This window comes from Coptis chinensis, chromosome 2 (genome assembly GCF_015680905.1).
Source record: "Coptis chinensis isolate HL-2020 chromosome 2, ASM1568090v1, whole genome shotgun sequence".
NCBI classification, from domain to species: Eukaryota; Viridiplantae; Streptophyta; class Magnoliopsida; order Ranunculales; family Ranunculaceae; genus Coptis; species Coptis chinensis.
The window spans coordinates 76,468,844-76,613,022 of NC_141457.1; the positions used below are offsets into that span (position 1 = coordinate 76,468,844).

The following is a 144,179-nucleotide window of genomic DNA, read 5'->3' on the forward strand; positions in this document are numbered from 1 at the left end:
TACTCTAAATCTATCTTGGTCCTGAAATTCTAGGCACGCAGGCGCAGCCATCAGATGGCTAATAATATTATTGTGGATTTTAGTACAGAACAACATTCATTGTAACTCCTTTTAGTTCAAAGTCCGTGGTCCTATAAAATGGGATATTGCGATCTAAATGTCCAAATTCAGTTTCTCTGGTTGGACCGTGTTTATTAGGTTCAATTCAACACACTGAGAATTGGCGCGGACACACTTGCTGTTGCTTCTTGTTGATTGGTGAAGAAGGGGTATGTATGTGACGAATTGTGACAGTGACTTCGATTGAATGTATATACACTAATGTTGGTGAAATTTGATGTCTGGATTTGCCGAATATTTTAAACTATCCAATGATAAAAATGATACAAATCGGTGAAGTTAATGTAGCTGGATGCTATGCACGCATTGCAGATTTTGCACGCTCCTGTTGTTCAAGGGAGTGAACATATTTTCACATTTTTGTGATATAATGACTAGTTATACTAAGGTCTATCCATTTTTCATTTTTGTACTCCTACGACCAATGGACCCAACTCTCTGTGTGTAAATAGAATCTGGGCATGTGGACTATCTTTAATGCCCATCTCATGGCCGAACAACAATTTTTTTTATTTTTCGTTTCATGGTACATTACATACAACCTAAGGGGGTGTTTGGATCCTATTTATTTATTGCCAAAAAGTGTTTATTAGTGAAAAAACATTTTTTGAAAAAATAAATGTGTTTGGTTTCTATTTAAAAAAAAAATAGTCTTTCATCCAAAAAACACTTTTTGGTCCCAAAAAACTTGTTTTATGATAATTAGGTAAAACTTGTTTTTTTAAGTTAAAAACTATTTTTTCTTTGTTGGAAACACTTTTTTGTGCTAAAGGCAAATGAACTCCCTGATGTGTTTTAGACTTTAGTGATTTATCTTACGATATGCCAAAATATATCGGTAAAACATAGTGTGAAATCTGATTTTATAAAATATCTTTTAAGAAAAGTCACAACCAAACATGTTTATTGAAAAACTGTTTTTAGAATAAATACTTTTTCATAAAAGTGTTTTTTAAGAAAAAATAATTTTTTGAAAAAATGAGAACCAAACACCCACTAAGCCTGTGGACTGGAAGACAAGAAAGAATGTCAAAACGCGCCTTGGCTTGGAACCCTCTTGATCATGTGGTAAGTGCTAACATAAAGATAAATCTGGCGTTTGATCATGATCATGTGCCTTGGACCAAAAGATATAATCTAAGTTATGCATTGATCTTTTTTTTAACTTGATCAATTTTATGGAAAAATGCCTCAGTATCCCTACTCAAATCGATTGTTAGGGCGAGTAAAACTAAGGCAAATAGTTTGATATTAATTTTCTTTGTACATATGTAGATGTATGTAGATGGTCTAAGAGAGACCTTAAGATAGTTAATATCAACCACACTCAAATCTTGGATAGTAATTATAATGTATTCAATGCATAATTGCTTATCTTTATTGAGTGAACGTGTTGTTAGACGATGGTTATAATTGTACTGTTGTGAAAATACATGTTAGATGAAGTAACTTGTAGCTTATATCCAATATAGCATATGTTAAAGTTGTGTAGCATGCTAGTTTTGGATATTAATTATCGTGGATTTACTTTAAACTTGATAATAGTTTATTGGTAAATTTTTCTAGTTGAAGACATTAATGGATTGAGCCATTAGATGTTGTGGTAGTACTTGAGGTCTTGTTGATAGGGTATTCTATCTTACTTGAGCTCATATAAAAAGAGGAGGTGGAGTCCTCAGTTGTTTTGCATATTCAGTGGCTAGATTTGCTTAAATATTGTATACTTTTTGTTGTGAGGGGTACAGTTAAAGTTTACTTTTCCTGAACCTATGATATGATATTTACCATGTTTGGCATGAATGCATTATTTAACATTAACATGAAGTTTAACCATGTCATATATTATTAAGTAATGAGCATCGTTGTCTACGAGAGGAAACAATATGGAAAACAATCAATATCCTCTTAAACCTAATTTAGTCAAGGAGATGTAAGGTAATGATTTGTCTTCTTAGATAATATCCTCCAGTGACTATTTTAGACAAGGAGATGTAACGCTTGTAGATTGTCTTATTAGGCATTATCCTCCTATGACTATGGATAAATAGCCAAGGTGATGTACAAGTGCGTGGATTGTCTCCCTATGACAGTTGGAATGTTGAATGATGAAAAGAAGGATGATAATGATATTATCTTGGGTAAAACCTTTTTCATCTAATTCTTCTATTCTTTAAAATTCATTTGAATCACTTGTGGATTTCCTTTCATATAAATAGCATGAACATAATATGACTATGTTTAATATGATCTAGAATCATAGACTTGAGTAAAGTATATTCTTGTCATAAGAGTGCATTTTATTGTTGTTGTTTCTTTTAGTGTTTGTAGCGGTATAATGTGTTTTGCATGTAAGTTTGATTAGGTTGAGTAACCATTGAACTGTGGGGGGTAGTGACCCATATGCATGACACTGTTTTACCATAGTTCATCTCACAAGATAATTGGAAAGACACTGAACTACAAAGTATAGAAAGGTCTTGGGCCTATCCAAAAATGTTTCAAAATATGGGGGGTGTCTTGCCAAGGCTATTGTGAATGAATCTAAAAGAAATATATATATATATTTTTTTGAGACCTAGAATTATCAAGTAGATGTTCATTGGTGAAACTCATAATAGTGATGTTTGTTTTCAGTTGTCATGAGTGATAACAATTTTGTAGATACCACACTATTATTGAATGTCTTATATGCTAATTTTATTTGAGGTTGTGCTTTCTGAGAAATTGGCATAGAGTGGTTGAATGTTCATAATGAACTACATAAGATAATCCCATTATTTCTGCACAAGAAATTTGGAAGACTATCAATGAGTATTTCCACCATTAACGGTGATGATGTTTATATGTTTCTTAAGGAAGATTCATTAACCTATAAGGAAGTTGTCTGTCTATGAGAAGTGTCTTTTTTTGAAGGATACAACTCCTATAAACCGGACTCTTGATTTATCAGGATCTATAGGTTGAATTGGATCTTCAAGAGAAAACTAAAACGTGATAGTTGTATTGCAAAATACAATGTTAATAATAAGAGCCAAAGGGTTTCAATCGAGAGACAAAATTTATACTATTTTGAAACCTTGCTCATATAACTAGAATTTCTTCTACGAATTCTAAAGACTCTAGTTGAGTAGTTCTTGTGAACTACAATACCAAGTAGTACCGGTGATGAAATTTGAAGGTATACAATTTAGTTAAATCTTTGTATGAGTTGATTCAAGCCTATAAAATGGCATGAGCAATTCAACAACATATTAGTGTCATATGGATGTCAAAGTACCGTTGTTGATAAAAAAAAAAAAAAATGTGTACTTTCTTTAGAGCAAAGCAAGACATATGTGTTAATCTCTCTTTGTTTAGATGATTTAATATCATGAGTGCTAGCATTGAGAATGTGTATGAGACAGAGAAATTCTATTTGAAACACGCCATAAACCGGCATTGAAAATGATAGTTTATTATGTTGTTAAACTCATTTCATAGAATCGCTATATTCAGTTGTCAAGATGTTGACGTTTGAATATGGTTGAAGGCCACAACGCATCTTTTTAAAACCGACCGGCCGGATGGTATAGGGAATTTCGTGCACTACTGAGAATTGAATGACCGTGAATATAGGAATTAAAACTCATGTTGGTCTCATTATATTGTTATAGCACTTAGTAGAAATATTTTTCATTGAAAAGTATGGGTATTATGATAGTAAGCATGTGTTAACACATTTTGTGGCAAATATCCATCTTATGAAAAATAATCTCCTTGTGTTTTCTCATACTAAATATGTCAATATCATTGGTAGCCAATTGTACTTGATGGATAATGTATGTGAGACATGACATTGCCTACATTAATGGCATACTTGAAATGTGATAACCCATTGTGTCCTTATAAGGAACTTTGATGTATATTGTCGATTATCCAAGTACTATAGCAGAGCCATTGATTATGGACCGATATTTAGTAGATTTCCATCATTGTTAGAAGGGTAATATGTTATAAACTTGATCCAAGAATGTTTATGTGTTTACCTTTGGTGGAAATTGAGTGTCTTGGATATCATCCAAGCTAATCGCCTTAGAAAAGGCATGTGATGATCTTTGAGGGGTTAGCAACCTCTTGGCAAATCTTCCCATTGGCTCTAAAAAAATGTTCGATGTGTATATGCTTTGCAAACGTCTCATTGCAATAGTTAAGACATGTTATCTTATGTGCAATGGGAAAAGAATACGTAAGTTGAGATATAACTTAATCAAGCAACCGCTAGAGATTATGTTAGGTTGGACTTAGTTTGGCCACATGTCTAACTGCACCACTTCTTTGGAGGCAAGTGGTTATCGTCGAGGGGATGGGACTTTTGTCTTAGATAGAGGGCTTACACAACGGCAGCCCCACCCTATGTGATTGGAGATCCCATGAATTAGGTTCAAAGGGAAAAACAAGTCACCTCGCCGCCTCGGTATGCTATTGTCTTTCTTTGAGACGTCCCCCACCCTGACTAGATAGCATTATTGTATACTTTGTATAACTTGAATAGCAATGAGAAAAGGCCGAAGTTATTTTACTCTTAATGGAATCCATAGTCCATTATTTTTTATGAGATAGTGTATTCTAACCGCTATGTACACTTGATGGATATCCACCTACGTGAATGTAGAACTGGGTCGGTTCTTATGAGTATTCGTGCAAGTACTCTAGAGCATTCACATAACACAATGAGGGGCAAAAAAGCAACACACCGCTAGAACATGCATATAATGAAAGAGCAATGTGGGTGCATGTCCTCTATTTTACTACAAGGGAATGTTGGTTCAAAGATTTTTTAATCCACCACTTTCACGTATTATAAGACATGTTACCCTATGACTGGTTCAAGCCCGTAAAGCACCAGTATCTTATGCATTGTTTTTTCGATTCTCTCTGGCATTTCGTTAACCCATTTCTTTTGTAATATCCTATTCCAAAATAGTGGGGGACTATTAGTATTTTGAAATAGTGGGGGATTGTTGGAATCTCTTGTGTATTTCTAAATACTAGTGTGTGTGTGTGTGCAAAGTGGAGGAGATGAACAAATGGTATTCTCGCCACTTTAATGCATAGTAGATAGTCCCACATTGGTTATCCACCACATCGGGTAGGGTTCGGGCCTGGGCTTGGGCTTACTGTTGTGGGTAGTGGTTTGACCAATAACCTAAACTTGTTTTGCCTTTTTCTTGAGCAGCAAGTTTCAGTGTTCTATTAGGAGTTGGTCTCTCTTTCTCCTAACCTCTATAAATAGGATTTGTGAGTCCATAGAAAAATAGACTTGATCGAAACTCAACTCGAGCTTGAAACGTAAAACTCAAACCGTCATTTTCTTTTTCTCTTCTTCTGTCGGCCGCCCGAGAGAGTTATATTGTTGTTCTAGAGGGTAGTCCGTTATAGTGCAAAGTCGTCATTGTTAACCATTGAATCCCTGTGAGGAAAGACGCCACCGTTGCCTTTCTCGCACCATTGGAAGGGGCTTAAATCTTTCCTTAAGGACGGCCTAATCCGCCTTGGTTATTCCCGATTCCATCGATGTCCTTGTTTATTCATTGCTCGCTTCTTCGCATACGTTTCTACTTTAGTTCTTTTCATCATACAACTATTCTAACACTAACTACCAAGCTATTCTTGAAGGAGTTACACAAGCCACCAATATGGGATGGAGGAATATATATATGGGTTGAATCCCAATCAAAAGTATGGAGATTTGTCTGCAAAGATCATACTAGAAGGGTTCATGGTGTTGGGGCTGGGGCTGGAGGAATGGGGGTCGATCGGTACAGCCCATAATGCTAACTACCAAGCTATTCTTGAAGGAATTACACAAGCCACCAATATGGGATGGAAGAATATATATATGGGTTGAATCCCAATCAAAAGTAGCAGTTAATGTTTTTCAATTGGATGATGTCCACTGGAGAATCAAAAGTGCATGGGACAAAACAAAGAGTAAAGTGGAATGGTTGAACATCACTCATACTTGGAAGGAGATTAATTTCTCAGCGCGGAGACAAGTGCTTGACAATAATGCATGCTGACAACATGGACTAAAACTTAGCATGCATGACAAACCACTCTTAAGTGTAGAACAGAAGACGCAGCGGCAACCTACTACAGACAAATTCAATAGCTTAAGTGTAGTAGCTCCTGGAAATCCATTCCAAGGACCTAAAATACAAACTATAACTCTTCCTCTTTTTATTTTCCTTTTGCATTTCTCTTTGTACATTTTTACAGTTATAATCAAAATTATCCTTTAGCAAAAAAAAAAAAAAAAAAAAAAAAAAAAAAATACAAAATCTATAAAGACTTGCTAGATCCTTAGCCTTCACAGTTTACCCGATCCTCTAATTTGGAATTTGTCCATACTTCGTGAAGCAACATGCCAACAACATCTGATAGCAATAAACATGGCGTGTATTCAAAATTCTGCTCTCCAACATAGAATATTTAGCAAAATAAATATATTTCTATGTTAGCACGCATGGTCCGCAATCGAAAAATTTTCTTCACAGTCGTGATGATCCACTCGGAACTCAACGCGGCGTCAGGTGCACCCTTGATAATGGTGTTCCGTACAAAAATGCCAATAAGCAGACAAAATAGGGATTAGGTACAAGTCCAATCCAATTTCTTAGCTTCATCATAGTCAAAAAGGAAAGCCCAATGAACGGTGAGGTCTCAAATCACTGTTTGGACTGATTATTCTATTTAATCCATGAGCTAAAAGAGTTTGAAAGCTTTCCGAAGAGGCGACATGATCATATCAGTGGAGACACCACTATTAGTTAACTTTAGCTAGTAGCTAAAACGATTAAGGATGAAGTGCACATGTTATTGAGCAGCCCCACACACCATAGTGTTCGCGTACATTGGCTAAGTACATGTCCTTTTGTATAGTAACACCAAAACAAGTTGTTGCCCTATGCTAGGCCAAACGCTCAAGTTTCATATTGTTACTTGAGTTGGCTTGGTGGGCTATCCACCAGCTGTCTATAAAAGATTTTCCGAAGTGTAGGTTGGAGATTAACTATGTTCCGTTGTGGTTGTGGTTGTGGTTGTGGTTGTGGTTGTGGTTATAAGTATAATATAAATAAAGTTATAGAAAAAAATACATATATATTGTCACTTGAGTGCTGCGTCCTTTATTAAAAAAAAACTTGAGTGTTGCATCTAGAGATGTGCATAAAACTGTTGGACCCGACAGAACCGACCGACCTGACCCAAACCGTACTACATGGTTCAATTATCCATTTTAAACGGTTCGGATTAGTTTGAAATATTGTAAAAACGACAGTCAGTTCGGTGCTCGGTTTAGATCTGTAATAACCGAAGTTAACCGACCTGACCAGACCCGATGTATATTAATATATTAGATTGGCAAATGTAAAATCACATCTTGATTTAGTTATTCGTTCATGATATGATATCAAATATGATATGAAGTTATTTTGTCTCTCCATATATATGTTTCTCTCCTTCTTTGTTTCAATTTCTTTCTTCAAATTCGAGTAGATCTTTTAATCGTCTCTGTATAGATATCAATCTCTTCTTCAGCTGATAATAACTTGGTTTTATGTATCTAAATCTCTATTCCATTCTTTAGATCTATTTCAATCTTGACTTCTTATTCAAAATATCTTCTCAGATTCATATGCCTATATTGATAAGCTTTGTTTCAATACTTGTTTCTTTTTGGTTACTAGATGGAGTTTGTGGATTTAATTTGTTGTTTTTTCAAGTTAAGGTTTGAGTCAAGAAGAAGGCTTGATCGTTTTGCTAAATCACTTTCAATTCATTAATTTTACTTCACAAGAAATTGGTCCCAAGGCCCAATTTCAATTCAATTCAATTCAAAACAACTCTAGAGGACAGAGTTTATTTATAATCATTTATTTATAATCATTAACAAGGACAAATTTTGGGTGAAAATAACCCTGAAAACCAATGTTCGCGTGAAAATAACCTTCAAGGACAAATGACCCGGATTTAAAATAAATATTTTCTGATTTTACCCTTTCTGTCATTTTACTATGAACAATGAGTATTCATACCTTCTGCTGATATATGAACAATGATTGTTCATACCCAGATAGGTGAGCGTACCTTATATAATATATTGATGTATGAACAATGATTATTCATAGATCATGTTGAGATATAAACAGTGATTGTTCATACTCCAATAGATATTCTTACTAATCATACATTATGTTGAGGTATGAATATTGATTGTTCAGACCCCAAATAGGTATGAACAATATTGTTTATACTTCAATAAGTGTTATTATTTATCATACATTATATTTAGGTATGAAAATTGATTGGTCATACCCCAAATAGGTATGAACAATAATTGTTCATTCCCTAATATATGTATGAACAATGATTGCTCATACCCAAAATAAGTATGAACAATTATTTTTCATATAAGAACAATTATTGTCCATACTCTAATAAGTGTTCTTATTGATCATACATTATATTTAAGTATGAACACGTATTGTTCATATCTGCTTTGAGTTCATATTTTTTTGTTGGTATGAACACTTATTATATGATCAATCAATGTTCCTACCTAAAGTAAGTATGAACAATCAATGTTCATATTTGTTTTGGGTATGAACATTTATTATTCATATATGTTTGGGTATGAACACGGATTGTTCATACCTAAAGAATGTATGAACAATCAATGTCCATATCTGTTTTGGGTATGAACATTTATTGTTCATATCTATTTTAATTTGTTCATAGTCCAATAGGTATGAACATTCATTATTCATAGCTAATATTCATAATTGGGGGTATAAACAATCATTGTTCATATCTGTTTTGGGTATGAACAGTTATTGTTCATATCTATTTTAAGTTCATGTTTTCATAGCCACAATCAATATTTGTTGTTGATGTTTAACATGGGTAGGTATGAACAATCATTGTCCATACCTGTTGTGGGTATGAATAATCAATATTCATAACCGGGTTGTTTCGGTTGAGTCGGGTCATTTAATTTTTTTCTTCAGGGATATACTTGACCTTTCATTTACCCGAGCCGTTGTTATTTCACATCAAGGGTAAATTTGAACTTTCAACCACCCGGTCCTTGTGAGTGATTAAAAGAAAAAGGTGTCCTCTAGAATTCTTTTATCGGCTGATTTGTCCTCTAGAGTCGTTCTCTGTTTACATCAACTAGATCTTCAGATTCAGTTTCTTAATTGGTTAGATTTGCCAATTTTTTTTTGGTGGAGCTCAATCTCTGGTTTTGGTAATTTAAGGACTGGTGATTTTATGAAGGAGACATTATTGGTTTGATTATTCTGGTTATATCAGTACTTCAAGTTCAAACAGATCTCAAAATCACTTTCAGTTCCGAAATTTATCGGAAGTGTTTTGATTATTGAAATCAAGTGGGTCCTTTAATTTCTAATGACAAAATAACTCAATTAGTATTTTATTCCTTTACTAGCAAACTGACACGTGGCTACGCCACGTGAGCGGGCAGTTTTTTTGGGCAGTGGTAATACTGTAATTGTTCACAAAAAATGAGGGCAATGTTTCAATTTCGAAAAGAGGAGTCCACGTGTCAGCTTTTTGGACAGTGGCAATATTGTAAATATTTGCAAAACTGAGGATAATGTGCTAAATCAAGGGGGAAACGTCTAAATTTTACCGGTCAAATACCGGTCTTACCCTTCCATAACATATCTTATTTACGTATTTACCTTTTAATAATAATTGTAATAACCAAATATGTTCAGGGGTATAAGAGGAAAATATCACTGTTCACGAGACAGTTTTCTTTAAAGTAGTTAGATGAAATCATGTGGTGGTCAGTTACCAAAAAAAATATGTGGTGGCCCCTTTCCCACCTAAATACAAATGAATGCACGTGGCGTAAACACACTTTGTATTCTATGGTTAAAAAAACACACTTTATCGATCGGTTAACATCGGTTAAACCGTGTTATAGGCGGTTTTGATCGGATAACGGCTGGGTTGTAAATTGCTTGGGTCGGTTCTAGGTTGGTTTAGTCAAGGGTAACGGTTCGGTTCGGTTACTGCAGTATATAAACCGACAGGGTTGGTTTGGTAGTTAGTTTTTATCCAAATCCAACCCGAACTGACCCGTGCACACCCTAGTTGCATCTAACTTCGTTCGGCACAAGAGTTTATATCTAATATTTTTAGAGAGAATGACATTAAGTCTAAGCAGGTGTCAACTAGCAAAGTCGATAAAATCTTTAGGTGATGATACTAGAAATATGGGGCTCGCCAAAAAAAATGATAATAAAAAACAGAAAGAGAGAGAATGACATCGAGTAACCAGAAATTCCCAGCTCACCTCATAAGCAAGAAACACAACCCAGCAAAGAACATGTAATGGATCCCGTTCCACATGCTTTAAAGTTTAAACCATGTAAACCTTAATTTGGATATATATATATATATATATATATATATATATATATATATATATATATATATATATATATATATATATATATTACATAATTTTCTTTTCTTAATATATTAATATATATGCTGTCAGTGCGTGCGTGCTAGTATATATATGCTAGTGCAATATAATATCATATCATATAGATAAGGAGCAAAAACACAATCAACTTATCTAGCTGTCATGTATATTTTCATGCATCTCTACACTATATGATAGCCGGGTCTATCGGAAGCCTCCTCAACTCTCGAGTAGGCAAATTTAAATATCTCTTTTGTTATTATTTAGTCATTCCTCCTTTGAGTTTGAAAGATTTACCAAATACTCTTACATCAAACACCAATTTCTCTGTATTACATATACACACCAACTCCACACCAATTCCAATCGAAATCAAACACTAATTTCTCTTGCAATCGAAATCAAACACCAATTTCACTGTATTACACATACACACCAACTCCACACCAATTTCTCTCTATATATATGAAGGGCTTTGTTGAGAAGTATAAGGTTTTTTTTTAAGCAGTATCAACTGTGGGTTATTGCGAATAAGGATAGATTGGAGGAAGAGTCATATAGTTGATAGGTATAAGGTTTTTTTGAAGCAGTATTAAGAGTGGGTTGCTGCGAATAAGTATAAGGTTAGAATTTTGTTTTTTTTGTTTTTTTTTTTAATTATTATTATAAAAGTTTGATGTGTATTACTTACTATAAAACGTAAGGTATGATGACAAACAATAGGATTCATTCAGCACAATAGCCTGAATGCATATCAGGTTCTGCATGCTTTCTCTAGGTTGAAGTTATACCTAGATTTTTAAATAACTTGACATTATATTGGAGCAATAGGTATTATAACTGTATTAGCGGACAAATAAGTTTAGTTTTGGTTCAAAGTTACTATGCAACATTGCGTATAAACTATAAACTTCAGGTCCGATTAAGGCCGTTGGGGGGGTATAATTACTAAAACATTCGGGCTTGGGAGTTGAATAATTGCAGTAGTTGTTTGTTGCTTTTGGCCATTTGAGATTGGAAAAGCAGAACAGTTAAAACTAGTCTATTATCTTATCTGTCAGCTCTTGCAACAGCATATGACCCATGTCTCTCTGCCCCTCAGATACAAAACCAATGAAACATAGATATAGAAAGATATGAGTACTAGCTCCAATGATGCTACTAACCATAGTACAAAATATCGAGATATGACAAAATATCGACTTCTGATTTATGGATATGTATCGTGGATATATCCCCCTGTGTGGGGATATATTACATTTTGGCATCTGTAAATATCGTGGATATACCGAGATATATCGACAAATATCCACAGACTATGTGTGGGTATTTCTGATTGCAAATATCGTGGATATATCGCGATATATCGGCAAATATCGATAAATATCTACAAATATCGACAAATATCTATATTTTCTTTGAATGTGGTCATTATAAAGGTTGAATTTGATCAGTCCTTATAAGTGTGAATAATGGAGAAGATTGTGATGGGTCGAGTTTTGACTGAGCTCGCTTTGGGACGTGCTGCCTACATATCAAGATTTTGTAATGAACTTGAATCAAGTCAGACATTGTTCCCCCCTTTCCTTTGTCAGCTAAAGTCCCTGTCTTGATGAGAATAAATGAGCTTTTAGACAGTGTATTTATAAGCGCGACTGATGCTACGACTTTAACTAACACAGCTACGTTGAGCGTTACTGCCCGTTGCGTGCATGTGCGGGTTGTCACCTGGATTCGACGGGCGAGGTGTTATGTTGTAACGATCTATCATGAGTCCTAGAGGTTATCACCTCGTTCTAGACAAAGTGTTATGTTATAACGATCTTCCATGAGTTTTCCTGATTCGTGTTGGACACGTGCATAATATATATAAATATATTATTCCCTCACAGTCATTTAATATAAATTACTTTCTAATACTAAAAAATACACCTCAGAATTCCTACATATTACATTGACTTTTCATTCTTTAACAATGAATCTTGATTTTTTTTTTCTACATATTACAATACTTGTTGCACTTGCACCGAAATGTTCAATCATATAAGCGCATCTATTAGATCTTCAGTTGTGATTGAATCCATGATGAGAGCGTGAAGGCCTGTAACCCTGATGTCCATAGATGCCTCGCCTATAGAGTCTATCCAACACTCTAACGTCTTCAGGAGACGACCAACACAACTCCAATCCACTTCATCAGTTGTCAATATGACGTGTTTAAATACATCACTTGCCAAAACTATGCTCCCACTAGTATCCTCCCCATCACTGCCATAAACCGCATCCATCATTTTGATCAGGCAATCTACAACATATTGTAGCCCTTTGGTTGAAGCCAGGATTTTACATCCTTCAATGGAAGTTGTTATTTGGGACAATAGGGGAAGCATAAATAAAACATAATAGAATGGTCTTGGTTCGTCCTCACCTTTGATGGAAATAAGGTACTCGAGAAGATCTAGAGCCTTTAGCATGCAGGCAAAGGGTGATTCCGCCAAGTACTTCTCAACAAACAACACTGAATCAAGAAGATCCTCTCCTTTTCTATGATCATGATCCTTTGCCTCTTGCAAGAACTCTAGAACTTTACCCATCGTCTCGTTCGGACCATTGACCATCATTATTCCCATGCTTTTATCAATATAACTCTCACTGATTTCAGAGACGTTTTCTGCTGAGACCGATTTCATCATCTTTTCTGTTGAGACTAATTTCATCATCTTTTCTTATGATGATTCCTTCACGTATGAATCTTCAAAGATCTTGGCATGCGCACAAAGAACAACTAGCCTTAGCATTTCCAGAGAGATAAGAGATAAGAGAACAAAGATAACAATAAAACAGCCACTGAATACCAAAGACACGTGGCATATTTAATTATTACAAAACTTCGGGACGGATATAGACCAACTAAGCAAAACCTAAACTACACAAAGCAGAAAAATCCTACAAAAATTTGTGCAGAGTTTCCTCCAGTATTTTCGACATTTCATAAATTTAAATCTCGTCATAACCTTCAAATCCAATAAAACTACACCCAACTACTAAAAAATATCGATTCATTGAACCGACTACTTTAACTATCTCGACTAGTGTCGGTTAAGTCAAGTAACCAATCCTCGAATCAAAAAAAAAATCCTAAAAATTTGGCAGAATTTCCTCAGTATTTTCAACATTTTATAAACTTAAATCCTGTCATATAACTTGAAAATCCAATAAAACTACACCCAACTACTAAAGATATATTGATTAAGAGAACCCGGCTACTTAACCATCTCGACTAGTGCCAATTAAGTCAAGTAACCAACCCTCAAATCAAAAGAAAACAATTTATATACAAACAAATCCTTAAACCCTAATATAGGTCTTATACAATACAAACTAACATACATACATCTCTACGTTATCATAACAACCTCAACAATATACATCACGTCCTCCACACTACTTATACATCAAAACCCATCTTCCAAAACAAAAGAGCTCAAATATGATACAACTTCATCATAAAACAAATAAAATTGATCAAATACAATACCTTCTAGCATGATTAGGTCTCCCAATCGCCGTTCTCCATCTGGCGTTCCAACACGAGCGCACCCCCATGCAAAACATATTACGAGGGGTAAGCATAAAGTCGTGTGAGTGATTTAGGGATAAGGCGGTAGTTCCTCCCTCATAGGCATCGTAGTTCCTTATTACCCTTAACAAAATAATCAAAGTATCATATACTCTGGCGATTATACAAAATAACTATATTTAACTTTTCTTTTACCTTTACCCAAGTTAGTTTTTCATAGGGTAGACCGCACGCCTGCACAAAGAGTTAGTAGGGTCTACCCTCTTGCAAATCACAATTCAATCAAAGCTTAATATAACTAACACTTAAGACATTCAGAACTTAACTATATCATCATATTTTATTTATAACATTGCGGACAAATATCCTTAGCCACGACCACGATAGTCACTTCTACACACTTCTGCGACCGATACATATATCCGGGGAACGACAATCTTTGGTGGGATTGAATTAACATCGCCAAAGATTCCTAGGTACTTCCTCCTCTAGTGTACCTAGGGGTGCCCGTTCTCGATTCCACTTCAATAGAAGGTAGGTCGTTTCTAGGTCCTCATATTTGTCGAAATAGCAGTTGTATCATCCCGTGCTTCCTTGGCAACGGCCTTGCATTTCTTGGCATACTTTCGGTTATAGCGGCCCGACTCCTCCTTCAACAAGGCGTTTGCAGCGCCAATGTCATCCTCTCCAACACCTCATCATTACTCTTCTTCGATGTTCCTCCGCTCCCTCTTCTCCATCTCCCGGACCGAGATTCGCCAACTCGTCCTTCACCTTCTCCATTTCGCCACTTTCCAACTCGGCGATCAGCTATCTCATCAACAAATTTGCGTAATGACACATAACATCTAAGTTCGGATCGCTTCATCAAAAATAAATCAACACCTCACGAACATCAAAGCTTACCAAGCATTGAGCCGGATCCATCGCTCTTAGATTCGCCTTAAGCTCTTGGTGTCCATCTCCCTCCTGTCCCCATCCAAGACTGAAACGTCCAGGACCGCACTTCGCGATCGGGGCCACCTTGAAGCTGCATCCGTTTTCTTCACAGAGCACTTTCGTCCCGAACCGCCATCAACGTAGACCCGGTGGCGATCCAGTTCATCACCGAGATTGTGGTGTTACGCTTCTTTCTACCTCCCTTGGTAAAAGCAAAGCGCCTTTTCCCTTTCAAAGCCGGTGTCCATTCCAAAACTCATGCCTCGCATCCACTCCCTCCAAGATGGGCATCCTCAAGTTCCAGCTTGACGCGTTTCTCCCGCTTTTTTTTCCCCGGTTAAAAATTGAAGTTTGCAAGACAAGACAGCAAGAACCTTGGCCACCTTGGCGCCTCTCCTCAGAGGCACCCGCCTTCCTCTTGGCTGAACTTCCAGAACAAAATCCACCTCCTCCAAACTCAGCGGAGACCCTCCCTCCTATTCCCCGAGGAGCAGGCCCAAAGAGTACCGGCCCCCTCCTCTCTCGGCGGTTAAATCGAGCGAGAAATCATAATCCCCGACAACTCCGCGTCCCCTCCAGTCGCCCGGCGACCTCACAAATTCCACTTCACTTGCGGGGCGCTTTCTGAACTAGATGCCCCAAGCATCACTACGTTCTTTCACCATCCTTTTCCTCTCCTCCCCGGTCACCGCCGCCACCATCCTTTACAAAATCCGATATACAATACTTTTTCGTTAGCGTGATAGGGAAAAGAAAAGAAAAACATGCAAAATATTAAGCGACAAAATTATGTGCATCTGCCAAAATTAGAGAAACAAAGCTTCTTTCCATAATTCGTAATACTTAATCTTGGGTGATTAATTGAACTATTCAAGGTCCAAACTCCAAACAGTGGCCCTTTAACATAAAAACCACATAGCAAACATCCCCCAACTAAAACCTCCCAGTATTTGAGTCTAGACTCTAGAGTAGTTATATGATGTTTGTTTCAAGTAACAAGCATATTACAGTTAAATACTAATCATTTCCTACGTCAGAATCATCTCCTAGATCGAAATCCTTGACTGCTATTGGATTTCCATTTTGTTTTTTCGCTTGACGAAAGGTTCTTGTTTTTTTTTTTGCTAAATCTTAGTGATGTACACACTAACACACTAGATTGTCCTGACCCTGATGCATGGAGTTGCCTACTCCGCTTCTCAAATTGGAAGAATGATTGACAGACAAGCAGATTGATACTTAGAACTACTTTTCTTCCTAAACCACGAGTCTTTAGTCGACAAAATCAATTATAAACTTTGGATAACTTTTATTCTGGGTTTGTTCCGATCATCTTCCCTCAATGAACTCATCAAAGATATCAATTTTAGAGAGAGAAAAAGTTGTGAAGAAGGAAAAAACTATATGACCATAAGAGCAACTATTCTGTGAGCATTAATGAAGTAATGAGTATATCTTCCAAGGTATTGCGGATAAGACATTGCCTATATAGATAGAAATGAGGAGAGGAAAATATAGAATATCACAATTTTTGGCATGAAGTCACGAATGCTTATTCATAGTTTGGCTTACAATCAATAACCCTTATGGAATCAATACTACAAAAGAATCAAAGAGTTGCAGAGAAAGAAGAAATGCAACTAATTAAGTTGGTATCCAATGTTGCCTTAACTATGTACTTTTATTGATATTCCAATGTTGCCTTAACTGTGTCGGGCGCTTTTCCTATATCTAATTCTAATATTCATGCCTCAACCAATGCTAATCATATCTTCCCTGTACTTAGAAATAACGGTATAAATCATTTAGACAATTTTACCATTGCATTATATTTTTAACACTAACTTGCTTGTTTATAAAACAAAAGAGCTAAAAATATTTTGACAAAGTTTCCTTTGTTTATTCAATTTTTTGACCACCTTTATTATGCCTAAAATACTCATATAGCAAAATAATGAAAAAAAAAAAAAACAACAACAACAAAAAGACAAACATAAATTCTATAACTATCAGTTCATCCATAGAATCTGAATACCAAGTTAAATTACATTAGCCATTCAAATTAATTTAAAGTCATGCGCAAATAAAATATAAAAAACATATAACCTGCACACTTGATAATTAAACCAAGAATAAATCCTAACACTACCTAATATACAAACCAAATGACTTTACCATGGCACACAACCAAAACATATCCCTTATATGCATACAAACACCTAAGGGTGGAATTTGAGTCGAGGGCTCGGAACTCGGCTTGGGCTTGGCTCGGTTAAGTTCGGTTCGAGCTCGCTCGTTTAACTATATGAGCCGAGCTCGAGCTCAAATTAAAGCTCGTGTAACAAATGAGCTTGATGAAGCTCGGCTCGTTTAGCTCAAATAGCATATTTATAGTGTAAAATAACCGAGCGGCTCGAGCTTGGCTTGGGCTTAGCTCGTTTAAGCTCGGCTCGAGCTCGCTCATTTACTATATGAGCCGAGCTCGAGCTTAATTTAAAACTCGTGTAATTAGTGAGCCGAGCTTGAACATGGTAAAGCTCGGCTTGTTTAGCTCGAATTCCACCCTTACAAACACCCACAATTTCAGTTGTTGCAAAAAATAACAAGCAACAAATAAAACTAGTATATGAAATGGGTAGAAGTTTTACCTCAAGAGAATCAAAAGCCAACTCCACTACTATAAATCAAACTCCACTACTGCAAATCAAACTCCACTACTGCACCAACAATGAACAGGTTATTTGAATTATTCTTACTAATAAATGCTCGACTTTCTTACTCAAAATACTAGAAAAATTGATATTTGCTGGAAAAAAAAAAACATGACGTACCTAGTGCGCAACAACCAAAAGTGGGAGAAGAACAAACCACTGGGACAACACGACGTACCTAGAGCGCAACAACTAAGTTTTCAGCTGTGCTTATGCTGCAAAATAGAAAAACAAGCAACCACTGAGAACATACTTGTACAAAAGACAAGGAAGAGTTCATGGAAGAGTTTGCTCTACCCTACAAGGACCAAAGATGGGTACAATCCTCTTCTAGATGACTTCAAGAAGACAAAATATTTTATGATATACATAACTCAAATATAAAACCACCACTTAACATCACATTCTAAAAAAAAATCGGCAGAGTTTCCTTTGTATTTTCAACATTTCATAAATTTAAAACCTGTCATAACCTGAAAATCATATAATATACTTCCATAACATATATTAAAACCTCATACCTCGTAAACCCAAGTACCCAACTACTCAAATATATATTGATTCGTAGAACCAGCTACTTAACCATCTCGACCAACGCCAGTTAAGTCAAGTAACCAATCCTCGAATCAAAAGAATACTATAAATTACATACAAAAATTAAAATGAAAACAACATATACATCATTTCCACTTATATCATTGTTATACACAAAGGTGTAGACGGATATCCAAAAATTCGACTCCGATTCACATTCGTATTCGAAAAATCGGATATTAATTTTGAGACTCAAGACTTTTGGACTCAAGAGTCAAGATTCATCCAACACACTCAATCAATCACAGAAAACCAAGTACCGCCCAAGAGATGCAAGATCCTACTTTGCATTAAGGGTTTTGCTTTGAAATCATGGAACTAATCTGAAAAGGAAATACATAAAATATATCTTCCCTCGAAAAAGAAAAATATAAATGTCAATATATGTCATGAAGAAATAGGCCTCAACTTTCCAAGTACAAAAGTCAAACGACACCGGCGGCCACTTAGATATAGAGTTTTAAACCAATTAAAATTAAATGCACAACTACACTTACGCAAGTAATTGTCTTCAATTCGAGTAGGGCTTATTAACAAGTTTCCAAAAAGGGTTAGTTTGTTATAAAACCAAACAAGACTCAAACTACTTCAACTTTACATGCAACACTTCCTCCCACATACCAAACATAATTTGATACCGCCACATTGAGATTCAGTTTTGTTGTGCATATAGACACAAACTCAATCATGATAGGAGTTGAGCCATTACTTCAATTAGAGTACAAAAGACATTGCAAAATTTGATCATTATACTTGAACATCTAATGCTACGAATATGGTTAAACCAACATAATTGCATTGGGAATGTAACTCCACATTGTCACACCAGTCAAAATTTGATCATCCAAGGCTAGTATGCTACTTATATGGTTAAACAAACATAATAGAAATTCTGGTGCCATACTATGAAGCAGAACAAAACCAGTGCGCACAAAACACAAACAATTCAACACATAATCGAACATACAAAACTAACAGGGCTCAACTTATCACCGATACCAGGCCCAAGCGTTTGATTTTGGACCCAAAATAAAGTGGGGAAAGAACAAAGAAACTATTTTCTGGAGTCGAGTAGACTACGCGTACAATGAATAAGATCGAGTCGTGTCTTGTGGAGTTCATTGGATGACATGGTATCATGTGCGTGACTTCCTACATAAGAATGTCCCTTACACCTCTAGCTCAGTTAAAGTCGACATGGTCCCAACAGGTTGTGTCACGACTCACCAGTTGCTAGAGGCCAGAACCTGGGCAGCAACTCTAGCTTAACTGTCTTATACTCGAAATAGGATACACATAATGTCAGTTTCGAAAAGTTCTCTAGGAGTGTTGTGGTTAATTGCAATTATAATAGATCACAAGATGTGGTCTGTGCTGGGCTGCTGGATGAACGCCGAAACAAATGAAACTGCTGCTCAAGCATTTTTTTGTTTCGTACTTTCATGGACGAGGCAATCTAGCTCTTGTGAATTGTAACATTTCTAGCAAATATAACTTTTGGACTGTTTCTCAACTTGCCTTACAGTATTTCTTTCATCGATTTATTGACTTTCGCATTCATTTCTCAATACTTTCAAGTTTCAGCCAAATGCCAATATTAACAAATGATGAACCACTACCCACATCTATGCACGCTAAGATTTTGATCCACATTTTAACAATGGTTCTAAAACAAACGGGAGTTCTTTTCATTCTGATGAAGATATCAGGGATTTATTTGCAAGAAGTTACCTATTACAATGAGAGGATCAAAATTGGAACCTGATTTTGGACCCTGATGCATGGAGCTGCCTACTCCACTTCTCAAATTGGAAGAATGATTGACAGACAAACAGACTGATACTTAGAACTTTCACCTGCAATACAAATTCCGAAAATGAAATGAGTTAGTTAGAATTAATAACTCAAAGGTAGGTATGGGATTAAAACTATAACAAAATTGATGTGGAGAATTACCTAAGTATTTAGTTACATGGATTAAACTCTTAAGAGAAAGAAATAGCACGCTAGAAATCCAAGCAAAGCCGACAGAGTTTTAGTTTGAGTTTGAAGGAGTGAGAGAATGGAGAAGAAGGAGCTTTTATATCCATCAAAATTTGTGAGTTGGCAAGCTCCCGTGAGAGAGGGTAGATTAGCTCGCGTGGGAGAGGTAGGAGTAGCATTTTTTCATTTTCTTCGTCGGTTTGCAATCACCAGCACCGAAAGCCACCAATTATCTCCGACAATATCGATAACAAAACATATCGTCTAAATATCGCGATATATCAAAAAAATTCGTCGATATTTGCACTGGTATTTACCCAAATTAATATCGCGACATTTATTTATCTATCTATGAAATCTCAATATATATCGCGATATTATGTACTATGCTGCTAACTATAACCTTTCTCTCCTTAGTTGCTTCAGTTTTGTCAACTAACATGTCTTCATGTCCTATTGATCTAAACTATATCCATACAATCCCATGGAATACCTCAGTATGTCCAGATTATCTTAGAAAATCACCCTCTAACTCTAACACAGCAAACCAGATTTGCTGCCAAACTCTTCTCATCCTCTTCAGCATCGGTCTTGCACAACACTTGAAAGAAATCTCCATCTTTCAACTTCCTGATCTTCCATCCGCCTCTGCCTGCATCTTAGACTTCCAGTCTAAACTCAAGTCTCTGTCTCTTCCTCCTGATATTGCCTCCACGTGTTTCGGCAGCCCTGAGTGCTTCCAGATAGGTCCACATATTTGTGTTGGTATTGAGACTAAGCAGGATTGGATTGACATGTTAGGACCAACCACGCAGATTGACATAATGCCAAAGTAAGAATGGCTAACAGAACATCTGTTTAAGAGCTTCCTAAAGTCTATTTGATAAATCCTACAATACCAATAAAACAACAAAAGTAATCTTGAGGATGCACCAGCATTACCTGAGGGTTTTCTTGCTCTTTTCCCAAGAATAGCCTTTGGCTTCATACACCCACAACTATTTTGATACTCCAGCACAACTGCACTCAACATAGCTGAAAGTGTGATGTGTTTTTCCTTATAATCTCTTTTCCAGGCAAATAATGAATGTGGTAATGACGAAAAAAATGGAAAAACAAATTTCAAGATTTTTTTATCCCTATGGCCGTATTATCAGGTGTCTCTGCACCAGTAAATTGGATGTCAGAGATTTAAAGTTTAGGTACTCTCAAAGTCTAACGTAGGTGGTCACAGGGTTCTATTTATACAGCCATGGGTGGCCCCTTTATACACTTCAATCACATTATGAGGAAAATTGGCTCCATACTTGACCATAATTCAGCTGCAAAGTTTGCTTTTCGTATATGTGATGGCAAAACTATTCAGTGTTTCCACCTCATATTCATTTGCCAGGGCAGGCTGCCAAAAGTAAAAGCTTTTACTGTAGCCCAAATGGCCTTCTAACCTGTGTCCGTTTCCACCTCCTTCCTCTCCAATCATTTAGCAGTGTAGTTTGTCCAATTTCCTTCTTCATGTCACTACATTGCATTCATTTTTTCGTGAGTTGGATTTGAGCTTAGACCACTGGTTTGCTAATGGCTTCACCATACAAGTATTTGTGCCTCGATCAAATATTTAGTAATGTCATTATTTTTAATTAGTTACTGTAAATGAAATGAGACACCATAAACTATTTTTAGGAACGACAATCGGTCTAAATAGCTAATCAATTCCATAATTAAATTTACTTTAAAAAACATTGTTCCCTTTAATGGAACTTAATTCAATGTCATAGATATCATACTCCAAAAAGTTTGTTATGGCAACTATCGTTGTAGATTTACCTGTTCTCAGAGGTCCATAGAGAAGATACCCCCGCTTCCTTCATACCTTGGATTGTTGGTGTTAAACTTTTTCTCCTTATTCTTCCTTCCAATTTCTATTCCTTCTTCCAACTCTTCCTCCAGCTCTTCTTAAGGCTTGCCAAAACACCTGCCTTGCAAGAGTTGCAATTATAGCACAATGTCTCTTGGTCATTATTCCACCTTTGGTAATCAGTAGAAGTACTACCACCACCAGAATCCCACAACGTCTCATTAACATACCCGAAACCGCATTCAATTTGTTTGTTTTTCTATATCTGAACAAAACTTTATTTGCTAACAAAACTTTGTTTGCTATTGTTAACAGAACCTTATATTAAAGTTTGCCTACTGGATTCGCTTATGTCGTCGGTTCTTTACAGGTAATGTTAAAATTTTAAATTACATGATTTAATTCATAATTCTTTTGTGTGTGCATGTAATTATATATCTGAGTACTTCTTTTCTTTATATTAGATTTTTTTGTGAGTGCATGATTAAATTTTTTTTTTGTGTGTTCAATCTAACCACTCTATATATCTGAGTACTTCTTCTGTGTGTATTCAATCTAACCACTCTATATATCTGAGTACTTCTTCTGTGTGTATTCAATCTAACTACTCTATAATAAGTGTCCCTTACAATTTAATTCTGCCTTTTTTTAAACTTTATTATAAGAAATCCCTATGGCCAAGGAGAAGAATAAACAGGTTCGTAAATCAAGGCTAAGATGCAATCCTCTCCCACAAAGAGAGTTAGTTATAAATGATTCGCGTGCTACTAGAATTTCAAATATTCGAAGAGTTTAGTCTATGCACAGAGAAGAAACCGTGAATAGGCAAAGAAGCATCACTACTGATGTTGATTTTCAGAACATCAACAACAATTCAACAAATTTTGATTTGTCGATTTTTGATTTCATTGACAAAGATTCCACTTCGCAAAAGTACTCGTAATATTGGTAAGTATTAAATTAAACATGCTGAATATTTCGATTAATAACTTATATCCTTTTTCTTATCTTTTTTTTCTTTATATAGAACTATGGGACTTTGGTGAACCCAACAAAGTTTGTTCTTTCTGTGGAGCTATACTTTGGAATGAAGAAAGGAACAACATGAAACAAAATGGACAGCTTCCTACATTCTCCATTTGTTGTCAAGTGGGAAAGATACAACTTCCACTATTGAAGAATCCTCCACAATTCTTAAAGGATCTACTTGAATCAAGGGGACCAAAAAGCACTCATTTTATTGAAAACATAAGATCATATAATTCGATCTTTGCTTTCACATCAATGGGTGGAAAAATAGACTATGCAATTAAGAATGGTGGTGGTCCATATGTTTTCAGAATTCATGGACAAAATTACCATAAAATTGGATCATTACTTTCAACAGGAGATAAACCAAAGTTTGCGCAACTTTATATATATGACACAGAGAACGAGGTGTCCAATAGGTTAAGTGTTCTGCCCAATCAAGCACTCGAACAAGCATTAGATGGTAGTATAGTTGAAAGATTGATAACAATGCTGAATGCGGAAAATGAAATTGCAAAGGCCTTCCGAATGGCACGAGATAGGTTCAATGAAGAGGACTACATACCTGTACGCATTAGACTCATCGACACACGCTCAAAAGATGCAAGATAGTACAACCTGCCTACATCTACTAAAGTAGCAACACTGATGCTTGGAAATGGAGTTGAATTTCATCATTGAGATATAGTTGTTGAACACCAAGAAGAAGGCCTAAAACGAATTACTGAACATTATCCTAGCTTTATGGCAATGCAATATCCTCTTTTATTTTCATACGGTGAGGACGGCTACACATTCGATATTTTGTATCGAGGTGAAGAAGAAATATCAGAAAATCACCGCCACACAGTTAGCATGCGAGAATATTATGCCTTCAGACTTCAACATAGAGAAAATGAGGGCCAGAATTTAGTTAGAGGTGGTAAAGTAAAAATGCAATTTCTAGTCGATATATACACATGTGTAGAAGAAGAAAGACTTGATTGGTTCCGAAACAACCACTCCACAATCAGAGCAGAACTATATAAGAATATAGTTGACTCAGTGCACGCTGGAGACACAGATGCAAGATTAGTCGGAAAGCGTTTAGTTTTGCCTTCTTCATTTACTGGTGGGCCACGGTACATGGTGCAGAATTATCAGGATGTCATTGCTATATGTAGATGGGCGGGACCTCCACATCTATTCATCACATTCACTTGCAATCTGTAAAGTCCTGAATTATTATTAAGGGTATTTTTGTAAATTTCATATTAAATTTAGGGTCATTTATGTAAATTGGTCGTCGGGGTTATATTTCAAACGTACGTAACTTACTGGAACTTAACTCCGACTCATAAGTCACGTTAGGTAAGCGACCATAGGCGAAAATTTGACCAAAAATGGCGGTTAGGGGTTTTCTGCGTGCGAAGCTGGCACGAGTTAACAGCTTACACGCATGATTGGGCCATCATTATAGCATGCGGTGAGATAGAATATAGAAGATTAAATTTAGCGGGATGAGCCGGAAAAATAATTACGGCGCGACGTCAAATTCGTTAGTGGTTAGGAGTCTAAGTAGGACGTTAAATCTAAGTAGGATATATTGGGCTTGGGCCTAAATATATCGCGGCCCAAAATAGAAAAACAGAAATCGCGAAATCCAAATCGCACCCATCTTCCCCAATTCGCATCTCTCAAACCCTAGGAGAGAGAAATATCAAATCGCCCAAATTCAACCGATTTCACCCAAAAATTTAAACCCCCAAACCTTAGAAACCGTGAATTCGAGTGTGGAGATACAAAAATTACTGGAAGTTCGCCGGATCGCAGAGAACGGTGAGTGCGATTTCGTATCTATTTAATAAATTGATTTAGATATTGATAGAATTGGATATATAGATTGTAACTGAGTGTATTGGGGGTGTTGAAGGTCGGCAATAGCAGTTGGACGAGCTGGAGTGGAGTGAAACAGTGGTGGAGTCGAAAAATTATTTGAATTGCGTCGTGTTTTTTCGAAAGGTGAGTAATTTGGTTTCAAACAATTAGTTTAAACTCGTTTCAATGGATTGGATGTGTTACTGAAGATATTAAATGTGGTGGTTGTATAATTCGGCAGTAGCAGCTGGAGAAGCTAGTGAAATTCAAGCATAACAAGCGAAATTGAAGTGAAAGGTGAGTGATTTCGCCTCCATCAAATAATTTAAACTCGATGTCGATAACTTGTGATGTATTGATTGAATTAATTGAGTTGGGGGTGATGTACTGTGGCAGTAGCTCGGTTGGAGGCGATAGAGTGGAGCGATTTTGGTGAAGCAGCGAGCTAGGAGCGATTGTGGTTGCTGATCACTCGGTAAGAATTTTAAATATTCAATCTATTTTAGAGCATTGATGCTAGTTCACCTTGTTTAAAAATCACGTCGAGTATCGAGTGAGTGAGAAAGAACACCCACTTAGTATTATTGGATTAAATGTGAATTGAAGAGTGAAATTTGTTGTAGTTGGAGTTGGGAAAAATCGTAATAGTTAGTAGGATTGATAGATATGATTGGCGTTGACGCGCGGTCCTACAGTGGCTGTAAATGACTATAGAGCCTGTCGTCGAGTAATGATGCCGAGTAAATGGCCTATAGCTCTGATAATCCAGTAGTAGATGGAAATTTAACCTAAAACCCATTCTTAACGTTGAGATTTCTTCTCTTATACTAAGTTAAGAATTCCTCGTTGTTCGATCAATTCTAACAACCGACGTATATGTATATGCTGTATAGGATTGAATTCGAGTTGATTCGGGTAAGCGGGCTCAATTTGGTTAAGTGGGCTTGAGGAGAAGGAGCTTGCTAAGGTAGGAACCTACATCCCAATATATATAGTCTGCTTATTTTCATGCATGATTTGAATTGCTTAAATTGGAATTAGATAGTTTGTGTATCAACCATGCATGTATATATGATATTCATGTTTTGCATTGTATTTCCTCGTTATAAACTATATATATAGATAGCTTTCGTGTGAAATGGGTTTTCGGTAAAATCGGGGTAGCGAGGGATTGTTTCTTTGTTAAAAGTGAAAAACTGGTTTTGGGAAAGGTTCGCGTCTCTTGTCTCAGTAAGGAGACAGAGAGATGGATTTTTAAATGCGGGTAAGGATTACCCGGTTGTTTGTAATTAGGCGCGAGGTTCTGGATTTTTCCCGGAATGGGTGTTGTTATTTACGATGATTCGCCGTTTGGGAATCATCGGTTGTTATTTACTATGACTGGCCCATTTGGGAGTCATAGGTTGTTCTACTCGAGGACGGGAAATCCAGGAACTCACACCTACATAATCAACAGTTTTAAAAGAAAAACTACATAGGTAACTAGAGTATTTGAAAATAATCGGTAATATGAGTATATATATATATAGATATTATTATGTTTATCACGAGGGGATTTAGAAAAGGAATTGTGAATTCCTATAAAGAAGGAACTGTTGTCGCATTTCCGGAGACGGCAGTTCGATCTAGGATTCCAACTGTAGTGTACACCTTTCGAGGTGGTGGGCCACCTTTAAAGGGATGCATCACTGGATGTAGTCCGGGAATTCCTTTTCTACTTTTCTAGATAACCATGCTTGTACGTGTCACGCTGTATGGTGATTAGCTTGTGTGGGGTTACATGTTACCTCGATGAGGTTTAGACGCGAGGAGTGAGAGTTTAGTCCACTCCTGGATGTGTGTCGATCCCTGGCGCATCTGCGGTCGTCGAGCGGTTGACCACCCGTAAGTTAGGTGACACCGTATGGGGAGTCGTGGTCACAGGGGCACCGAGCCCTAAAAGCTTTGGGGATTTTGTGTGTCTGAACAACAACAACGGCATTTCATCTCCTGCTTAGGTAAAATCGGGAAAACAACGGTGCATGGTTCACACCGGGAAGTATCTTGAACCGAGATTGCCTGCGGATCGGGTGAGTACCGGTCGTACCCTCACCATTCTAATAGGATCACGTGCCACAATAGTTGTATGATGGTTGTGAAAGATATATTTGAATATTAAAGAAGCATGCCGATATGATTTATGCTAGCTAGTGATGTATGTATATAGTCCGCGATATTTTGATTCGTATTATAAAACCCGCATGTTTCAAATGATTTCTATAAGTAGAATATGTATTGGTTATGTGCGTTTCTCTTGGCATAGTTGTTTGCTCATCCTACTTAACATTTCGCATTTGAGCGATTCGCGGGAGGAGGCTTTTCCTAACCCTAGCGATGAGGGGTTATGGGGATTTGGGAGGATTCCCTTACGCTTGACGAGACGAGTCAAGTTTATATTTTGGGGCTGTATAGAGATAAGCTAGGTTATTCTTTTTTGTATATAATGAGCATAGCTCTTTTCTTTTGGTTGTATAGTAAGAGGCTAGTTCATTTGGTTGTATATATGGTGGGCTAGGCCATTTTGATGTAATATTTGATGTATTTAAGTAGCAGTTATACTTACATAGTTGGTGGATGGGATTTGATGTTGTTGGAAGGTTGTAGTTAGGATTTCCAGGTTTATGACATGTTATGACAGGTTTATGACAGGTTTTAGGGTTTACGAATGTCGATCAAACAAAGGAAACTCTGCCGAAATTTCGGTAGAATCCGGATAGGTGTCTGCCTCGAGATTCATTCCACGTCCTCGGGATGTGTGATGGGTCTCGGGGCGTGACACAATCCAAAGTAGAATGAAATTAAACTTGCAATGAAAAGAGTTGAAGGTCTAAAATCCGAATACTGTCCCGAAGTTGTAGTTAGAGCGTTTAAGATAAAAGTGGATCAGATTATAAAGGACCTCAAAGAAGAAGAACACTTTGGCAAAGTTATAGCAGGTAATTTTAAATATTTTTACATCTTAATTTTATTTGTGTGATGCCTAAACTATGTGACTCTTGGCTTGAAAACATCTTATTCCTCCCTTTTTCCCTCGTAAATTATTCATTTTTATTTTATTTTATTTTATTTTATGCTGGTTTTAGTTTTTTTCCTTCTAAAATTTAATCGAGTTGCTACAGTAAGTCAGTATGTAAGATGTTAATATGTCTATGGTTGACAAACACCGATCAAGAAAATGTCTATGGTTGTCATTTTGTCAAAGTAAGTATGGGGAAGCGACACTACCAGGATTTCACAAACACCTCAAGCTTGTAGTACGGGTCAATTATTTTCGGCCTTCTCTTACACTTTTTATATAGGAATAATTAGTCGGTTTACAATATAATGTCTAATGTCTCACTTAGAACCCTAACAAAGAGAATAAATTATAAACTTCAGTCAGGCTTGCACATATCATTTGTGTTATTTTTTCCCATGTAAAGTTGTATCCCACTCTGAAATATCATAGTCCATGAAAATGAATGGAACTTGGAATTGTATCACCTTAAAGAAATGTATCAACCAATGTCACCATTCAAAATACATAAACAAAAAAGATAGCATGTCGCACTAGAAATGTGTAACAAATAATCACTTCAAGCCAAGTGTAATAACTAATAAATAAGCAAAAAAAGGAATGATATTCCAACTGAAAGAGGACTTGAGGGACAAAAGACAAACAAAGCCAATGGTTGCTCGGGGTTATGCAGAACTTTATATGTTATACTCCTTTCTTAGACGTAGCGGCTTTATACAAAGAAATTTGTAAATTTTCATGTGATATAGTGGTATCAAGCATTCATATTTATTTACTTATAAATTTGAATTTTGCAGCCATCTATGTTATTGAATTCCAAAAACGAGGTCTACCACACGCTCACATACTACTTTGGTTGCACCCTGATGACTAGCCTTCTACACCAGCTGACATTGATAAGATTATATCAGCTGAACTTCCAGACAAAAATGATGACCCGTTGTTATATGAAATTGTCTTAGACAACATGATTCACGGTCCATGTGGAGAGCTAGACAAGAATTCACTTTGCATGAACGAACGAAAATATACCAGACTTTATCCAAAAGAATTCTGCAAAGAAACTACATTCGATGACAAGGGATTTGCAAAGTACATGAGAAGACTAGGTAGAACAGCTACAAAAAAATGGAAGAAAAAGACTTTCACCACCGTTGATAACAAATGGGTTGTTCCTTATAATCTAGCTCTTTTAAAGAAATATGGAGCACACATCAACGTGGAGTTCTGTAATAGAAGTCGGATGGTCAAGTATCTTTTCAAATACTTGAGCAAAGGTCAAGATAGATCCACTGCTGTTGTTATTTTGTTATTTTGAACTAGATCTTTCATGTAATGTTGGAGGAGCCTACACAAAGCACTAACTTATGTAAAACATATTTTTCATTTTGCTATTTATATAATTACGTACTTTTTAACAAAATATAAATAAAATTATATAGAAAAGTTGTGAGCTGAGGGTCTTTGAGGGTCGAACTGAGGGCCGCCCTCATGCTTTCACATCTAGGCCCTTATCCGGCCCTCAAATTGCATGAGAGCTTAAATTTGAGGGTTTTTTTTGGCCCATAGGCTGGGCCGAGGGCTTGAGGGATTTTTTTACACCCCTAGTTGCACGACAAGTCTTTTGCTGCATGATGATCTTTTTTTATATAATTTTATGGCCGTTGAAAGAAATATAGCCGCTAAAATATGAATATTGGTAGGTTTTAGACACCATGAGGCAAAACACCAGTTGTACGACACGTGATTTGGCGCATGGTGAAATACTATGACTAAAATGAACATTTAATGTTAGGGTGTGGTTTTTGTTGTTGGGTTTGTGTGTTATAATTATGTATGACTCGCCTACGTGGCAAGTCATACATGACACAACCATTAGAGATGCTCTGCATATATAAACACACATAGGTATTCTTACATGAGCCATTGACAATGTTTGGGAAATACAACAAAAATTGAATTGATTATCAATTGACTTGATGATTTTCAAGTTGTCATGGTTCGTATATGACAAAGTGCGGTATACCAATGGTCCATGGTTATAAGCTAGGTGGGCCAGTGAATCTAGTTCCTTTCAAGTCTAGGCCAGCATAATATGGTTGAAACCCTGGAAAGGCAAGTCCATAATCCATATTTAATCATATGACAATTGTACGTAAGGGACATCCTACCCCTCAAGCACATGACACGCACACAATCCACATATATCGAGTCTGCCAACTCAACTCGACTTTAAACATATGAGCACTCGCCCACTTGACAAGATCAGTTCAACATCGATGACTCGTCACTCAATTTCATCTCGTGACATCATCACTTGCCACTCTCATCATTGCTATCATTAGCATCAGGCTTTTGCCCACTCTTAGTCACCAGATCGTAGTGCATGTATTAAGAAAAAATCACCTCTTGTTATGTTTTCCAATACATTTATTTTGGCATTTATGCTCCTGAACTCTAAACTCTAAATATTGAACCATAGGCATGCTCTAAAGTATATGAGGGAAGGAAGTAGCATTATTAACACGACATCCGTGAATGCATACAAAGTCAATCCGATGACTTTAGATTACACTTCTACCAAGCCACCAAGGGAGCAATTGTGTCCTTCACAAGGAGCCTTGCACTTCAGCTAGTGGAAAAAGGTATTCGCGTCAATGGTGTGGCACCAGGACCTATTTGGACCCCGGCACAACCAGCTTCACTTAGTGAGGATAAGATAGCAAGTTTTAGGACTGAAACCCCCATGGGCAGGGCAGCACAACCCCCCATACCTTCTTATGTATTCCTTGCATATCAAGACTTATCCTACTTCACTGACCAAGTCGTGCAGCCTAATGGTACTATTTATTCCCTATATATATTAGGAAATTACGGTAGTCTATACATGCAAGTTCACAAAGTTTCTTCAAGTCCCACAAGTTCACAAAGTTGCTTCACCATATTGATATCGAGTTAGATTCAAATGTAGGTAGGATAATATAGAGAGTAGATAACCTAACCCGTGTTAAGCTGGTAAGTCCCAAAATCAACCAAACTACATATGTATACTGCACTGAGCTGGAATGGAGGGTCTTTTACTGATATCCTTTTTCAATTGTAAATATCATACATATGAAAAAAAAAAATGATTTTGATTTGGTGTCCTGAAAAATATTATAGATGCATGTGATCCTCAAAAACAGTGAGGAACTCCAATTGAATGATCACCATATATGTAGTGGTGTCCCTAAAACATTATAAAAAACACACCACAAAAATAAAGTAATAAGTGTAGCTAACAAGCATCACTGCAATCATATATGTGTGGCCGATTGGCCGTATGGTCGGGTATATGCACATATAAATGTCATGAGGTGATCGTCATATAACGTATGTTTGTGTTTGAGTAGTTGTTTGAGCGGAGTAGTTGTACTAGAAGCTTGTTGGAGGCTTTATATTCAGGGTTGAATACTTGAGGAGTAGGATCCATGACATGCTCTTTTCCCAGTTACCTTTCCTGCTTTTGTGGTGGGAATTGCTGACCCCCTGACACCATTCGATCTCTTTAAAAAATTTGCTAATGTTGAAGAAAATCTTCCCAATTAACCAACAAATGTAACTAAATTAATCATGATTATATTCATGATAAAACCTCTCATTTATACCTTCAAAAGTGAATCATGTCTACAGCTAGGGACGAAACCAGGATCCTAAGCCAGAGGATGCGAGATTATGTGCACACCCCACCCCACCCCTAAAAAAAATATTGATTTTTTTTTTTTTTTTTCAGATATTCTAAACAATAAGGATCAACAAAATTATATATTTATTTCAATTCACAAAACTATAGTACATTGACTACTAAGAATTTAATATGTACTGATGATATTAACTAATTAAGCACTTAAGCCATTAATTGATACTACTATGTCTATATATATCTACATAATCTAGTCCACAAGTATACAATAATTCAACAAATTGTTTTTTTTTTCCATAACTAGGGGTTAAGGGGACCCCAACCTTTTATTACTGGCAAACTCTCAAGTACAACTTTCCTTCTTTATCCCCCTTGATCAAAGCACTAAGTTTTTGATCCATGGGGGGGAGGAAGTACATGCATTGATTACTACATTCTATACTATGAGTACTACAATTACTACTAACTCTTGACAGGTAATCCGCAACTTGATTTCCTTCTCTGAACACATGTTGGAATTTAACCTCTGCAAGTCTTGCTTTTACACACCCAATCTGAGCCACCAGGTTCTTACAATACCAAGGTGGAGCTTCCCTCTTCTCCAAGATCTGTATCACTCTCAATGAGTCAGACTGCACTACCACCTCCCTTATGTTCAGTTTTTCCACCCCTTCAATGCCTTTTTGGACCCCCAAGCAGCTCTTGATATAAGACTGATTGTTTTGTGGAGTTTCCGCAGAAAGCCATGAGAACCTCTCCATATCAATCCCTTAAAACCCCTCCATAACCTACTTTTCCCTACTGTAGAGATCCATCCGTGTTAAGGACAAGAATGTCAGAGTCAGGTTTCGTCCATTTGACCCACTGGTCCTCCCTTCGCGTGTACGCTACACCAATCCCGAGCCTAGTCAAAACAGTTCGCACTGCGACATCATCCTTCACTACTTCCAAATGATTTCCCTAGATACAATTTCATACTATTCACGACCTTCATGCTCACATCGAATCAAAGATCGAAAACCATTTGCCTCTTGAGCCTCCAATTCCTCTCATTCCATATCGCTTTGCACGCTGCGGACATGTTAGCGCTCTCAACACTTCGGAGGCTATGGATTTCGGTCTACAAATCGCATGATGTAATACCATTCTGCATGGGAATTTCAACTCGCTTGGTAACCCCATCGCCTCCTTAAAACTGCTCCACACCGGTTTGAATAGGAGCGATCAAAAGAACAAGTCGCCGAACTTTCCTCATATAAATCCGCAGGCAAAGCAGCCGAATGCCCAATCACCTTCTTCGCCATGACTCTATTCTGGGTAGGTAACGATCCAGAGAACAGCTGCCATACGGTGAATGAATGCTTCGGCACCGACAACTTTCCCCATACAATCTTGTACCATTTTACTTTACTTCTAACATTCTTCAAGACCGCATAGGCAGAGGACACAGAAAACAGCCCTGAACTTCGATGGCGTCCAAACTACTTGGTCCTCCAAGGTGTATGAGTTAATCTCGGTGTTCATGATCGACCTCTTCACCTCACATTCGGTAGGTCGATGATACTCTCTTCCCACTCTCCATTAAGAATCACCGAACCGACCCGGTGCATCCATTGGAACGACTTCACCCGGAAGGGCCCTTGCATCGGGTCCAAGATGAGTGGGCTCGCACACCACGGGTCATGCCAAAAGCTCGTCCCATTACCATTAAGCTATGCTATATCTAACAAACTTCCGTGCAGTCTCTCCTCGTTTCTTTAGGATCCTCGCCACACCCATGAGCGGTCTTGCGGAACTTTCATGGTCCAAAATGCTTCTTCTTTATGTGGTTCTCCCAAGCCCACTTAACCCATACACAATCAGTTTTCTCGCCAATTTCACCACTAATCCACAATATGCGGCTTGATTCCAAACCCGTGGGTCCACCAAACCAAGTCCACCTTGCTCCTTGTCAAGTCCGAGGGTAGCGTGGCTCGCATGGTGCATTTTTTTTTTGCCATACTCGGTCCCGCCCGGATGAATCATTACCACGGTTTAGCTACTTTATCCAAAGACGACTTTTCGGAGAACAAAAGTTGTGGCCCAATAATTCTGGAAGGACGAAAGCACTTCACACTTCACAAGCTCTGCCCGCCTCTGTTCAACTCCTTGTTTTTCCAGTTTGAGATTCTTCCGGTAATCTTCTCTATGAGCGGCAAGCATTCTTTCACCCCCTAATCTTGTAGCCGGAGAGTGGCAGCCCCAAGTAAGTGGCCCGTGGGGTTACAAGAGAGATGTTCATGGCTTCAAGCTAATGCTAGCCCTTCCGCTCATACTTCCAGTTAGAAGAGTTGTCTTTGCATTCTTGAGCTTTAGTCATGTAGCCGGAGAAAAGAATGTAAGATACCCTTCTACACCATAATAGAGTCCATATTACCTTTTGCGGAATAGGAGCACATCATCAACAAAACATAAATGAGATATCTCAAGTTTTTGCACTTTGAATGGGCTGGGCTGAAATTTTCTCGAGACCGGAGCCCTTGACGAATAGCTTAAACTCGAATCTCCATGACTAGCACGAACGGATAAAGAGACACGGGGTCCCCCATCTTAAGCCTCGCTTCCCTTGAAAATAACCTTCAAGAGACCCATTTACCATCACCGAAAATCACGGGCGGCAAGTATAGCACATCCGGAGCCATTCTATGAACACGGTGGGAACTTGAACTTGTGTAGAATTGCTTCAATTGCTACCCAAGAGACAGAGTCATAAGCTTTCTGAATGTCGGCTTTTATTGCACATCTCTTCTGCCCATTCTTCCTTGAATACCCACGCAACAGTTCATGGGCCATCAAAAGATTATCCTGAATCGATCGTCCCGGAATAAAAGCAAATTGGGGACTTGATATCAAAGATGACATGCAATCTTTCATTCTGTTAGTTAACACTTTTGATACACATTTGTACACGATGTTGCAACATGCTATAGGTCGAAAAGAAGCAATATACGAGGCATTTTTCATCTTCGGGATAAGACACAGAAAGGTAGCGTTTATACCACCTGGTATCTGCTTATGGCTGAAAATATGATGAATAGCTCTAATGAAATCATCTCCAATAATATCCCAGCTGTTTTTGAAGAAACAAGCATTGAAGCCATTCGGGCCTGGTGCCTTGTTGTCTCCCATCGCAAACAGTGCATCTTTAATCTCCATGTCACTAATAGGGGAAGCTAACATCTGGCGTGTGCCGAGTTCTACCTCGGTAATATGCACACCATTCAGAAAATCGGTGTCACAACAAGCTGCTGACGACACCCCAAGTAGCTCTTTATAGTACTGCAGAAATGCTTCAGCCCACTACACCATAACAGGCTATTTGCAACGGCAAAAAACCGTTGCTAATAATTTTCGCAACGCTTTTTAAGCGTTGCAAATATGGCGTGGGTAAAGTGTTGGAAATATTTGCAACGGTTAATGAGCGTTGCAAACAGAAATTTCCAACGGTTATTAACCGTTGCAAACAGAAATGTCCAACACTTATTAACCGTTGCAATAATGATTTGCAACGGTTTTTTTATTTGATAAAAGCTTTTTAAGCGTTAGTAATTTGTTAAAAATATTAACAACGTTTCTTAACCGTTGCAAAGTTGTTAATTAATTTTAAAAAAATTAATTTAAAAGTCATTTGTAACGGTTATAAACCGTTGCTGATGTGCTGCTTATAAAAAAATAAAAAATCTCATATGTTGTAGCGAGACCAGCTAAACCTACATAAAATGAATGGCATCCACAATTTTGTGCTACTGAATACCCATAAAAATGAAAAATTAAATAACCTACAAAGAATTGAATTTCATTAACATTTGAAATAAAAAGAAAGAACATAAATCAAGGTGAAGCTTGACCGGTCTTTCATTCCAGTAAAGTAGGCTTGACCGGTCTCTGCTTCCTCTCTTCTTACTCTCACTTCCCCTCTGTCGTTCCAGTTCATGAGAGCTATCTCTGTCACAGCGTCTCTATCGACTCCGGTCCACATCAGCGTCCTTATCCTTGTGTCTGATTGATGACTTACGTTGTGGACTGTGGCTTTGGTGTGACTGCGACTACGTTTTTTCTCGAAGAATCACGAGATTCATCTCGTCTATCTCTAATCTCTTGAGATGGCATCCCTGCAGTATAAAGCACATAATGAATAACACCAACAAATTCAGGTGAAAAAAAAAATACTGTCACACTAATTGTATATGTGGTGTTATTCATCCATCTTTAAAATGAAAGTAAGACTTTAACATGATACAGAGTTATTCAAACAATAAAATATTGCATAAAATTGCATAACATACTCAATACCCATGTCATACATTAACATGCAGGTTCTTCTCTTAAGGACAAGTTAAGTCAATTGAGAGAAATTCTAAACTTGGATTCACCTAACAAATTTATTTTTTCAGTACTCGGGATTAGTCAAACAAAGGAGACAGAAATTATCCCTAGAATGTTGTAAAAACCATGCTGTCCATTATAGGAGTTCTACAATTCAAATTGTTAGGGATAATATTGGCTTTTAACATTTGAGACAAAAGATCTTACTTCTCCCCAAGACATCTTCATTGGGATCTGATAATCCAAATTCAGATTGTAGTCTTCTTCGCTGATAAGCAACTTTCCTCTCTATTTCCTCTAGGCTCTTCATTCCTCTATCTTCAAGAGGCTCACGGTATTCCATCACAGCAACTTCAACACGCCTCAACTTTTGCCTACATAATACAACATGGTACGAAAGTGTAAATTTTACAGATCGCATAAATTTTACACTGTACATATAAATTGAAAGTCAGCTGCCAATACAATATTGTAACACCTTTGTTCTTCATTCATGCCACTGTCAGGTTATGACAGTGTGCCAACTTCAATTGTAACCTCCACATCATCACCCTTATTAGGACCACTTGTACCAATTTCACTTCCAGAAGATGAATAACTTAATGCCAAACCCTGGGCACTCCTCTTATTTTCTTCATCACTACATCATCCTCTCGAGCCCACTTAGAGACAGGCAAGACAGGATCAGATTTTCCTTTTTCGATGTAAAGGCTTTTCGGTTCAGCCGTGGAATAGGCAACGTTGGGGCCAAGGAAGCGAGAACTTTTACCTTGCAACCCCTTTGCATCAACCCCCATTACGTTTCCATTCGAGGACATCAATGGCTCAATCCCATGGTTTGCATCTCTATCACCGATGTCACTTATGTTCCGACCACTAGCATCCTTCAAATGACTAGCTGAACGTGAATGTAACTGTCCATATCTCATTTCATTATCAGGCTCGTAAGACTTTTCTGTTTCATTCTCTTCTAGACAAAGCAGTCTTGCAACCATCATTTCTCTACCACCACCAAGTGATAGCCCATTATGTCTACAATGTCGTTCCAGATCAGACAAGGGAAGATTTGACAACTCCTTCATGGCGGCTCCCTTTCCCATTGCCATTGCATAATCTTGGTCGAGCTTAACCCCTTCAGTGATATCTCTAGAGCTTGACCGGTTTTCAATTTCCGGTGCATCCCCACATATAGAATGGAACCCACACCAGAGCTTCCAGATCGAAGAAAAGTAGCTCGTAGCCCATTCACATATACATCTAAAAACATAAACCAATCTGCCCATACTTGGAGAACCTTCAGAACCCGTTCCTGAAAGCATCCAAATTAAGATCATGTCAAGGCGGGTTCGAATGTTCACAGAGAGGAGTCTAGCAGGAAAACCAAAGATATCTTACCTTGAGGGCCTGGGCAGTGATCCTTCCAAAGACACTACAATTACAAGTCATTGAAGCTCTCCATAATGTCGGGTAATGTGGCTTCAAATTTTGTTCAAGATGCGTAAGCATTTCTTCTGAGAGCACTACTATTGTGGAGGATATCAGAAACAAGCATGAGCCTGGCAACTTTAGTGGGTATTAATATGTTTCTTTAAGAGTCAAAGATTCAGTAAGAATCTCAACTATCTGCAAATACAAAAGCAAAACAATTTTTCAGTAACACAGATATTGTAGACTAGAAGCCAAAGATGAGGAATGCAGCAACATAGTTCAACCTATTCTTTACGAAATCTGCAACTATTCTTTGCTTGTCTAACCTCTCTATTACTTTGTCTTTTTCTTTTAGCTCCTCTCCTGCCGAACCTTTCAATAATGAGATATCTTCCAATTTAGATTTTAACTCGGCATTTTCATCCATAACCACTTTTATGGACTCGCACTTGTTTTCATCCAATTTAGATTTTAACAGCACAAGCTAGAAACTCAAAAAAAACAACTAACTATACCTGGCCGTAAGCAAGAACAGTGGCATTGTAACCATGGAATAGTGCATCAACCAACGGAGCATAACCGCAGAACTGTCCACCATTCTCCCTCCTCCTTTATCCGGGATTGGGACCGGCAGTGCAAAGACTTTCATTACTTTAATCATATTTCTGGAATTTAATCAAAGACCGAATACCACTTCCTATTTATTTAGATATTAAAAGAGAATACACCTAAAAATGACCAATGCAATGAATCCACGAAAGTATATTAATTTCTGTCTAAAACCTGTACATTATATATGGGATATATTAGACAATAAAAGAACCCCAACATCAGAAACACAAAGATATTATGATATATGAAGAAACCCCAAAATATCAGTACCACTACAACATGATCGAAGGATTATTGAAAAAAAAAACTACAACATGATCAAACAACATAACCAAAACCCAAAAAATGAAAAAACCCCATCAGAAACGTTGGATCAAAAACCAAAACAAACATGTAATAAAACATACCCATAACCAATACACTTCATATATATATATATATCTCCCATAACATGAAAGAAACAAGTAAAAAAAAATCATTATCAGCATACACCTTTCATAAAAAACAAAAAAAAAAAAACCAAATATACCAATTACAAGATCAGGCATGAAAGAAACATGAAGAATAACTCATTATTATAAAACCCCATTCATCAAACACTTATAATAATATACTTCATCAACAACCCATTCACATTATCATAAAAAAAAAAACCAACATCACATATATTCACTGAACTAAAAACAGAGAAAGTATAGTAGTACTACCAGCAGAGAAGGTTGGTGAAGTAGCAGGACGAGAAGGACGTGCATCAACAAGACCAATAGCACGGAGAAGATCAAGAACACTAAGTTCATTGTCATCAGCAGTAGTTTTTTTGTCCATGTCATGATAATCTTTCACAGCAGCATTTACATGGTGAAACATTATTTGAATAACACCATTAAAAAGCCCCAATCATGGCAAGAGTAGTTAGCAAGGTCTTGGATGACTTGTTCTTGTGCTAAAGTTTGATCGATATCAGTATCATTCGGTGGAAACACTTTCATCTCCAATTAACTTCACAACACAACAACAACAAGATAAAAAGGCTGTCACCAACACTTTCGTCTCCATTGTAGGCTAATTAACTTCACAACATGAGCTAAAACAGTAAGATGGTTAGAAATTGAGAGAAAGGCGATATACATACCTCAACCGATGAAGCCATCTTAAAGGAAAACGAAATTAATAACGTTGGTCTCTTAAAGTTTCAAAATTTGGTAGTTAAAGTTTGAAAATCGAGCAGAGCAGTAGTGAGAGAGAAGATAACAAAACCCTAACATTGGTAGCGGCTGTGAGAGAGAAAGAGAGGCTTTCTATTTCGACATACGAGAGCGATTTCTTTTTTGTTTCCTATTTTCGAAATATCGAAGTTGTTTTGGTTTTTTGGATTTCTAACACTTATCATACGATTTTAAGCGTTCGAAATTAATTTTTGAAATTCATGCGAATTTAACCAACACTTAACAACATTTCCAACGCTTAAAAAGCGTAGGCGACTTACCAACGGTAAAAAACTGTTGCAAAGCAAAAAAGATGCGTGTTACAAATATCCTGTTATGGTGTAGTGCGCCACTGGTTCTTTACCTTCCCTTATATTTCCTTGCGCATCTGTAATACTCCACACCCTATTTCTGATTTGTTTCTCTTTCAAAGCATTGAAGAAAAACGCATTGCATTTATCCCCGGCCTTGACCATCTATATCAGTTTTATAGTACCACTCAGCTTCCTCCAGCTTGAGAAGGTGACACAACTTCTTCCTCACAGCAAACTCTTGTGCACTAAGAGTAAGGTCAAGCGGCTGACCGTTCAGTTTTTCTTGAATCGCTTCCAGTTCACTTCTAGTTTCAGCCACCCTTTTACGATGCTCGGTCACCCGACCGATAGTGCCCACCCTTTCAACACACCTTTTAAACTTTTGAGTTTCCTTGTTAGCATGAATGGCGGACTCCCATGGTCCTCGATTTCCCAACAACAGTAGGCATAAAATCCTGGCTCATTGTCCACACATTGCTGAATCGAAAAGGAGTGTTACTTCGAAAAGATTGCAAAAAGTCAGAATCAACGGGCAATGATCAGAGAGTCCTTGGGTTAGAATCTCCACCTTTGTTGCTACTGGAATAGACGTCCAAGGCGCATTGATGAGACACCGATCAATCTTCGACCACTTCCTTATTTTATCCCCACCGCTGTTCCATGTGTAAAAGCATCCAGATTCTGCGTGATCAAACAGCCCTGCCGTATTTAGGCAATTAAGCAAAGGGAGAGTCTCTCTCGGGATGAACGCCCTATCTCCCACTCTTTTCGTCGCGAAAAAAGCACATTGTTAAAGTCTCCCATCACACACCACGCACCTTGGGTTCCGGCACTTATCATTTTCAGCTCATCCCACAAGATGAGCCTCTCATGACTCCTATTACTAGCATAAACAATGGTAAGGTAAAAGGAGAACCCATGCTGTCGGCTCTCAACCTTGCAGTGTAAGAACTGGGCCCCTTCCACCTCTCTATGTACATCTAAACTGCTCGTATCCCATGCAATCCATATGCGTCCATGTTCATCACTCGCATAATTATGTATACATTCCCACGATGGGCAAACCAAATCAGCAATAGAGAGGTGTTTTTCCCTCTTCACTTTTGTTTCCAACAAGCCCATGCAACTAATCTTCTTCTCCACAATCCTCTTCATGTGATCGTTCAATCCTCTTATATTCCAACTACACACCCTAATCATTGATGAGGAATAGGTTTAGTGACCCTGCCTCTTCCCACGCCCTTTCGGCCGTCCTTTTCCACGCTTCTCCGAAGCTGTCTGCTGTTCTGAGTTGCGTTGTTTTTGGGCTCTTGTTTGGACAACACTATTCTCTGGTGCTACGCTCACTGGGACAGGAGTGGATTGCGAGTCACTGAACAGCTCAGGTTCCGCATCTGAGAGGTCGTCCTCCTCCAAGTCTGCAAGTTCCTCAAAGATGTTCCGCTTAGCAACAAACACTCCAGACTCAGGATGTATAATTCTGCCTTGCTGAAGGGGGGGTTGCATTACCGTCAACATAAGCTCATCAGCGCCATCCTCTTGCCCTTGAAAAGTACCTTCAACTCGACCTGGAGATACTAGTTGAATGTTGTTCTGCGTACCCTGCTGGCCTTCTGCACTAGGCCTCTGATAGCTTAACCCACACTGTTCCTGTTCACCACTGCTCAAACTCCGCGCATCCGATCCCCTCTCAACATTTCCAGCAACCACAAGGGCAGAAGATTCTCCTTCTACCAGCTACTCACCCTGACATACACTCTCTTGTGCCCTATAAGCATCCCTCTCTGTTGCCATCTGGCGACTTTCTTCTCTGTGTTCATTCTGCCTTCGTACCCACACTCTACTTGTCCCTCCACCAACATACGGCTGCCCATCTCGTCGTGACCCCGACCTCGTTGCCCGACTTCCACATAGCTGAGTAGTGTGCCCAAAGCGACAACACTTCTCACAGATCGAGGGCTTCCATGGATACTCCAAAGGAATATCAAGTTCGCGATCCCCAACCTTTATCTTTATGTTATCCTTATACTTTCGTGGTTTACCGGAAATTCAATACAAAATCAAGCAAACGTCAACCATTTCCGGCTTGGCGGTAGCATCGTCCATAAACTTTGGTGTTCCACCAACCAAACTTGCCAAAAGGACAGTCCATCCAAAGTCCACATCTCCTTTGGTACGCCCATCGCCTTCACCCATAACGGTATTGTATTCTCCTTATTTCGTAGAAGTTGGCGCCAATTGTCCAAGGCTTTATCACAAACACTCTCCCCGCAATAAACACCGGTCCTTCATCTAAAATCATTTGCCGATCTTCCTCGAACGGGTAAAGTTCATATAGAACAACTCCTTATCGGTCGTAATATCAAACTCTCCCTTGAGCTTCCATTTCTTTCCCGTGAAGTCTTTGACCATAGGGGAACGACGGCCCGCTTATCCAAGAAGTATCCAACCAAGTACTCATCCCATTGTTTTATCCCCTGCTCAACCAGTTCCTCTGGTACTTGAGCAACGCCATCTATAATACTAGGAGAATACGATGTGAACGCTACTGTAGATTCTTGGTTTCCATTCCGTCCAAACAGGGCACTCCACCTAGAGCCACCACCGTTATTTTGTACCGTAGCTTGTTGATTTCGTGTCTCTGTTGCCTGAGACGAGGGGTTTCTGGTTGAAGCCATATGCTCTATACCTTGCTCAGGGTCAACAGGACTTCTCTCGATGTTTGATCTAGTGGAACCCAAATGGCTGGGCTCTTGGATTACGCCATGTAAGCCTTGTGCAACCATATGGGCATTACCAACAACAGCCAAAAGCCGAGCGGTTGGGGTTTTCAAACTCATCTGATTCATCCTTTTTCTCGTCCCATTTAACTCTCACTCTCAAGAGTGAAGGATTTTACCAATAAAGGCGATCGGAGTCGACTATCTTGAGCAACTCACACTGTAATTCAATGGAGGATTTTACCACACAAGACAACTAACAAGAAATCTTTCCCGAACTCACACACTCAAGTTGTGAAGGATTTCACCAGGATAAGATCAGACAAAGAAGACAAGAGGAGAAGGGTAGGGTTCCTTGGCGAGCAGGAAACTTTGCAAAGAATTTTCCTAAAACAGAAGGGAAACTAAAGGTTTTAAGATAAGAACCTGTCTCCCTCTTTGTATTTTAACTATAAGCGGCAAAAAAAAGGGCATAGGATCACTTAAGCTATTTAAGTTATATCACCACCGGGTTCCGAAAATTTGGTCCCCATTACCAAAGCTCTAAGTTTTTACATAATTTCTACATAATTTTTTTTTAAGTGAAAATTTTATTGATAATGATAACGAGTTTTACAAATAATGAGGACAAGCATGCAACAAGATGCGCTGCAAGTCCTTTCTGAATTTGTTTTTGGTTTTTTTTTTGTTGAGGTCTGACATTTGTTTAAGAATTGAGAGTGAAAGAAAGGAGGAAGAGCTTCCGGGTTTGTTATGGATGATTAGAATTATACAAACTAACCGGTTGGGCTTTGGGCATTTGGCTATTTGTTTTAGTCTCATCAACCCATGAAAGACACATTTGTCCATATTTAATTGTTTTGGACTCAAAATAAATGATAATTTGTAAGGGCAAAAAGAAAATAAAAAAAATTTGGTTTATTGAAATATTTTTTATTAGTTTTTTTTTTCATATTATTTTTTTTGTTGATTATATTCTCACTATAGTTGTGAAATTTTTTGGGGTGTGGTAGTGAAAGTTTGCTAAAAACATTGGGGGTGCCAAAAGTTGCTCTGTGATCAGTGATTCACCAGCCACTAACCGTCAACATGAGATAATTTAAGATTCTCAACTAATTAGTCGCTTTTTTCTTGCCCATATGCTTTTGTAAGGCAAAATACTCATCTTCGCTTGGCATATGGGGAGCTAAATCAATTGATGTCAGTAATGAAGCAGGCGAGATCAGTTAGTATGAGTGTTTCAAGCCTCAGTGGATGAGTCTTTATAGTTTGAAGATTTTTCTAGGCAATTAGTTATGTAGTAGTGGAATTTTTCTAATATCAGGGAGTGCGACCCACACGTACCCCTATATCCATCTATGTCTGCATCCCCACGTTTGAAAAGCATGTATCTACTTGGTGGTGAACACCATATGTAATTGCATGTAGCAGACCGTGTATTCTAAGTTCTAACCAAGATTTTAAGTTTCCAACCCCCATGGGCCTTAAATGGGCCTAAAGTTCAAAGGAATGAAACTTTGAACTTTGAAGCTAATCCAGTTACTGCTCTGTTCACTTCACTCCTCTTCAATGGCTTCCCTCTCAATTTCTCTAACTTGTTTTTCTCCCACAACAACCGGACTCCCTCATTTTCTACCCCCTTCAAAAATCCCAATCCTTAAATTTCCAAATACTTCTCTCATTTCCACTACTTTCAGTCCTTCACAAACCTCTCTCCCCATTTCTTGTGTCCCCAACACAGTTGAGATTGCAGAGAGAGCTTTAACACTTAGAGAAATATGTGAAGGGCATGTTCCAAAACATATACTTCAAAGGAAAGTGATACTCTTTTTCTTGTTTGTCTTATATTTTGATTATATGATTGTGTTGAACTCATAAAGTTGAGAGGATAAAGAAGGGGTTGTATATTTGTGTTTGAGATTTTGAGTAGTGGTAATTTTTTGTGCAATGCAGGGCTGAGGAAGTTGGATTTGTTGAACCAACTGATGTGCAGAGAGAAGCTTTACCAATATTACTATCAGGGCGTGATTGCATACTTCATGCTCAGGTTACTTTATGCGTTTAGATTCGATTGGTACATTATGCATTTATGCTGCTTGCTAAATTTTGCCTGCAAAAGAATTGAGGCTGAAACTGCACTATTACAACTACTAAGTGGTCATAAATGTTAAATCCACCATATAGAGTGTAAATAGATTTGTATACTTTAGTGCTAAAACTTGTTCCTTCACACTACTTGCTACTGTTGCTCACATACTAGACCTTCTAGTCAAGCTGCAATGGCATTACCTGGAAACTCAAAAGGAATTTTCAGTCGAGCACATCATACTTTACTTGTAGATAATCCTGTCCAGTATTTCCACTGTCAGTTTACCGACAGGCCCAGACAGTATCTGCAACACTTTAAACATCAAAACTAGTCCATGTTTGAACATGATATTCTTTTCCACTTGTGAGAGATGTGCTCTTAGATATGTGAACTATATATCTTATGATGTTGATCGCTTAGTTGAAAGGTGTATATTATATTTGGTTTGTTGAAAACGATACACATTGGGATATATTAGGATATTTTGACATTGGTAACATTTGTGACTTCCTAGGCAGCTGAAGTAGACCACACAATAGTCATAGATTGTTTAGTAAAGTTAGTGAAAAACAAATGTTGGGAGTTAGTTTTGTGGCCATTAATCAAAGGAAGTAAATCCCAAATTGTCCAATATATTTCACAGTTGAAGTCATTTTGTAAAGTCTTTCTTCAGTGATAATACTTTTTGCATATTTCATCAAGGTCGAATTTAATTCCTAAAGTGATATGGAGGCTAATGTCTCAATTAATTTGATCCTCTAGACAGGTTCCGGGAAGACCCTGGCGTACCTACTACTCATATTCTCGGTAATAAATGTCCAAAGATCTACTGTGCAAGCACTGATTGTGGTCCCTACAAGGGAACTTGGAACTCAAGTAAGGGAGTTTTGTTGTTGATAATGACATTAAGACGGGAATATACCTTTTTTCTAATCTATCCTTCCTTGCTTTATCATTATTTGTTCGTCTTTTCACTACTTAGCACTTTTAATAGGTTGCGAAAGTTGCTAGGATGTTGGCTGCAAAGCCAGTGGAGCTCGAGTTGGAAGGAAAGACATGTACTGTCATGGCACTATTAGATGGCGGAATGCTGAAAAGACATAAGAGTTGGCTAAAGGTGTCCTTTTCACGACTATTTTTTACTTATTCTAGCATATTAGGCAAGCTGTTGCTTGATTTGAATTCATGGAGTTTTGTTAAATATTTTAGAGTGTAGGAAAACCATCTTTTGTTAATAATTCTTTGTTTCTTCTCCTCTTCCAGAATATTCCCTGATTACCAAAAGAAAAAAAGAGGGTCCTCTGACCTTTAAAATTTTCTCTCATGGCCGTATTCCTAGATGGCACAAAGTGTTGGACAGAAGTTGTTTACATTTTTCACACTTCCTTTTCAGGCAGAGCCCCCTACAATAGTGGTTGCAACAATGGGCAGCTTGTTCCAAATGCTTGAAAAGCATCTTATCAAGCTTGAAACATTGAAGGTGCTGGTGATCGATGAGGTATTGCTGATCTAAAATTTATAAATTTTCTTGAAATGACCTTTCAAAATTCAAACTACTAATAATGCATATCTTGCACCTTGGGAATAATGCCAGATACGGAGTGAGGAGGGTCACCCAAAGTTTATTTTATCTGATTTAACTTTGATTGTGCCCTTAGATCATATGGTTGGCAAATTTCATTACCACACTTGTGTTCAAGTCCAGCTCACCTACTGTATAAATATTAGTATTCCATGTGAAGGTTCGACTCATCAAAATATATGTTTCTTTTTAGGTGGATTTCATGTTTAATTCCTCGAAAGAAGTATCTTCCCTTCGTAAACTTTTGACGTCTTACTCATCAATTAACAGCCGTCAAACTGTTTTAGCTAGTGCATCCATCCCACAGCACAGGCGTTTCCTCTACGACTGCATACAACAGAAATGGACCAAGGTTTGCTAATGCAATTGTATATACGACATTATTTTACTGGGATTTTGTAAAAATAAACATCTTATGGCTGGTGTTCCGTCTTTTTTTCATTGACAGAATGATGTGGTTCATGTCCATGTGAATCCAGTGGATCCGATGCCATCGCGTGTTCTTCATAAATTTGTGGTAAGACTTTTGTACTATATTCTTCTTCACGTAAACACGGCATATTAGCTTTCTCTTCATCCATGATTTTTTTTTGTATTCTTCTCACTGTGATAGAGTTGATGTATTTTTCCAAAACCCCAGCAGTTCCATCTTAAGAAAACCATTCTCTTTGTGATTATTTGGGAGACGGGGGTGGGGTGGGGTGGAGGGGCGGAATGGTTCACTGGTCGGGGTGTTCACTGGTCAGAATAAGAAGGATCATTTTGAGGGTAGGTCATTTTAACATTATCATATAACTAATACCAAGGGTAATTTATTCCTGTTGTCTCAGACTCAGTTGTGGATTGGTGACACCATCCTAAGAAAACCATTCTTTTTTGTGATGTTTTGGGAGACAGAGGGGGGGGGGGTGTGTGGTTCACTGGTCAGAGTAAGAAGGATTGTTACGAAGGTAGGTCATTTTAACATTATCATATCATTAATACCAAGGGCAATTTATCGCTGTTGTCTCAGACTCCCAGTTGTGGATTGAGGTCACCAATCACAATCCTAATGATGAGCTTGTACGATGTTTGTATGCCCTTGATGTGTGCAGTCCACATCATGGAGGCCTTAATACCGTTTCTCGTAATTATTGTGTACCATTTATGGAATCGTATTCTTATTTCCAGGTTCTTATGACAGTTTCATTTCTACTTGGTACACTTGTTATATTTTTTTGGTTTTTGCCATTCATGTTTTCAAAGCTTTTAATATTTGTTTCGCTGAGTGCCTGGGTGTTATGCTAATTCATTCTAATACAGCAGGTTTGTGATAAAAACAAGAGGCTGCAAACTCTTTTATCCTTACTAGAGGCTGATGAACCTAAATCTGGCATTATTTTTGTTGGCGAGCAGGTTTGTGTTTCATTATATTAAATCTTTAGCAATTTTATACTTAAATGGGAATCACTGCACAACCAAACACCCTCTAAGGCATATAGATGAAAGGGTTAACTAGTATTACCCCACCCCACCCCCCCCCCCCCCAAGTACACAAAAAAAAAAGTCAACTTGGGTTGACCGTGTTTTTTTTTGTGTGTATTTGGGGGGGAGACCCTAATTGGCCATCTAGTGGGGAATCTAATTTGCTCATCTAGTGGTGGGGGGGGGGGGGGGTAACACTAACTAACTCTAGATGAAATTGTTCTCCCTCCTTTCTTCCAAATGCAAGATATTGCTTTTCCAACAGGCAACAACTTGAAAAGTGAAAATTGTAAGAAGAAATTTGGATATTGTTCTATTAATTTCACATTTCAAGTGTCTGAGGTTATTTGCAATCTCATTACTGGCTTTGTGAAAATTTTGCGGGAATCAACTACCAAATGCCATCTAAATTTTGAGCAGTCTGAGAAGTCAAAGAAAGCTGGAAATGATCCGTCAACAACCCTTGTAATCAATTTCCTGATAACTTCATACAACAAGTCCTCGGAGATACTTCTTCTGGAAGAGGACATGAATTTCAATTCACGGGCCACTTCACTGTCAGTAAGTATACTTCACTATACAAGTATGTGAACCAACAAGTATTGTGAGAGTATCTTTTGAAAGAAGGATGACAGACAAATAAATTCAATGAAAATCACAGTTACCATAGTTTGTAAACATATTGCAAAAAGCTCTTACTCCTGAAATATGACAGATTTTGTTAATTTTGAAGTATAGCTTAACAAATTCAGATCACGTTTCATGGTAGTTACACAAGAAGTCTCGGTGAACGTACCATGAGAATGATGATCCTTCATAGTTGTGTTCAGTGTGATCTATAATAATGATGGAAAAAATTGACCAGAACAGTAGTTAAATAAGTAGGAATGTAGGCTGTCAATTTCCATGTCTTCAATAATCAACATCTAATATTTTGTTCGAGATTGTTCAACTTGATAATTAGTTTTCCCAACGGATGGTTTTTGTACTGCAGGAAGTACGGCAGGGTGGAGGATGTCTTCTAGTGGCAACGGATATAGCAGCCAGAGGGGTTGACTTGCCAGAGACAACCCATATATACAACTTTGATCTCCCAAGAAGTGCTGTAGACTATCTTCACCGTGCTGGGAGAACTGGTAGAAAACCATTTTCAGATGAAAAGTGCACCGTCACCAACATGATCACAGCAGAGGAGAGATTTGCATTGCAAAGATTCGAGAATGAGCTGATGTTTCAGTGTGAAGAATTGTCCATTACCAGTTGATGCTAAATACAGTATAGATCAAATATCAAACAAAGTGTACATCAAATATCGGCTTGATGGCTGGTTTCCCACACCGCATTAAAATTTATTTATTTATTTACTAGGAAAAATACACGTGTTTTTTGCACGTGGTAATCATTTGTGTGTATGATCAGTGGTAGGGTCTCTCTCTCTCATTTTATTTGTGGTACGGTCACTCTGAGAAAAGCTTCGATCCTTAGCGCTTAGGACCGAAGTGCGTCCAAAGCGGCTGAGGACCACACATTTGGTATCCACATCAGCATTTTCACATAAAAAATCTTCAAAAAATTTAAAAAAAAAACAAAAAATACCAAACGTGTGGTCCTCAGCTGCTTTGGACACATTTCGGACCTAAGCGCTGAGGACCAAAGTCTTTTCCGGTCTCTCTGGCTAAAACAAAACGGAACAACAAATGTGGTTATTGACTTTTATTTCGGTTTTTTGTGGCTCAAATGGCTAACATGAGACTGTCAAACTATTAGATTTTGTTAGAACCGAGTAACAACTTTTGGTGGCTAAAATGGCTTAACATGTGAGAACCAAGTAATGGCTCATGACTCAACCACGCCATTTATAAGTAGTATAAGTATAGTATATATATATACTAGTATTTGCCCTTGCTGCATCGGGCAGAGATATATATCAAGACTTCGGGTGACAGATATCTATATCGCTTCCCGTCTCGGACGACATTTGCCCCCATACAAAGACAGATACACGCGCCCCGCCCCGAAATTATTAAAAACTCCAACCGGGCGACTAAAAAAACTTCAATCGAAGCCCATTAAAAACCCGACAAAAAAGCCCAACCGAAGGCCACTAAAAGTCCAGCGGCATTTGTTGACTTCAATAATGATGCAACACTCTTGTTCTACACTATTAAACAACTCACAACTCATAAGCCCTAGGATTTGCCACCTCATAAGCTAGATCCAAAGGTTAGGGGGTGGTGTTAGACAACCACCCTTCTTTGTTATATAGATACTAGCATCATGCACGTGCTACACGTTTTAGCAATACAGCTGTGAAGCTTGACATGTAGTTAGAAGTTGGAGGAGATAGGTTATGTACCTGTACAATGTTAGGAAGAAGATAGTGAGTATTGTAAGAACAATTGTTAAGGCACTAAATACCAGCACACGTACTAAATAACTGATTTAGTCTTTATTCTCATTCCAAATGAACTGAACAAGAAAAATAGCAGAAAATTGAAGCGGCCAAGAGCCCAAGATGATTTGCTTCAAAATATTTTTCAAATGATATTGCATTATGAAAACCAGGCCAGCCTTTGTTAAACTCAACCAAAGCAGTTCCAGAATGACCCCTGTAATTCCATAAAGGATGGACTCTGACAGTGTTAAACCCTTTGTTTGCTAGTAAGTCTCTTAGCTTGGATCCACCACTTTTTTTCACGTATCTTCCAGCCTTTACTTTAGTAGGAAGGTTAACAACAACTCTTACCTGCTCTAAGGATAAACAAATTTTAGGCTAAACTTGGGTGTTAAAAACACCTTTACAAAATTTGCACCATTTTTTGTGCCCAAAATGGATAACGGCTTCCACTAATTAGGTGCGGGTATGTCATGTTTGTTGGGATGTTGCAGGAGAGCTATATCTACAGCAACTGGTGCAAACCTTCTTTGTCGATCATGGACGTAGAGTACTGCCATGAGCCAAACACACGATGCGAGTATCGTTGCATTGCCTTTATCTAGGACTACATTCCCAATCCATGCTTCTACTTTTGGACAAATTTTAGGTAATGAATCAATTATATCAACTTGGAACAACACCACATATCATTTTCTGAACAAAACATACAACAAAGACACACAATTGCATTATGCAATGTACTTTTAGGAGGATTCTAGCTTCTACCTTGTGTAACATCTAAGCAAGGTTTCACTAAAAAGTGCTCGCGTGAGAGTTTAATTAAATTAGTATATCAATCTCATTGATTGATAATTTTAGATAGTGAATCAATTTTAGGTAGTGCAAGGTGTTTTGGTTTTTGTTTGATGCTCCTAGTTCCCACACCTTTATTACGCATACCATAAGCATCTTCAAGAAGTTTTAGTTCTTTATAGGTTTTCCCTTGTGTTGTCTTCTGAAATATGATCCATCAACTTAAAATAGGGGGTATGTGCACTGAATGTAGCTCATACCTTCCACCATTTACAACCCGTTTTTGCAGCTTGTTCAAGAAAAGATTGAAGTCTTTGGCTTTCTTCCGGAGCAAGACCAGCAAATTCCAATGCTTTGACCTGGAAAGCAAGATCGTGGTCAGATAGAAAACTTGCCATTAAACCATTTTCTATCTCGCAACACTACCAATTACAAACTCAAATCCTCTGTTTAGAAAAAAGAAAAAGAAAAAGAATACCATGAGTACAGAGTCTAAGGAAATATCACCATGTTTCTAGTAAAGAAACGTCTGATAGATGTCAAGCGGAAGCCATTGAGTGAGAATTAACTTTTGTCTAAAGGTAAATAGCAGGGGACAGGGCAACCCTCAACAAGATTCTTTTTTCATATGACCTTTTCAAGAAATGGAATTTTTTTATCATGCATGTGTAATTTAAAATCTCAGCTTATTATAATCCAAAGAATTCTTACGTCAAACCCTGTAAGCTTAAGAGCTTCGAGGCATTGTCTTGTTAACCTGATGCCAGGAAGGCCATAACCAAGCTCAATTTATGCCTGTGTTCACAAAGTAGGTTCGTTGCTTAGACTAAATGCTTGATGAAACGTGAAAAAACTTTGAGGAGAGCCAAAACTACTAGAGCTCGATGTGTATATCAATCTAAATGTGGTATATAAGAGCTATGAACATATGTATTTTTTAAAAAGTACAGAGAAGCTTCGAAGCTACTTACAGCAAAAAGAAGACAGTAACCTCTGAGAGACATCATTATGCGTGATTTGGAGTTAATTGAGAACATGTCAGTGTAGACCACATTTCTCGTGAAAGTTCCAAAGCAACCTAGTTGGTTCCCCTTTTCGACTAATACCTTGGTTGTGTGTCTTGATAAGACTCTATATGTGAAAAGTTGTTCTTTATGTAGGAACCGTTATTTCATAATGCAAATTTCTACAAATCGCGAAAACCCACGGCCACGGACTTAATGGGGTTCACGGTTTTGGATAGAAAAACATACCTTTGAATCAGCTTCTTGATATCTTTGAGAATCCAATAGCTATGAATCCGAATCAACAATCAATCCCTTGATCTTCTGTTGTATTCCTTTAAATATATTGGACGTTGTGTGGGCAACGATCTACCAACCCCCTTCTTTCTCACAAAACTAGATCCAATTTTGGATCTATCTTTCCTTGCCTCTCTTTTCAATCCAGTGAATAGTGATTTCGACCAAGAGAAAAAGGATTCTATTTATAGGCTACAACAGGGACTATGAGGAGAAATTAGGGTTGGGCCTCCTGACGGGCTTGGGCTTCCCATGTTTGCCCATAACACACGACCCAAGTTCATCAACAAATGACTTATTCCACTAAAGGCCATTGTTGTACTACCGCCCTAATCCCAAATTATGTGTCAGCGTTTATGGGCTCCATATTATATGCTCGTTGATCTCCCCGTGTTTAAGATATCGAATGTCCGTTGATTAAGTCAAGTTACTGACAACTACATTAATCAACTTCTTATGTCCTTGAGTAGTACCACTCAACCTCATTGTCATGTCGAAATAAATCCACCGCGGGGGTTTACATGACAATCTTTTGAGCTCCTCAAGGGGACATCATCAACCCGACTTCCTCAAGGGTCACACGAATTCCTTCTATAATCAATATCACACCTTACATACAATGTCATTACCCAATCCATCGAAGTTTGTTGATTCACAAATGAATCTCACTCATTGATGATTTAAAGCAATGTACAATGTAATGTAAGTGTCCGCTTATTATATCCGGATTAAGAGGACAAACATCCATAATAATAGAGGCGTTTGTTCTCTTATATAGTCAGTCGTATAAAGAGAAACAACCTCACTTGGTCATGTTCAATACACACAAAGTGTACTAGTGTAATCCTATAGTCAAGATAGACTAATACCAGATTATACTACAACCGTACCAATGGTTTGTCCAAATCCATCTAGGTTGTGAACGATTACTTATACTTTATAAGGTACTGATGATATGATCTTCTATGTGTTCACACCATATCATCTACAACATAAAGTATTAGACACATGCATATAACTAATAACATATATAATATGCATAACATTTGCCTATATGATTCTCATTCAAAATATAAAGAATTAGAGTTAAAACAAAAATAATACTTTTAGTATATAACCCTATCACTTTAGTCATATTTTGGCATCGATTTCTCTGTATTTGTCGCTGCCACTCTCCATGGTCATGAATTGCATTGTCATTAAGTACCAACAATGAGTTCTCATGGGCAGAGTTCTCCATTTATAGTACAACTGAATTAAATGGTGGCTAAAAGAACACACACAAATTGATCATTAAATAAGTAAATATAAACACAACTAAAATCGCAAATATGAATGTAGAGTCACGTGTCCCTACAAATCTAATAGGAAAATGTTAGCACCAATCACCAGTGTGTTACTAAAAAAGTGATACACAAAGCCTTTTTTCCACATAAACCTATTCTACTAAGAAAGATGCTTAACTTTCCAAGTATGCTTATGGACTTATGCTGGTTCTTAGTGAACTACATACGACTAAACCACACGTAACTTCTTACTCTACAACATTGGAACTATAAAAAAAAATGTAAACATTCTATATTAAGTAGAACTCTATAATAACATATGCAAATAGTGCAAAACAAATAAAAATGTGTCTCTTCATATGAAAATAAGTATCAACATTTATATATAAGATAAAAAGAACGAAATAACAAAATAACAAAAGACTAACATGGACTGAGCATGTGAAAGGTTAAATAAATCAGCCACCAACACCCTCAAAAAAATAATAATGAGGCAAATGTATTATCACTTTGACATTTGGTGCCAAGGAAATAGAGCAAAGAAGTGACATATAAACTTATTCTATTCTATTTGTGCATGACATATTGGCATGAATACTTTAGTTGCAATGACACTGGGATGCTTAAAGTACTTAATGATAGGGTTATATACTAAAAGCATTACTTTTGTATTAACTCTAATTCTTTAAATTTTGAATGAGAATCATATGGGCAAATGTGTTGCATATTATATATGTTATTAGTTATATGCATGTGTCTAATACTTTATGTTGTAGATGATATGGTGTGAAGACTGTGAACACACAGAAGATCATATCATCAGTACCTTATAAAGTATAAGTAATCGTTCACAACCTAGATGGATTTGGACAAACCATTGGTACAGTTGTAGTATAATCTGGTATTAGTCTATCTTGACTATAGGATTACACTAGTACACTTTGTGTGTATTGAACAGGACTAAGTGATGTTGTTTCTCTTTATATTGACTATATAAGAAAACAAACGCCTATGTTATTATGGATGCTTGTCCTCTTAATCCGGATATAATAACGGGCACTTATGTGCATTGTACATTGCTTTAAATCATCAATGAGTGAGATTCATTTGTGAATCAACAAACTCGATGGATTGGGTAATGACATTGTATGTAAGGTGGGCTGTTGATTATAGAAGGAATCCGTGACCCGCAGGAAGTCGGGTTGATAATATCCCCTTGAGGAGCTCAAAAAGATTGTCATGTTAACCCTGCAGGTGGATTTATTCTGACATGACAATGAAGTTGAGTGGTACTACTCAAGGACATAAGAAGTTAATTAATGTAGTTGTTAGTAACTTGACTTAATCAACGGACATTCTATATCTTAAACACGGGGAGATCAACGAGCATATAATATGGAGCCCATAAACGCTGACACGTAATTTGGGATTATGGTGGTAGTGCAACAATGGCCTTTAGTGAAATAAGTCATTTGTTGACGGACTTGGGCCGTGTGTTCTGGGCGAACATGGGAAGCCCAAGCCTGTCAGGAGGCCCAACCCTAATTTCTCCTCATGGTCCCTGGTGTAGCCTATAAATAGAATCCTTTTTTCTCTTGGCCGAAATTACTATTCACTGGATTGAAAAGAGAGGCAAGGAAAGATAGATCCAAAATTGGATCTAGTTTTGTGAGAAAGAAGGGGGTTGGTAGATCGTTGCCCACACAACGTCCAATCTATTCTAAAGGAATACAACAGAAGATCAAGGGGTTGATTGTTGATTCGGATTCATAGCTATTGGATTCTCAGAGATATCAAGAAGCTGATCTAAAGGTATGATTTTCTATCCAAAACCGTGAACCCCATTAATTCCGCTGCGCGTGGGTTTTCGCAGTTTATAGAAATTTACATTCTGAAATAACTGTTCCTACACTTAATCCAACGCAAATCGGAGTTCCCGAGTTTTCTATTCACACCATATGTTTCTTATGAGAGTAATCCATTTGATCCATTTACTAAAAGTTGCAGACCAAAGCTAATCTAACTGCGTAGCATGTTGATTTGGCATTGATTTTAGCTCAAAGCCTGGAAAAAAGTACTTCATATGAAGTACTTTAATGTAGATTGTCTAAGTACAAAGTAACGTGCTTACTATTGATCACTAATATAAAGCAAAGTGGTGAGAACTAATCAAAGACCGTACTATCTAAGCATAAAGAATCACAAAATGAGACATGCATTTTGCTATTGCAATAGCATTCGGTATTAATTTAGATAATGAAATTATCTTATAAGAGATAATTAGTATTCAAAAAATATTAAACTTGGTCTTCTCTAAATTAAATCAACATATGGGTGTTCTAAAAATTGTACAAACAATCAAACATTTTAGAAATCAATTAAAGTGCACAAAGCAAACAACATTAAGGAGAGAGAGAGAGAGAGAGAGAGAGAGAGAGAGAGAGAGATCATTAACATGAAGCCTAGGAAACACTGGGTTGTGTTCTTCTCCTCATTTTCTCCCCACTTTCATTTAATTATTACACAGTCCTTCAAGGTTTTCAGTCAATAACCAACTCCCACATAACCAGTTCCTTCTTATCTCATTATCTAACCCTTCTACATCAAAACCTAGATCAATAACTCCACATTTTCTTCAAACTCAGTTCTTACAACAATACAACTAACAATAATTCAAAAAAAAAAACCATCACCGGAATGAAAAAAAAATCAGATTTACATCAATATTAATTTGTGAGATCGAGACTTTCATCAAAATGCAATAATTCAAGGACCTAACATCAAAATATAACAATACAGCTTAAATTTCACTATAATGCGATAAAACAAACTGAAAATCTCAATGCATATTCAAATTTAAGCTTACCACAGCATTGCCCAAATTGTAAAACCAAACTCACCTTAGAAAACAATGATTCCATCAGCACCCAACACTGATATGATGCAAATAAATCAATCTTTCAACTGGAACCCTTGAAAACCTTGCTGAGAAGACAAAACAACGTCTTAGCACGTATGATAGCAGCAACAACACAATTATGAGAACGACCGGCAAAGAGAGAGTGAGGGGGGTATGGATTAATGGACTATATATGAGAGAATCCGAGCTTTCCTCAACTGAAAAATAAAAAATAAAAATAAGGTGATAGCTATAAAACCTTCAATTTCAATTCGTTTATTTGATGGGTCGAAGGACGCAACCCACACTGCAATTTGTTTCTAACTTGATGAGTGTTTAGAGAGATGGAGAGAAACCCTCGTTGAACAAAGCGAAAAAAAAAATGGTGAGTGTAGAATAGATGTATAGTGTTAACATATACATAACACGTATTTCAAATGAAAAGTAATGGAAGTGTATTTTGACTTATACTACATAAACCTACAACCAACTAACATTATAAAACCAAACGAATATGCCAAGCACTCAAGCAGTGTAGTATTAAATTTAAAATAAGTAAATTGAAAACAAAGTTGTGATATACCTTGGGGACAACTTTCCTCTTCTTGTCAAGCTTCTCCTTCTTAGCTTTAACACGCTCCGCCTCGGCAAGAAGTGTCATCCTCCTAGCAGTCTTTGCATACGAGTTCAACTTGAGAAGAAGAAGAACATTCAAGTTCTTCAATGGGTTATCTTCATTGGAGCCCTCTTCACTTCATTGTTAATTGGTCTGACCACAGACTGAAGCTCATCAGAATTAATAATCCTCGACAAATCAGCATTAACCATCTTAGGCCTTAGCAATACATAACCCTTCTTCTTCTCAGATGGCTTATCAAACAAACCCATAAATTGAATCCAACTTCTCAAAAGCCGACTTAGTCCAGATAATAAACCTACCAAGATGACCATCTGGTGCGAGCTTTAAAAGATTAAGCCTCTCCACATTAGCAACCTCGAGACCAGGAATGTTCCGGACCTCCCACTACCACCTGTTTAGTTTAACACGTATTGGTCAAGCTCTTGAGAGTAAAAGCGGGAGACGAAGAAGGAGACTAGTGGGCAAATCGAGAAAGAGAATAATCGAGAAACGTAGAGAAAGTCTAATTTTCGATGGTGAAAAGACCAAAATGCCACCCAAATAGAAAGAGAAAAGACAATTTGACATACGTGAAAATTACTGTTCATCGACCCCCAGATCTTTATATATATATAATAGCAGTCCCTTTTCGGGCTCATTGGGGCTGTCCACGTAAGTAGGGGGATTAAGAAAAAATAGGAGGAAAAAAATAGTAAGTAAGAGTCCTAATTAATTATGTTTCCTGTTTCCTAATCTATACACATCCAAACAAAGAATAATAAGGATTAGAGGAGAGACTCTCTTCTTCAAGAGTCCTAATTAATTATGTTTCATGTTTCTAATCTATACATATCCAAACAAAGAATAATAAAAATTACAGGAGAGACTCTATTCAAATCAGGAGAAAAAAAATTGCTGATAAAAAAGCTAGAGAAACAAGCTGTGAGAAAAAAAAACTAAATAGGAACTAAAAGTCCCAATTCTTGAACTTCTAAGTATCTCATATTCTCGAGTTCTTCAATTTACAACTATTGTGTTGATTTCAAAAGTCTTCTTTCTACAAGTCTTCTTTCTCTACCTCCCCAGTATGTGCTGATTTCAAAAAAATTCTTTCTTTTGATTTGTGTTTACCATAAAGTTTGGAGTGTTAAGGGAGAAGGTAATGCAGGTCTAACATTAGTACGTTTGACTGTGACTTCCGAGATTGACAAACCATACATTTTACGTATATATACCAACTATAACTGTTTATCAACTCAGTCTATTTCCTCATCTAGGGAGAAGGTTAAGTTATTTATTTTAGTCGTCACTATCTATATACTATCCACATATTTTAGTATGTTCCATAAGAATGTTTGTAAGTGAATCTAAAGCTTTAAACCTTACATGTATAGTTTCGGAGCTTTGAACTTCTCTTTCATATGAGCAATTCTTGATCAATAAAAATTTTCAAGTAACTATTTTCACTCACCTAATCCTCATCTACTAGCTGTATTTTACATAATGTGTTTAAGACTTATATTTCCTTTTTTGGTAGTTAATTATTAGCATGCCCCATCCATGCTAACGGATAAACTTCTTTTGACATAATAATAAGATTTCAGTGCATCCTAAAGATGTAAATGTAGTTACTTATTGATGGATCTCTGATAACCAAGTGTTTTTTTTCCCCATATTCTATATTGTTTTTATTTGTTTCAATATGTGGTTTTTATTTTTTATTCTTCACTTTTAATTTCCTAAGAGCATTTCTAGACCAATTCGTGCATTAGTAGACATCAATGATTTTATCCATAATATCTTTAGAAGTTGAAGTAATCCAAACTTACTTTCATGATTGTTATTTGATTGTATTTGCATAATCTGATAAATTCATGGTCGTTGTTTAAATTTTGAATGGGGTTCTTGGTATTAGTAGTGTACTCAAGTGGGAATGAATTACTTTGTACATGTTTAAGGTTTGTGTGTTAGTAGTTTGCATGCTGATGGTATTTTGGAGTAGATAAATTTCCTAGAGAGTGTCAGTGGCGCTGCTAGAAATAGGAGATTCTTACATGGAAACACAAATAGGAGATTCTTCAATAGAAGGTGAGTTAGTAGACTAAATGAGTTTTTTTTTAGGGTATGTTTTTTTTTTTTATTATTATTATTATATATATAAGTAAACCTCGCAAATCTAATACGATATAACTGAGTTAGGTTGTGTTTTGTGAAGTTGTTGGACTATATATTCAAAACTTGAAACTGTACTTCTAAATTTTTTGGTTGCACTAATTTTATTGTGTACATATGTTTATGTTGGAATATTTGTGCCGTTCAGACTACCATTCTTCAAATACATACTTAAAGTAAAATGATGTAAACATACATGATAATATAGATACTTGAGGGAAACCAAAAGGTTCCATGATCATGTACCATAATAGTTGAGTAATATGCTCATATGGATTTATTTTCTTAAAATTGAAGTTCAGGCACACAACATAATTCATATTTGATATTTCTTAAATTTTGTGGGAGTCGGTTTTCCCGATTTTTCGGTTCACAAGTTAATGTTTAATGTATCTTAAAGTTAAAGCAATCGGTACTCTATTTTTTGACCCAATTGGGTACGTTTGATTGATTTTCTAACTTGATTGTTTTGTATATGTTCTTAGATTTAGGTGTGCTATTAATCTAATATAATGTTGATTTTCTTTCACATGCGTTGCTTTACTATATTTTTGTTAGCCTTAAGCTACTTCATTAGTACTTTCGTCCCACTTACAATTATAAAATGAAAGATTTTTTAGCACTTGGTTTCTTTTGCAACAAATCGAAGACGAATAATCTAAAAAAGCGTCACATTTTGAGTATGAATTTGAAAGTCTTGGTTCTCCAAGTCATGGCTCAGTCCTGAAGGTTGGACGACTCATTGATTCTTATCTAGCGAAAATTGTGCCTAATCCATATCTAGATCTAGGGAAATTCATTGCTATCATTGAAATCTTGCTTGACTATGTCCGAGTTATTGATTATGGACTCTACAGAGCAGCTGATATATATTTAAAGGCAACTTATCCAACTTTTTGTTTTTGTTAGTGTTGCAGTCTGGATTTATTTCTAATATAGAGTGATGCTGTGCTTCAATGTTAATTCGACTCTTTCTTAGGTTTTACTTCACTTTAATTTGTGATGGGGTTCTAATTAATAGATTTCTTTCGTAGAACAAAATTGAATTTTTTTATCACAGGTTTGTTTTGAAATTTTCATGTTTTTAAGAGTTTTTTTTTTTTTTTTTTTTTTTTTTTTTTTTTTTTTTTTTCCTGTAATTGCACTATTAGTAAATTAAGTATTTATTTGCCTTCTATCATGGACCACATTCCACATTTGTCTCTAATGGTTTTCAAATATTAAACCATGAAGAGGAGTACCTAAGTTTTTTTGGAAAAAGGGTCATTGAATCAATAAACATATTAGTGCTCATGCTCTTTACGTGCTAACATGAATTAGTAAACGATGAACATTCTTATTATCTACTTTGAGGACTGTACATAACGATAAATAAAAGTTGGTATTACACACCAACTTTGATAATTATCAGGAAATCAGAAACTGGACACAAATGCATTGAACCAACTTACCAACCCCAAAAAATAATTAACGGGAAATAGGATAATAATGAGAAATCGCAAGTTGGATGCAACAACATTGAACTAACCTCAAAGAATAATTAAAGAGAAATCGGAAAATGGATACAACACTGCAATGAACTAACTCAGAATAATTAACATGAAATAGGAAAATGGATACAACATTGCATTGAACAAACCTCAAAGAAAAATTAACGGGTAACTGGAAAATAGATGTGAGTGCATCGAACTAACCTCACAAAATAATTAACGGGAAATCAGAGAATGAATGCAACACTGTAATGAACTAACCTCAAAGAATAATTAAAGGGTAACTGGAAATAGGAGACTGGATGTAAATGCATCGAACTAATCTCAAATAGTTATTAATGCAAAATCGGAAAATTGGATGCAAATGTATTGAACCAGCCAACGTCAAAGAATATTAATGAGAAATCGGAAACTTGATGCAAATGCATTGAAGAAATCTCAAAGAATAGTTAACGGGAAATCGAAAATTGGATGCAACATTGCATTGAACTAACCTAAACGAATAATTAACGGAAAATCGAAAATTTGATGCAAATGCATCGAACTAACCTCAAAGAATAATTAGTAGAAAATTTGAAACTTGATGCAACTGTATTGAACTAACGCAAAAGAAAAGTTAACGAGAAATAAAAAACTGGATAAAAATGCATTAAATTAACCTTAAAGAATAATTAACGAGAAATAAAAAACTAGATGCAACTGCATAAACTAACCTCAAAGAAATAATTAACGGGATACAAATGCATCAAACTATCCTCAAAGAATAATTGACATGAAATTGGAAACTGGATCCAAATGAATTTAACTAACTTCAAAGAATAATTAATGTGAAATTAGAAGCTGGACGCAATTGCACTAAACCAAATAATAATTAACACGACATTGAAAACTGGATGCAAATCCAACTAACTAATCTCAAAGAATAATTAATGGGAAATCGGAAACCGGATGCAAATGCATCGACTAACCTCAAAGAATAATTAACGGAAATTCAAAAACTTTATACAAATGCATTGAGCTAACCTCAAAAAATAATTAGTGGAATGAAAATTGAAAACAAGATGCAAATGTAATGAACTAACCTCAAAGAATAATTAACGGTAAATCAGAAACTGGATGCAACACTGCAATGAACTAACCTCATAGAATAATTAACGGGAAATCGAAAACTAGATGTAACACTATAATGAACTAACCTCATAGAATAATTAACGGGAAACCAGGTGCTAGATACAAGTGCATTGAACTAATTAACCTCAAAGAATAATTGACAAACAATCGGAAACTTGATGCAAATGCATTCAACAAACCTCAAAGAATAATTAACGGGAACTCAGAAACTGGATACAAATGCATTAAACTAACCTCAAAGAATAATTAACGGGTAATCGGAAACAACATCAAACTGCATCAAACTAACCCCAAAGAAAAATTAACAAAAAATCGAAAAGTCGATGCAACTGCATTAAACTAATCTCAAAGAATAATTAACAGAAAATTGAAAAGTGGATGCAACTGCAAGGAACTAACTTTAAAGAATAATTAACAAGAAATCAGAAACTGGATGCAAATGAATGGAACTAACCTTAAGGAATAATTAACGACAAATCGGAAATAGGATGCCAATGCATGGAACTAATCTCAAAAAATCATTCAGGTGTAATCGAAAACTGGATGCGAATGCATCAAACTAACGTCAAAGAATAATTAACTGAAAATCGAAAACTAGATGCAAATGCATTAAACTAACCTAAAAAATAATTAACGGGAAATCAGAAACTGGATGTAAATGCATTGAACTAATTAAACTCAAACGATAATTAACTTGAAATAGGAAACTGGATGCAAATGCATTGATCTAATCTCATATAGTTATTAACGCGTAATCCAAAACTAAGTGCAAATTCATGGAACTAACCTCAAAGAATAATTAACAAAATTGAAAAACGAAAAATCAGAAACTGGATATAATTGCATTGAACTAACCTCAAAGGTAAATTAACAGAAAATAAAAAACTGAATACAAATGCAATGAATTGATCTCAAAAAATATTTAACGGAAAATCAGAAATTAAATGCTAATGGATTGAACTAACCTCAAAACATCGTTGTTTTATGTGTAGTGAAAATGTCTCGACAAGTATATGATTGGAAATGACTTGCTATTCAAGTATATTCAATATGAATTTCGCCTCATTAGGCATTCTCACAAAATTTTTATCAAACTTTTATTATTAAACAACAAAAAGAACTTGAAGGGTTTTTATAAAAGTGCGTTATTATTATTTTATGGAGTGTGGTTTTCATGTTGCAAGAAATTTGAATGAGTGACCAATGTAATATTCATATCTCATAAATAGTTCTATCTACATAGTTTAAATTCGAAAGCTAGTTTTTCTAATATAGTAAGATATATTTTAAATACACCTTTGTGGGCGTAGGAAGCCCACGCTTGAAAGATAAAAAGAGACTGGGCCGCTATTAAGCAAAGGATACATTTGGCATTGAATCGAAAGACAAGGAGTATTATGTCGTTTTCCCGAAGTAACTAGGGAGGGTTTATCACTCTATTATCATACAATACAAGGGTTTTTGGATTTATTTTTTGAGAAAAATAAAATCTGATAGCTCATTTGCTTTCAAAGAGTCACACAATCATGGGAAAGAGAGGAAGAAATAGTAGTAGTAATCAGAAGAAAGAACCCAACAAACCTCTAAAAATTCGAGATGACGTGGATTTCAATGAAGACGATGACATGGACGATGAAATTGACGCCTGTACGAATAAATTATGCCTCTTTTTATTATTATTATTATTATTCAATTCACTAGTTTGTTTTTGTTTTTACAGTTTATAAACAGAGGGATATAATACCACTTGATGTGGATGAGGATGTTGCTTCGTCTGATGAAGATAATGACCACCCTATTTTCAATATGGAGGTTAGTGTTAATACTGGTTATTGGATAATGTAGCTTCTTCTGCTTTGCCTCGGTTATGTATTGGGCTGTTTTCGTGTAGGGTGTCGATGACGATGACGACGATGAGAATGATTATAGGGATACTGGCTTGGCTGCAAAGAGTAAGTCAAAGTCGTTTGTCATTATTAGTTTCCTGTCTCTCTGAACCATGGGATTGAATTTTTGCTTATTATTTATTGCTATGTTTTATCTCAGTTGCAAAACAACAAAGGATTATGCAACAATATGTTTGTGAGGATGAAGCAGATGATGATGATGACGAAGACGAGGAAGAAAAGAAGGTTGTATGGAGTGGAAAGAAGGACAGCTATTACGGTGCTGAGAATATTAATTGTGAGGTAATGATTTACTTATAGTTGGACATCATCCTTGTGTTCCCGAACTTTTAAAATATGGATCTGACGTACTGTAAATTGAGATCCATAAGCAGTCTTTGCTCAACCATGATAAAATATACCAATATTGCGTTGATTTCTTCTCAAGTCTCATCATTTAACGATACTTCCATCATATACAGACATGTGCATATATCAAATATTCTGTTTGAGTCTAGCTGATTCTTTTGTTGACGTGTATGCAGATAGGCTCAAGCGATGAGGAGCTTCCTGCAGAGGAGGAAGTGGAGGTGCTAAGAGTTCAAAAAGAGAAGGCAAAGTCATACTCATTGGAAGACTTTGGCCAAGACGACAGTGACCAAGAGGAGAGTGATTCTGATGAGGAAAAGGCCCAAGAGGTGAATTGGAATTTTCATTTGCTATTATGTAGTTCTTTGTGATATTAACTCCCTGATTGCTGGCTCCTTTCTTTTCGCTTGTCTTTAGAAGGTGTCAGGAAGAGAAGTAGAGAACCTGGAAAGAGACTTCCTATATATAATCTGCCTCCTTTTTCTGCAGGGTATCTTGCCTAAAACTAGAAGCAAATCGAAACGCCTTAAAGAAAAAGGAGCTGAAGATGACACAGGCATAGCTTACGAGGTCAAGAAAGACCTGAATGCGTTGTCGAGAGAAGAACAAATGGATGTTGTGTATAGGTAAGCTTTTCTTCAAGCTGTTCTGTTGTTCGTGATTTTTGAATGGATCCTTTAGCACTTAATAGAACTGCCCTCCTCTGTCAGTTAATTGTTGTATTCAACTCCTTTCGCTGTTTTTTTTTTGCCTCGGTCTTGTTTGTTTTTTTCTTAATCTGAAAAATGCGAGTTGTATACGTGGGTTGCTTTTTTCCCATCCAAACGAAAGCATCTTACATAAGGTTTCTTTGTGTTATATATATTTTTTAAACAGTTCTGCTCCAGAACTTGTTGGCCTGCTATCGGAACTGAACGATGCTCTCGATCAACTTGAAAACAAAGTTAATCCACTTATAAGCAAGGTATTTCCCTTTGCATCAAGTATCATTTTCTGCAAAGAAGAAATTTTCGATGATGGAGATCCATCCCTAAAGGCTGGAAAGAAATGTTATATCCATTTCTTTTAGGAGCTTGTTAAAGCTCTGTGCCATTTTGGTGTCTAGTATAGTGGTTCATAAGTTGAAAATTGAAACCATTAAATGGTTGGGCCCTGAACCTTTAGTTGCATTCAACACAGTTGTCTCAACAGGTTTATGTCCATATTTCTTTTGTGTAGCTTCCATAGTACCCTTCTTTCTATATTGAAGTCAGGTGTAACTGCAGGTGAAAAAGGGTAATGACAGTACCAAGGGAGGGATGCGGTATTTGGAGACAAAACAACAACTTTTGTTGGCCTATTGCCAAGCTATTAGCTTTTATCTTCTTCTCAAGTCTGAGGGTCATTCAGTCCGTGATCATCCAGTCATAGCTCGTCTGGTGGAGATCAAGAACTTTTTGGACAAGGTCTCGTCTTCTAAATTATGTTTGCTGTTTTCCTTTTGGGAAAAATGGTTCAATAGCTAGAAAGTTTGGCTCTGATAGCTTTCTCAACTTGAAATTTTCTGCCACATGTTTCACTGACAGATGAAACAGCTTGATGATAAACTTCCTTCAGAACTTGAAGAGATTATAAATGAGGACCATGGGACTGAATCAGGAGCCAAGCTGATCGAAGAAACTGTTGCATTGACATCTGAGCCTGTAAGCTTAAGTGACTCACACTCGTCTCTCCCGGTCAAAAGAAGTAAAGAATCTATGGTATTTATCTATCTTGATTTTAGTGTGAGAAATATTGTTGGTGATTTTTATTAAGTGGCAATAATTAGTTAGTTAAAGTCTTTTAAGCTTGATCAAAACAGTTTTGAAAAAACTGCAGCCTCGTGAAAAAGTTGAGATGGTTAATGGTGGCATTTCAGAGGGGAAGGAGAACAAACATGAGAAACGCAAGAGACAGGTTTATAATGACTTTGACTATCATTTACATCCTCAGTTCTTACTCTCATCTTCGCTGTCCCCTTTGTCTCACAATCCCACACGTCTGCTTGCTATTACTGCTTCTAGTTTAGTTCCATGCTTGATTTGTTGGATTATTAATATACATTGCACTATTAGGTTGGTTCACAAAGCATGGAGATGCTGAAAGTAAGGGCAAGTCTCGAGGAAAAACTGAAACAGAAGGGAATTTTTAGCTCTGTAACAAACAAGTTGGATATAAACCAGAAGTTGCATTCAAGGTATACTTTTTCAGCAGATGAGCCAACATTTGCTTTGTGTATTTGAGAGTAATTTAATACTAAAACTTTTTCTTTTCTTGGACAGGCGGCTTGAAACACTAGATGATTTTGGTGATGAGGTCATGGACAAGGAGAGCGGAAATGCTAACCTGAGTAATGGGCGTTCAAGTTCAATGCATTCGACTAAACTTTTGAAAGTGGTAGCTCCAAAGTTGAATAAATTAAAGGTAAATAATCTGTCAGTTTTTAGCTGAGAGACTGAGAAGAGTTTAATGATGATTTAATTTAACCCAGTCAGCTCTCTTTTCTTCCATTTAAAATCGTTATGAAATCCTAGAAAATGTGGTATGTTTTGTTGGTGTGTCTCCTTCATTTGACCACTATTGTTTCGTTGCTAGAAAAACTAGCACCTGATTAAAGACTTGCTGCGATGGTTCTGTGATTACTGCATCTAGCCTTGTTTCTTGGGATGGAAATGGAGTGTGTTGCTACATAACGATATAATTCTGTAACTGTATATATTCAGCGCATTGGCTGATTTATGGGATGTTGTTGTAAAACTATCAGAGGTTGTTTGGGACTAATCTGTGCCCTGGCCTCGGGCCCATCTCATGGTCCAGCAGGGCCCAAAACAATCTTTGTCGACTTTTAAGTATGTTGCGAAGTTTGAGTGAACCAAACACAAGAACCTTAGCCACAATACATCTGCTATTCCAGTATATTCTTCAGTTGTATGAATTACATGGGAGACGCGAGATCAAGGAGCAGTGATCCCAACACTACTGTTCCAGATAAGATAGATTTGGTACATGTATGCGAAGCGGAAATCTATGTTTATTTAGTTTGCTTCTTGGTCAGAGGATAGAGATTGTTACTTTTCTATTTTTTTCATCGATATATTACGCTGCGCAATTGTAGACTATGAAGGGAAGTTTTATTGTTGTTTGATATAACGAAGTACAAATCATATCTAATGTCAAAGCCTTAAAACAACGTCTTTTTAATGTTTTTCTGTCGCTAAATTTACGATTTTCATTTTAATAACTGGGGTACTATATAATAGAATTACAACTGAATTGGACAAAACATAAGAAAGAAACATATTCCTAACACCAAGAAACAAAGAAGAAAAGAAAGAAACATATTCCTAAACATTTTTTTGCTTCTTTGTTCTGTTAAATTGTTCAATTTACCAACGATTTTTTACATATTTGTCCCTGTGATTAGAATGGTAATATAGAAATATGGGGACTAAATGTAAAAACCCATGTTTTAGGGCTTTGGCTTTGAATGTGGTGTAGATATGATGACACGATATAACTGCCATTCAAACAACATGAAAAATGCTTTTGGTTCTTTTCAAATGTAGTTAACACCATTTGTGGTGTACATATGGTTTAATTAATTAACTGCTGGGTTAAACTAACACCAATGTGATGAATAATGCTTCCCTTTATAATTTGACCTGTAGCAATACTTCTTTACTGAAAAGGAATTTATTGTTCCAGGTTGTATCTGGTGATGATGATTTGCCTAAGAGGGACGATATCGGAGAAAGACGTAGGAAGCACGAGCTTCGAGTCCTTGCAAATGCTGGAGTTGAGTCTAAAGATGAAATTGGAGATGAAGATGATGGTGAAGAAGAAGCGTCAGAAAATGAATTCTATGAGCAAGTTAAGAAACAGAAAATTTCAAAACTATCTGCCAAAGCAGAGCTATACTCAAGGTCTGTATTCTATGCATCTTATGGTAAACACGCTATCTAGGAAAACATCTGGTCTGCTAAAATTAGGTTGGCTCTTGTGAGGTTGATAAGTTGATAATTATCATTGCTTTCAAGGCACTATTTAGGATTATTAAAAAGTTCCTACGAGCTGTTTTTTTGCCCGTTGTTTTGTAGACGTGTGATAAGTGTAGTACTTTTTGCTTATAATGAAAAATGGGGATCCTCTGTTTTGTCAAGTGAAACGAGAGACTTACTTGTGTCTCTTTGTTGAATCAAAAAGAAGAATAGTAAAATGGTGAAATATCGTTTCATTCGCCCTTAATCTGATTGGCGATTTGATTGTTGCTCCTCTACATTCTATTATTTAATTATCTGTTATATAACCTACTAAAAAGCACGTAAGTGGCAGGGCGAAATCTAACAATTTAGCAATACCAGTTGGGGCTTAACAAGCCTACTATTCTCATTAAAAATATGAATGTTTTCTTTAGTAACTCTCATTGTTAAGAACATCAGCTGTAGAAAAAGTGAACCTGCAAGAAGTTAATTTCAGCAGTTTAATTATCCCTGGCCCTACTTGATTTTCCACCTTGCGTTACTTGTTTTTGCAGAACACCGTGGGGGCCATCTTCTGCAGAACCAGAGATTGTGGATGGGAAACGCCAGATTACTCGTCAGGTTTGCACAGTTTCTCTTTCTATTTGATCTATCTACCACTTTCTCTGTTTAGATCATTATCTGATCCATGTTTTTAAATCCTACCACAACAGATAGAGAAAAATAGGGGTCTAACTCGTTCTCGAAAGAAGCAGAATCCAAGAACAAAATACAAGGTAATTCAGTGGAATTTCATTATTAGCTTCAATGGATCAATTTTGTGTTCTCTAATCCCTCTTAATCATCCTCTCACTTTGTTGTTTTATTATATCCAGGAGAAGCACCAGAAAAAGGTGAACAGAAGGAAAGGGCAGGTTCGGGGGATCAAGAAACCTACTGGTCCTTATGGTGGGGAAGCCACTGGAATCAATGCGGGAATCAGCCGGAGCATCAGACTAAAATAAAAGTCGTACTAGGAGCAGGTTCTGCTATATCCCACATGGCTGTTGTTCATGCATGAGGAATGTTGTCATATAATAGCCTGATTCTTCCAACTCAGTGTAAGATGTCAAATGCGCGCGTCAGAACTTGTATCTTGCACTTTCAGGGTCTCAGGGTAATTATACTATTGTTTTCTTTACTTGTGTGTGAATTTTGTTACTCAGTTGGGTGGCAACGCATTCTTTTTTGTTATATTTGCAGATCAATGTTATAAGCTTATTCTAAGATGGCTAAATTTTTCGCTTGACATCATTTGTGTAAACCATTCAGTCTTAAGGCATATCATTTGTGAAAACCGCTTGCGATCTAAAATCGCATTGCCAAAAACAAAAAAAAGATGCAAACGCTTTAGGTGATGATTATTAGAAAACTGAGTCGCTAAGTAATTTTGTTGTAACTTGACCTCTGTGGACTTTGCAGTTGAAATGTCAAACTCTCGAGGATTTGACCAAGAAATTTCGTAAATGAAGTGTAAAACTGTAAATTACTAAATTAGTCGGAAAGATAGCTAGGGATTGCCCAAATGGTTTAACAAATTTTGCATGCGCAACATTCAAAATTCTGTAAAGATGGTGCCTGATGTCCATCTCAAAGTAACGCCACCAAACTCTTTAATGATCAAAAGTCAGTGCCACTTGTTCTATCTGCTTCAAGGTTCCGGCATGAATAAGGTGCTTCACAAAACAAACGTCCCTGAGCACTTCTGCTGTTTTCTATTCTTATTCACCTTCAGCTCATTTGTTCATAAGTTGTTCTTTGAACAATAATTAATGGCTTCTTTACGACTTAACGTGCTCCTTCTGCTATTTGTTCTCCTTGAAGCATTTTTCTTGTTTTCAGCTCTAGTCACATGTAATGGTAAAGTTGTTTCTCACGTACTCTTATTTGGGGACTGTAAAGGTGTATTTTGTGTTTGACCTGATCAACCTATGAGAATATGGGATAGATGAGATTGATGATGATATTACTGAGTTTGAATGATCGAATGATCGAACTGTCTACGTAACTGCCTACGTATCTATTTCTCCGGTGAACTGGAATCAAGTCAGACATAGTTCATGTTGTGTGATTGAGTTGGTGATGGAGAGAATGTGAACGTAGAGCTCCCTCTTTCCTTTGTTAGTTCCCTCGTCATTTAACTCTTGGTCAATGTGGCTCTTGAATGAGCTTAAATGGAGGATAAATGAGTGTATGGTTGCTGTTATAAAATTGTTGTATCGATTGTCTTTCTTTCTTTGAGCGTTACAAGACCTGGCATGAGCGACCTGGCTGAGGTCTTGATATGAGTGTCCTGGCAGGTCTTAACGTGAGGGACTTGGCAGGTCTTGGTATGAGCGACCTGACAGGTCTTGATATAGTTATGTGATGAGTTGTACTGGACATGTGTATAATATACATTGGTTGTGTATATTAGTCTATCACAGCGATTACTACTTTCTCTAGTCGTTTTACTTCTATTCCTTTTTTTATGTGCATGATGCTACTAGATATAGGTTCAAAAATTCCTTCATGATGCTTACTAGGTTCATACATTCCTTCATGATTTAACAAATGAAGAGCTTTGGCAGTCCGAGAGCTTCGAGCTATTGCCCATTGGTACTCCAAGTCCTTTTACATGTGTCGCATTTCTTGTCAAAAGGTGTAGTTATTAAAGATACAAACGATATTTAAATCATTGGTCGTAAGGTGTGAGTAGCCATGACGATTCTGTAAAGCGTTACTTCATCAAGAAGTGTATGGTCACTATTGTGGATATATTATAATAAGAGGAATTACGTTATGTCCTTGATATTTTTACTTGCACTGGACACTGGTCACTGTATCCATACATCTACTGTTTCAATGCAGATGAAGAGGATAAGCTTCTTCAAAACATCAACAGTTATCGTAAAACGACAATGCAGATTGCCTCGCGGATGAAATAGCTGACCAGTTAAAAGACCAACCCTGTCCAGCTGTTATAACACCTAGAATTGCTGAGGCGCAGTTTTCCAACTACGCTGAAGCATTAGACAAATGTCATCTCAACATAAACACAACAAGAGACGGTGTTATAATGCTTGATTGCGAGCCGGGTAGGGTCAAGAGTCTTTCAATCTTTAATTTTACAGAGCCCTTATACTCCAGGTACCTCAATGACAGCAGGTACACTGGTGCTGGAATTGGCTCCGAAGATGAATGGATTGTGGTGGTTCTGACTACAAACACGCCTGGTGGAAGCTTTGTGGCGTCTAATGCAGCCACTTTAAGTTCCAAGTTGGCTGTGATTTTCAAGTCGCTGGCTCTATATTGCGGAACCATGTTTCTGTTTACAAGAATGTCTGTCTAAGCAGTCTCTACATTGGCTTCTTCTGTAGATACAATGTGTGTACTTGTAAACTTGTAGTTGCGGTATTACCTGAGAGGGATGTTTCTTTTGTTCTCATTTTAACATCCATATCTTGGTAGAATACTACTCAGAAGGGAGCAATGTCTAATTGTAGTTTCAACAAAAAGCTGCTGAAGACCACCGAAGAAATTAGATTCTTGGAAACAATAGTTCTCCAGGTCAGATTGCAATTCCTAAATCTGATATAGCTTAAGAAATGATTGGGATCAAATGAGTGAAACTTTCACGAATTATGCGTGTCTAACAGTGTTCATCTGCCAACAGACCATATTGCTGTTCTCTCGTATTCTCAATAAGTCCATAGCAACCGCTCCCCTGGGAACCAATCCACCACATGTTGGTGCTTACAGAAAACTAAGCTCTAACTTCCGTTCACTTACACTTCTCCATTCGAGAACAGGACTGAGATATTGATAAGATACTGCTAGTCATGGGAACGAATTTAACCTGTTATAATTGTACATCCCTGAATCTTGGAACGGAATACTGATGAACATCAAATTTTGTTGGGCACGGAACGTTTTTTCTCACATTTCTCACTTGGGACTTGTTTTTCATAGTTTGTTAATTAACTACGAATTTTCAGAAAGTTTTTCACAAAAGTTGTTAATCCTCTCTAGTCATAATGTATGAGACTACTTTTTTTTTTTTACAAAAAAAATGTTTTATTTACATTTCTCTTTCAGAAACACACTAAGTTGAAGTCCAACAAATGAACGTTCTCATTGTTAAAGCTAACAAATATTCATTTCAAACTATTTTGTCGTTATTATTCATTCAAGTAAAGACTTGTCTTAGTTGTAAACAATTAGAGTTCAGAACTTCAGATAGAGATGATGTAACTCGCAGATACTGTAGTCTCTAATCCAATGCAGAGATATAGAAGAGAGACCTATACTGCCAGGAGAAACCCAAATTAGCAAGTTCGGATAGCATTTCACAGGGGCGATAAAGTTGTTATTTGCGGGTAGGAAGATAAAGTTCATTTCCATTAACTTGTTAGTGTACAACTGGGGAGTGGAGGGTACTCTACAAAATTGAAGCAACAGAATACATTATCTAAGGTGCAAAACTTTCCTATTTCATAAAAAATTCCTTGATACGTCTTCACAGTGGTCATACTTTGCCACCGGGCCAGTCACTTTCAATATGCATCCATAGAAGAAGCAAAATATGTTCATATGAGTCCTCAAAATAACATATCAGCGGGATCTCGATCACCCAATTTCTCCAAATCTTCTTGCGACAGAAGGGTTTTTTTGCCACTGCTCCCAGCCTTGTCATATGGTTGAGCCATCTTTCTAAGGAACTGCAGCCATAAATATATAAAGATGGTCAACGACTACAAATGAGACGAAACTCAAAAGAGAATTACCACTTTAACTTTAATGGAAACTATTCACTTGCCTGAAGAGATAACTTGATTAACAAGAAACTACTAGGAACAATAAACTAATAGCTTTTTTGATAATAAACTAAAAGAGCTGAAAATGTGGCTTATTGGGGACTACTTGGTGACTCACATGAGCTACATGCATCATGATGCAATTTGCAGCAGTAATGTATGCTTATCAATAGAAAAAATGTAAGCTTAGATCTACATCATTCAGCAAACTCATTTTTTGTAAGGAAAAATTTGAGTGAATTAAGATTGACGCACTAAGAAAATCACACGTGCGTCACAAGGATACACTATCTTTGTGTTCAGATGATTTCCTTGAAAGTCACATAAAAAAGGAAAAGACAATCAATAGTGTAAAGGAAAGAGCAAGAAAAACCCAACCACAACTACAACACACCTCTCGTGCTATATGCAAAGCCATGTCAGTGCTCAAGTTCAGGTGTGCATCTCGTAAATGCGAGAGTATCCAACCAGGTAATTTGGAGCGCTTGTCGTGGCGACTATATCTGCATCAGTAAAAGCAATTAATTGTCAATTGATGAGTATAGATCTCATAAAAAGTTGACATCACCATAACATGTCTTAAGCTTTGGAGCATCCAACTCAAAATCAATTAAACGTTAGTGGAGTGGCCCTAGGAACTATGTAATTATGCAAGGGTTTAATTATCCCATATGGGATATACTAACATCTCAATACATACCCTCACGTGGACCAACGTAGGGTGACATGGAGTAAACGGGCCCTTTGGGCCAAATACAATAGCCTACTCTGATACCATCTTAAACTTTGGAGCTTCCAACTCAAACCAATTGGCTATGAGTGGAGTGGCCCCAGCCCCCCGGACCTATATATTATTATGCAAGGCTTTGATTTTCCCATACTAGACTATACTAGCATCCAATTAATGGGAAGGTGCTCATCCTCCCTACACAGTACACAAAGAGACAACCACCTTCCTTGTAGTACTTCATCAGTAGAAAGTTCAGACTTTAGAGTAATTACACTTGTATAATCATGCTTAACACATTTTTAAGAGGAATTTTTTTTTCATCAACCAGTATCTTTAGGGTGAGCAGGTCGATTAAAGAAGATATGCGCAACTTGATTTGTTAGCCTAGAGCTAATGAAAACAGAAAAATCTGAAATGCTTCCGTAGTGGTTTTGCTCTAATTCACAAGTCCTCTGTTAAAAATCGAAGCATGTGGTTCCATGAAAATTCCTACAAATATCCAAAACCTATAGAACAAACAAATTTATAATGTTTGGAAAGAGCATATAGATTGAAGAAGCATATAAAGGGGTAGTGATGCAAGATATATATATATATATATATATATATATATATATATATATATATATATATATAATTTCTGAATTTAATTTAGTAGATCCAAAACATTTATAATTTGATCTGTTTTCTCTTCCTGTGTATAGTGGGTAATAATGCAAAAAAATAACCTATACTGGCAATAACCATGAGCTTTCAAAAGAAACTGGTTAGAAGGATTTGTGCTGATACATTGATAATAGTTGACTTTATCGAGCAAAATTAAAAAAATAAAAGTAATGGTCGACTTCACAAAATAATTTACATAGTTTCGAATCAATAGTACTTCTTCCATGGATATCAAAAATCTGTAATGTAAAAGAATGCAAATGCAAGTAACTCATGGTGTACAGAACGATATGATTACCTTTTGTCAGCAAAAATCATCATCCCATAATCCGCCTTAGAACGGATTACTCGACCGACACATTGAGCTGCTTGCCTCTGTATATGGCCATAAATAGATGGTCATGATACTATAATATAATCTGTTTCAAAACCATAACAATAATAATGATAATAATAAGAAAAGCGTCATATGTTTCAAGAGAGATAAAGCTACAGAATTGATACCAAGGCATCAAAAGTCAAGAAATCTCCCTCCTTTATCTGAAATGTCTCTCGTAAATACTCCAAGCGAGCAAGCAATATTCTGTAGATAAAAAGAAAGTCTTGCTAAGTAAAGTCCATCAAATCTGGAATGACTAACATATGCTAGTTTTTACTCTATCAAGACAAGTACAAATGCAATCGCAACTAGAATCACGCTTCAAAATATCAAAATCAGATGTTGCTACCTGCTCAATGTATACTGGAAAGGAACCCCATACATGATCACTAGTCTTCCGTAATGTCGATCAAAATCTATGCCTTCTGCTACTTTGCCCCTAAAGTAAGACAAAGACAAGCTTTTATTGACTGTATACTTAAAGTTTCAATTTCATGTTACTTTCTTGACAGGTGACTAATAAACAAGTTTCCAATAAAGTGATGTTTTTTCGTTGATGAGAGCTTCATACTATGTACTGTAGTATCTCTTCTATTATCAATAAATAAAAAGGGGGTGCTTAACCAAAAAACAAAAAATGTTCTTGCTATGACATACTGAAAAACTACTGACTATGTCTTTATTGATTGTAGAATACATTTGATGGGCAATCTCAATACGATTGTCACTAAAAAACTCTCTTCTGTAAGTAAACTACAAGGCCAGATTTCGAAACTTCACTTGGCGTTTAAAGGCAAAATGAAAGCAATTATCAAGGTAACGAATCATGTAGATACAGTTCTTCAGTCTTTCATCTCTCACATACCTGTCCTGGAAGAACCTGAAATCTATGATGACTGCATAAGTATACAACTCCCTCTATGTTCCACCCAAAGAATAAACTCTTCTAAATATTACCTTGAACTAAGAAAAGGTTACTAATAAATAATTATTAGTTTAAAAGCATGAAGACACCAACAGCCATCTATTGTACTAGAAAAAATCTTAAGACTTAGACGCTAATCAGCTTAGGAAAAAGCATTTAAAAAAAAAATTGATCGTTGTATAGCATATTCCATTTATCTGATGTGATCAATTACTTGTATGATCAGAAAAGGAAGCTGTCAGCCAAATGCAAAAGCAGGAAACAGATACTCTAGTAGGTAGAAAGATACCTAGCAACTGAGAAAAATATTGCTCCTCTCCCGCAGTCACAAGCCCTACGATAATTATCCAGAGCCAATGTGGTCTCCACAACATCTTGAGTCTCAATGAAGACTAGTTTATGCTGCATTATTTCCTGCAACACAGATACAAGTAATTGTCCATTACCTAAGAAGAATTATTTTTCCCAAAACCAACTTGTTTGTACGGTTCCAACTTTTCAAATATAATTAGACGACAACTACATAAGAACATATTCATACTTTGAGCAGCACAAAAGTTACAGCATATAGCAATAGTGCAATACAAAAAATATACTCAAAGTTTGACAAGCAAAATAAAGTATCCATGTATCCAAAGAGATCACATGAATATTAGGGACAAATTGTATGCTTTAAGAGAGATGATAACAAAGGAACTCCACTCAGTATAGAAGTTATACGAGTTAGAGCAGTTAGTAGAATCTGCTCAGAGCCTCCAAGCGGGTGAAAAATCACATTGGTACAAATGATATTGGTTCATAGAAGTCATAGAACAGGCTATAAATATTCAGTACCACATAAATTTTCGAAGAAGTGAAGTAAAAGAATTACAGATACCATCAAACATTTCTAACCTGTAAAATTCCCACTTCATTCCAACTGTTTACAATCCCATCCATATATGAGTAACTGACAAAGAAACAGACAATGCCATCTGGAACAGCAGCAGCCATCTCCAGCAAGAGCCGTCCATAATTCCTCACTACTCCTGGATCACTCCTCATATCAAACTTTGTACTAACTGGGAGTTGGTCACTGAAACATGCAAATTGCATCCAATAATCAACACAGAGAAATAAATTAACTATCAAAAAAAAAAACAACTACATACTTCAAATTTGAATGTGAATTTATACCTGCCACGAGTAAGAACCATAGGGCATATGCAATCCCTTGTCAATGACATTGTAAAGCTTCGACTGATCACTGGATGGAAGTTAAGAAGACGAGGGTACAGATCTATAGGACTTAGAGTTCCAGATGTTATTACAACTGATTGAAACCGATCAAATACAGGCTTTATGGCAAGAGAGGCATCATGGCAGCTAAGCTGGATAACAAAAAAGAAGAATACACAGAATCATATATATAAACAAAGAAATGGGAAATGGGCATAAGGGTCAGTAGTAGGCGCGTGTCACATGCAGGGCCTGATAAAGGGGCCTACCAATGACAAATAGGTTCTACTGGAGACAACAAGGATTTGAGCAAAGATATTATGGATCTATACTAAAGTTTAAAATGGAACTAATAGAACTGCTTAAATTTGAAGCATACAACATCCTTCTGGAGGAGGAATTTTGAACTCCAAACAGAGAGAAATAGAGACCACGTAGCATATTCTCATTTTTTTTGCATGAATGATTTAGTCAATAAGTTCAACTAGTAGGCATACGATGCGATTTTTTATCTTCCTCTAGAGAAATGTACAAGATGCTGAGTTTTTTTCAGCAGCCAAAAAAAAGGAAGAAAGACTTGGGATGTATTTTATCATCCACAATTACAAAATATTTTGGTATATTCCACATTACAAAATATATGAAGTACTAGACTACACGCCAATTTTTAAATTGTCACATTGTTTGAGTTTTTGACATGGAATATAAAATAAAGTCTGTACTAAACGTTGTCTGAATTCATAAACTAGAAGCATGGATGTGTACGCAAGTCAAGGACTGACACTGTTATGTCAGACTGAGCAAACCCAAACATTACTGACATTCAGATCAACATGAGAAACTATATCCATGTATAAGAATAAGGATTTCAATGGATAGCTGTGAGAAAATATGTACGACAAAAGATTTTGCAATGCCCAGGTGTGATCATTTTTCAGTGCAAGTACACATGCCTCGCTCTGAATTGAACTGTGCTCACTACTGAACGTTATATCAAATGTAAAATCTAACTGATATTTAAACTATTCCTAAAAATTGCCAATCATTGCCAATTGGTTTTGAGTTGGATGCCCAACAATACGTTATCTCCTCTTTGTTTTTCACTTAACATGTTATATAATTGCATGGAGAGCCATTTACATAAGTGTGGTAACTATATTACAATATACCATCTAGAAGAAAAAGAGTTATACTCCTGAGTCGCAACTAATTACGGGCCAAAACTGCGACACTATGGATATGTCTTATATCTAGAGAATGCAGTCTATGAAATATCTGATAAGAAGAAAATTCCAATGAAAGGGAATATCTCATTCTGTAACAATCTTGAGAATGAGTGGGAGGTGGAAAGTCAGACAAGAGAACACAGACCATCTGAATCCAACAGCAAGTCGGTCCCGTTTATCTTCTTAGAGATTTATGGTATCTAATGAATGCTATTTTCTAGTGATTATCCTAGGTGACCAGATGCTTTTCCGATCTGAAATAATGTGGGCACACTATAGGAGTTTATAAAAGCTGTGCAGAAATTTATAAACATCTCAAGGGCAACCTACCTGCCATAGGTTCCATGACTTCCGCTCCCTGCATGAGACTCATGCATAAATATGTATGCTTTTGGTAAAAAGATTTTGTGGTCCACTAAATTTCACATTAAAGATATCGCCGATATTAAAGCAAGTAGGGGAGGGAGGAGAGTTGTTTTACCTGCAATACAGGATCAGGTATGTGTGGCATCCTCTCATCAAAAGGCTCTATTATAATTGAGAAACCACGGGTGTACGTCCCCACAAGTGTTGCAAAGTCACATATGGTTTGGATGTGCAAAAACTCATCTGTATCAGTTATTTCCAGTGTCAACATGAGCGAGTGTAGACGGTCATAAAAAAATTTCATCATTTTCTGATCAATTCCAGCCTGGGCATTGATTGAAGCAACGAAAGAAACAGGCCCCTCTTTCTCTACATTCTCAGTTTCCAATCTCCCTTTCAGATATTGCACCAATCTTCGCAGCACAGACAGAAAATGCTCTGATTTTCGGATATTTCCTGGCACAGCTTCCTTCAAAATATCATCTGGCAAGGCAGGATTTGAGAGCCAAGCATCCGTGACTGCAAGGAGATACAGTAAAGTGATGCCCCCAAAATAAAAAGATGTGATCAAGAAACTTATTTCTATGTCACTTACTAGGTAGATTCCCTCTTTGTGCCAAACCATCAACAAGCCTATTGTATTCTGCACGTAATCTCCCGGCATCAGTTGCCTTCAACCTTCCTACCGTGTCAAACATATTAAAGAACAGTTTAACATTGTACAATGAAACTAAAGTGTCGCTCAATTCATTCATAAGAAAAATGAAACAACTCAATCTCAAATAACATTATGCATTATAAGTATCTGAATATTAAGCAGTACCATCAATTTGTCCCTCTAAAATTGGTAGTTTGAGTCCTAAAGTTTACCTGATTAAATGAATGTGATGTTGAAATCTCAACAAGCTGAGTTTCTTGAGACTTCCAGTGGTATCCAAATATCTTAGAATTAGTGAGTGCTAGAGAAAAGAGGGAGAGACCCCAATTGTATAGTCTATGAAGGGGCAATTCAACCGTTGTGTTATGTTTGGAGATGCGACGGACTGAGGGCCAAGGGAAACCACCTCTGTACTCTTTATGCATTATTAGACAAGAAAAAGGAAAGGTCCAGCCTCTTGACCTTCATGGCTGTGTAGAATTACATCCACAGTTGGGATATGGGCCTTACGGAAAGTTGTACTGCTAGGCATATGTATACATTTGCAGCCCTGACAGATCATGTCCAGCCCTCATCATCCAAATGGCCAAAACAATGGTAACTGGTTGGAGGACCAAAAGCACAAAAGGCACGCTATAAGATTATTCTTTTAACAGTCTCAAAGGTTCAACTAGTAAATATCAAGACAAAAAAAAAACACTAAAAACAATCATACAAGGATCCTGCATGTTTAAAACATAGTGTGTTGGTGTAGGTGTTCTAATTATACTGATACAGGTACCAAAGAACCAAAGTAATCACAATTATAGAGCATGAAATTACAGTTCACAAAAACTAAATATTTCTTGATTTCAAAAACAACATATTAGCAAGTATGACGATGATTCACAGAAATTGCACAATTTTCAAAGAAGAATTGAAATAAAGAAACAAAACCAAACTCAAGCACAGAGACATACCTATCAATCTCTTGAGCCATCTTACTAAGGTTCCTTGTAGCACCTTCAAGAGTCTGCCTTCTAACACTCACACTAAGCGCTTCAATACAAACATTATCAATATTATGTGCTTCATCAAACACAACAACACATTCCCTTTGCATTTCCTGCGATATAATCCCAGACACCTTAGGATCAAGCAAATACTGATAACTATAAACAACCACATTCGCAAGTCGAACCATCCTCCTTGCCAGATAATACGGACACCATCCTTTTTCCTTCCCAAAACTTCTCAAATCCTGTAACGTATAAACCCCAGCAGGCAAAACATAATTATCCGACCCCATCCTATCAAAGTTGTCAAAAAACTGACAAGTCTCAATATTCGGGTTCGTAGAAGCTAACTCCCGAACCCAACTAGCAGTCCGTTTCCTACACCCCGCGTCAACCGAATCCCTCGTACTCCCCGACACCACATTCGGATTGACACAAAGATTCTTCCTAGACGAAAGACCAATAGCTAGAATCTGTGCAGACTCACCTAAATGCTTAACTTGGTACGTATAAAGAAGACGAAGCTCGGCTAAAGTTTTCTCCATTTCATGAACGGTTCGAGTACAGTATAATAGTTTGATAGGTGTTTGAGGTTTGGAAAGTGAGTAAGAAGTAATGAGTGAAAGAAGGGCAATAGTTTTTCCAGTACCAGTTGGCATTTCAAGTAGACAATGTCCTTTTGCATCTAAAGCTCGTTTTAAGTCTAACATGTATGAATATTGTTCTGGGTAAATATGGTCGTACGGGAAGTAAACCGTTATTTCTTCTATTTGGAATTTCATGTTTCAACCTGCAGATTAACAATATATAAATAAACTAATCATTCTAATTTCAAATTAAATTGTCAGGTCATCAAGAATTTTAAATAACTCACTGGTGTGTTCGCCGGCTTTGCCAATTTATATCGTCGATACAAACAAATTGCATGCTGATATACTACAGTTATATCCACAATATCTCGAAATATATCCATCGTGATATTTATATGTCCACATTTCTGATTTGTCGATATATATCACGAAATATCGACATATTTTGTACTGTGGAGGTAAGAGACAATTGAACAACATCGGCAGCTGAGTGGAGCTTTATTTCACTACCCAAAAACAAAAACATAAAGAGGGGCTTCTACTCAGACTCCCTTTATAACTTCTCCCTTGCCTCCATCTTTTTTCTATCTAACAAAATAGGGAAGTAAAATACCCCGTCCAATGGTAGGTAATAATTCTTACCAAAATATGACTTGGCAGATCCAAGTGTTTAGTGGGTTTGTGCAATTTTATTCAGTACAATCAATACCATATGATCTATCCAAAAATCAGCCAAAAGTATACAATTGCGGCTGGGCTTATAAACTGTTGGGCCTCCAAATTTGACATGGTACTGCACAATTGGCTGACCCAATTGATGCTATTGGGTTTATGGATAATGGGCAATTGGCCTAGCCTTGCGCCCAACGAGTTATCGGGGGTAGCGCGGCAGGCGTGTCAATGTCTCGCGGGCCGTAGGCACGGGCATACCATAGTTTCCTACGTGGCATCCAAAACACTTTCTCTTTTTTCAAAAATCAAAAACCAAACATAGAAACAAAATAATAACAAATAACATATCTAATTAAATACTAAAACTAAAAATAATAATAAATAAATCAACAAACTTACTAATATTTCCACTATATATATATTCTTTATTTGTTACTTTCTCTTTATTTTATTTCTTTTTTTTTGTTTAATTTCTACACGTAAGTTTTAGTTATTTATTTCTTACTATTTTAGCTTTAGTTTCAGACTCCCTCTATAACTCCCTTGGGCTCCATTTCGTACGTGATATCCAAATCCCACTTTCTCTTTCCAAAAATAAAGAACCAAACATATAAAAAAAAATAATAACAAATAACATGGGTGATCTTGGACATACCCAACAAAGCACTCCCATACCCCATAACTAGCATAAATTTTTGTCATACCCCAATAACTACCTAAATCCAATAATATCTCCCATATATTTTTGGGGTATTTCCCATAAGGGCAGAAGGATTAAAAAAAAAAGAAAAACACCAAAACAAAATAACTACACGTCTATTTTATACCATTTTTTTTAGTGAAAGTTTCTTTTCACATTCTTCTTCATCCTCACTGTATCTTCTATCCAAAGTGGAAAAAAAAAAAAAAAAAAAACTTTCGAGCCTTGCAAAAAGGAATTGGGTTCTTTGTATGAATTGGGCGTAGTCATTTTGGTGAATGGTGAATGGTTGTTTGAAGTAGGTGCTGGTTATATGAATTTGATTGGTATTGATTTTTTCTTAGTGATTGGAAATGAGGGCGCCTGGGTATGTTAAGATTTTTCAAGTAGAAATAGTTCTCATCTAATGCTCTTTGACAATGTATTACCTGATTGGTTTTGATTTGTAGAATGTCAAAGCTGTTTTTGATAATGCGATCAAGGTTGTGCTTCAACCTCCTAGGAGGAAGGAAATTGCGATGAAGAAACGTCATAGAAGGTCCAGTCATTCATGCTTGTAAGTGCTCAATACCTTTAGCTTTTGTAGGTAAACTCAACTGTATTTTCAGTAATTCATTTAATCAAATGAATACACTTTTGTTGTGGTGCATTGGTCCACTGTAGGCTGGAGATCTTAGTCCTTCGATATCAATGGGTATGTCAACTAACTTCCTAAGTCACAAATTATACAGGACAAATAATGCATGGAGAGTTGTTCTGTTGATAATAACTGCATAAAACTTTCTCTTGCAAATATCAAATAGGCAAATGTACGCGTGGTTGCAGCAGATGAGTATATCGTGGATATGATGTTCTAACAGGATATGGAACACAAATAGGATTATTTCTACAAAAATAGCATGAAAAGAAGTAAGGAGATGGAAGGCTTATCGGGGGCGGTAACACAAAAAGTAACGTCAATCACATCCGTTCAAGGCCAAGTGCTATTCAAGTGTTCAACTAGGCTAGGACCAAACCACGCAATTCTAACCTCAGGTCTTAACAAATCCAGTTTGAGGGAGATAGGTCCTCTTAAGTTCCATTTTTTTTCTTCACATACTTTTGAGCCCGATCTTTAGATACTCTAGGGTTACCTGTCACTCTTTGCTATCGTTTAAGTTTTTCTTTAACAACCTAACTGAAGGAATTACTACTTAAATAACAAGTCCTTAGCCTTGATAGTTCTTTGGGTCCTTGGATTGATGTCAAAATCGAGACAGGACTAATAGATATTCAATTTGACATCAATTTGCATACAACTTCATTTATGATTTTACAGCTTTACTTACATTGTGTCATATATTTTGAGAGGGTATCTGCACTCCACAACACATTTAACACGCGTGGAATGCAACCAGAGCAGCTAGAGTATCAATGTTTTACAGCTAGAGCAACTGGTCGATATATTTCTTGTAGTTTGTAAATTGTAAATTTTTTGTATTTTTCTTTGTTGCTAATTATTCCTTTTCTTTATGCAAGAGGATCGTGTGTGGAGGTTGTGTTTATTATTAAGATTTCAGACGCAAGCACCAGTTCAGCAAAGCCTTTGGGCATGAAACCACTAATTTTCTAATGCTTTGGATATCCATATGTAATATGTCTTTTGTATTTGTCTGTGCATCCCCAAGGCAAATCTCTTTGTTCACAGTTAAACTGAATTTATGGCCGGGGAAATTTTTCGTTCTCTCATGCTGTGAATACAAATAGATAAGTTTTGTTGGTCTATTCTTGCTGCTGTGGAAGTAAAACTTTCCTTAGATTAAATATACCACCAGGTCGGATTCATAATTCAACCTGTTTAGTTTTGCACTTCGTGCTTTGTACATTGAGATTTATAGTCCCACAGACCCGCCACATTGGGCATCTATTCCAACTCACTAATCCAGGCTTCTATTCAGTCTCACTACTCGACGACAATGTTTTGCATTGAGACTCACTAATGCGTATCTCAATAGTAATGGATGATCAGTTAGTGGATTTACGTAGTGTTTTTGTTGAATTTCTCCTCTCATTTTTCTGCTCGAACAAAACACAATAATATTGAACAAACGTGTTGAAAAATCCCAAGTTGGGTTCAAGCGTATACACATTGAGTATATTGACAACTAATTCAAGGAAAGCTAAAATCAGAAACCATTACATAGTCAAGTATATACCGTTAAGCAATGAAGCACACAGTCTCTTGGTTGGAGAGAAAATTATTGCTAAATTTGTGGAGACTCTAAGCAGAGACTGAAGCTCCATATGAAATTTGTTCAATTCCTTAGCATCTTTAGCATTTGTGGACGAGGATGCGTTCACATAGATGCTCTCCAGTACCACTGCAGTCTCCAATAAATATTCAAAAATTTTGAATTCAATTTTGCCGCTTCCATAGAAACATTCAAGCTTGATAGATTTGAGATGATATAGCATGTGTTGAGATAAAAACACATCTTTTTCCTCTCGTATTGTACACGAGTGCTCCTAATCGTAAGAATAACAAAAGAGTTAACCACCGATTTGTTTTGCTACAATTATTACAATTTAATAAATTATCTCATCTTAAATGATAACAATAACGTAAGTGTTTGTCCAATACCTAGAGATGCACTACTAATAGGATGAGGCTGTTTAAAGTAAAATTTTATCAAAAAAAAAAAAAAAATGGTTTAGGTTTCTTATACTCAGTATGCACCCAAAAAAAAATAGCACTTTATTTAATATTGCAAACAAACTCACATTTTTGTTTGGTGTTTGTATCTGTTCATTGTAGTAATCCAAAGTATAATAATCTTCTGCTTTCTCCCATCCATCAAAATTTGATTTTTTATTTTTTTCTTCATCTTCATTCCGTTGGTATTCATCCTCATTACTTTGGTATGATTGATTTAAATTAAAAGTGGGTGTTTGCATGTTTATTGATGAGATAAAAGAATAAGAGGTTATTGGAGAAGAAGAAGGAAAAAAAAAAAAACCGAGGTCTTTGTTTTTTCTGAATCACGTAGAGTAAATGACTTGTTTTAGTCAATAAATATCTTGGGTACGTCTAATAAAAAAGAAGGGTAATTTAGGAAGCTAAATGTGATCTTTTTTTTTTTTTTTTTTAAATTGGGGTACGAGAGTGTTTTGTTGGGTATGTCCAAGATCACCCAATAACATACCTAATTAAATACTAAAACTAAAAATAGAAATAAATAAATCAACAAACTTACTAATATTTCCACAAACAAAAAAAGAAAGAAAATATTTTCTTTATTTCTTAATTTTTTTTGTTTGATTTCTACTTGCAATATACGTAAGTTTTGGTTATTTATTTCTTACTATTTTAGGTTTAGAGTTATTTATTTCTTACTATTTAGGTTTAGTTATTTAATTGGGTAAGTTATTACTCATTTATTCGTTTCTATTTTTGTTTTTTGATTTTTGGAAATAGATATATAATTTGGGTGCCACGTAAGATATGGAGTCGCTAGAGAGTTATGAAGGGAGTCTAAATAGATTTTTTGAAAAATAAAAACTACAAATATGGTAGCTCTTTGTTTTTTTTTTTTTCGATAAATACAAATATGGTAGCTCATTTAGTAAGGAAGCTCTTCAGTTTTGTTTCTTATTCTTCAAACACATTCCCAATCCACAAGATATTACAATTTTCACTACCTTACGTACATGTTGTCATCGAATTTCATACCAATTGTGACTTTCATACAAGTGGGCATATTCTGTTTAATTTATACTCACATATGTGAGTCATGTGACAACGTAGAGTATTCTGTATCTTTATTTATTTGTGTTGTTTTTCCTAATATATGCTACTAATTTAATTAGTTACAATACGTAGAAGAGAGTTTGGGCTATTTAAAATGACTAAATACATTAACATAGTAATTCCATTAAACAATAAGGAATAGGATACAACTCTACAACAACATACAAAATGGGTTACATTGATAACTTTAATCTTGTTCTTGCTTTGTTAGTATTAGCAACATGTTTCAGTTTCTCGCCAGTTTTAGGAATGAAATATCTTGGTCCCAATCTCTACGCCGGGGAAGTTGAGGTCTATGTGAACAACTTGATCGCTCCAAACATTCTGTTGTATAATCATTGCAAGTCCAAGGAAAATGATCTTGGTCTCCAAAAAGTGGCTTACGGCCACAACCAAACCTGGAGTTTCAGAGTGAACTTTTTTGCCACAACCCTCTACTGGTGTAATATGTACTGGTTCAATGACATGAGCAAATCATATGTACAAGGAGGTTTCCAAATATACAAGGCCACTCGTGATTATGACAAGTGTGATGGAAATTGCGTTCGGAACGTTAAGCGGGAGGGCTTATGTTTCTTCAACCCAGATCAAAGTGACATTCCCCCAAAATTTATGTTTGCCTGGCCAAAAAAGAGTATCATAGGAATTAATTAGCTCTAATTAGCAGCAAGCAAAATAAGTATTTGAGCTCATTTTAAAAGGATGCATGTGTTTCTATTCTTCTTTGCTTTTGATATTCAACAATGGGAAATCATATATTTTGCAAAACTATTGACATGTTATGTTTAAAAAAATGAAATAACTTGCAAGATTTCAAACGAACCCGTGATTGCTTTGCGAGATTGGATTTGGGTATTTGACTTGTGACTTGTGAGCTTTCATTTTGTTTGATGCATTATATTTCTAATTTTCTATGAAGTATAAATCTTATCTTATTTTATTATATATAAAAATCTGGCGAATGATGAATAGCGTTTTAGTGTACGTTACAGGGCTATTTTGGCCATTTTACTATTTTTTTATATACTTATTTTGTCTTTTTTAAGGGATAAAAATTAATTTCTTATCAAATCTCAGATAGATTTTACAACTAAAGAAAATCTGACGAGACAAACCAAACAAAATGAATAGTCAAACCCAAAAACAAGTGGGAAAAAACTCATGTTTCCGCCAAAATTATCAAGTACGTCGTCTTCTTTTTTAGTTATGTGTTTTTTACGATGGAAGTAGTTGTCCCTCCTTTTTGGGTGAGAATATACATATTTTGTATATAGATTTTGTTGATCCATGTTATATTGTTTGTAAGAAAGATTGTTGCAATACCAATTTAAACCTCAAAATTAATCTAAACCAAGTTAATTTATTAATTAATTCGCCAAATCAACAACAAGGCCGGTCGAGTATTTTCATTCAAGCTATGGATTTCCAACCCAACAATAAATTGAATATGACAAATGCTTGCAACGGTGAAGAAAAGATGGAGAGAGAGGAAGAGTTCACAAAATAATAAGGAAGAAAAGATGGAAAGAAGAATTTGTAGAGAGAGAGAGAGAAGTGCATTTTTTTTTATCTTCTAAAACTCTTATAGAGTGTAGACTGCCTCGTTAGACTGTTTTGGTTGTATTAGCTATGTGGAATCTCGAGATACAACCAAAATATCCACTTTGACGGTTGATAAAAAGTGGGCCCCTAATGCAGGAGAGAATTCTCTCCTCATAAGAACTCAAATTTAACTTTTTTTTTTTTATAAAAATTCTCCCTTTTTAAAAAAGGTAAAAGATACATTGACACATGTAAATTGAAATTTGATATCATAGACAAATATTAGTATGTCTACTACTTTAAAGAAAACTCCCCCATCTACAGTTCCCTTTCCCATTCCCCCCGCCCCTAGTGCTTTTGAATTATTTCGATTGTTATTCAAACTAAAAATACGTAATAATTTATGAAATAGAAGGGTATAAAGGTAAATTAACATAGTAATCCCATTAAACAATAAGGAATAGGATACAACTCTACAACAACATACAAAATAGGTTTACATTGATCACTTAAATCTTGTTCTTGCTTTGCTAATATTAACAATGTGTTTCAGTTTCTCGCCAATTTTAGGAATGAAAGATCTTGGTCCCAACCTCTACGTTGGGGAAGTTCAGGTCTATGTGAACAACTTGATCACTCCAAACATTCTGTTGTATAATTATTGCAAGTCCAAGGACAGTGATCTTGGTCTCCAACAAGTGGCTTACGACCACAACCAAACATGGAGTTTCATAGTGAAATTTTTTGGCACAATCCTCTACTGGTAGTAGGAGAGGTGCAGGCCAACATGTGAATTTGTAGACAGTGATTGATAATGAAGTTGAAGCTGCAAATGTTAGGAGATATGGAACAAGAAGTGGTATAGACAGAGGAGGTGGTAGAGGCTTGGGCTGGTGGTTGGGTGAAGATTCACAACCACCCTCGACACTAGGACAATCTACACCTTGTCTTGTGTTCAATGAGTCTTTTATTCAATCCCAACCTCAGTAGTGGATGTCTTGCTTAGTTGAGATACTCTATTTATTAGGCAATGCTGCTTTCATGGTTGTTTATGGGCATCAATATATTTTTTGTTATTTTGTATGCTTTTAAACCTATGCAGACTAAACCATGGAAGTTCACTTTTGCAGAATGATCAATTATCAATTGTGTATAAGTAGCTCTATTTTTGTTTGAAAAGCATGTTTATTCATGTTGCACTAAGTACACACTCAACACACTCCACTCACTCACAAGTACTAGTAGGTAAATGACATTGTGGACACAAGTGACAGTTCTTGCAGAGAGGAAATTCTTGTTTGATTGGCAAATTGGAAGCACCTCTTTGTTGGAGTAGATCTCTTGCACAACACTATAAGCCTCGAATGAGCAATTATAAATTAATTTGGTTTCTAGGCTACCAACATCGTTATACTGTAAAATCACACGCATAAACCCACAACACCAAGCTTTAGGGCAGTGAACACCTATGTAAGTATATGTTGAGGCATAATGCCCTTCTTCCTTGCAAAATTGGTAGACCTGAAAAAAAAAACGCATAGTAGGGATTAGTGCCAACAATAATCTACCACATTAGGGATTAGTCCTAATTAAATAAAATTGTTTATTTTGCATTTGGTCCAACTGAATTGCCATTATAGAGAAAGGTCGAACAGGTCACAAGGTGAGAAACTTACCTTTGGAGGAGAGACAACCACAATTTCACTTCCACCCATTTTTTTCAAGTGTATGTTTGAAAGGATTCAATTACTTATGTGGGAATGTAGGATCCCATGGTTGAACTTGTACACCATATATACGGAGTAGAAGAAGACAGCTTCTAACGACTATATTCATTGGGGTCGTTGGATCAAATATTAATTTTACCGTTTTTTATTTGATTTCAAATTTCACATCATAGACACGTGCGAAGGGTATTTTAGGCATTACACAAAATCTATTTTTCAGACCAATAGTTCAGTCATGGTCAACTTAAAGTAAATGCAGTCAATCGTCAATTTTGGCCCAATAGCTAATAAACGATCAATTGGTGACCAACTACAAATTATCCATTTATAATCCGATCCAATAGCTAAATAACCCTAAATAAATCAACAAACTTACAAATATTTTCATATATATACATATATATATATATATATATATATATATATATATATATATATATTCTTTATTTCTTACTTTCCCTTTATTTTTTTTTATTTTTTTTTGTTTGATTTCTACGTGCAATATAGATAAGTTTTTGTTATATATTTCTTACTATTTAGGTTTAGTTATTTAATTGGATAAGTTATTACTCATTTATTTGTTTCTACTTTTGTGTTTTTTTTTTTTTTTTTTAAACTTTTGGAAATAGAAATATAATTTGGGTGCCACGTGAGAGAGGGAGTCGCTAGAGAGTTATGAAGGGAGTCTAAATAGATTTTTTGAAAAATAAAAACTACAAATATGGTAGCTCTTTGTTTGTTTGTTTTTTTTTTCGATAAATACAAATATGGTAGCTCCTTTAGTAAGGAAACTTTTTAGTTTTGTTTCTTATTCTTTAAACACATTCTCAATACAAAAGATATTACAATTTTCACTACCTTAAGTACATGTCGTCATCGAATTTCATGCCAATTGTGACTTTCATACAAGTGGGCATATTATGTTTAATTTATACTCACTTATGTGAGTCATGTGACAGCGTAGAGTATTATGTATCTTTATTTATTTGTGTTGTTTTTCCTAATATACGCTACTAATTTAATTAGTTACCATACGTAGAAGAGAGTTTGGGCTATTTAAAATGACTAAATACATTAACATAGTAATCGTATTAAACAATAAGGAATAGGATACAACTCTACAACAACATACAAAATGGGTTACATTGATAACTTTAATCTTGTTCTTGCTTTGTTAGTATTAGCAACTTGTTTCAGTTTCTCGCCAGTTTTAGGAATGAAAGATCTTGGTCCCAACCTCTACACCGGGGAAGTTGAGGTCTATGTGAACAACTTGATCGCTCCAAACATTTTGTTGTATAATCATTGCAAGTCCAAAGACAATGATCTTGGTCTCCAAAAAGTGGCTTACGGCCACAACCAAACTTGGAGTTTCAGAGTGAACTTTTTTGCCACAACCCTCTACTGGTGTAATATGTACTGGTTCAATGACATGAACAAATCATATGTACAAGGAGGTTTCCAAATATACAAGGCCACTCATGATTATGACAAGTGTGATGGAAATTGCGTTCGGAACGTTAAGCGGGAGGGCTTATATTTCTTCAACCCAGATCAAAGTGACATTCCCCCAAAATTTATGTTTGCCTGGCCAAAAAAAAGTATCATAGGAATTAATTAGCTCTAATTAGCAGCAAGCAAAATAAGTATTTGAGCTCATTTTAAAAGGATGCATGTGTTTCTATTCTTCTTTGCTTTTGATATTCAACAATGAGAAATCATATATTTTGCAAAACTATTGACATGTTATGTTTTAAAAAATGAAATAACTTGGAAGATTTCAAACGAACCCGTGATTGCTTTGCGAGATTGGATTTGGGTATTTGACTTGTGACTTGTGAACTTTCATTTTGTTTGATGCATTATATTTCTAATTTTCTATGATGTATAAATCTTATCTTATTTTATTATATATAAAAATATGGAGAATGATGAATAACGTTTTAGTGTACGTTACAGGGCTATTTTGGCCATTTTGCTATTTTTTTATATACTTATTTTGTCTTTTTTAAGGGATAAAAATTAATTTCCTATCAAATCTCAGATAGATTTTACAACTAAAAGAAAATCTGACGAGACAAACCAAACAAAATGAATAGTCAAACCCAAAAACAAGTGGGAAAAAACTCATGTTTCAGTCAAAATTATCAAGTACGTTGTCTTCTTTTTTAGTTATGTTTTTTTTACGATGGAAGTAGTAGTCCCTCCTTTTTGGGTGAGAATATACATATTTTGTATATAGATTTTGTTGATCCATGTTATATTGTTCGTAAGAAAGATCGTTGCAATACTAATTTAAACCTCAAAATTGATCTAAACCAAGTTAATTTATTAATTAATTCGCCAAATCGACAACAAGGCCGGTCGAGCATTTTCATTCAAGCTATGGATTTCCAGCCCAACAATAAATTGAATATGACAAATGCTTGCAACGGTGAAGAAAAGATGGAGAGAGAGGAAGAGTTCTAAAAATAATAAGGAAAAAAAGATGGAAAGAAGAATTTGCAAAGAGAGAGAGAAGTGCATTTTTTTTATCTTCTAAAACACCTATAGAGTGTAGATTGCTTCGTTAGACTGTTTTGGTTGTATTAGCCACGTGGAATCTCGAGATACAACTAAAATATCCACTTTGGCGGTTGATAAAAAGTGTGCTCCTAATGTAGGAGAGAATGATTTCTCTCCTCATCAGGACTCAAATTTAACTCTCTTTATAAAAATCCTCCCATCTATAAAAGGTAAAAGATACATTGACACATGTCAATTGAGATTTGATATCATTGACCCATATTAGTATATCTACTACTTTAAAGAAACTCCCCCATCTACAGTTTTCTTTTCCATTTTTGCCCCCAGTGCTTTTGATTTATTTCAATTTTTATTCAAACTAAAAATACGTAATTATTTATGAAATGGAAATGTATAAAGGTAAATTGATTGTCCCAAATTCCATCAATTGGACTTTTTGTTCCCCACTTTGCTCATATGTTTTTCTTTGAATTACAATCCATACAAATATCAAATAGTGTAAATTTGAATTAAATTAAAGTTAGATATGTCATTTTCATCCAATCAACTTTTTCAACAAATACTTGGGCTCAACATGTGGCCCACATGTCGGAAAAAGTAAACAATTTATTCTTTGCTTTTATAAATCAGATTGAAATTTTAACATTTTCAAATCGAAATTTTTGATTAAATTTCAATATATTCTAAAACTGAAATTTATGCAAATTTACATTTTTTTTAATTGTGATTATTGAAAATAGATATAAATGTTTATTTTAACATAGCAACTTAATATTCAAGTTGAACATTTTCAAATCGAAATTTTAGATTAAATTTCAATATATTCTAAATCCGATAAATGTTTACTTTTCAAATTTTTTCCGTAATATTAACAAATTCAAAATTGAATTTTTCTAAAAAGGTTAAAAAGTCAAATAAATTTGAAATTATGGAAGAAAAAATCTTCTATTTATTGGATAAACTATATGATTTATTTTTATTTATTTTTATAAACAAAGAAATTGAATCCATACTCATAGAGCATGCACAAAATGCTCGTATATTATAACACACATATATTCTACTTTCTAATTAGTATAAAATCTTTTGCTTCCGTTGGATTTTTTTAAAGAAATTGGATTTGTAACTACCCATGACGGCGAGTGCATAAGTACTAGTTAATCTATAAACACACTAACATAAGTTTTCTCTCGTAGAGGCTTGAAAATGGATAATTTGCAGTTGGTCACCAATTGATCGTTTATTAGCTATTGGGCCAAAATTGACGGTGATCCATCCATATTTTCTAAATTAACACATTTACCCTTGCACGTGTATTGCACGAGATTGAAATAAATGGCTAAGATCAAAGTTATTTTCAAATCAGCATCCACCATAACATTTTATCTTGACCGTTTATTTGTGAGACACGTCCTAATTTCTCATTACCTATCCTATTAGCTGGAAAAACACTAGTTAACCGCGCTCTCACCCTCACTTCTTTCAGACATCACTCTCTCGCTTACATCATTTTTTCACATACCTGTTTGTGTGCAAGGGTAGCAAAGTACCCATCATCGAACTTTTTTCAAATGCTAAGAACCAACTAAACACTTTTTCAAATGGTAGGAATTAACTTTCACTGGAGTTTGAAGTAAATGTGGTAGTTTGGAGAAGATAGACTGGACTTGTAGATCTGATCTATGCATTCAAGCTTAAGGAAGTTAGTTTGTAAGTAAAAACTAAACCTTTTTTAGTTTAGTTTGTTACATTCGTTCGGTTGTTTATACTATTTTGCATGGTTTGAATGTTTGTTTATTTAAAGAAGTACGTGGTTAATTATCTTTTTGGACCAAACCCTAATTATCAATAAAAAAAATTAACCTAAACCCTAATTTTTTATTATGTCGTGGTCCCAAGCCCTAATTCTTAAATACAGTAATGGTCCCAAATCCTAATTTCTAATACAAAAAATTAGAGCATTTTAAGTAATATGGAATACTATATGTACATTTTTTTTAATATATTTTATATTGGGTTAGAATTATATAGTAGTTTGTTGCCACATTATTTTACTGTTTAAAAAATGTAGCACCTTTCACCATTTTTCAACGATGTTCACTTGTTGGTTGTTGGTCTCATAGACCTATCAAATGAGAAAAAGTAAAGGCAAGGGCAAGGGTCCAAAACAAAGGAGGGGTGAAGAGTATCCAGACCATTTAATGTCTGTTTGTAGATTTGGGTATAACAATTGGGCAGAGGATGAGGTTAGGGCTGCTAGAGCTTCTGTTGATGAGCATGGTGATGATGTAACTCGTGAAGAAGTCCATGCTCACATTTTTTGAATATAGGTACAAGAAAGAAGCAAACAGGGTTGTTGTAGGACTACCTCCATTTGATTCTGATAATGATCAGGATCCATTTGAGTCTGAATTGGAGGATCTGGATTGGCTTGATACAGTAAGTGATCCAAATGCTGGGGAGGGTGAGGATGAGGCTCAGGCTAAGGTTAAGGGTGAGGGAAGTTCAAGTCAAGCACAAACTGCTAGAGGGGGAAGTCAAGCATAACCTAGAGTGGTTGTGCAGGCTTTGATGTGTTGATCAGTCCCCAAATGTGTATTTTATTACCTTTACAATGTTTCAATTATGCCCTTTTTATGCTTAATGAACAGATAATTTATAGTTTTTGCTACCGTTTGCAAGATACATGTCATTTATGACGTATATTCTTAATACATGTATTTTAGCACGAAAAGAATTGCTATTGATGCTGCTTAGGAAGATTCCAACTTAGGAGAAAAAATGCTGGAAAGTCAAAGTCAACTGTCAAAGTCAACTCTTAAAGACTTAAGGACTTAAAGCTAAAAGATATAGACTCAAGTACTTAAAGCCAAAATCAATAATTCAATTGTATGGGCTTAAGGCAAAAGCCCACAAGCTTAAAGGTTGTTTCTAGAAGGAGGGGAAAATATATAATTGGTGTTCTATATAAACCAAAAAGATGTAGAGAATTAGTTATCCAATGTTTTAGGGTCTAAACCATTTGGTTTGTTAGGAATAGAAACCCTATAGCTAATCTTTGGTCATTAGAAGTAGATTAAATGTTTTAATTTAATAGTGTAATTTGTTATTTACTTGTTTTCCATTTTTTTGTTCTTCAAGATTTAAGTGATTTAATACAAGTTTTCAATATTAACTTTAATACAAGTTTTCATTCTTCTTTTCAATACAAGTTTTCTCTACTTATCTCATCTTTGATTCAATCCCGAACACTAGTTATACTCATTTGACAAGTTCAAATGAATATGACTTTGTGAGCAAGATATCCATCAAAACCAATTTCATTCCATGTTTTGATTCAACAACAAGTTAAAAACAAGTTTTAATCCATCTACAAATCAACCAAGAGTTTCACATTAAGAAGTAATTTCAAATACTCATTAGAAAGTAGGAGAGAAGAGTTACAAGTCTAGTTTTTCCAACCATGAAACTCATCCTCCAAACAAAGGATTCAAGATGAACAACACACCCCTCAACACCACTATTCTATTGCAATCAAATGGTGCCACCGTCATGGATTCAAATGGGAGGAGGAAGATGGAGAAAAAAATCACTCATTGAACCCTTCTTCTTAATCTTAATTTTAAAAAAAATTAGTTTTTTTTCTTGATTTTGTTACTGATGTTTCATTTTCGTATGTTTCCAACACATTTTTGTGCAAACGGAGCTCGAGAATAGTACGAGACGAATCACCGGAACTTGCTAGAGAAAAAGGTGTGCAAATGGAGCAAAAGAACCCATGCCGCGCCTGTCACCCACGCTCCCGCACATGTCAGACACGCACCTACGTAAGACAAGCGCCCGCAAATCATTCACCCGCGCCCGTATATGACATGCGTCCATGCCTCATTCACCCGCGCCGCGCCTCGATTTTCTCCGATGAAGATTCCGTTGGCTCGGAATCTTCGTGTGTAAGCCTACTTTAATTCCCCCTGGTCTTTTTAATTCAACTGTTACTAGATAAAAAATAGATAAATTTGCAAAGTTTTGAGTTTTCAAAACCAAAAATTCAATTTAAAAAGCATTTTTAAAATTAAAAGTTTTTATTAATTAAAATGAATTAGTAATCCATTAGCAAAGTTAAACATAAAAATTAGTTTAGTAGCATGTTTAGGTTTTATTTTATAGTAATTGTTGTTTATGCATGATTAGATTAAGATAATATCATATAGTTAAGTCAAAATACAAAAAAAAAAAAAAAAGGATAAATACAAAATAGTTTAAGGGTGGGGGAGGGGTTTCGATCCTATTTATTTATTGCGAAAAAGTGTTTATTAGTGAAAAAACATTTTTTGAAAAAATAAATGCGTTTGGTCTCTATTTTTTTTTAAAAAAAAGTTTTCATCCAAAAAACACTTTTTGGTCCCAAAAACTAGTTTTATTATAATTAGGTAAAACTTGTTTTTCAAGTTAAAAAACTGTTTTTCTTTGATGGAAACACTTTGGGCGCTAAAGGCAAATGAACTGCCCGGATGTTTTAGACTTTAGTACTTTATAACGCGATATGCTGAAATATGTTGAGAAATATAGTGTGAAATATGGTTTGATAAAATAGCTTTTAAGAAAAATCACAACCAAACATGTTTATTCAAAAACTATTTTTAGAATTTTTTCATAAAAATGCTTTTTAAGAAAAAATGATTTTTTGAAAAAATGAGAACCAAACACCCACTAAGTTTTGGAAGTTTAGTATTTTGGTTTGAGTTTACTTACCAAGAGTTGGGGATTCAACCAACTTGGACCAGTTGGATGTGCGAGACAAATAGTGTAACATCACGCTCGCGCATCTCAACCTAACTTAGGGGTTGAAGTTCCAATTTTTGACAAACACTTTTCAAGCTTTTACGTATTTTGTTTAATTAATCATTAGTGAATAGTTAATTAGCTAAACGTAGTTAAATTTTTGTGTTTACTGCTTTCATAGTTTTAAGCCCACGAAGGCAAATTTGTTTTAGGCCCATGAATGCAATCAATTGTATCTTATTGGCTTTGGCACATTTCGAGCCGACTTGTGGGTCTTAGTTAGATTAAACTTGTAACCGTAAGGAAAAGCTCGAATGGTGGGTTGACACGCAATACACCAAACACTTTGTCCACGTTGCCTTTACCCCAAGGGTCGTGTACGCACACCTTGGGTGGTAATTTCTAAACATCCTTACTACAAAGTGTAAGAGGATACTTGTGTGTTACTAAGCATACTTGCATGATTGTGTAATTTACGTTTCAGTCTCGTCTTTACATTAACGCTAAGGCTAAACTCGAGCCCTAAAATAACAAAAAGTGGGATTAAGCCCCACTTTAATTTAAAAAGGACGTTGCGTGAAATGTTTGTTACATAGACCAAATTAAAAAAGATAAAATCAATCAAGCAGAGCCAATTTAGTCACGACCATTAGGACTAACATCTAGCACGAACAAAAAGAGTAGTGAACTACCAGATTCCAGTGGAACAACCACCTTCCTTACTCCCCTCCCTCAGAAATACCGTGGGTGAAATTCTTGGTGGCACACCATCTGGTGAAGTGGCGATCTTCTCCCTTGACGTGTGTAGTTCCCAAAACCCAGTTTTGCGCCCACTGTTAAATTCAAATAGGGCATAGTTTCTAATCTATAGACATTGCATGCAAACTTTTCAAAAACTTCAAAGTCACAAATGAATTTCTGCAGATTGTGCATCATTCTTGTTTGAGCATCCATGGCTTATCAATATACATCGCAACCGTCATGGAATAACAATGCAAACCCAAAACCTTGTTCTTGTTGTGGAGTCCGTATCATTGGGCATCTCAATGCACATCATATATCAAGTTCGCGCCTCCTATAGAATATTTTTACGATTACGAACCTCAATTTTCAAATTTTCCTAGTACCCAATACACGCAAGAGTTTTCTAATCATACAGATAATTTATGGAATTCCACCACAAATAGTCAACCATTATTCATATATCCACCCAGTCAGTCAGAATATGGGTTCACTAACAGTCCATTACCATTCACATCACCATCCATTTCAAATTTATATTCCACTCCACCATCTATCACAGACCAACTTTATCAGGCAATGGCTGAGCAAAAAATACAAATTCAGCAAATAGCAAAGACCTTTTGTTTTCTCCAATCCATTTCAATCGATACCACATCTTAGACTAATATTCTTCTCACCAGTCCATAACCCAACCAAAAAGAGGAACAAGGTGTTGCTATAACAAAGCCAATTGCTAAAGCCCATCCTGATATTTATGACCAATTAAAACCACAACACCATCCACCTAACTATCGTGTGAATTCCAAATTCTATGATAATGACTATATGCATGAGAACACTTTGACAAAAGAAACTCTAGAACCTATGTTGGAAAGTAACTCGACAAACTTGGACGATGACATTAAGAAAATTTATGAAGTTCTAGATAAAGAGGACAAAGAAAATGAAGTGCCTAGAGAAGAGGATATAAATTATATAGTGGAAAGTGGATCTAATTTTAGTTTGGTCGTTAAATACTTATGGGCGGAGTGGGTATTAAAGATTCTTGAGGAAGGTCATCATCCATGTAGTAAACAGATTGATGATCATCCAAGTTACTTGATATCACTGTTGTAGGGTCAAATAATGGTACTGACTCTAATAACTCATTTACTTCTTGTGTGTAATCATCGTCCTCAAATTCAGATTCGCTAAAGGAAAGAAATTGGTACACTTCATCTTCAGGAAAAGAGTTAGTGAAATACTCTTGCGGAATGCTGTCAATCCTGTTGACCTCACCATCAATGTCGCTCGAAGTTGTTTCATCAACTTGAACACATTCACCTCGACCGAAAGATTTCCGAAGGACATGGTCATGGAACCATCTCTACAGTTAATAAGAGCATTAGCAGTGGCGAGGAACGGACGTCCTAAGATGATAGGAATGGAATCACATGCAACTTCTGATCCAAAATAACAAAGTCTACAGGGATAGAAGAAATCTTGGACTTTTACAAGGACGTTTTCCACAATTCCTTTTGGATACTTTATGGAACGATCGGCTAACTGTAGAGTCATGGTGGGTAGGTTTGAGCTCATGAAGACCTAGTTGTTTAAATAAATAATATGGAAGTAAGTTCACACTAGCTCCTAGGTCTAGTAGTGCGAGAGTCCGTGTATTTGTCACCTAAGGTGCATGGAACCGCTTGGTCTACCGGGGGTCCTTGTATTTTACTATACCATTGTGTTCGGTGATGGAGGGAACCGCTCAAATGAGGAACGCTTTGTTGAGGAACATTAGTTCTCCTTTTTGTGGTGCACATATCTTTCGTAAAATTTTGCATGTTTTGGTAATAGTTTTAAGGTATCGAAAAAGGTAAGTTGATTGTTAAATTTTGAAAAGTCTCTCCGAATTTCAAAGAAAATTGTCATCGGGTTTATTCTTTGCCAAAGCTGCCGCGGCAGAAATGGTGCCTTAGGGCGGAATTTGGCAAAGGGGTCTACTTGCTTGTTTCCTACATTCGGAGGTGTTGACTTTGTTGTATCAGGGGAATCTTCTGTAGGTTCATTATTAGAACTAGATTCCTTGGAACCCTCTTTTTCCTTTGGTTGATCATCTGGCATACGTATCTGATTGTCTACAGTTTTTCCAGATCGTAGAGTAGTGATTGCATGCACCTCACCTTGGTTGGGGGTGCTTGTACCAGGGGCATTGGTGAGTTCAAAGGTTGTGTTTGGCTGGTTTAGGGTTTGGAACTGCTTGTGCAGAAACACGCCTTTTGACTCTTTTCTTGCGCCAATTGCTGAAGTGATTGTTGGATAGACGTTAAAATTTGAGACTGTTGGTTCATGTAAGCCAAGAAAGTCTCATTTGTCCTATCCGTAATGGTTGGCGCAGGTTGTGCAACCGGTAGTAGTTCTCGATTATTGCTTAGAAGTTGTTGATTATAGTTGGGATTTGGATTAAAATTTGGAACAAGGTCATGGTTGGTCCGATAATTAGCATTGGAATTATTTTGAAATTGACCTTGTTGGTATTGTTGATTATTTCCTTGGCGGTATGGAATAAAATTATTGGTAGGTCGAACAGGTGGATTAGCGAAACCAGGAGGAGCCCCCATTTGTTGGTTATTTTGACGCCAAGCGAAATTCGGATGTTGTCTCCACGGTGCATTGGGAATGTTGAATGCACATGCCTCCTCCGCTTGTTGAGTAGGGGAAGCATATAACAAGGGATAATATGCATCAGGATGATCAGGACTAAGACAAAGGACACAAGGAGCGGTGTCAACGTTCATGACTGGTTTTGGTAGTTGATCGTTTACTTGAACTGCAAGGGCATCTACTTTTTTAGTTAGGGATTCTATCAAATTTTTTATTTCGGGGATCGGGTTTTACCTCAAAATATATGTGGCTTTTGTAACGGTATCCTTTGATGATCTAGACGACTTCGTTGTTACCCGGTGTGTACCTTTTTTCGCTTGTTTTTCAAGAAAAGTATAAGCTTCCAGAGCTCCTTTGTCCATCCATGAAGCAACCTCCGCTCATTATATCAAGAGTTTCTTTTTGATGATCGCATTGCATGCACCATTAAAGAATGATTGAACAAGGACAGCTTTTTCTAGTTGGTGGTGAGGACATTCTAACAGAAGATCAGTAAAATGACTCCATGCTTCCGTAAAGGATTCATGAGGATTTTGACGGAAGAATTGAATTTTCTGAAGCATTTCAGTTGTTTTCTTCTGAGTGTAAAACCGAAGCATGAAAGCTTGAACTAGTTTATTCCATGTGTCTATGGATTGTGATTGTTGTCCTGCTAGCCAGATTGACGCTTTTTCCGCTAAAGTGAATGGAAACAGTCGAAGCAAGAGTTGTTCCTTAGAGACTGCTGGATGATGAAATGTTGTTGCCACTTGTTGAAGTCTTCAAGATGATTGTCACGGTTTTTCGTGCTCCAAACCATGATATATTGGTAACAAACTGAAAACGCGTTTGGTGGGATCTGAAAAATCACCGACAATGTCCTCAAGTTTGATCGCGGGGAAGAAGGTCCTTCCCCGTAATGCAAATAGAAGTCCGAGAAGGGCTTCTCTGCTGCTGGTAGGATCGTCGACCATAATGACGAAGTTGATGGCGGCGAAGGATTGTGATGAAGGTAATTAGCGGAAGAAGAACAATTTTTATGTGAGAACTTACGCAATTGCTTATCGTTATTTTTTCGACGATAGGTATGTTCAATTTCTTTAGTGGAACCCGGACCTTAATCTCATGCAAGCATAAAATTAAATCTAACTTACGAAGGAATTATGAGGACTCGAATTTTATTATTATCTTAAGCATTAGGGTTGAACAACATATGCCTAAGCCGCTAAACGAAAGCAGGGGAAGCTAGGAATACGTGTGCATAAACCAACAGCAGTCACAAGAGAGATATGAGGGAGGATTTCCGTGCAAAAGCACGGTTCTAATTAAGTAACCTCAATCTTTCAAGTTTCCTAGACACCATTGGAATATGATTAAGATTTATGGAATTAAAATTTATGCAAAGGTGGTATTAAATTAATTTTAATTTAATTTAATTTTATTTAATTTTTTTATTATTTTTTTATATTTTTTTATTTTTTTTTAAAGATTTATGCAAGGTTTAAAATACAAACATACAAATACGATCTACTCATACAATACTAGGTGCAGTAGCATGTGAAGGTACTCTACTCATGCATATATAGCTATCTGAATAGGCAAGCTTGTGTCATCGATAAATATTTCCATACGCAGCAAATATACATCGATAATAATGATATGTACGCTTAATTTGTAAATCGATATTACGTAAATGTATATCAACAAGAATGTGCTTAATTTGAATCACTCATAATTATCTAAATACATTAGCATACTGAATACAATATACATAATGCTAGAATAGATGACAAAACTAAACATGCAAAGTATTATACCTAAACTAAAATATTTAATTTTGTATTGCATAATAAATCGATTTCGACAATACTCATTGAGATTGCGAATGTCCTATAGAGAGTAGCTTTACCCCGTAGGGTTTAGAAACAACTTACCCAACTCAGATTTTAACCCTCGTTGGAATGTTCTCCTCTTTCTTGACAAAATCGACATATTAGACAATACCGTTAATGCATAATCGTGAAAAATATCAAACATTTAACAAGCAACATTTATACGTAGAAAGACATATACCCATGCAAAACAGTACCATTAATATGTAAATATACATTCATATGCAAATCATGTCCGAGTAATCGTATATAAATATTTACCGGTATACAAACTTGATTCATGCATAATTCGAGGCTAAAACTTAAATAATAATCCATAAATTTATCCTAATACTATATACATGGCATACATGTAGAAAAACATAATAAAAATAATAAAAATAAATTACAATAATACTGAAAATTGGAACCTGTAGCTTCCCGCGTTTTCGCCCTTGAACTGAAACAAACGTTTCAATTAAATTACGCCGATAAATCCCAAAGGATTATCGAATTTTTCAGGTATAGGGCCAGATATTTAGGCCTGGAAATGGATCAAGGTGGATCTGCAGATGCTGGAGGTTGAACAGGAGCAGAAATTAACAAAAACACTTTCAACGCGAGGGTCCCACTACTTGTAGCGACACACTCAGCGCCGACGCATGTTCATGAAATTATAGTGCGCTCAATTTTTATGGTAGTCTTATAATCTCCTCGAGGAGTTGTTTCCCGATCCCTAACTTTGGGTACCTGCAAAGTGGAACGAATTTTTTTTATCAAACAGTCAATTGTAAGTGAAAAAAAAACGAAATTGAACTAAAAAACGCAAATGAACGACAAGGAAAGGAATGAAGAGAATGGGGTTCCCCCTTGATGCAACTTCCGATCTTTAGCACAAGTTCTATGGCTTTAGAACAAAGAGCGGCGCCATTTGATATTTGCTTGTTACTACTACTTAGAGTTTTGAACTCTAAAATTGGTGCAAAAGCAATCAAGGTTCCTTACTCACGATCTTCGTTTCGTAGAGTTGGAATAAAGATTCGAACTAAACTAAAGCTTAGAACAACTACAAATTGGAATTTACAATTAAGGGAAACTAAGGAGTAAGGTCATAATATAAATGCTAGATTTTTCTTTCCTACATAAACATTAAGAAAACATTAACGTTGAAAACATTCACTTAATACCGAAATAAATATTTGAAAGAGAAGGTGGAGAGTTAATCCTCCTCATGTAAAACTATCATTAGTGTTGATTTGAAAAAGGTTTTGATTCTTCCTAGACTCATAGACAAGTCCCTAATGGAAAAATAGATTTGATCCCTAGCATGCAATGCTCACTAAAGAGCTCATACATGCTAGCAAGTGAAACCAAACAATGACTTATCTCTAAGCTCATTGCTTGATTCCTAACTAAACTCTACACCAACTACCATTTTGGGATAGGATGTAGAGTTAGTTGTTCTTCCTAAACCTACCAAACCAACAACAATTTGTTTACCCTCACATGAGTTGGATTAACTCCCCAAAAGGGAAGTTAGCTCATGATCCTTGGGACAAGGATTTATGAACTAAGAAAAACACAAAAGAGATAGAGAGAGAGAGAGAAGAAAGATGAACAACCAAACTCCTATTATTTTCTAGAAGAACAAGTGTTCCTCCATTAAAACTATTACAAGCTTTCTTAATAAAAACTAAAACTAACTTCTCATTTTCACTAAGGAACTAAAAATAATGCCATGTGAGGAAAATAAGTCAAGGGAGTAAATGGAGTGTCCCCCACCCTTGTCTAATTTCTTCTCCATTTGAGAGAAATCTCATTTCCTCCCACGTGAATTATCAAACCACATTGATTCATGTTTATCTACCACATTAAAACAAAGTGACACCTTGCCTTTTTTCACTATTAACACCTAATCTAATTTATTACATGCAAGGTGTCAACTTTGCACCAATAATTTGTTATCTTTGTCTTGACATGCTCCATGATTGATGACTCATCCAATCTTGTGGCCCCGTATAGTGGGTCCATGTGCAGTCCAGTGGCGGTCCGGTATTTTGGGCAGTGTTACAATTTCCCGCCTATACGTAGAGTTCATCGCCCTGATTGTCTGAGCATCTCTCGTGTCGCATTCGGAGTCCTGGTTCGAGAGGTAGGAGCTTTGGAAGTTTGATGCTTCTGTGTGGATTTGGGAGAATTCGTATATACGCCGTTCCTCGTGCTTTATTTCAAGTTTAACCAATATTTCCATGTTTACTGCAAATACCTGCAAAAGTATGAAAACATATTTATTTCATGATTATTAAACACATAATTAACCAAATTTATATGTCTCAATGGGGTTTCATAATACACTTTTGGGTGCTTATCAGAGGCGCCTTAGTTTCAAACTGTACTAAGTCAACTATATCTAATAATAACATAACGAAACTAAAACTTACTCTATACTTACACTGGTATAGGCCAAATCACAGATAAGGGTGGAATTTGAGCCGAGAGCTCGGAGCTCGGCTTGGGCTTGGCTCGTTTAAGCTCGTCTCGAGCTTGCTCGTTTAACTATATGAGCCGAGCTCGAGTTCAAATTAAAGCTCGTGTAACAAATGAGCTTGATGAAGCTCAGCTAGTTTAGCTCAAATAGTATATTTATAGTGTAAAATAACCGAGCGGTTCAGGCTCGGCTTGGGCTTGGCTCGTTTAAGCTCGGCTTGAGCCCGCTCGTTTACTATATGAGCCAAGCTCGAGCTCAATTTAAAGCTCGTGTAATTAGCGAGACTAGCTTGAACATGGTAAAGCTCGGCTTGTTTAGCTCGAATTCCACCCTTAATCACAGAGTGGGTCACACCTGCATAACTAATCAATTCAACCCACCCTTCTGCAGAACATTGTGACTGCAACATAACTTACAATAAAACAAACATATCATATAAATAATTCCAATAATCTCATTGAACCAAATTTCACAACCACCATCAATCATTTATTATAGATTTAACGTACACTTTGATATACCATCACAATTATTGTTTAGAGTTTCTTTAAGTGTCTCTAGAATCACGTCGTCTCTATGTCTTACCTAGTTTCCATGGCTACCACAATCACTACCTAACGCCGAACATGTACATCCACATGCCTCCCATCACATAATAAACCACTCCGTGCGTAGCTATCCTAAGCAGGATATTACATACCAGGTAACCCTCACACGAAAGTCATTATGTGAGTACTGCCACTATTCGACATAAAATATCGCGCGTCTCGTTCTAATTTTGTGAACGGAATAATCAAGCCATTATTTGGCTATGCCAGAAGGGCCATTCAGATTTACTGAAACGCTAGAAGGGCCAATCATATCACATACGCCCATCACAAGGGCCAGTCACATGAGTTGTGGTAGCTAGGTTCTAGGATTTTCGATACGTTATTTATTCAAGTGTCATACATTTATATCTCATAATCATTCTTGTTCTATCTCATGCCAGTATACTTAATTGTACTGAAGCTCAATGTTTATTATTATAATAAAATCCACATTATCACGTGCTAATACTATCCATTGCACGATATCCAAGCATCTCTATATCAAATTTCAAAACTTATTATTTCACATGCCAATCATATATTGCACTACACCATATGGAATATTTCAAGCCTTCATCCATACTACAATTCATTTAAGTAGTAACTCATAATAGTAATCAATCATGTAATGTATTCGTTCAATATATTTATGTGAACTCAATTCACCATCAAAGCCCAATACTAAAGTCCATGAATCTAAGTTCGTATATAATTTAATTCTCATAAAAACGTATATATCTAAGTCTTATAAGAATTCCCCTCTTGTTACGTGCCAATATTTATATGTTTTACACACTACTCACGTCAAATCTTAATTAGATAATGACAAACCAATTTATACTGGCTTTCGCAGTATTCTATCATTGGACTTGTCCATACAATTTACAACATAAAATGTAACACAATTATATAGTCAAAAGTCCACAATCAAATCCCGAAACCAAAACCCAAAAGTCTAAATATTTAAAGACCCCATTGGATCTATTTTAATTTATATGGACCGGCCCCAAAACAAAGTTGAAACTGGCCCAAAGAAAGCTAATTGTTTTCGGCCCAAGCCAACTAAAAATAAAACTGAAACTGGCCCAAAACACAAATGGGTTCGGCCCAAAGAATACATGAAATTTTGTCCCAAAGACTAAACTGAAAAGGCCTAAACAACTAACTTATTTCAGCCCAACCAAACAAAATAGAACTGGCCCAACCAAACCAAACCAAATAGAATTGGGCCCAAAGAACTAAACCAAACTGGTCCAAACTCAAAAGAAAACTTGCCCCAAGCCCAACTAAGAGGAACAGGATCGCTCCTGGTCTCTTCTTCTTCCTCCAGCGCCGGCCACTCTCCTCCACCTGCCACCACAAACCTCCACACACCCCCATACAAAAACCCACCGAAATTTGTTAGGGTGAAAAATCTCACAACTTTAATAAAAGCAAAATCATTCAATCATTCAATCAATATTCTTTATCAAAACTAGATCTAAGAATTCTCAACCTCCATTAATGAATTCTACAAGCTTCGACAGCCCCCCTCCAATCCAACATTCAATCAAACATCACTAACCAACCCTAAACCAACCAATTAAACATCACTACAACAACAAGAGTTCAATAAAAAAAAAATAGGAGAGACGACGCCATTGATGCCGGATTCCAAGCTTCGACAGCCCCATCCATCGATTCTAAACCCGACATCCCCCATAACCCAACAATCCACAATCAATCAAAAATCACAACCACTAAAGTTCAAATCATATAATAAAATAATTATACTGGGCGATTTCGGGGCTTTAGCCACCATGGACAGCCCATAAGCTTTAACAAATAAACTTCCAGAGTTTGTTTTACAGTCGTCCAAACAATATGTTAACCCTTAAAACAATTCGACAGAATGATATTATCAACAGTAAGCAGAACAAAAAAAATATATACTAAGCGGAATCAAAACCTTGACAGTAAAGCTTTTCCTTCCCGCAGGTTCGGTAAAAATAGATTTAAAAATATAACTACTCACCTGTATCGCGAAAAACGTATCTAGAATATGAAAGAAAAATTGATTCCGCGCCAGCTATAATACACATGATCCGTGCTCCTTTCTTCTTTGTTTTAACTTGTCTAGTTCTAATGAAAAATTAGTTTTTTTTCTTAAAAACCTCTATTTTTGAAAAACCATCCCATTCTAAAGAATTCTTCCATATTTTACTTTAAGAAACTTTCCATATTTTCTCCCATAAATTTCGGAATTATTCTCTCCCTGTTTCCTTATTAATACAATCTCTATACATTATTTTAAAACTTAAAAACTTTCCTATTAAATCATTTTCAAACCAAACAAACTATTTTCCCTCTTTTTTCCGAAAAGTCAAACATATATTCACTCCACTTAACTTAAGACTTAGTCAATATTATATTACTATTATTATTATTATTTTGCAAAATAATTAATTTTGGACATTTAATAAAATGAGGGTGTTACACAAACTCCCGAGACTATCATTCCAGTTGAGAAGAGCCCCGCATTGATTGAAGTGCCAGAAAAAGAGAAAATAGAATCTAAAATGGAATATGAGTTCTTGAGAGCATACGATGATCTCTTTATTCAAGTGGTTGAAAAACCCAGTTTGCCATATGTCGCATCATCCAAGCCTCATGAAGAACAACTACTACCACACTCACACTCTCTTGGACAATTCAAACATGACGGGTTATTACATAAATTCCATGATGGTTTACATAAGCTTTCTTTTAACATTCTGCATCTTACACTCTGCATGCATTATATCATTCTATTTAGGGGTAAATGCTTTCATATGTTTTCCTATATTGATCCCCAACTGTTTAGACTATTAGTATATAGTTAACAGCATATCATCCATCTCATATGCATAGTCTTGAGGAATCTGACTTAAAACAACCCCACATATAGTCTTGAATATCTGACTATAAAAGATTCATGTTATGTTTTCTTGATGTATTCCATGGGAGTGCATTATAAAAGTAACTGAACCACTCTACTTGGAGTGTGTGGTTGTAAGTGCCAGAGCTTTTAGTCCACGTATACCTTGCATATTCCTTGTTAGCACTTTTACTCGTAGTTTGAGTAGTGTACCTCTATGGAGCAAGTATAAAATTTTCTTTTTTCTTTATTTTACACTTCTTTTTAGAATAGCTTTTCTATTCCTGTCATTTACAATTCCTGTCTTTATTTTCATTTCCCTGTTTTCTATTTTTACATAAACATTTTTCTTTCAATCTCACCTTTGACTCTGAGTAGTCTTTCCTCTATAAAAAAGAGATGTGAAACAAAGCAGAGAGCGATGGGGATTAAGTGAAGGTGTCTTACGGTTCTCTCTCATGGTTGTTTAATTAGTATGTCTCGTCTTCCATAGGCATGCCAAACCATGGGATGGTTGGCAATTGGAGCCCTTTTATTTTGAAAACTTTTTCCTTCTTTGGGAGATTTTTAGTTGTTTCGAGTTTCGTCTTACAATCTAGTTGGAATGGCTTTAACTAGGGCTAACTAGAGAGTAGGAGAGGAAAGACTAGATTATCTAGAAATACAGCTAGTCCTCTTCACTAGATTTGCTTACTTGCAAAACAAGAGGTGGAAGATCTAGCGAGACCAAACCATGGGATGGTTCGCAATTTGAGTCACCTAAATTCAAAAATCTTTTCCTTCTATGGAGAGGATCACTCTCCTCATAGTGATTTTTCTTAGTAGTAGTTTTCTCTTTTTTTTTTGTTATTGTTTTAAGTAATTTAGGAACAAAAACCCAAAAAGCCAAAAAGAAAAACCTTTCTCTCACCCTTTCATAAAAGTTCTTGTTTTTCCTGTGCTTATAATAGAGTTTCTCGATACACTAATAGTTACATGATTTTCTAAAACACGGGCAATGGATTCCACATAGACCAACCCTTAGAATTACGCAATCTCCATTCTTCTAAGGGCGGTTTGAGGATCAGTTATATGTTATTAAGGGTTACCCATATCACCATGATATTCATACGAGACATCTTAAGTCTTGTACAGTAAATCCCCCAACACACATAACTGAAGCCACAGTCTTACTAGATTGAGTTCAATAAAGAGCCCACACGAAATTTGCCTAAGATCACCTGTTATGGTTTGTTTTTCAAAGTTAGCTTTAGAAATCACAGCTTTTGAACGAGTTATCTTTATAACATCTCTATATAGTTTTCAAAACTTGAGGATATAAAAATTAAAATCTTACACCCTAGAGTAACCAAAATGATACTGGATAAACGAATGATTTTATCTTCCTGTAAAAACTCTCTATATGGTTAGAGATACCTTTTGAGGGGGGGAAAAGTTCATGGTAAAATAATTACGTAGCTTACTATTTAGATAAACCATGTATTTCTAGTTCTATATCCAGCAACCCACACTCCAAACTTGTTTGGGGGTGGTATATTCTCATCACGAAGAATAAAGTATAGGTTACTGCCGTTTTTGCTCATGTTCCTATGGTAATCTCCTTCATTTTCTTCATACTTTGAGGACAAAACATATTTCTGTTTAGGTGGTGGTATAGTAATGTTCTGCAAAAACTAGGCATTTATTATATTGCATTCTTAGATTAGATAGAATTAGTATATTTCTATTTTTCTTTCTTTCTTTAAATATTTCGAAAAGACCAAAAATATTTTTCTGTTTAGTACTAAATGTCTTGTTTTCCTTTTTCTATGATGAATAAATGATTTAGAAGTCTCATTATAGCAATAGAGTAACAATTCGTTCTTCGAACTCATACTAATATACATACAATAGTTTCTGCATCTTTTCATGAATGACATGCATCAGCATTTGATTGTATATAGCAGTAAGTTTCCGAGACCAAGGTTAGAACAGTTAAGTTTCATATCCTGTGAGAATCTAGCCAAAAGCCTCATCTGAATGATTATTGAGTGATGACACAAGGATGTCCGGATAGAGAGATAACACGTCCACTTGGTTGATCACCACGCATATCCTAGGAGAGAATTTAGGCCCTTTTTGGATCGATATAGCCAAATAAATGTTAAAAACCCAAAAAGATAAATTTTCCTCTAGTTACTCCCCTTGAGCCTTTACCAATTTCTAAAAGCCTTTTTATTTCTTTGCCATCAATCCCTAACCCGTTACTACACACACAATAAAAAGTGTACCCAGCTGATGAGTTGAGAATTGGATGAACTGTGAAAAGAGAAGAGAAGGCATTGTACAAAAACAGAATAGTGAAAAGCTTCGAAAAGAAAAGAAAGAAAAGATTCAAAAAATTGAAATCTCCCAAAAGTTCAAAATTAAAATGAGTCGAATTCAAAAGAAACAAAAGCAAAGTTAGAACTACCAAAAATCAAAATCATATGGAGTCACATAGCCCAAGGGCTAAATAATGAATCACAAATTCAAAAGCAAAATAACAAAACGAGGTTTTTCTCTAACTACAAATATCCTGAAGACCTATTTTCTCAACTTATCAGAGTTTGTTTTCCCTTCATTTTTATTTCTAAACTACTACCTTAACCCCATAATTTCTAATAAAAGACCTCTAGCTCAACTAGGAATAGGGTGGTGTGATAGTAAGTGGATATTGTGATCAATCGACCCCAGTTTCTTTGGACATCATTCGTGTATGTGAGGAATATAAGTGTCTTCTACACTTGAGAAAATGAAACTTGAGGGAATCTATCAGAGAGTTGTGATTGCAACACACCCCTGTGAGAACCCAACTTATGGACGCTCTCCAAAAGTTTCGAAAACGACTCTGCTTTTGTATTTCACCGCTCATGCTTTGCACATTTATCTTTAGATGATTAAACTACTGTATATATATTATTCTGAGTTCAAAAAAGCTTTTCTTTATTCCCTCGCTGATGAGATGTATAGACCTCTAATAATAAATAAGGAAACGAGACCCTTTGTACTAAATAGAGGAAGTTTGTGAGTACCTTATCTGGAAAACTCTCAGGAGGCTTAAGCTCGTCCACTATGGAAGTTCTAGTAGTTTAAGGCCTTGTTGCATATGGTCAATACAATCGCACTCTGCAAAACGAGACTAGTATAATAAATCACACAATTGTGATCTTAGTTTTTCTCTCTCATCTTTTGCTTGAGGACAAGCAAAATGCTATTTGGGGGTAGTTGATCAGTCCCTAAATGTGTGTTTTATTACCTTTACAATGCTTTAATTATGTTCTTCTTATGCTTAATGAACAGACAACTTATAGTTTTTGCTACCGTTTGTAGGATACATGTCATTTAGGACGTATATTCCTAATACGTGCATTTTAGCACGAAAAGGATTACTATTGACGCTGCTTGGGAAGATTCCAACTTATGAGCAAAAATGCCAAAAAGTCAAAGTTAAATGTCAAAGTCAACTTTCAAAGACTCAAGGACTTAAAGCTAAAATTTATGGACTCAGGGACTTAAAGCCAAAATCAAGAATTCAATTGTATGGGATTAAGGCAAAGCCTACAAGCTTAAAGGTTGTTTCTAGAAGGAGGGGCAAATATGTAATTGGGGTCCTATATAAACCAAAGAGATATAGAGAATTAGTTATCCAATATTTTAAGGTCCAAACCATTTGGTTTGTTAGGAGTAGAAACCCTAGAGCTAATCTTTAGTCATTAGGAGTAGATTAAATGTTTTAATTTAATAGTGTAATTTGTTATTTACTTGTTTTCCATTTTTATGTTCTTCAAGCTTTAAGTGATTTAATACAAGTTTTCAATATTAACTTTAATACAAGTTTTCATTCTTCTTTTCAATACAAGTTTTCTCTACTTATCTCATCTTTGATTAAATCCCAAACACTAGTTATACTTATTTGACAAGTTAAAATGAGTATGACTTTGTGAGCAAGATATCCATCAAAACTAAATTTATTCCATGTTTTGATTCAACAAGAAGTTAAAAGCAAGTTTTAATCCATCTACAAATCAACCAAGAGTTTCATATTAAGAAGTAATTTCAAATACCCATTAAAAAGTAGGAGAGAAGAGTTACAAGTCTAGTTTTTCCAACCATAAAACCCATCCTCCAAACAAAGGATTCAAGATGAACAACACAACCCTCAACACCACTATTCTATTGCAATCATGTGTCCTCAGGAGTATAAAGCTATGCAGACTGCATTGAAGAATAAGAGGAAGAAGTGATGCAAACTTTACTTGATGTTATTCTTGTTTCAATGTGATGGTGTTATGTTTGGTACAATGGTTGTAAGGTGTCATGCTTTTGATTGTTATGTTTATGGTCTTTATGTTTATGTTTTATTATGGATGTTTAGGAAAAGATGATTGTTATGAAGTTTATTATGGATTATTGATGTTGTTATGCTATGCTTATCCTTGTTTTTTCAATGTTATAAAGTTTATGAAATTAAATGAAGTTATCATATGTTTAGTGTGATGAAATGCAAATTATTCCCTTGTTGATTTATATAGTTTATTTTCATTTTATGTTCCAATAGTGTGGTTGTATCTGTTATGGGAACTCTGAGAGGTGATAGGGTGTTTGTGTTGCACTATGATGGTTTTTGGATGCCTTTTGCACCTAGAAAGGTTAATTATTCTATGTATAGAGGTGTGACTATGAGGTAAATGGTGATGAGATGTGTTACCTTTATTTACTTAAGGAGATACATAAGAAGTTTGGGGATGACAAACCAATGTCATGTGTCAAATTCATTACTAGGGGACATCTGACTTACTTCAATAATGATAAGGATATGTTGAAAATGTGGGATTTGATTAAATTTGAAAGGGATAGTATCATTTGTTTGTAACCCCATCAAGTTTTGAAGATAGCTGATCAGCTCCCAAATGTGCGTTTTATTACCCTTACATTGCTGCATTACAACCCTTTTTACGCTTAATGAAAAGATAACTCATAACTTTTATTGCCTTTTTCAAGTTACAACCCTTCAGACCACTTATCATAAAAGCTGCGTCTTAGCATTAAAAGGATCCTTAATTATGTTTATTATGAAGACTAGAAGCTGCTATAAAAAAGTGCTGAAAAAGTCAAAGTCAAAGTCAAAGGTCAAAGACTCAGAACCAAAGAGCTGAAAGTCAAAGTCCTCAACTCAGAAAACTAGAGATAGATATCCTTAACACAAAAGATGGCTTTCTCTAAAACCTATCTTGATCAAGAAGAAATCAGAAAGCAAAAGGAAAAAACAAAAACATAAAGTAAAGGGTGAGGTGCCTCAAATGTAATGGAGAAGGGCAAATCAGTCATTTGTATAAAGTAAGGGTACAATAGTTTATGTTTCTTTTCATGAATGACATGCATCAACATTTGATTGTATATAGTAGTGAGTTTCTGAGACCAAGGTTAGAACAATTAAGTTCCATATCCTGTGAGAATATAGCCAAAAGCCTCATCTAATTGATTATTGAGTGATGACACAAAGGATGTCCAGATAGAAAGACCACACGTCCACTTGCTTGATCACCATGTCATATCCTATGAGAGAATTTAGGCCTTTTTTAGATCGATACAGCCAAATAAATGTTAAAAACCCAAAAAGATAGTTTTTCTCTAATTACCCCTCTTAAGCATTCACCATTTTCTAAAAGCCTTTTTATTCTTTGCCATAAATTATTAACCCGTTACAACACACGATAAAAAGCTTACCCAACTGAAGAGTTGAGAATTGGATGGATATCATGAAAAAGAGAAGAGGAGACCTTGTACTAAAACAGATCAGTTAGTTGCTTCAAAAAGAAAAGAAAGAGAAGAAAAGAAAAACCCATCAAAAACCAAAACTCCACAAAAATCAAAGGAGTCAAAAATCGAATATCCCAAAAGTTCAAAATATAAAAGAGACGATATCAGAAACAAAAGCAAAATTAGAACTCCCAAAATTCAAAATTATATGGTCTCACAAAGCCAAAGGGCTAAAAGGATGAATCACAATTCGGAAGCAAAGAACAAAACGATGTTCTTCTCTAGTTACAAGTATCTCGAAGACCCAATTTCTCAACTTATTAGATTTTGTCTTTCCCTTCCTTTTTCTTTCTAAACCATCACCCTAGCCCTGTAATTTCTAATAAGAGACCTCTAGCTCAATTAGGAATAGGATTGTGTGATAGTAAGTGGCCTAGTAAGCGTGATCAATCAACCCCGGTTTCTTTGGATGTCATTTGAGTATGTGAGGAATGTAAGTGCCCACTACACTTAAGTGAACGAAACTTGACTGTTGACTTTGACTTTTTCAACACTTTTTCATAGCAATTTCTGGTCGTCGTAATAAGCGTGCTTAAGGCTCCTTTAGGTGCTAAGACACATCTTTTATGATAAGTGGTCTGAAATTCTCTATAACTTAAAAAAGGCAATAAAAGCTATGAGTTGTCTTTTAATTAAGCGTAAGAAAGGCTATATTACGACAATATAAGGGTAATAAAATGGACATTTGGGAGCTGATCACCACCCCTAAATAGCATCTTACTTGTCCTCAAGCAAGGATGAGAGAAAAAACTAAGATCACAAATGAGTGATTTATTTCAAGTTATACTAATCTCGTTTCGCAGAGTGCGATTGCATTGACCATATGCAACAAGGCCTTAAACTACTAGAAATTCCCTAGTGGACGAGCTTTAAGTCTTGTGAGAGTTTTCTAGTGAAGGTACTCGCAAACATCTGCTATTTAGTACAAAAGGTCTTGTTTCCTTATTTATTCTCAGAAGTCCATACATCTCATTAGCGGGGAATAAGAACAAGCTCCTTTGAACTTAGAATAACATATGTACAATAATTTAATCATCTAAAGTTAAATGTGCAAAATATGAATAATGAAATGCAAAAGCAAAGTTGTTTCCGAGGCTTTTGAAGAGTGTCCTTAAGGTGGGTTCTCACATGGGTGTGTTGCAATCACAACTCTTTAATAGATTCACTCAAGGTTCGTTCTCGCAAGTGCAGTGGGCACTTATATTCCTCGCATACTCAAATGACTTCCAAAGAAATGGGGTCGATTGATCACGCTTGCCACTTACTATCACACCATCATATTCCTAATTGAGCTAGAGGCCTTTTATTAGGAGTTACGGGACTAGGGTGATGGTTTAGAAAGAAAAATGAAGGGAAAAACAAAATCTGATAAGTAGAGAAACTGGGTCTTCAAGATATTTGTAACCAGAGAAGAACCTCATTTTGTTATTTTACTTCCGAATTGTGATACATTCTTTTAGCCCTTTGGCTTTGCGACTCCATATGATTTTGAATTTTTGGGAGTTCTAACTTAGATCTTGTTTCTTTTTGCTTTTGTTTATGATATCGTCTCCTTTTGATTTTGGCTTTTTGGGAGATTCGATTTTTTACTCCTTTGATTTTTTTGGAGTTTTGGTTTTTGATGGGTCTTTCTTTCTTCTCTTTCCGTTTCTTTTATAAACAAATAACTATTTTGTTTTTGTACGAGGTCTTCTCTTCTCTTCTTCTGATATTCATCCAGTTCTCAACTCATCAGCTAGGTAATCTTTTTATTATGTGTTGTAACGGATTAGGAATTTTTTGTGAAGAATAAAAAGGCTTTTTAGAAAAAGGTGAAGGCTCAAGAGGGTTAACTAGAGGAAAAACTATCTTTTTTTGGGTTTTTAACGTTTATTTGGCTATATCGATCCAAAAAGGGCCTAAATTCTCTCTTAGGATATGGCGTGGTGATCAAGCAAGTGGACGTGTGGTCTTTCTATCCGGACATCCTTTGTGTCATCACTCAATAATCAATCAGATGAGGCTTTTGTCTAGATTCTCACAGGATATGGAACTTAATTGTTCTAACCTTGGCTTCAGAAACTCACTGCTATATATAAACAAATGTTGATGCATGTCATTCATGAAAAGATGTAGAAACTATTGTACGTATATTAGTCTCAGTACGAAGAGTGAATCCTTACTTTGTTGCTATAATGAGACTTCTAAATTTTTTTCATTATAGAAAAGGAAACAAGATTTTTTAATACTAAACTGAAAAATATTTTTGGTCTTTTTCAAAAAAAATTTTAGAAAGGAAGAAATATACTATTATATCTACTATATAGAAAATGCCTAGTTTTTGCAAAATATTACTATACCACCCCCAAATAGAACTATGCTTTGTCCTCAAAGTATGAAGAGATAAGAAAAGAGATTACCATAGAAACAAGAGCAAAAATGGCGATGCACCTGTAATATGTTCTTCATGATGAAAATACGCCACCCCCAAATAAGTTTGGGGCGTGGGTTGTTTGATATAGAACGAGAAATACATGGTTTATTATACTATGTATAATTATTCTACTATGAAATCTTTTTGGGTTTTTGTATTTTTGAAAACATATATGAAATACATGAAAGAAAAATGGAAAATTTTGGCATGATGTATCTGTTTTACCTTCTACTCATATACCAAATTCCCACAAGAAAACAAAGTAAAACAAGCAGATAATATTAAGCATATCGTTAAACATATACTAAACGTCATGCACATAAGAAGAAACAGAATATATATATATATATATATATATATATATATATATAGAGAGAGAGAGAGAGAGAGAGAGAGAGAGAGAGAGAGAGAGAGAGAGAGAGAGAGAGAGAGAGAGAGAGAGAGAGAGAGAGAGAGAGAGAGAGAGAGAGAGAGAGAGAGAGAGAGAGAGAGAGAGAGAGGAGATACGGACACTTGGGAAATGCCTAGTTAGAATCCGTGCATGACTCGTCTCGACGTCTAGAAGATCCTTCTCCTTGCCGACGTACGGTCCTAGCATGTCTATCACTACGCAGGAGCGCGTCTCTGATGCTCTGTAGTGTTTTAGTGACACTGTGCTGAAAACGTCGTTGCTCCTACTGGAAGGACCGCTGCTCCTCTCTGATGGTCTGCTATTTCGCTATAATGTTCCCCTAAGTTTCCCTAAGCTGGTAGAGACACGAGTGCAGAATCCTATGGCCTCCATGGAGGAAATGAATTCCGTCCATGGGTTGAGTGAACTGTCGAGTGGCGTTTTCAGTGAAGTAATCCACTTTCTCAGTCAGGCGTGCTTGCTCGACGGCTCTGGCGGCAGGTGGATACCAAAACTTCTGGATACAGTGGGCATAGATAGGACCTGTGGTAGTGTCCCTAACCTCCACTAGGGCATCTGTGGCATCGAACCCCCACTGCTGCATGATCCTAGTGACCAGTACTAATAGAGGGGTGGTTGATTTCTTCGGTTTGCAGAATTGTTCAAAGATAAAGGAGACGATGCAGAAGCTATTCTTCTGTTCTTGAAGAATCCATAAAATATGAAGCATCACCTTACCTATATCAGAAGGCTTGGATGAGCCTAGCAGGTTGTAGGCTATCCACTGAGATATTGCCAGCTAGGTCCTTCGTAGCGAACTCTGAAACGCACAATGAGACTTGGGGTTTTTCACCCCCTTGAGAAGTGTCTCTACCATCATCACGTCGATGGTCTTACCATCTGGGGACTATTCCGTCTGATCATAAACCTTCAGAGGAATCCCCAGAACTTGTAAAGTCCTGAATTCTTATTAAGGGTAAATTAGTAAAAGACACGTGAACCTTAGGGACGATTACATACGTGGCCAGTCGGATAGACGTTTAGCATGACGTAACGTAAAGTAATTTAACACTGGCCGAGAAAAACCAAGTTAGTTCAGGAAAACCACTTGGAAAATTCTAAGATTTCATATCACTAGTTACTTAAAATATACGAAGATCGGAAAAAGAAGATAAATAATAAGTGATAAAATAATTCGATACAGGATAAATTCGTATGCGCATAACTAAATACTTGCATAGTCAATAGGAGTCTGTCGCCTGTAAACCCAAAAACTGTAGAACTAGACAAGTCCTTCGATGACAGCGTCACAATTATTGTATAGTGTGCGCAAACTTGGGCGTTGCACGTGAGAGCGTATGATCAAACCCTTGTTTGGTACTAAATTACAATGTAAGGGTAAGACGGTCTTTTTACCCAAACCTTAGAATTATCCAAAAACCAAAATCGCACCAAACCAAATTTATCGCGCCAAATTTTTCCCCATTTCGCCAATTGAAAACCTAGGAGAGAGAAAACCAAATTCGATCAATTTCAATCGATTAAAACCTCAATTCTTCACACCCAAACCTTAGAAACCTTAAACTCAAGTGTGAGGATTCAAAATTACTTGGAATCGCGTCATACCAAGGTAAAAGGTGAGTTTAATTTCTTCCTAAATAGATATTTAAACTAAATTTCGATGGATTAGGGGTGTATGGATGAAATTAATTGAATTGGGGGTGTTGAATTTCGACAGTAGCTTGTTGAGAGAAGATAGAGTTGGGCGAAATGAGTGGAGCAGAAAGCTGAGGAAATATTCTTGCGGATTTGGTAAGGATTACTGTATATCCAATCTATTTTAGAGAATTGATGTTAGTTTTATGCTTTGTTAAGATCATGTTGAATTATGATTTAAGGAGGAAGAACACCCACTTAGTGATTAATATATTTAAGGTGAATTGAAGAGTGGAATTTGTTTATAGTTAGAGTTGGGAAAAATCGTAATCGTTAGTGGAATTGATAGATATGATTAGTGTGGCATTAAGGCCTGCAGAGACCGGTCAGAGTGACAATGTTAGAAATGGCATGTAGCGCTGTTAACAGTAGTTGTAGGAAAGGATACCTGAAACCAAATTCTTAGCGTCGAGATTTCTTCTCGGCTTGCGTTAGATAAGAATTTCTCGTTAGTTGATCAATTATAACATCCTACTTATATATATGATGTTATAGGAGTAAATACGAGTGGATTCGGTTAAGTGGGATTCGAGGAGAAACGGAGCTTGCTAAGGTAGGAACCTACATACCAATATGTAGCCTGCTTATTTTCATGCATGATTTGAATTGTTTAAATTGATAAGAGATAGTTTGCGTATCAACCATGCATGTATATATGATATTCATGTTTTGCATTGTATTTTCCTCAATATAAACTAGATATATGGATAGCTTTCGTGTGAAATGATTTTTGTGAAATCTAGGTAGCTGGGATTGTTTTCTTTCGTTAAAAGAGAAAAAAAATTAGTTTTAGGAAGGGTTGATCGTCTCTTGTCTCAGGAAGGAGAAAGAGAGATGGATTTTTCTATGTGGGTATGGATTACCCGATTGTTTGTAACTATGTGTGAGGTTCTGGATTGCTCTATGGATATGGTTGTTGTTATTTTTGATGATTCGCCGTTTGGGAATCATCAGTTGTCATTTACTATGACTGGCCCGTTTGGGAGTCATAGGTTGTATTGAATCGACGGTTGGGAATCCAGGAACTCACACATACAGAACCAACAATTTTAAAAGAAAAACTAAATATGTATCTATAGTATTTGGAAATAACCGGTAATACGAGTATATATATATTACTATGCTTATCACGAGGGGATTTAGAAAAGGAATTGTGAATTCCTACAAAGAAGGAACTGTTGTCGCATTTCCGGAGATAGCAGTTCGCTCTAGGATTCCAACTGTGGTGTACACCTTTCGAGGTGGTGGACCATCTTTAAAGGGATGCATCACAGGATGTAGTTCGGAAATTCCTTTTCTATTTTTCTAGATAACCATGTTTGCACGTGTCACGCTGTATGGTGCTTAGCATGTGTGAGGTTACATGTTACCTCGATGAGGTTTAGACACGAGGAGTGAGAGTTTAGTCCACTCCTAAATGTGTGTCGAACCCGAAAGCATCTGCTTGATCATCGGCGGTTGACCACCGTAAGTTAGGTGACAGCCTGTATGGGGGTCGTGGTTACAGGGCCCACCTGAGCCCTAAAAGCTTTGGGGATTTTGTGTGTACGAACACAACAACGTCATTTCAGCTCCCAGCTGCCGGTAAAATCAGGAAAACAACGGTGCATGGTTCACACTGGGAAGTACTGAACCGAGATATGCCTCGTGGATCGGGTCGAAATTACCGTCATTACCCTCACCATTATAATAGGATGCAGCGGACACAATAGTTGTATGATGTTTGTGAAAACTATATTTTGAATATTAACGAGGCATGTCGAAATGATTTCTGCTAGTTAGTGATGTATTATATAGTCACGATATTTGGATATTATTATGGAAACCTGCATGTTTTAAATGTTTAGCTATAAGTAGTCTATTTATTGGTTATGTGCGTTTCTACTGGGCATAGTTGTTTGCTCATCCTACATTAACATTTCAGTCGAACCAATTGCGGAGGAGGCTTTCCCTACAACTAGTGAGGATGGTTATGGGGATTTGGATGGTTTCCCCTATGCTTGACGAGGGGGAGAGTCAAGTTCATTTTGGGTTGTATAGAGTCTAGTTCATTCTTTTGTTGTATATATAGAGAGCTAGTTCATTTTGATGTACTAAACGATGTATTGGAGTAATAGTTACACTTAAACCTTTTGTGGATATAGTTGTACATCACTGTTGCGTATGAAGTTAGTTTGTATATATATGGTTGTTGGAAGGATGAATTATGAAATTTCCAGGTTTTATGATAGGTTTTTCGTATACGAAACGTCGATAAAATAAAGGAAACTCCACCGAAATTTCAATAGAATTGGGATAGTGACTGCCTCGAGATTCATCTCCACGTCCTCGGGATGTGTGATGGGCCTCGAGGCGTTACAGAACTCCACTTACCACCTCCTTGGTGAGCTCTAGTGAGCGGACATCCTTGACAACCGTGATGCTGTCATCCTCCCCTCTAAGCATACCATTGTAGAACGAAAAAGTTAGAGAAGGATAATAAGCCGCACCTCCCAACCAAACCAAAGCCTCCCATCCTCTTCTCCTAATCTCATCCTTGAAGTACACTTCAAACAGATTGGAATTGAAGATGGGTTCAAAATTTTGCTCCGGCACAATTTTAAGAACTCGAGCCATTTGGAGTAGGAATTGATAAAATTGTAGTTTCTTGTTGGAATGGGGTTTGAAATTGGGGTAGGCTATAAAAATTTGGAGTGGTGGTGTTTTAGGGTGAAGTCGCGGTCGCGAGCTAGAAGATGGCGGACACGAGTTGAATTGGGTGGCTAGGGTTTTGGAAAATTGGGGAAGATGAGTTGGGCCAGGCAATCGCGAGTTATATATACGAAATGATGGTACATGCGAGGCATGTGCCTTTTTAAGTTATATTGAAATTTTGGCCTAAACCCAAATGAAATCAAAGAAGTCCAATCATGTCAGTAGTGCCTTGCCAACTTCAAGAGCTAATCCGCACTTTGTTACTCCCCCGATCTTGACCCGTGAGGTACCAAAATGATCAGCATCAAAAATGAAATGTAACAGTATATGGTACACTCACATCCAATGATGGATAAAAAACAGATGATGGAATGAAACAAAAAGGAACTGTAGGGAAATATGTACATATAACATAAAGAAAATTTTAATTAATTTTTTTGGATTTTGAATAAGTTTGATTGAAATTTTAAAAAGGTGGGTCATTTTAAGTCAGATTCCCAAGACTTGGAAGTTTTTGAAAACTTGAGTCAATCCCAACCAGATGGTTGGATTACTTTCTTAGACCGTGCGTAATGCACTGGAGGATAACACGTACGTGTAGACTTTATAAACAAAATTATTATGAGGTTGAAGATCGGGGCAAGTTGGTATTTGACAATTCAAGCACCAGCCTTCTCTCATAGCTCGTCTCTTACGTGCGTATGAACTCTTACCTAAACCAGGAATGATTTTCGGTATATGTGTCCATATCTTAAGCTACAGTTCTCTAGGAAGTGCTTGCACACGATCATTGAAACTGATCCATCTAGTCTTGCTAGGTTGAAGGTTTTTGCTTGTTACAGAAGACATTTTTTAAAAGTTTTTCAGAAAAGAGAGAGATTGAGAAGGGGGAAAGGTTTTTAAGAAAGGAATTTTTTTCAAATTTGTACAATTTTGACTCTTTTAACGTCAGATTCTCAAGATAAATAGAGATGTGGAGGCAAAAGATAAAATTAAATAGAGAATAGTATCACTTTCGGTTACTCTATTTGTTTAATTCTCGTTTAGAGACACCTTGTTTTTTTTTTAGTTGGTTTTCTCAATCAAAATATATCTCTAACCATATAGAGGTTTTGACAAGAAGATAAAATTATACATGAATCCGGTATCATTTTGGTTACTCCAGGGCGTATAACTTTTATTTTATATCCTCTAGTTTGGAAAACTATGGAGAGATGTTTTAAGAAACTCATACTCAAAAGCTGTGATTCTAGAAGCTACTATTTGAAAACAAACCATAAAAGATAATCTTAGGCAATTTTTGTGTCGATTATGTGGCGAACCCAATCTAGACAGACAGAGCTTCAGCTACGCGAGTTGGTGGATTTACTACGCAATACATGGAATATTCTGACCTGGGCAAATAGCTCGGTGATATAGGCGACCCTTAGTAAGCAAAACTGATCTCAAACTGCCCCTAGATTGTGTTGCTCTAGGGGTTGGTATGTGTAAAATTCATTGCCCATTTTGTTTTAATTTTGAAAAATTACTTAACTATTGATGTATCAAGAATCTATCATTAACAGAACAAAGAAAACAAACATATTTGAAAAAGAAATGTAAAATGAATAAAAGAATAAAAGAAAACTTGTATACTCACTCCACAGGGTTACTGAAGAGTATGTTTTGATAGTGGTGATAAGGGTTGTGTTGTTCATCTTAGATTCTTTGTTTGGAGGATGGTTTTGATGGATGAAACACTAAACTTTGTAACTTTTCTCTCCTATTTTCTTATGGTTATTTGGAATTACTCTCAATCTTAACTATTGGTTGAGTTGTAAAGGGATGAAAAGATGTAATGGAAACTTCTATTGAAAAGATGTAATGGAAACTTGTATTGAAAAGATGTAGAACTTGGTTTACACTAAAGCTTGAAGAACATAAAAATGGAAAACAAGGAAATATAAATTTAAATTAAAACATTTATTCTACTCCTAATGACCAAAGATTAGCTCTAGGGTAATGGTCTTTCTCTACAACTTTGGTTTACTAGCCATGCAGCCCGACCTGTGGCCGGGCCTGTTATTCTTAAACCCATCATGTCTGGGCCTATATTTAAGGGAAGCACTTGGAAGTTTAACATATCCATATCCAATAAGTAATCCATATCCATATCTATTAACTAATACATATCCATATCTATTAACTAATACATATCCATATCCATATCTAATAACTAATACATATCAATTAACTAATCCATTGTTTTTTAGAATTTGTTTTTTTTTATCCCATGCGTACATTTGAAATAATGAAATAATGCGTAGCTTTGTTTTTTGTTTTATCATAACACATGAAAGGACAATTTTAATTTATATTAAATTAGAGAGCAGGCCAAATTCAGGGTTAGTTTAGTAAGAAGGCAAGTAATTATTTTTCAAATAGGGACTATTTTAAAAACTTTGCTGATGTGGCTCACTATGAGCATCTTGGGAGAAACGGATATTAATATAGGTAGGATTTAGGACACCATTTACAATTATACCCTTCCTTCTAGAAACAATCTTATGGGATTTTGACCTAAGCCCATACAATAGAAGTCTTGATTTTGGCTTTAGGTCCCTGAGTCAGTAGCTTTTAGTCTTGAGTCTTTGACTTTGACAGTTGACTTGACTTTTGACTTTCCAGCACTATTGCTCCTAAGCTGGAATCTTCCCAAGTAGCGTAAATAGCCATCCTTTTTGTGCCAAAATACACGTATTAGGAATATGTGTCCTAACTAACCTGTATCCTGCAAATGGTAGAAAAAGCTATAAGTTGTCTGTTCATTAAGCATAAGAATGGCATATTCAAAGCATTGTAAAGGTAATAAAACGCACATTTGGGGACTGATCAACTACCCCAAACAGCATTTTGCTTGCCCTCAAGCAAAAGATGAGAGAGAAAAAACTAAGAACACAAATGTGTGATTTATTATACTAGTCTCGTTTCACGGAGTGCGATTGCATTAACCATATGCAACAAGGCCTTAAACCACTAGGACTTTCCTAGTGGACGAGCTTAAGCCTCATGAGAGTTTTCCAGAGAAGGTACTCACAAACTTTCTCTATTTAGCACAAAAGGTCTCGTTTCCTTATTTATTCTCAGAGGTTATTTATACATCTCATAGCGGGAGAATAAAGAAAAGCTCCTTTGAACTCAGAATAATATATACACAGTAGTTTAATCATCTAAAGATAAACGTGTAAAACATGAGCGGTGAAATGCAAAAGCAGAGTCGTTTCTAAAACTTTTGGAGAGCGTCCTTAAGTTAGGTCCTCACAGGGGTGTGTTGCCAGGGGCGGACCCAAAGGAAGGCTAACAGGGGGCTATAGCCCCCATAACTTTCTCAGGAAAAAATATATATTATATCTATACAAACAAAACTGTCCAAAATTATCAAATATACCAACTCTATATACTATATCCTATGTAGTATGTACTAATAAAGAACATGGGCAGTTTTCTAGTGAAAAAAAAAAAAAAACCCCCTTTATATGCTAGTATGTCTCCTCTTTCCTAACCTGACTTCTTCCAAGAGTGGAAAAAGAAGAATAGCATTCTCACACGGTAAATATATATATTTAACAGTCCAGTATCTCTTTTACTCTCTTATTCTCTAAGTTCATTCTCAAATATCAAAAATGGAAATTAAAAAAATTAAAACCTAAAAAAAAAAACATCTTGTTTATTTGTGTGCAATATTGCTTGGTTCCCTTAAGAGAAAAAAAAATCCTTGAAGTTTAACTTCAAAGTAGCCCCCCTTATACAAGATCCTGGTTCCACCCTTGATTGAAACTAAATCTTTGTTTAGTGTAGAGCAACTTAACTAGATACCAGCCTGATGCAATCTGAAAGCCTGGTGGTGTAAAGCAGTAACTGGGTCAATGCACCTCTTAAGATTTCCATACCACGGAGAAAGTTACTAAAAGATGTCATGACATCTTTATGCATTGACTCAATAACATTCTTCCATTTACTTGCGGAGTCCTTGACAAGATTTTCCACCTCATTAGCACTTAAAAGCTTTTTTTAGCAGAACCAAGATCGTTGGATGAATCACACATGAATTGGTAATTTAGTATTTCTCCCCAACATTTCTAATAATATGGATGTCAGGATGAAGTTGTTTCTAGGTTTTTTGTATTTTGGTCCTAGTGATAATAATGATATTAGGGTTTGGTCCATAATTAATTGTTTATTGCACTTTGGTCCAAAATTGTCGTTGCCCGTCAAATATTTCATAATACTACCACTTAACTGGTATGTTGCAGTTTGGTCCTAGTGATAATAGTGATATTAGGGTTTGGTCCACAATTAATTGTTTATTGTGGCCTTAAAATCATTGGCCTTCATTTAATCATAGCCTTTATTTAATCATCTGCTTTAATTAACGGCTCGTTTTACACCATGTGTATCTCAACTAACTGAGTCCCAAACTTACATTTTATCTTTTTTCTATCTTACCACCACCACCACTTTCTCTTCCACCACTCAATTATCACCTCATTCATCACCATTCAACAATCACCGTCATCTCTCTTAACCGTATACAAATATCAAAATCATTTGTCCTATTAAACTTAAAACACTAGATAGAGAACTACAAAAATTATCTTTGAATTTTGAAGAAATAAGATTGGGTATTTGAAATTTCAACTTAAACTCCCTAATAAATCAGACAAAAATATTAACAACCCTAATCTTAACCCAAAATCTAAAAAAAAAAAATTGAGTGTCAAAGATCAGCAACAAACTTGAATGTTCAAAAATCGCCAACAAACTTAAAAATATGATCTTAAAGTGAAAATGTGATAAATGGGTTTTTGATTGGTAGTTGATTGTGTTAATGGCGGCCATTGCTTTTGGATGGTGATAATGGTGGCGATTCAGGTTGTTATGGAGGGTGGAGGTGGTGGTGGAGCGGTGTTCAATAAAAAAAATGTTAACTGCCTAAGCTCCACCCTTGGATTGAATGAATGAGATGATGTTATGTGTAATTTTTACTAATTGGTCCTACTCTTAATAGCAATATTTGTAGTTTGTGTGATATGTGTAGGGTATTATAGACATTTCAGAAAAATATGGATGAAATAGATGTGAGTCGTTCGGTCAACTTACACACAAGGCAAAGTCAGCACACTTTAACGGTAATTTTGGACCAAAGTACAATAAACAATTAATTGTGGATCAAACCCTAATATCACTATTATCACTAGCAAAATGCTAAAAACCCTTTCCAATACTTACAAACTTGAGTCTGTTATAGTTGTAATCCTAGAGTTTGGTTTATTTTTCTTTTTTGGTTATTTGTTTTTAAATTAAGAGTGGAGAAGAAGAATCCAGAGAGAGAAACATGTTTTGTGGAGAGAATCTTGGGAAATTTTGATTTTGTTTTTAGGGTAATTTCTCAAATAGACCATGATAATGTCAATTCCTTCTCAATTAGACCACGCCCATACATTTTGACTTTTCAAAGGTTTTTTTGACTATTTTGCCCTTGGTTGTATTTTGAGACAAAACCGACGTGGAACTGTTACACTCTTTGACCTACCTGGTACACGCAATCTCTAGGTGTACTTAGTGATTGTGACTGACCACAATGAATTAGTCGTTCGATTACCCTAGTGATACGTGTTGCCAACATTATTTGGATAAAAATATAAATGAAGTAGTCGAAGCTAAGTCGAATATATTATGTAGCAATTGTTATAACTACTATCAGCAACATTATTTTTACCCATTACTTATTTTCGTTTCACAAAAATGGGAATAGTACCCTAACATGAACCTCGATATTTGGTCCAACCTTCAAAAGTTTAGACAAGTATCCACTTTTGTTTAAGGTTTTCTTGATTTTTTCTTCCTCTCTCCTGTTTGAAATGGAGGAGAACATCACACATTCACATAAAAAAGGTAGGTTTTGTTTTAACTTACCCTTTAAAAACTTATCTATCTCGTCTTGGATGTTGGGCTGTAGAGTTTGGTTTGTTGGGTTTTGTTTCAATGTAGTGTTGAGGTTCTATCATTATTTTCAAGTAAATATTATAGCTTTCAATGGTTCTCGGGTTTCCATGTTGATTCTTTCGTTGTTGTTAAGGTTTTTTTAGAATATTATTGTCATAAAAGTGCAACAATATTAAATGCGATAACTTTTATATTGTATTCAATGTGAGAACTCTTACAGCTGTTTCCTTCGATGTTCTTATTCATTATGATGGTGAGATGAAAGCAGACAAATATGGGGTGATGAAGTATGTCGGAGGTGAGGTGAAATTGAGAGTGTGTGATGTCGACATTTCTTACGAAAGATCCATTAGTCTTGTGGAAGCTGTAAGTTCGAGTAGGTGGCCAAGTTTCTTTTTGCGGTACCTAATGAACAAGTGCCTTTGTTGAATCGACGAACAAACTGACTATGCCAACATGATTACGAGATAGAAGAAGAACCCAACCAAAGTTATGCTAGTTTGGGTTATCAAGGAAGCGTGTGTTGTAACACCACCTTCTCAAGGAGCACGAAGAGCTACAACATCTACTCCTGGTGCACCGAGTATGAAAAAGAAAAAAGTAGCTATTCAGTTGTTTAAAGAACATATCCCTACAAGTGTTTCCCATAGAGAAGCCATGAATGAAAATATTTCATAAGAATGGAAAGAGATTCCTACAGGGCCTTCTCCGCGAAAACAAACTTTTTTGAAAGAAAAGATGTTAGCTCGTACGAAAACCTGTGCCAAACCATTACAGCTTGTGGACCAAGCAATAGGTTCGTAATTTTATTTGTTTATATTGTATTTAGTGATAGTAAAAGACATGCTTGCTTATAGTTATGAACTGAATGTTCTTTTGACCATGTTATGCTCACCAGATAATCCCCTTGAGCAACAGACAAGTGGTGTTCATCAAGTGGAACATGATGAGATTCATGAAGTTGCTGAACCTCACAGCTTGTCGACATTCAAAAAGATCATGGAAGGTGAGAGTTGGACCACATGTGCTTAAGGAATATATTGCTGATAATGGTATGTGTACTTACTGAGTGTTGGTTGAAACATAGATTTTTGGCCTGAGGAAGTGTCAACTGAAGCGGGAAGTTCACCAGAAACCTTTTCAGATAGAATAGAATCAACTATACTTCTTGATTTGTTTGAACGTATGTGGTTTCTATGTTTCAAGTATCATATAGTCTTGTTGCTGATATATTCTTCACTAATATATCGCAGCAAAATCCAATGCGGACTTTGGTGAAACTGGTGTTGGAGATCTTGATCAACCTGATTATGATGACTTTGATAGCCAAAATCCGTATGGAGATGCAGTAGTCATTCCTGACGAATATAGAATTGCCACCAATGTAACTATTGATGAGATTGTGGGTGATGGAGATGAAGTTGAAATACTACATGATGTTGAAATAGAAGAAGAATATGTGGTAGTATTGGATGGACATGTTGATGATGAAGGTGTCATAGGTCAAAAAGGAGTCATGGATGATGATGATGATAGTGAAGTCCAGGTATTGGATGGAGATTATGGTGATCGATGGTCTACTCTGAACCGTGGTGAAGGGGGGCAAGAAGGAGTCATGGATGATGATGATGATGATGATGATAGTGAAGTCCAGGTATTGGATGGAGATGATGATGATCGATGGTCTACTCTGAACCGTGGTGAAGGGGGGCAAGAAGGAGTCTTAGATGATGATGATGATAGTGAAGTCCAGGTATTGGATGGAGATGGTGGTGATTGATGGTCTACTCCAAACTGTGGTGAAGAATTTTTTTGGGGGGGCACGCCTATGACAATTACTAAGAATGGTGAAGGACGACAAAGTTAATTTGATTTTGATTTGAAGGGAATGGTTGATGTTGTGGTAGTTTCACCTATTGATCTGAAATCCGAAGACTTACATCAAGGATGTCAGAATCTCGACTCTTCCCATAGTCCGAAGACCCCTGAAGGTACTGGTTTGGATGTTACTCCTGCTCATTTGCAGGTGAAGTTTATCCCTCCTAAAGTTGGACAACACTACCCTACTCGAGATGGTCTCATCAAAGACATGAAGTCGTATGCAATAGCAAACATGTTTGATTTGCGTCGTGCAAGTACTGCTCCTGGAAGGGTGGTGATGAAGTATAAGGCTGTTGGATGTACATTTCATATGTATGCAAAACCGGCCACTGGTTCTGATATATGGGTTATTATAACCTTGACAGAGGCACACACTTGTCCACAAGATGAAGCTGATGCAACTAATCGACAAGCAAATGCTAAGTAGGTCGCAGAAGTTATTAAGTCAAAACTGAAGGACAACGTGGAATTGTGTCCAAGACAGTTGCAGCTAGAGGTGAAGAACTCACACCATACCAAAGTATCTTATAAAGCTGCATGGAAAGCCAAAGAAATTGCAATGCAGAAGGTATCAGACTTCAAACAATCAGCAAGTACTGAGTGGATATGTAGCAACAGATAACTTACATTGGTTTGCCTTGTTTTCGTGTAGATAAGGGGAAGCTTCTCTCAGTCGTACCAAATGTTGCCAAATTACTGCAAAGAACTTAAAAGGGTTGATCCAGATTGTTACCCGAGCTATTGACGTCGTCATCTCCTGAGCACAGGTTTGAACGCATTTTCTTGTGTTATGGGGTAACTGTCCGTGTTTACAAAAGATGTCTCCATAAGTTGATTATGATTGATGGGACATTCATGAAAGATAGATACAAGTCAGTTATCCTCACCACTCTAGCTGCTGATGGTGACATCCACGTTTTCCCAATTGCAGTTGCCATAGTCCCGAAAGAAAGTAATGAACACTGGGATTGGTTTCTCGAAAAGTTGAAAGACCATGTCGTTGGGACTGAGGAGAAATTTATGCTTATGTTTGATAGGCATCAAAGCATTCTTCAAGCCATGCCTAAAATCCTTCCTAATGCTACACATTGCTTTTGTGCACAACATATCTCAAACAATGTCAGTAAGGAAGATACAAAAAAGAGAGTGAAGAGGGCGGCTGAAACTTATGATAAAGCTGATTTTGTTAGAATCCTGAGTCACATATCCTGTAGCGATCTGAAGGGGTACGCAAAACTTGTTAAGATTCCAAAAGAGTCATGATCCTGTGCATTTGCTCCAATGAGAAGGTATGGTATTTGCTATACAAATCACATTAAGAGCTGGAACAAGATGATACTGCCATAGCGAGCAATGCCTGTTACATCTCTTCTTAACGGAATTCGGTCGAACATAATCAAACACTTCTATGACTATAGGCTGATGGCTTCAAAGCTTAAGAGCAAACTGACCAAATATGCGGAGGATGTGAGTGTCAGTTCAAGATACATTAGTCGTCCGTTCATAGCTTCGAGGGCAACTGAGTATGTTTACTCTATTGTAAGTATAGATCGTACTGACACTGTAGACCTATTCAACAAGACATGTACTTGTGGTTTCTTCCAACAAGTTGGTCTTCCTTGTAGCCATGCTATGAAGGCAATCGATGACGGTAAATTCTCTGTATATGACTATTGTTTGCATTGGTACACAAAAGAAACTATGATGGACATTTATCGAGAAGAGTGGAAACCAATAAGAGGTAAAAAACAATGGGTTTGGGTTTTTGATGGAATCATGGTCAAACCACCCGTAGATGAGGTCATGCCTGGCAGGCTAACAAAGAAAAGAAAGCGATCTAAAGGAGAGGGGGTTCCAGTGCAAAAAAGAAGGTGTTCTCGTTGTGGTGGTCTTGGACACAACATTGCAACATGCACAAGGGACACTGATGATGCAGAATGGATTGATTTTTCAGCTGGACTTCCACTAGATTTTGAATATGAAGAGTTTATATGATTATGGGTTGCAATAGGTAGGTAGAATGCAAGACAATGTCAGCTATTTTGGTTACTTGAAAATTACCAAGTCCAGTTACATACATTTTTTTGTGGGACATGTTATTATAATATTAATATCAGGAACAAGTACATATATATGAACTTAATCTCAAATAGATAACTTTTTAACAAGTTCGCTCACATTTTGAACATTGCCTTCGATATTCATTTTAACTGGACCATCAATGGTGACCGTCAAGTGGTCGTCCTCAACAGGTCCTTTTCCAAGTGCACTTCCAATAGGTTGTTTATCCTTGGTCTCTCTACCTGCTAAATCAATCCATCTAAAACCTTTGCACCATTCACCATTCACCATTTGCATGCATGAGAGATACCGTCTCCCCAGACTACATTCCTTTTTACTAACTGCATACCGCATATTTGTGGTGAAGCATCTTGGACACTTATTAATATTTGCCCATGGACAATTGATCCGCACCCAAAACAATTGCCTGTTGATCTTGTTGAATCCACAGTTGCCTTATTACTGCTATAACCTTCACCTTCTCCTTCTCCCCACCCATTTTGTTAGACACAGAAAATAGAAATAGAAATGAAATACAAGTATGAGTGACTACTAATATAGCAACATTTTCCCGCCCAAAAGGTTTCCCGCCAATATGGCCATATTGTGCGTTAAATATTTGTTGCAACGGTCATACTACATTGAAGTTACCATCAGCAATTACCTACCAAGGTAGACAAAACAAAATAATATGATAGGTGACATAAGATTCCACACAAAACATAGCCATATATGAAGAAAGATCAATATAGCAAAGTAAAATCCTACATAAACGTTAAATTTATCTTCACAGCTAAACACATATAATGTCAAACCATGTGATACATAAACAGCCAAACTCCCATGAAGATACTATCAGCAACTTACGGGAGTTACAAAATTGAAGCAAAATAACAAACTTTGACTGTAGGAGTTTAACAAAATTTCAACATGTTGATAATTTATGGCTTGTGTCACTTGTTTCCATGCACCTAAATTGCCTCTATGCCATGGTGGGTAGCTGCTTCTCTGGCACCCATCAAACACTTCTCCAATTCCTATTGTCGGCTTTTACAAACACTGTCTGGATTCAATCCATAGTTAATGATATCCATTCCTACCCTCTTGCGTATTCGATGGGTTTGCATATCAATTTTGTTAACTTGGTCAGGCACTCCCCTAAGAAGGCAATCCAGAAAAGCTAGGCAAAATAGCCCATAACTGCTCCCATCAGGTTGTTTGGTCACAGGCACAAACTCACGAGTACAAGAGGTGTTCATATCATGATCTGAAAATGGATCAGCACACTTGATCACATAAGCAAGACATGACTCCAATGCTAGTTGCTCAATACCAACACTCTTACCACCAAGAGAATCATATGTGTAGATTTTTCCCTCAGAATAATTGTATACCTTAAGAATCCAGTGACTATGTTGCACTTGAAGTGGAATGATAATACCTTTGCCCTTGGTTGGCTTTGCTTGATTTCTAATTCTTCCTTCAAAAGTGTCTAGGTGCTCTATAACGACTTCAGAAGAACGATATGATAAACTTTCTAGTCTCCGCTCAAGTGATACTGCTCTAAAACTTGGCTCTTTAAGCTTCTTCTGGAAGGTTTCATATTCTCTCATCATGAATTTCTACATCAACAAAGTCATCAGTCATGAATTAATGAATACACATTGTCTAGAAATTGTTCAACAAAATATCAACAAATGAGAGATAACTTACAGCAAAGTAGACATCCTAAACGACAGTATATGAGTCTTTTTCTAGAATGTCATTATCCTTACAATTTTGGGTGTACCACCTGGACAACAGTTGCACATATATGCTCATAACCTACAAATCACATAAACCAATTAATTAGGGAATCTAATGTGCATGTGACTTGCGTACTTACCTTATATTAGTGTACGAAGCCATGGTGGTTGTGTACTTACCTCACCATCCACCCACTGTCTTCCATGCAGTGAATGAAAACTATGTACTGAGATGGACTGGTTATATCCAAACACTCCCACATCTGGAGAGTTATGTGCATCTTGTTTCCTTTTATACAGCCGCCAATAATACTGGAGTATGTTCAACTCAGCTTTGGTTGTGGTTTTCATGATAAAGGTTGAAGATAAAACCTCCTTGATCAACTTATCACATTCCTTTCCAATTGTTTCTTGCCATGACCAACCCTTCTTCCCTTCTCTTCGTTTCTTAGTTCTTTTGCTTATCTCTTTAGTTTTTTTTCCATGTGAGCCTCCATTTGAGTCTCAATCTTGACCACATCAGGAACCACCATATCACCCTCCACAACATCATCATCATCATCCACATCATTCTCATGTTTGGACTGCTCAACAACAGTTTCATCATCATCATCCACATCATTCTCATGTTTGGACTACTCAACAACAGTTTCATGTTGATAGTCCACAACATCTTCATCAGTTGTTCCTCTGGTAGGTGACAAAGTTGGCAACACGGTTATGTCACTAGTGGCACAAAGCAAACCAGAGAAATGGACCTTATCCATTTCATTATTAAGGAGTGCCTCAACATTATCTTCATGAAAATCTATGGTTGTAGCCTCAGGAGTAACAACATCTGAGATAGCATTGGGCATTGTTTGTTGCAAAGGAGTAACAACTAACTATGACCAATTGTCCAGAAGGCAATGGTGTAACATCCTATGCAACAGTCAGTTGATCCTCTACAACAGTCAGTTGATTATTCTCCTTGGAAGGCAATGGTGTAAAATCATAATCATCTTTATCATCTTGATCATCATTGAAAGACTCATTGGAAGGGTCCTGAACCACTTCCTCATGTAGATCTTGCTGACTATCAACTTCAAAATCCCCTCTAGTCTTGGGCATCTCTTCACTAATCTCTCTCAAAACATTAGTTGCAAATCTCTCACCTATAGCTTCTTCTACATCATTTTCATCTTCTGACTCATGTGCACGAATAAGATTTTTTCTTCTTTTTGGTTTCTTTGCTTCCTTCTTAATCTCCAATCCTTTTGTTTTCTCAGTTATTTCACATATGTTGCGAATCTTTCGGGTTTAGGTAGCCTGTACCGCAACTTTTTTACTTGATTTTGATGGCTGAACTCTCACTTGCTCCCTGGTCACTGATTTCCCCCTCTTCTTTACCATTCTAAACTCTGAATGGATTTTGCCATCTTGGACGACTTCAATGTGAGTTCCATCTTCCAATGGTCTTTTTCTTTTCCCCGTAGTCTCAGCAGAAAGATCAAATGAAACTTTCTTAGAAGATGATGACTTCTTCACAGCTGTTGAATCCATAACTTCTTTCTCAACTGATTTAACCTTCTTCTGAGCAGACTTTGTATTAGGTTCTTGGACAACAGCATCAACAATGGGAGACCATGAATTCATTCCTCTTGTTTTCTTTGATCTTGAATCCATAACTTCTTTCTCAACTGATTTAACCTTCTTCTGAGCAGACTTTGTACTAGGTTCTTGGACAACAGCATCAGCAATGGGAGACCTTGAATTCGTTCCTCTTGTTCTCTTTAATCTCGGTCCCTTCATAATCCCCTCAGATGAACCTTCACCTACACTACATACTTTCCTCGCAGTCTGAAAAAACTTGCATTATTGTCTCCATACCTGCCCTTATTTCACTCTTGATCTCCTTCCTAACCACCATAACCTCCTCACTTACCTGCATTGCAAAGGTAATATCCACATTTAAACATTTAAAGATATATATAAATAAATTGTAATTGCTGATATACAAAGTTATACAGCATATCATATGAGTACTAAATATGTAAATCGTCCAACACATAGAGTAGAGTTTTACACTTACAAAGCCTTTGAGCAATTCAGCATGCCTCTCAAGCATTTCATTACTAGTGTAGGGCTCTGAAATTGATGCAGCACTTTGGGTGCCCTGTTGCTACAGAGCCTCCTTGATTACATCTTATTTACTTTCATCTTCACCAATATCTAAAGTGTCAAAAGCTACAACCTTACCCTTCAAAGGCTGGAGTTTTTTCTTCCAAGTTTGGAGATGTAAGTTCTTGGAAGGCAACTCTTCCCAGTCAAGTATTCTTGGGAATCTACCTTCCACTGCCCTACGAACCCCAAGAGACGAGATGTGAAGGTATGCCCAAACATCGAAGCATATCACACAACCATAAACTGCATATGAATCCCTTTGTGCTATAACATTTTTGTAAATATCATCTAGACAGTACTCCAACATCTCAAACAAAGGAGTGCCCCATGGAAACTTATCAAAAGCAACTAAATCTTCTGCAAGATCAATAAACCTTTCATCTATAGTCCTAGCAGATCCAAGAAGACCAACTTGAAGCAACACATACAACCTATTGAGCCTAAAGATATCAGTTTTATCATCCTTGCCGCTGGATTTTGCCATTTGTAGAGCTGATAATATTTCTTTCTCACCAGCTATAGTTCCTTTAAAAAACCACGAACAAAAATCAGATGATTTCTTCATGTCTGTTGTATAGAATGAGTTTGCTACAGGTTTCACACTGAGACCCATAATCAAAGCAACATCACTCTTTTTAAACACCAAATCTTTCTTACCGATTCGGTAACAAAGTCTACCAATTCTGTGCACAGAAATGGCACAAACAAGTGTAGTTGTTGCATGTATATTTCTTTGGACTTGCATAAAACTCCCAAAGCAAGATTTCTGAAAATCCTCTTTTTCTTCCTCACTAAAAGCATTGAACAATTTGTGCATTTTATCTATTGGCATTCGACAAGTCAAATTCAGCTTCCTCATTTCTCTAACAAGTAACAAGTAAACTCAAACTTTCGAATTTAGACAATTTTAATGAAAGGCAGTAACAGTTAGGCTTTCGAATTTGACTGTTTTTTTTTCTTAATTTCGTATTTCATCGGAAATAGGGAAATAGCAACTTTCCCCCCTCAATTCATGTAATTAATTGGGGTTTGATATATATTGAGATGATTGACACGTGGCACTCAACAATCTTAATAAATTTTCGATAACTTTTGGGGAAACATGTCCTAATTTCTTTTCCGCCAAAATACACTTATCAATGCAACCACTATAGACTTATGATAGACATACTTTATTTCTTATTATATCAGCAATTAACAACAATTAAATTTCATTCATTATTTCGATATTTTTCTGTTATTTTATGTGTCAAACTTAATTCACTCACACAATTAATTGCATTTAAACTATTTCACTTCCAATTTACGTTAGATTTACAGATAAGTATGAACCATTAAATTTTCTACCGACCCATTGATTTTCCCATTATTTTTTTTACTATTTAACACTGTGGAAACTACATTCACCGCATCCAACATACTCTTCTCTGTAAAAGGTAACCAAATACCTTCAACATAACAACATATCTCTAAATAATTTGTTCCTATTAATTTAGTAGTTTTAATACCACCTCCAGCCATCCCAACCATCCCAAATTATGACACCCCTCCTACAATCGACTATTCCGACGAAGAGAACTCGGACAAGTGGGATACCTACTCTACTGACGATTATACAGACGAAGAAGAAGAAGACGACTGGCTTCAGGATCCCTACTATGTTGGAGATATTCCTATGAAAAAGAAGAAGAAGGACAATGATGAGGAGGACGACGATGATGAGGGTGTTGATGACGAGCAAGACGAGGACGATGATGATGAAGAAGACTGATTTTGTCTGGTCTTATTTTGTTGTTTAGGTTTTATTTTCGTTAGTTCTGTTCTCTGTTCTTATGTTGTTTTGTTTTACCCTTGTTTTCTTCTGCACTTGTTGATACATTTTGCACTATAATATGTCTATTATCTTTCTCATTATTTGAACCATCAAACTTCACTTTCTAATCTCAACAATCAAACTTCACTTTCAACAATACAGTAAAAAATGGCGAAAACGATTTTGCCTTTTGTTGTATCTGGATGAAACTGTATGATTTGATCCAAATTGGCGAAACCGATCTTGGCCCTTTATTTTCAAGTTTTCATCTCAACATAATCGTGTGCTTGCTAATTACAACAAATCACATCATGTTGGGAACCGATAGAACTTACAAAACCAAATTTGCTGGTCCATGTGGTTCTTGTCTAGAAGTATGCGCAAGGACAAAATAGTCAAAAAAACCTTTGAAAAGTCAAAATGTGTAGACGTTGTCTAATTGAGAAGGAATTGACATTATCATGGTCTATTTGAGAAATTATCCTTGTTTTTAATTCAATTATTATTAACTAATAGATTTGTTAAAATAAAATGGAAAAATATAGAAATTATTAGTAACTGTATGATAGACCCGTGGGCCACTAGGGGCGCTGGTTGATTCTACCAGCAAAAGTGCTAGTGAAAAAATTCGGGGATTTTTTTTTTGTCCTCCAGAAAATGACAATGCCCATAGAGGGTTTAGGGATGTAGTCATTGAAACTATATTGGCAAAAATGAATGAATACAAGCCGCCCTGAGTTTTAGAGACTATCCACTGTAACTTGAGGAAAAAATTACACCACGGACCAATATCCTTTCTCTTTTTCTTTCAGGAGTCGCTGAAAAATTCAATGCGCTCCTTATACTGTAACAGTGAACAAATAGAACTTCAGTACAACAGCCAAGGCCAGCTGCAATAGAAAGATCCCCAACACAATCAAGAACCACCTTTCACCAGCAGACATGATATGTGCTTGGAGATTAAGGGCAACAGATGTTGCTGACATGAATCCTGCAACACCTGCAATCACCCATCTAAACTCTTCCACAGGAACAACGGACACGCACTGCATTCACATCCATATGCAATAGGTTATTACTATTATTAATAAAGATATTAAAATATAAAAGAAGCAAAAAAAAACGAAAGAGAAAGAGAAAACCATATGCAATACGAACTCAATAAAGCCATGAACAACACAAAACTATGCCGAAATTTTATAAACATGATGCAGGATATGAGACACCTAATCTGTTCAGACAAAATGACTAGTTGGGGACAAACATGACGCACTTTTAGCCTGCCTGCCAACCACTCCGTCCCCCCGCCCCCAAAGCAAGTGTCTTTTTACCTGTATGTTATGTTACTAGAGTTGTATGCCACCCCAGCCACCATTGAAGCAAATATTCATTAAAAGCAGTTTTCTCTGGTCTATATCTATCATAACCGTTCTGCAGATATTTCTGTAATCCACTATAAATAGATAGCAGTAACAGGTTTTCTAACATGATGAAATTTCCTCATAAACAGATATGTTCATGCTGTAATTTATTAAGGAAAAAAGCAAAGTGAAACTCTATGAACTTACCGAGGGAGGAATGAAGACAAAGAGAGAGTATCCATATAGGTACACCAGCTGAACCAGACCGGATGGTGCAGAGAAGTATTTAAGGATAACATACAAGCAAAGAGGAACAAAAGTGGCATAGCCATAAAACAAACCAGCCGACCATGTGATCATGTTAATGTCATAGTCCCAGTCTTTTTTCTGCAGCTTGTGTGCCACGTATGTGACAAAAGTGCCAATTGCAGCTGCTACAAAGATTAAGGTAGTGCGTATCCAGAATGGCCCATACCTGCTCAGTACATATGTACAAAATTTTATGGCATGCCCACAAACATCTATCTAACAAAACAAAACAGTTTCCTGGCTGGGATTGAGTTTCACGGAGTATAAATCGAAGGTCCACAATACGCTACGTGGATTAGAAATTAATTAGATTATTAATTGTAAAATTAAACAAAAAAACCCTTCGTTCTCCCCAAACTTCCTTCACCCCTCTCAATTCTACACTTTACGTCTCTCCCTCTTTTGCAAACAGAAAATAAAAATAAAATCAGCCATCGTTCTCTCTCTTCAAATTGAGTTCTCCCACAAATAATCAAACGTCTCAACCAAACTAAAAAGAGTAAGAGCCCATCTAAGGAAGATTAACAAGCCTTCAGTCAAGACAATTCAGGTAGGCATTTTTGTTTCTTAACATCCTTTTTTCTGCTTTGGCTAGAGAGTTGATCAATTTGTTGTTGCTGTAGAGTCCTGATGGTGATATAATAGATTGTGTTCTATAAACTGTAATACATATCGCTGTTGAGTTATTTATATGTGTTTTGTTTGGAGCAACAGATCTTCAACTTGATGCACAGGAAATTCCATCACAATGCTGATGGCTACATGGTTTCTCCAAAGAAAGGTACGAAGCAAATATGAAACTCACACTAACGTCATAGTTAATTCTTAATTCTTAATACTGCACATTTATATCCTTCACGTGATTATTTGGAGCGAGGGTGTAACTTTTGAATATTCATCAGCTAAGTAAGCCATTTTTGTTATCTGTTAAAGTAATCCAATGTATACAAATAGATGTTATATTGGTAAAAGAGAAATCTGAAATTCTCAAACTGAAATTTTCATTCTTTGTTCATTTTTTATTATCAGTTTTGTGCTTCATCTATGTGGGCGTTTTCCACATCAAGTTGAAGTGTTAAAGTAGGATATTCATAGCAACATAAATTCAATGGTAATTCTTTTGGGGGTTTTAAAATATTTTAACATTTGTCTTCCCATCTCTCTTAGTAATTCCCTTTCCGTGTAAGATTTTTTAGCTTGCTGCTTCATTGATTCAAGTTTCTGCAAGTTAATTGAAATGTGTGGTTTGACAATGGAAGTTCAGCGATGGAATAAATTGTAAGATCTTCATTGCCACGCACAAACATTGTTATTTATAGAGTTTTCATTGAACAACTGATTTATTGTATACACAAATATTTTTTTTCTTTCTTAATACTATCTATAGCTTCATTTTGTGAGTGTCCAAGTAATAGAGTGGCAGATTTTGAATTGCACCAAACTCTGAAAAATGTACAGAGCTTCCTAATGATTGGTATCTCCATCAACCAACCCTCTCTCCAAATTACCATTGATAAATGCTCTCCTTTTGCACGTTTTCTTTCTGCATCTTAGCAAAGATGGTCTTTTTTGAATTCACGTAAGTTCTCTTTCTGCTCTTTCTATCTCTTTTGGAAGTTTGAAGATTACTTGATTCTACTGATAAAAAACCACCGAGGGTCTTTCTACTCTTTTCTCTAACTCATCTCCTTTCATTCGCACTTGCTGATTAGCGCATTGCATGGCAAAGAAACATTCTTGCATTCATGATTATAGTTTCTCACCGTCTCCTTCGACGAAAAGAAAAAGTGTGTCTACTCTCCCTCTCTCTGTCACTTTCCTTGCGTGGGTAATCAAAACCTCACTGTTGTCTTATTTTTTCTTAGTCCAAGTTACTTAAAAAATGATTATATATTTTGCTAATTTGGAATTTGCAATTGATTAAGAAGGGTCCTGTTGTGATACCTTAACACCTTAATACATGAAATTAATCCAATCTAATTTAGTGTTCTCTTGAACCTGTAATATTTTAGTGCATGTGGCAAAGGTTGTAGCCGTTTGGTTGTATGCATAACTATCTTTCGTTTGAGCACTTGGTGCAAGTCATCAATCTTATTCACCCGGAATGTGTTCATATGAAATCTTAAGTTGTTTCACATGCTAATTGTATGCCACCTAATAAGAATTTTAGTCTTTCCAATTCTACGTTTAGTGTTATAGTTGGATTTTTCCTTCTTTGTGATTGAATTTGGATTTTGAATTTACTCATGCCAATTTCTTCAAAGCGTATGTGTAGAGATGTTAACTTTTGTGATGCACACGCTAGATGATGATGGCCGGATTTGAATGCAAATTCTTGAGGGTTTAAAGTTGTACCTATTTCTGTAGTTAGTTGATTCTTAAAATTTGGTATTGGTGCTAGGTTTGGAGTCATGGTTAATTAAGCGCTTTGAATTGAAGGGAAAATGATGTTAAGGGAGAAGGGGAGCTACCTAAACAATAATGAGTATCATAATGAAAAAAGTTATCACTGCCATTGGAATTCTCAAGCTAGACGTGGCTAAGGTTTATTAGAACATGGTTATAGTGCATTTAGGTTAAGGTCGAAGCTAAGCAAGCCATTTTTGTTATCTGTTAAAGTAATCCAATGTATACAAATAGAAGCCAAAGAACGAGTTTGTAGTTCGCTTTCTGCCATTCTATTTAGCCTAATAGAGTAATTTAGATGTGTGAACAATTTCTTTTAAGGTGACATGACTTTTGGCTGGCGAATGGTCAAAGTCTAACAGGCTAAGCACCGCAAGCGCATCTCTGCTTTGCATAAGTGCATACATAGTTACATACACGCCACAGAGAACAATGGCATCACAACCTTTCGACACCAATTTGTTTTCTCGACACTTAAATGTACAAAATAAAAGGACACTGGGTAGGCAAAAATAGTAGAATATATCCAAATTAGATTTTGATCACCCTCAATTACTCTAGAGAGTTGATCAATTTGTTGTTGCTGTAGAGTCCTGATGGCGATATAATAGATTGTGTTCTATCTCATCAACAACTAGCTTTTGATCACCCTCATCAACACGTGTGGGAACAATAAACCATATTTTTTCCCATAAACCCTTCAGTTCTCTATCTTCTAAAACACGATTAGGTATTAATTAGTGAAATTAAACCCAAAAAAGAGCCTTTCGTTTTCTCCAAACTTGCAAAAACCCTTCGCTCGGTCTGCGTTTCCTTTTTTTCACTTGAGAGTTTTTTCGTGGTTGCACTTATTACTTTAACAACTGAATTTTTTACTTCAACACGTGTAGTGTTAATCTTTGCTCCACAATTTGTAGGTTGAGTGCGAGATTACTGAATTAAGCTCTTGACTCAACCAATTTGGGTAACATTCCTTCCTTATAACTACACATTTTGTTTCTTGCAATCATTACTCTTAGGTGAGATTTGGATTTTCTTGCAAAATGTGAATGTGACCAGATAGGTTGTGGTTTATCCTTAATGATAAGTGTGCATAAGCAAATGGATACGTCAGTTTCCTAGAATCCTTATGGTAGAGGATTTGATGTACTAAAATTGATACGGTGTTCATTGTATGTTAAATGATAACATACAATGAATCCTCTACCATAACTGTATGTTAAATGAAAGGATAACATACAGTTAGAAAGCCAACCGATCTTGATTCCAAAGCATGGGGGCTTACTTTGGATATGGATGCATCAGAATGGAGTGCATCACGGCCATCTTTTGTACCCAAAATTGAGAGCCCTGATCAGGTGTACTTTCGATTTAGCTAGAGTACGCTCAGTCCTTTTGTTAGGTGGTGGGAACCCCTCATGTAACATGTTAACGATTCTTCACCATGTAACCTTATATTTATATTAATATATTCACATTTTGCCTGCAAAAAAAAAATGAATCCTTTCAGCGTCAATAATTCATGTTGGTCAAGAGCTAATTATACACTGAGCCTTTTTGGATTGTCTTAGGAGTTGAAATTGGATGGATGGAATCTAAGTGTAGTACTGTGTGTATATTATTTTTTATTATTATTACCTTTTTGGTCATTTTTCTGATTTTGACCTCTTTATTTTGTGCAAAAAAAACTTTATGGTTATTTGTGGAATTTTAAAACTTTGCATATGTACACATACTTCAACGTTGGAACTTTTGCTAGCATTATGCTTGGTGCAATGATGCTGCGTGTAGAAAATGCTCTCTATATGACTTCTTGATTTAGTATATTTCTTACTGTTTATTTGGTCTTACTACCTTTATTTGATTCTTGAAGTGTAATGCCAATGCCCCTTTCGCTCATGAAATTATTTACGTTGCTTGGTGAATCATTTCTTTTACAATGAATTACCAAGCGCCAATCAAATATCAGTCGCCCACTTCGGCTCCTCTTCTTCTCCATATATTGTTTATAATAGCTCAATTAAACAAAAAAAAAAACCTTTAACTCTTCGCTTCTTCGCCTTCTCTAGACTGCTTCTTCCAATGTATATTCTTTCTCATGCCTGAAAGATTCAAGTCGTTGTCCTCTTCCCTTAAGCTTGCGCCCCGATAGTTCTTCATAAATTGTGTCGCATGGTGAGCAAACTCCACTTTCTGATCTTATATTTGGTTTTTTCCTATCTTAGATCGGTTGGACTACCCTACTCCAACTGAGAAGCTTTCACGAAATCAAAGGTTTGTACACTCTTTCTTATGTATGTGGGAAATTGATTAACCACCTTCCTAACCATGAACTATGGTACACTCATTGATTTATTCTATTTGCAGCTATCGTTTCTCCCAACAGATTTTATAAGGGTTCGTTTATACTAATTCCATCGTTTACTATTTCATGAAAAAAAAAAAAAAAAAAAAGAAGCAATTGGTGTCACAGCACACATACGTGGTGATAATATGCCTACAGTTGATTTTTTTTTTTGTTTGTTGATCATGCCGCTTCCTACAACGTGCTTCTCCATTTATAGTCACGCCTGCAACATTTGATTAGAGGTGTACAAGTTTTGTGGTCAGACGTCTTATCTTTCTTTCTTTCTTTTATTATTATTATTATTTTTATCATTATATTTTAATTGACAGTTTACAATTCCTTTTCACTATAGATTGGTCACCTGTGTCTGTCTCTAAGAACGTACACTATTTAAAACCCTTAGTAACCTCAAGTAATTTTAACATTACATATCAAATCAAAGTTTTCTAATTGGGATTAGGGTCTGTTTGTATATGTAGTTTTGGTATTTGATATTTGCATTGCCTATTGTTTTCGGTCGTCGTACCACACCATGCAAAAAAACGAACGCACCGTTCTTTACCTGTACCGTACTTTAACTCTTCGCGTCTTCGCCGTCTCTAGACTGCTTCTTCCAATGTATATTCTTTCTCATGTCTAAAAGATTCAAGTCGTTGTCTTCTTCCCTTAAGCTTGTGCCACGATAGTTCTTCATAAATAGTGTCGCCTGGTAAGCAAACTCCACTTTCTGATCTTATATTTGTTTTTCCCTATCTCATATCGATTAGACTACCCAACTCCAACTAAGAAGCTTTCGCGAAATCAAAGGTTTGTACACTCTTTCTTATGTATGTGGGAAATTGATTAACCACCTTCCTAACCATGCACTATGGTACACTCATTGATTTATTCTATTTGTAGCTATCGTTTCTCCCTACAGATTTTATAAGGGTTTGTTTATACCAATTCCACCATTTACTATTTCCTGATAAAAATAAATAAATAAATAAATTGGAAGCAATTGGTGTCACAGCACACATACGTAGTGATAATATGCCTACCGTTGATTTTTTTTGTTTGTTGATCCTGTCGCTTCCTACAGCGTGCTTCTTCCATTTATAGTCATGCCTGCAACATTTGATTAGAGGTGTACAGGCTTTGTGGTCGGACGTTTTATCTTTCTTTCTTTCTTTTATTATTATTATTTTTTAATCGTTAAATTTTAATTGACAGTGAACGCAATTCCTTTTCGCTATAGATTGGTTACCTGTGGCTGTCTCTAAGAATGTACACTATTTAAAATCCTTAGTAACCTCAAGTAATTTAAACATTACATATCAAATCAGAGCTTTCTAATTAAAGTTAGGGTCTGTTTGTATATGTAGTTTTGGTATTTGATATTTGCATTGCCTATTGTTTTCGGTCGCCGTACCACACCATGCAAAGAAACGAACGCACCGTTCTTTACCTGTACCGTGCTTTAACTAGACGAAGGAAAGTATTATACTATTTT

The 144,179-nt window shown here is 36.2% G+C and overlaps 6 protein-coding genes, 2 long non-coding RNA genes, 1 other non-coding gene and 2 pseudogenes across 33 annotated transcripts in view; 6 read left to right on the plus strand and 5 right to left on the minus strand.

Moving 5' to 3' along the window:
• Positions 1–12,660: 12,660 nt before the first annotated feature.
• On the minus strand, positions 12,661–13,341 carry LOC147517913 (uncharacterized). Its single transcript, XM_086593750.1, has one exon. The coding sequence runs from the start codon at positions 13,339–13,341 to the stop codon at positions 12,661–12,663; it is 681 nt and encodes a 226-aa protein (XP_086449876.1).
• A 3,131-nt stretch (positions 13,342–16,472) lies between these two features.
• On the minus strand, positions 16,473–22,529 carry LOC147517914 (uncharacterized). Of its 2 annotated transcripts, none has more exons than XR_015213962.1 (6): positions 22,253–22,529; positions 21,371–21,448; positions 20,207–20,301; positions 17,972–18,066; positions 17,716–17,857; positions 16,473–17,359 (listed from the first exon to the last, which is right to left on the minus strand). It is a non-coding gene; the product is annotated as an uncharacterized LOC147517914 (long non-coding RNA). The 2 variants fall into 2 exon arrangements; XR_015213963.1 differs by having other exon boundaries at positions 20,177–20,301.
• A 13,078-nt stretch (positions 22,530–35,607) lies between these two features.
• On the minus strand, positions 35,608–39,178 carry LOC147517915 (protein RRC1-like; annotated as a pseudogene). The gene is made up of 7 exons (XR_015213094.1): positions 39,073–39,178; positions 39,019–39,031; positions 38,215–38,308; positions 37,667–37,894; positions 36,750–37,580; positions 36,479–36,645; positions 35,608–36,057 (listed from the first exon to the last, which is right to left on the minus strand). The product of XR_015213094.1 is annotated as a protein RRC1-like (transcript).
• Positions 39,179–44,072: 4,894 nt separating this feature from the next.
• LOC147517916 (P-loop containing nucleoside triphosphate hydrolases superfamily protein) lies at positions 44,073–49,097 on the plus strand. Of its 2 annotated transcripts, none has more exons than XM_086589957.1 (10): positions 44,073–44,362; positions 44,502–44,597; positions 45,402–45,515; positions 45,634–45,756; positions 46,033–46,137; positions 46,415–46,573; positions 46,670–46,738; positions 47,524–47,616; positions 48,106–48,246; positions 48,680–49,097. In XM_086589957.1, exons 1-10 carry the CDS (start codon positions 44,120–44,122, stop codon positions 48,947–48,949), a joined length of 1,413 nt encoding a protein of 470 aa, XP_086446083.1. In that variant the 5' UTR covers positions 44,073–44,119; the 3' UTR covers positions 48,950–49,097. The 2 variants fall into 2 exon arrangements, with proteins under 2 accessions (XP_086446083.1, XP_086446084.1); XM_086589958.1 differs by having other exon boundaries at positions 44,074–44,362; positions 47,527–47,616.
• A 14,061-nt stretch (positions 49,098–63,158) lies between these two features.
• On the plus strand, positions 63,159–69,314 carry EMB2777 (Sas10/U3 ribonucleoprotein (Utp) family protein). The gene is made up of 16 exons (XM_086589959.1): positions 63,159–63,420; positions 63,494–63,585; positions 63,665–63,725; positions 63,820–63,962; positions 64,205–64,357; positions 64,518–64,654; positions 64,905–64,992; positions 65,294–65,473; positions 65,594–65,767; positions 65,886–65,963; positions 66,122–66,243; positions 66,329–66,470; positions 67,752–67,969; positions 68,581–68,647; positions 68,740–68,802; positions 68,902–69,314. The coding sequence occupies exons 1-16, from the start codon at positions 63,300–63,302 to the stop codon at positions 69,028–69,030; spliced, it is 1,968 nt and encodes a 655-aa protein (XP_086446085.1). The 5' UTR covers positions 63,159–63,299; the 3' UTR covers positions 69,031–69,314.
• On the plus strand, positions 68,203–68,325 carry LOC147517918 (small nucleolar RNA snoR111). The gene has a single exon (XR_015214544.1). It is a non-coding gene; the product is annotated as a small nucleolar RNA snoR111 (small nucleolar RNA).
• Positions 69,315–69,636: 322 nt separating the features above from the next.
• LOC147517919 (putative GPI-anchored protein At3g06035 pseudogene) lies at positions 69,637–71,605 on the plus strand (annotated as a pseudogene).
• Positions 71,606–72,416: 811 nt separating this feature from the next.
• On the minus strand, positions 72,417–81,009 carry UVH6 (RAD3-like DNA-binding helicase protein). The gene is made up of 12 exons (XM_086589961.1): positions 80,899–81,009; positions 79,989–80,814; positions 78,967–79,049; positions 78,487–78,890; positions 76,738–76,931; positions 76,456–76,636; positions 75,851–75,975; positions 74,986–75,075; positions 74,762–74,840; positions 74,556–74,632; positions 73,256–73,364; positions 72,417–72,765 (listed from the first exon to the last, which is right to left on the minus strand). Exons 2-12 carry the CDS (start codon positions 80,804–80,806, stop codon positions 72,646–72,648), a joined length of 2,280 nt encoding a protein of 759 aa, XP_086446087.1. The 5' UTR covers positions 80,807–80,814; positions 80,899–81,009; the 3' UTR covers positions 72,417–72,645.
• A 48,826-nt stretch (positions 81,010–129,835) lies between these two features.
• On the plus strand, positions 129,836–130,477 carry LOC147517921 (uncharacterized). Its single transcript, XM_086593752.1, has one exon. It carries the CDS (start codon positions 129,836–129,838, stop codon positions 130,475–130,477), a length of 642 nt encoding a protein of 213 aa, XP_086449878.1.
• Positions 130,478–136,949: 6,472 nt separating this feature from the next.
• Positions 136,950–138,095, minus strand: LOC147517922 (uncharacterized). Its single transcript, XM_086594711.1, has 3 exons — positions 137,833–138,095; positions 137,192–137,310; positions 136,950–137,108 (listed from the first exon to the last, which is right to left on the minus strand). The coding sequence occupies exons 1-3, from the start codon at positions 137,983–137,985 to the stop codon at positions 137,012–137,014; spliced, it is 369 nt and encodes a 122-aa protein (XP_086450837.1). The 5' UTR covers positions 137,986–138,095; the 3' UTR covers positions 136,950–137,011.
• Positions 138,096–138,187: 92 nt separating this feature from the next.
• The window catches only part of LOC147517923 (uncharacterized), a 14,838-nt gene continuing 8,846 nt past the window's right edge, over positions 138,188–144,179 (plus strand). For 12 of the 22 annotated variants that reach the window (XR_015211623.1, XR_015211618.1, XR_015211622.1 and 9 more), the window contains exons 1-2: positions 138,188–138,484; positions 138,649–138,715. This is a non-coding gene — a long non-coding RNA (uncharacterized LOC147517923). Of the gene's footprint in view, positions 138,485–138,557; positions 138,716–141,257; positions 141,305–144,179 lie in introns of all 22 variants that reach the window. The other 10 variants (XR_015211635.1, XR_015211630.1, XR_015211628.1 and 7 more) reach the window with 3 other exon arrangements.

What these genes read in the sequence shown, in the direction of transcription:
- LOC147517913 (XM_086593750.1), bottom strand. Translation starts at nt 13,341, where the DNA reads ATGATGAAATTAGTCTCAACAGAAAAGATGATGAAATCGGTCTCAGCA.
- LOC147517916 (XM_086589957.1), top strand. Translation starts at nt 44,120, where the DNA reads ATGGCTTCCCTCTCAATTTCTCTAACTTGTTTTTCTCCCACAACAACC. An exon ending in AGGTGCTGGTGATCGATGAG is followed by an intron (nt 46,138 to 46,414) that starts GTATTGCTGATC and finishes GTTTCTTTTTAG; the next exon opens with GTGGATTTCATGTTTAATTC. An exon ending in CACGGGCCACTTCACTGTCA is followed by an intron (nt 48,247 to 48,679) that starts GTAAGTATACTT and finishes TTTGTACTGCAG; the next exon opens with GAAGTACGGCAGGGTGGAGG.
- EMB2777 (XM_086589959.1), top strand. Translation starts at nt 63,300, where the DNA reads ATGGGAAAGAGAGGAAGAAATAGTAGTAGTAATCAGAAGAAAGAACCC. An exon ending in GGACGATGAAATTGACGCCT is followed by an intron (nt 63,421 to 63,493) that starts GTACGAATAAAT and finishes TTGTTTTTACAG; the next exon opens with TTTATAAACAGAGGGATATA. An exon ending in AACGCCAGATTACTCGTCAG is followed by an intron (nt 68,648 to 68,739) that starts GTTTGCACAGTT and finishes CTACCACAACAG; the next exon opens with ATAGAGAAAAATAGGGGTCT.
- UVH6 (XM_086589961.1), bottom strand. Translation starts at nt 80,806, where the DNA reads ATGAAATTCCAAATAGAAGAAATAACGGTTTACTTCCCGTACGACCAT. An exon ending in ATGAAGTGGGAATTTTACAG is followed by an intron (nt 75,976 to 76,455) that starts GTTAGAAATGTT and finishes TCTGTGTTGCAG; the next exon opens with GAAATAATGCAGCATAAACT. An exon ending in TCTTGACTTTTGATGCCTTG is followed by an intron (nt 74,633 to 74,761) that starts GTATCAATTCTG and finishes GGCCATATACAG; the next exon opens with AGGCAAGCAGCTCAATGTGT.
- LOC147517921 (XM_086593752.1), top strand. Translation starts at nt 129,836, where the DNA reads ATGCCTGTTACATCTCTTCTTAACGGAATTCGGTCGAACATAATCAAA.
- LOC147517922 (XM_086594711.1), bottom strand. Translation starts at nt 137,985, where the DNA reads ATGATCACATGGTCGGCTGGTTTGTTTTATGGCTATGCCACTTTTGTT. An exon ending in TTGTCTTCATTCCTCCCTCG is followed by an intron (nt 137,311 to 137,832) that starts GTAAGTTCATAG and finishes ATGTGAATGCAG; the next exon opens with TGCGTGTCCGTTGTTCCTGT. An exon ending in ATCATGTCTGCTGGTGAAAG is followed by an intron (nt 137,109 to 137,191) that starts GTGGTTCTTGAT and finishes TCACTGTTACAG; the next exon opens with TATAAGGAGCGCATTGAATT.